This window comes from Sphaeramia orbicularis, unplaced genomic scaffold (genome assembly GCF_902148855.1).
Source record: "Sphaeramia orbicularis unplaced genomic scaffold, fSphaOr1.1, whole genome shotgun sequence".
Classification (NCBI taxonomy): domain Eukaryota; kingdom Metazoa; phylum Chordata; class Actinopteri; order Kurtiformes; family Apogonidae; genus Sphaeramia; species Sphaeramia orbicularis.
In genome coordinates, this window is record NW_021941442.1 from 57,338 (window position 1) to 172,337 (window position 115,000).

A 115,000-nucleotide genomic window follows, 5' to 3' on the forward strand; every position below is an offset into this window, starting at 1 on the left:
CCTACCTAACCCTAACCCTAACCCTAACCCTAACCCTAACCCTAACCCTAACCCTACCCTAACCCTAACCCTAACCCTACCCTACCCTAACCCTAACCCCTAACCCTAACCCTAACCCGGTTATATCTCCGGAACCGGAAGTCGCATGTGAACGAGGGTGGCACCAATGAAAAGCCCGTCCCCGAAATAGGGGGGGTAGGTCCAGGTTTCATTTCTCTATGACCTTCCGTTTGGCGTCAAAATAAAATGGGGCCATCCTCAACGGGGCCATCGTGGTTTTCTTGCCTGTCCCTAACCCTAACCCTAACCCTAATCCTGTAACCCTAACCCTAACCCTACCCTAACCCTCAAACCCTAACCCTAACCCTAACTTCAACAGCTCCCTCTGCTGGATTCTGTAGGTATTACAGTCACATACAACAGCTCCCTCTTCTGGATGTTGTAGGTATTACAGTCAAGTTTCACAAAAAGTACCTCACAAAGTGGGGTCCTATCGACTCCAAATGGCATGAAACGTGCTCCTATCACATTTTGAAATCGTAATTTTTAGGGTCCACACTTCGTCAAATTTTCATATTTTCAGATCGCCCATTGTTTTTCTATGACGATTTTTGACCTGGAATATCTCGCGAACCGTAGGTCGTAGAGACTCGGAAGTGTGATCCGTCTGACCTAATTTGGGGTCGCTGAACACGCCAGTCTTGGTCCTGTGTCTCTACGACCTTCCGTTCCCGAGATATAAGCAAAATAAAAATACTTCCGGTTATATCTCCGGAACCGGAAGTCGGACGTGAAAGTGGGTGGCACCAGTCGAAAGCCCGCCCCCAAAATAGGGGGGGTAGGTCCAGGTTTCATTTCTCTATGACCTTCCATTTGGCGTCAAAATCAAAACGGGCCATCCTCAATCGGGCCATCGTGGTTTTCTTGCCTGTTCCTAACCCTAACCCTAACCCTAACCCTAACCCTAACCCTAACCCTAACCCTAACCCTAACCCTAACCCTAACCCTAACCCTAACCCTAACCCTAACCCTAACCCTAACCCTAACCCTAACCCTAACCCTAACCCTAACCCTAACCCTAACCCTAACCCTAACCCTAACCCTAACCCTAACCCTAACCCTAACCCTAACCCTAACCCTAACCCTAACCCTAACCCTAACCCTAACCCTAACCCTAACCCTAACCCTAACCCTAACCCTAACCCTAACCCTAACCCTAACCCTAACCCTAACCCTAACCCTAACCCTAACCCTATAACCCTAACCCTAACCCTAACCCTCTAACCCTAACCCTAACCCTAACCTAACCCTAACCCTAACCCTAACCCTAACCCTAACCCTAACCCTAACCCCTAACCCTAACCCTAACCCTAAGCCCCCCCGGCCCCCTGCTTTGCACATGCCAGACGTGCACTATCTATTTCTAAGTATTTGGGGGTAGGACAATAGAAGCTGGCCTTCTTCCAACTCCACTGAACACAGAAAGTGTTGTTGAACAGACACAATGAACAAGTCTGACTGTTTTTGGTGATTACCTTCAATATTATTGGCATGTTTATGTTTAAATTTCTTTTTTCCCTCTTTTTTTCCCCCTTCCCACTGTTCCCGCCTACTGTTCATCTTTTTCTTCATGCTACTATTCATTTTTTTCTACTTTGTTTTTGTTTTGTTTTGCCCCTTCTATTCCCCCCTTTCATACCCATCCTCTTTTGTTTCCCCTATATTCCCTTTTGACCTTTTATTATGCTGTTCCGCCTGTACTTTTCACTCACGGTGTACCTAAAAAAAATGACAAATATAGGTCAAAGGTCTGAGAACCTCATGGACTGGTCTGAGAACCTCATGGACTGGTCCCAGAACCTCAGGGACTGGTCCGAGAACCTCAGGGACTGGTCCGAGAACCTCATGGACTGGTCCGATAACCTCATGGACTGGTCCCAGAACCTCAGGGACTGGTCCCAGAACCTCATGGACTGGTCCCAGAACCTCAGGGACTGGTCCAAGAACCTCAGGGACTGGTCCCAGAACCTCAGGGACTGGTCTGAGAACCTCATGGACTGGTCCCAGAACCTCAGGGACTAGTCTTCTGCTGGTCCCAGAGTAAACAGGTGCAGCCGTGTTTCAGTTCTATGCAGCTAAATTCTGGAACAGTCTTCCTGGTGATGTGAGGCAGATCCAAACTGTAATAATATGTGAGTCCAGGTTGAAAACAGCTGTTCAACTGTGAATAGAACAACTGAAAGGGTTCTATCTGACCTTTGACCTTTCACTTTGTTTTGATTATTATTTGTTTTATTGATTCTGTTTTGTCTCTTTTCCTTTTTTCTGTGAATTACCCTGTGCATGAATTGTACATATAAATAAATCTGCCTTTTTATAAACATAAATACATACAAACAACAAGGATGTGTTTGTGTTAAATGTGTACACTCCATTTGAAATGTTCATCTGCTGTCGTTTTTCAACATTTGCAGCCCATTATTTTCGAAGTACCTGCTTCAAGTGTTTACATGTAGGTTTTAATATATTGATAATTAAATGACATTTAAAACATGTTTGGGGTATTATCCTCATTTAGTTTGAACCATACGATATAGTCTGTTTATTATGAAGCACTGTGTGGGGACTTCAACATCTGAAATGTACATAAACATTTCTATTCAAAGGAAACATTAGTATGAAAGAAAAGAACAAATACAACAACAGGTGTGTTTGGTGAAGAGGTTTGTCTTTTAATGGATCATGTTCAAGATACAAAACACACAGTAGTGAACACAGATGGAAGCTAAGACCAAGTGCACATTTAAGGTGGACTGTCATACCAAAAGCACATTTAAGGTGGACTGTCATACCAAAAGCACATTTAAGGTGGACTGTCACACCAAGAGCACAAAAAAACACACACAGTCCTGTGGTAGTTCCTTAAATTTAAGGTGGACTGTCAGGTTCTTTGTTAGTTATGTAAATTTAAGGTGGACTGTCAGCCTGGAGCTGACTTTCAGTGTTGCTCGGACAAAGACAGTGACGTAGTCTTCACTTTAAACACACAGGAGGTAAATGAAGTCTTGTCTGTATTTATTGTGCCTGTGTTTGCAGAAGTTCGTGTGGAGAACAAATGCTTTGGCCACACACTTTAATAAACATTTACAGATATCCTGTAGGACGTAAGGACAGAACACACAAACTGGTCCACTTCCATAAACATTTAAAGATATCCTGTAGGACGTAAGGACAGAACAGACAAACCAGTCCAGAACCTTTGATGCTTTCTTTCCATCCATAAATGGACAAACACCAACGGTTCTAATCCCAGTGTGTTGTGGCAGCAGTGCTTTGGTTGGACCAGCCGTTGTCTGGTGTCGTCACAGAACTGCAGAAAGAAAGACAGAAAGAAAGAAAGAAAGAAAGAAGTTTCTGTGTGTAAGTGGATTAGAAGGTAAAGCAGCAGGATGAGGATCTGAGGCCCAGCAGGTCCCAGCAGGTCTGAACAAGGGGCCAGCAGGACCAATCCAATTAGGACTAGGATTAGGACTGTGAGGAGGACACTGGACACCAGCTGGAACTGGACAGGATGGGACCGTAAGGAGGACACTGGACACCAGCTGGACAGGTTGGGACTATAAGGAGGACACTGGACACCAGCTGGACAGGATGGGACTGTGAGGAGGACACTGGACACCAGCTGGACAGGGTGGGACTGTGAAGAGGACACTGGACACCAGCTGGACAGGATGGGAGGTCCAAACACAAAGCTGAGACATAAAAACCAAAGGCCTCCATCTGTCTCCATTTGGAATCCGTTTGGAAGGAAAACTCCACACACATCCAGCTTTGAATGTGTCTCTGTGTCTTTAAGTTCTAATTATACAGGGTGGGGAAGCAAAATGTACACTGAACATTTAGTTGTTTTTTCTCAGCAGGCACTATGTCAATTGTTTTGAAACCAAACATATACTGATGTCATAATCATACCTAACACTATTATCCATACCTTTTCACAAACTTTTGCCCATATGAGTAATCAGGAAAGCAAACATCAAAGAGTGTGTGATTTGCTGAATGCACTCGTCACACCAAAGGAGATTTCAGAAATAGTTGGAGTGTCCATAAAGACTGTTTCTAATGGAAAGAAGAGAATGACTATGAGCAAAACTATTACCAGAAAGTCTGGAAGATACTATTAAAGAAGAATGGGAGAAGTTGTCACCCCAATATTTGAGGAACACTTGCGCAAGTTTCAGGAAGCGTGTGAAGGCAGTTATTGAGAAAGAAGGAGGACACATAGAATAAAAACATTTTCTATTATGGACATTTTCTTGTGGCAAATAAATTCTCATGACTTTCAATAAACTAATTGGTCATACACTGTCTTTCAATCCCTGCCTCAAAATATTGTAAATTTTGCTTCCCCACCCTGTATAATAAAAATACTAATGATATAGTAAAAGTATTAACGGTATAATAAAAGTACTAATGATATAATAAAAGTATTAATGATATAGTAAAAGTACTAATGATATCATAAAAGTACTGACATAATAAAAGAACTAATGATACAATAAAAATACTAATGATATAATAAAAGTACTAATGACATAATAAAAGTACTAATGATATAATAAAAATACAAATGGCTTAATAAAATTACTAACAGTATAATAAAAGTACTAATGACATAATAAAAGTACTAATGACATGATAAAATTACTAATGAGAAAATAAAAGTACTAATGATATAATAAGAATTCCATGGACAAAATAAAACTACTAACGATATAATAAAGGTACTAATGACATAATAAAAGTACTAATAACATGATAAAAGGACAAATGATATACTAAAAGTAGTAATGATATAATAAAAATACCAATGACATAATAACAGTACTAACGATATAATAAAAGTCCTAATGACATAAAAGTACTAATGACATTATAAAAGTACTAATGATATAATAAAAGTCCTAATGACATGATAAAAGTACTAATGACAAAATAAAAGTACTAATGACAAAATAAAAGTCCTAATGACATGATAAAAGTACTAATGACAAAATAAAAGTACTAATGACATGATAAAAGTACTAATGACATGATAAAAGGACTAATGACAAAATAAAAGTACTAATAACATGATAAAAGTACTAATGTTATAATAAAAGTACTAATGACATGATAAAAGTACTAATGACATCATAAAAGTACTAGTGACATAATAAAAAATACTAATGATAAAATAAAAGTACTAATGATATCAAAAAGTATTAATAACATAATAAAAGTACTAAAGATAATAAAAGTACTAATGATATGATAAAAGTATTAATGACATAATAAAAGTACTAATGACTTAATAAAAGTACTAATAACAATAAAAGTACTAATGATATAATACAAGTATTAATGATATAATAAAAGTACTAATGACATAATAAAAAATACTAATGATAAAATAAAAGTACTAATGAAAAAAAAAAATATATTAATGACATTTTTTTTTTTAACTATCCTTCTAATTATCATTTAGGTTATATTTGATGTCTTGTGTATGGTTGGTTGTTTGCAGAGTTACAGAACGTATAAATACATTTCAAGCCTTTACCACTTTATTGCCTACTTTAAAACATTGTTTGAAAAGTAACCAAAAATAAGCTAATTCATTTGTTGTACTTTAAGCCAATATTCTTTACACTGTTGTCTGCTTATTTATTCACATCAGGTTACATAACAATTTTTTAATACACATGCACTGCAATAGTGTAAAAATGTGTTTTATTTTTTAATGAACACAATTATACGAGGTTTATTAATATATTTAGCTGAAGCCTATGTTTTTAAAACACACACAAAATGTCCATTCATTAGATCCCATAGTTTTAACACGAAATGTGTTTGCTTGTTTTTGTACTCAGTTCCACTTTTAGTTAGACTTTTATTTCCAGTATAAACTTTGTCATCATTTCAGTTTTCTGGTTTTACCTGTTTGTTTGCTTTTGTTTGTTTTTTTTCTTAGAAGGAGCAGAACCCTTCCTCTAACCTCAGACATGTAAACATTTGTTAAATGCTTTTAACTTAAATCAAAGTGCACACACTGTTACTTTTCAAGCAACTTTGGGTATCATGAAAGGAGTTATACAAGTCCAACTTATGATTATGATTATTACTTCTTCAAAAGGAGATAGTGTTTTCTCTTACCATAAAGGCAAAAGTGATAACTTAAAGCCATTTGATTTTAAGAACACTACCTCCTTTAACTTTGTTTTTATTCCACTGTGTGTTTAGGTTATTAACCCTATGAAAACAGACAGACTGACAGACAGACACACACAGACACAGACAGACAAACAGACAGACACACAGACAGACAGACACACAGACAGACACACAGACAGACAGACACAGACAGACAGACAGACAGACACACAGACACACAGACAAAAATACAGACACTTATACAGACACACAGACTCACAGACAGACACACAGACAGACAGACAGACAGACAGTAACCCATCCCCTTGCTCTCCATGTGAATTCTCTGAAAAATGAGGTTGGGAATTTCCCAGCCTGCATCTGCTTCAATGGACCAGTTTTCTGGTATGTGTCGTGTGTGCAGGGAAGGTACACAACAAGGTTTGATACGAACCAGTGTTTGAAAGACAGCTGAATAAGTCAAGAGACCATTTATGAGCCTTTAAGGAAACAAGAGGAACAGCCCAGAGTGACCATATTTAGTAATTTAACCTCACTAATAATCACCCTAAACATCTGAGATATCTGATCATTGACTGAAATGGTTACTATAAGAGTTTTAGAGAAAAAGATCGCATCAGATTTGAACATATTGAACTTAATACTGGTCCTGAGTTAGTCCTACCACAGCTCATTTTAACTTTGGAATATTTACTTCTACCTTTGGTTAGCACATTTATACAGTTAAAAATATGGGTGATACTTTTTTCTTCAGTAGCCAAATGTAGCTTTGAGACCTAGATCAGCAAGACCTAGCTCTAGTACGTACCTTTGATTTGTAGTTATTTGCTCTTTCCACGTGGCCTGGGTTGAGGCTGTGAGACCATCCTCTGAATAGGAGGTCAAACTGGGTCTCTGCTCTGACTGTGTGCGCCGGCTGGAGTTGTCCATCCCTCTTGTGGACAGCCTACCTCTGAAAGTGTCTCCCCATGGCCTAGGAAGCACAGAAGCTCCAGATGAGGTCCAGGGCTGGGAGTTTTGTGTCTCATTTTGACAGAAGACTGAACGGGCATCATGAAAGGACATAGAAAGAGTAATTTCTTCAGCTGTGCTTTCTGAGGCTCGAGTCACTGTCCTCGGTGAACTTGGACGAGATGAGGGCCTCGAGCTGGAAGACGGATGTCTGCAGACAGGGGGGCTTGGAAACCTGTGGCGCACAGAGGGGCAAGATGGGGGGAGGCGGACTCTGGAGACTGGCGGTGCTGTCACAGGTGAGCTGCGAGACATGTCACTCTCATGGAGGGCATGACTACTTTGAAGAGGGGAAGATCCTCTCTGTCCACTTTGCTCTCCAGTTTGTCTTTTCTCAACAGATTCTGTCGCGTGGTGCAAAGGAATGATCCTCTGAGCCTGTTGGTAGACACAGCTGGTCTTTTCTGTTTCTTGTCCCCGACCAGATTCTTGCTGTTCTTCTTCTTCAGCATCCTGCCTGACAGGACTGACAGATGAAATATTTGATCTTGACCTTATGCTTGCCCGGTTTGGCAGTACTTCCATATTCTGCATGGAAGTCCTCAGGCGATGGGAAAGTCCACACTTCTGGTTAATTATTGGAAGACCCTGCACTACACCTTCTTGGGAGATACTGTCATTTGTTGGGTTGCCCTCAGAATCCTTAAAGGAATTGTCCATCAAAACCTCTGGGGCCGGGGGTGGTAGGTTGTCTACATCACAGTCATCCTTGCCATCAGGCCAGCTGTTATTGTTATTGTTACCGTTGTTGACCTGAAATCCCTCGGTGCTATTTGCAATGTTTGATAATGGAAGGATTCCACTTTTCCTGGGCCTTTTGATATGAGGTGGTATATTAACGAGGCTCTGACCCGGTCTGCCATCCACCCCTTGACTAAAGGTGTTAATCAGCCTTCTGACAGAGGGGCGCTTGGGTGTTTGTGGTGCTAACACTGGTAAAGTACACAGCTGATTTGTCTTCAGTGGTCCTTTGTGTGCACCTCCTGACCCACTGATTGAATGTCTTCTAAGTCCAGCCCTGTACAGATTATAATGAGGCCCTTCTATCTCTCTGTTTCCTTGGATCTTTTTCATTCGCCCTTCTAAATCCCTCTGGCTTTTTCGTAGCTCCATCACTGAGTTCGCACATCTGGCAGCTGATAGAGCCTCAGGCTTATTTGAGGCAGCAGCAGCAGTGAGTGGCCGTTTGGTTTCCAGCATCAAATTTCGCATGTATTTTGCACGCATGTAGAGAAGAGTTTGACTGGGATCTGGGGGAGAAGAGTTCGATCTCTTCCGACCTTGTCTGCCATCTTCGTCATCAACATTCTCATCATCGTCATCCTCTTCCTCCTCCTCATCTCCCTCATCATATTCATTGTTGTCCATGAGGTTGAGTGAATTACTGGGTTGATTATCAAGTACTCCACGAAAGTTGATCCCAGAGCCACAACTTCCAGATCCTGCACTCCCCCTGTGCCGACGATGTCTTTCGGATCCCGTCAAACTCTCATTCTCTCCCCCAATTCCACTGTCCTCACTGTGCAGTGCTGAATCTTCAGGGTTGGACTTCCTTGTGGTGGCCTGCTCCACCCGTGCAAGCACTTGGACAATTCTCTGCTCTGCAACTTGCTTATCTCGCATCTTTCCAACCAAAAGTTTGGCAAGAGAAGTGAAGTACTCCACTGCATCCTCCAGAGTATTGTCACCCAGTACCTGAAATGAGGTTCCCACATGCCTCATTTTCTCTGTTGAATGCTGGAGCAGTTGCTGGAGCAAATCTGGAGGTGGATCAGGAGGTCCACTTGTTTCAGTGTTAGCTTTAATGGCCATAAACTTTGGCCCTATCATACCAGATGGCAGAACCATATAGTCCCCATGCTCTTTCAGCATCAGTTCCCCCTCTTCAGCCATCTCTTCTAGAGCTTGATTGATCTCTTCAAAACGCAAAACCAAAGCAGACATCATGGGCTGCAGAGACAGCTGGGTCTGGGCAGCCTGGTCCAGCAACCCCAGTAGTGTCTCAAATTTAGAGATACTTGGATTCAGAAAGGTGTATGCTGCCTGGTGAGCTCTCACCATCTGTGGTGGAAAGTCCACTTTGGTCTTGATAATGGAAGACTTTCTCTGCTTTCGATTGGCTTTGTGCTTCTTACTTCTCTGTGTCCTTTTAATCTCATCTGTTTTTAAGACTTCACTCAGTATTTCTTGGGGCATCCCATTCCCTTTTGTTTCTTCAGTTTCTGCTGCATTAGTTGCATCTGTTTCATCAGAGCTAACCCATGCAGGCTCTGATGTCATGTGCTCTGTAGTGGGTAGCGGAATTTCTTTTTCTTCACTTTTCAAATGTTGGTTCACACCGTCTGTAGGTCTAGAATCAACAGAATCTTGCAGCTCTTCAACCAACAGACCATTCTGAGGCCCTGGTTTTGTAAATAACTTTCCTTTGGATGGAGAGCAGCCCATATCTGCTTTCACAGAAGAAAAAAATATATATGAAAAATAAATAACCTTGCCAGTTGAGTTAATCTGGAGAAAAATGAGTCCGTATAAAGAGCAGAACGGTGAATCCAAAGGTAAAGCTCTGCTTAGAAAAGTGGCTCAGAAAAAGATCTTCCAACAGCCATAGCCATCTTTTAACAGACCTTCTCCCAGATCTTCACTTTTCATTTATTTTGTAATTGTTGTGTAAAAAGCACTCACTCACTGAAGTCCAATCCAGACTGGAGCTGACAGGAGTGGAGAGCTGAGAAGATAAGACGGATTGAGTCAAGGGCTTTCTTCTCTCTCTCTCCAACACAGATGGTCATGTTAAGTTCATGAACACACACACACACGCACACATGCATGCACGCGCACTCACTCACACACACACACACACACACACAGGTGTTTACCCTGTAAGACTTTAATCTGATTTGGTTAATCAGAGCCCAGTTTGTCAGCTGGTGTTTTTAGCCTCATCCTCCACCCGCTTGGGAACGTTTCCATGCAACCATCAGGTCAGAGCCACAAATATAAAGAAGACTGACATAACATGTTGGTCTGCTGACTTTTTATTCCTTTGGGAAAGGAAGTATCCTATTTTCAGATCACTGTGACTTGCATCCCTGCGTTTGTGAGGAAACTTCCTGATAGAATACATTCCCTGGCTGAACCATCACCTCACCTCACCTTTAACCCAAAGTTAATGCTGGCCCCCACCTTCAAGTTTGAACCCTCATACAGCCCAGTCTGAACCCTTATACAGCCCAGTCTGAACCCTCATACAGTCCAGTCTGAACCCTCATACAGCCCAGTTTGAAGGTCCATCCTGAAGAAAACAACTGCCAGTACGGCTTCACCTTCATTGGTAAAAATGTAATGTTTTTTTTTTTCACAAAACCAATCATACATTAATGCATAGAAATAGTGATAAATAAAATTCAGCAACACCTACTCTATCACTAGATAGTTGTCAAACTTAAATCTGCAAACAGAACAATTACAATGAGTTAATGAGAGAGTTGGTGACTGAGTTTTACATACAAGGAATTTATGGACTGAGGGTTTATTTGAAAACATAATCTCATCAGTTTATGTAACTAAAAGAGGAAATTTTCATAGTTTTTATAGTTATTGAAAATGAAACTAATTCACTCACTTCACCAGTAGCCTCTAAACTTAGGTTAGGCAGGTTTAGGGTTAGGGTTAGGGTTAGGGGTTAGGGTTGGGTTTATCCTGGACATGGAGCCTGTTCATCTCAGGGCTGATAGGGTTAGGGATAGGACTGATGTGCACACAGAACCCAAGGAAGTCCACACTGAATAAAAGAATCCGATCATTCACAGATTCTGTTTATGTGACTGTAGTATTTCCGAAACGTGGTTAGGGTTAGGGTTAGTTAGGCTTAGGGTCAGTTCCTATTTCATAGAGTTAGGGTTAGTCCCTATTTTATAGTGTTGTCACTTGTTTGATTTTTTTCACTCAAACACAAATTTTTGTGCTTTTTACATATTCTTACTGAAATGAATGAGTAAATGACCTTCCTTCCAGATAAACTTGTTGAGATGATGGACACATTACTGACTGTGAGATGTTGGGTTAGGGTTAGGGTTAGAACTGTCAGCTGTGGGTTAGGGTTAGAACTGTCGGCTGTGGATTAGGGTTAGGGTTAGGGTTAGAACTGTCAGCTGTGGGTTAGGGTTAGGTTTAGAACTGTCAGCTTTGGGTTAGGGTTAGAACTGTCAGCTGTGGGTTAGGGTTAGAGCTGTCAGCTGTGGGTTAGGGTTAGAGCTGTCAGATGTGGGTTAGGGTTAGGGTTAGAACTGTCAGCTGTGGGTTAGGGTTAGAACTGTCAGCTGTGGGTTAGGTTAGGGTTAGGGTTAGAGCTGTCAGATGTGGGTTAGGGTTAGGGTTAGAGCTGTCAGCTGTGGGTAAGGGTTAGAGCTGTCAGCTGTGGGTTAGGGTTAGAGCTGTCAGCTGTGGGTTAGGGTTAGAACTGTCAGCTGTGGGTTAGGGTTAGAGCTGTCAGATGTGGGTTAGGGTTAGAACTGTCAGCTGTGGGTTAGGGTTAGAACTGTCAGCTGTGGGTTAGGGTTAGAACTGTCAGCTGTGGGTTAGGGTTAGGGTTAGAGCTGTCAGCTGTGGGTTAGGGTTAGAGCTGTCAGCTGTGGGTTAGGGTTAGAACTGTCAGCTGTGGGTTAGGGTTAGAGCTATCAGCTGTGGGTTAGGCTTAGAACAGTCAGCTGTGGGTTAGGGTTAGGGTTAGAACTGTCAGTTGTGGGTTAGGGTTACTCTCAGTGTCATTTCCATTCCCTCCCATGTATCTGTCTCTTCTTTGGGTTAGGGTTAGGGTTGCTCTCTGTCTCTTCTTTGGGTTCGGCTCACACCTTGGACAGGTTTTATTACCATGACGTAAAAAATGATTATGTCCAGGATTTGTTATATGAAAAATAGTCACCATCAAAAGTATTTTTATTATTTTTATTATTCAGCTGTATACAATGTAAATAAGTAAAAAACATTTGACACTGACAATGACAAACAGTTTTCATAAGAAATTGTTTTGATTATTCGTTAAAACCAAAGATATAACAGAACAGTGATTTTGATCTTCAAAAAAAAAAGAAAAAAGTTTAGATTTTCTGTAATAAAAATATACTAGCATTACTTGATATGAATTTGATGTACAGTAATTATTACCTGGACGTACTCCCAATGCATATGAAAACCAGTGATATAAAAAAAAAAAAAAAAAGGACTGATGGATTGATGTTTAAGTTAAATTAAGTGAAGTCATGTATTTTCAAAATCAGAGTATAATTACATGGACACACTCCTGCGTCTCCTTCTGACGGACGGACACACTCCTGGAGACGGATACTTTACAGAGAAGTGCATCCTTTTCTTGTTCTTTGTTGGTTCAGAGGGACCAGGCTGATGACATGCCTCCATATCCTTCACAACAGCTGGAACTCTTTCATTTTCTGACACTCCATCTACTGTTGGAATATCACTGTTTGTCTCTTGTTCAGAATTTGGAGTTCCAATCCCTCTGAGCCTGTTCAAAACCCTCTCCAGGACATCGGTGTCTGAGCCCCAAAGTGCATCATAACACTTTGGTAGGAAATGGCAGAAGATGACCCCGTAGTTTGAAACTAAAATGGCTGAAGCCTGGACAGCTGTGCTCTCTTCTTTGTTGGTAATATAGACTGGGACGAAGCACACCCATACAAACAGGTACATGAGCATGCTAAAAATGATGTAGCCTGTTTCACTGAACTCCTGAGGAACCTTCCTGCTTTTAAACGCCAACAGGAAGCCACTCAATGCCAGCAAAGCTATATAGGCCAACATAATGCCAAAAACCTATATAGGTTTGGCCTTCACTGCACTGGAACACTGTCTTCAAACTCTGAGGTGGATGTCTGGTTTCAGTGTCAGGAGAGTCGAAGATCATCCAGAAGAGACAAATGAGTCCTTGGACACTGGTGAAGATGATAACAATGGGAGCTGGTTTGTACAGTTTGTACAGTCCTCTTTTTATTAACGGTCCAAAAGGAATGAAAACCAGAAAAGTGCGATAAGCTTTAACAAGAATGCAGGAAACACACAGGGTGAAGCCCATGGCGTAGAGTACTTGACGAGCCCGGCACAGATGGATGTTCGGCTTCCCCATGAAGCAAACCACACTTGAAAAACTGACGGACAGACCGGCCATCATCACACAGGACAATGTGACCTCAGCTCTTCTCATGGGCGGAGACTTTCTGTACACCAAGAATATTATGAAGGTACCGACCAAGAGCAACACGCCCAACGCTGTGGCTGCCATCATGGCAATAGGGTGAGCGTTAACCCAGCGCATGTAGGACTCCTGCAGGGGTACGCATCCTTTTGACCCTTTGAGAGATCCAGTTCCAGCAGGACACTTTTTACAGTCATGAAGGTCTGTTCAGCAAAAGGGAAATGGACAGATTATGAAAATGAACCACACTCAGACTACAGACCTGCCAGAGCCCCGCCCATTTATGTCTGTGACTGTCACTCAGACTACAGATCTCCCAGAGCCCCACCCATTTATGTCTGTGACTGTCACTCAGACTACAGACCTCCCAGAGCCCCGCCCATTTATGTCTGTGACTGTCACATGGTTAGCGGAGTGTCCACTGCCTCACTTTACTAGAACGTGTGTGTGTGTGGGGGGGGGGCAGATGTTCTAAAATAGTGATGGGGGGGGCAGATGTTCTAAAATAGTGATGGGCTATTCACCAATGAATCATTCAAAAGAACTGATTCATTAAAATGAACAAGTTGAATTGATTTGCAAACACAACAGATTCGATTCAGCAGCACTTTACTAATATTCTTGTCTATTATCTTTTTTTTGCCTGTTATCACATATACTTGTTGGAATCCCTCATTAATATTATTGTCTATTTATTTATTTATTTATTTATTTTTGTCTATTATCACGTACACTAGTTGGAATCCCTCATTAAGTCGGAGGTGGAAGTGCAGTGTGACGCTCACGTACAAGCAAATGCTTTGAAGCACTGTAGGTTCATGACCGGCACTGGCAAGATCTATTTTAAAAAAATTGGTTAATCAAATGAACTGATTTGGAATCGATTCCCAACAGATGAATGAACTGAAATTATGGAGTTACTGAAAAGAATGGGATTCCCATCACTATTCTAAAAAGGATTGGATCCTGGAGTCTAGAGCTGAAGAAGAACGGACTACTGCCACAGAAGACTTGAACTTTAAATGATCAAATCAGGGTTGGTCAAACTGGGGGGGGGGCCTGGGGGGGGGGAGTCATCCCAGGGGGGTCATGGATCAGTCCTGGGTGTTTTTGTGTTCTTCGGGTTGGAACATGTATCAGCTGGAACTAATGTTTGATGGTTGGATTCACCCTGGACCCATTTTTTGGACGGACACCAAACCGTTGTTACCATGGTGATCTGTCTCTAGACTAGAAAAGAGTTTAGGTTTGGACAATGGACAAGGACTGAACTGGAAAAGACACATGGAGGACACACTGGTTTGTGTTTTGAACCAGTTTGGACTTTTCTTTCCTCACATGTCCAATGGAAACAGGCTGATACTGGTCACATGTTCATCTGTGAAACCAACATGTGTTTGTCGGACGAAAAAAAAAGAGCTGGACTGGCAGAGTTGGACAGAATTGGACATTTACTATTTTTATTTGGACAAATATTGTCTCAGAGCAGTCTGGGTGAGTTTATTTATATTATTCAAACAAAAATCTAAGTTGCTTTGAATTTGAAAAACAAATTATTCAAGAAAAAAAAAAAAAGTATTGATACAATATTGATGTTTCTGTCAAAAACATTTAGAATTGAACCACTGGTACAATGGAGGTTTATGGTCCTAAAGGGAACTGGAGGTTTATGGTCCTCTAAACGGGGACTGGAAGTTTATGGTCCTCTAAAGGGGGTCCACGGACACAGACTGAGACCCAGTGAATCAAATGTTCCTTCAGATAGATGAATCCATTGGGTGTGCATCATCATTTGCTTTTGCTCTTCTTTTTTTTAGTTTAGTGACCTGTTTGAAACACATATTAATAACTTTGTGATCTGGACCTTTTCATTCATCTTTAGATATTAAATTTATATTAAGTGTCCCAGTGCCATCCCATTCTGTCAGTTTTGGAGGTAGTGAATGTCAAACAGACGTACCCCAGTCATCAGAGTAAAAGCCCTCGGTGCAGTTGATGCAGCTGTAACAGCAGGACACGTTCACTATCTTCTTGCTCGTGCCAGGGCCACAGCGCTCTGAGCATCTGGACTCAGGGACCTGTTCGAGGAAACCAGGAGTTCATGTCGGTTTGACTAAATGTGTTCTTCACTTATACTGACATTTAAGGCCATATGAGATCAAATGCGCATCAGTATGTTCTACTTCAGGGTTAGACGTTCTACACCTAGCCCCTCTGGGTTCGAACTTGCAGGATCTTTGACTTTTCATTGTCATGTTCCTGTCAGTTTTGGTTTTCATGGTCCATTCCATATTTGATCATGTACAACGGGTTCAAACACTCTTTTACATGTATGTTATCTTGTGTGTGAAGTGTGTGACGGTAATTTTACCGTAAAATTGGTTGTTGAATGCCAGGTCAACTTTACATCAAGTTCAATTTGTTCATCAAGAGCATAGTATCGTCCCTTCTTTTCAATTTTCCTGTGCTCTCCATCCTTTGTCCACATTAGCATATCATACCCGTTGACAAAATCACCACTTTCGTCAAAGAAGAAACTTTGCTTCTCATACTCAAACTTGACTTTCTTCAGTTCTTCAAGGAGCTGAAACAGAAAAAAGACAAAGACAGAGCTGGACATTGAATTTTCTTTTAAAAAATAAAGTTGGAAATGCAACATTGATATTTACTAAATAACTGTAAAACATAAACAAATCCAAAAGCAAACTGAGCTCCACTCTCACCTTCCATGGAGGGAAGTTCTTTTCTCCAGAGCATGAAGAACTGTTGCATTTGAGTAGGTTTTTAAGAGCATTAGCAGTCGCCCACACTGCGACTCTTTCAAGGAAGGCTTCACTGGTGTCCAGAGCCTTTACTAGATAGTCATCATTTTGCTTTTGAGGATCACTGAAACTGCATGCCTGGTCGGATTTGATTTTCAGGACATCAGGGGAGGGACAATAGGATGGAGGTTTGCTTGAGAAACACTCTGGGGTGCAGTTGAATCTCAGGTTCTTGTATTCTTCAATGAAGCGGTTGTATCCACCTGGGGTGGCTCTAAGGTTCTTCAGGTAGTTATCAAATGATTCACTGTGGCCTGAAACAAAACTGAAGCCCAAAATGTCCCCAACCCTGTTTATTCCATCCATACGGGCTATGGACCAATTTATTGACCAGCTGTCACTGGCAATCCAGGTCTTTGATGTGTTGGTCCGAATCATTTCCTTAAAGAGGAGATCCACCAACTCTGCCCTGACCATGACTAGTACCACTTGGGCAGTGGAATTCCGAATTTTCTCAGCAACCTGCCTGACATGTAGCATGCTGTGTTCATGGTCAAAGTAATAGGGCAACACTTCCTGGTAAGCCAGGCACACGCCGTTGGCCTCTGCATCCCTTACAAAACTGCGGAAACCTGCTTTACCGTAGTCGTCATCCCCGTACACGACCCCCACCCAGTTCCAGGAAAAGTGAGCCATCAGTTTGGCCAGAGCTTTAGTCTGATGTTTGTCACTGGGAATAGTTCGCAGGAACACCGGGTAGCGCTGCTTATCACTCAGAACTGGGGAAGATGATGTGCTGCTCATCTGAAAAGAAGTACAAGTACATATACTAATAAAATAAATACACCAAACAAACAGAGCAGTGAATGGAGGATATGGTTACATTTAAGGATAAAACAATGTCATAGACATTACAGTAACTGCTTTAGAATCAAAGGATTGAGTCACTTTTCTTGTAATTACTGAACTGAATCATTTGAACTGTCTCATAACTCTGCTGATCTGTACAATATACACTTCCGTTTATGCAAACAGAGGTGTTTGACCCATCAAAAACACCCTCTGTCTTGACTTTCCTCAACAAATGCTCATAATTAAATGTGTAGACCAGGTATGAAACAAAGACCGTCAGGCTGCCTTCAATAGGTGTTTGATACTTACTAATGGAATCATGTAAACACTCAGCAGTTTGGCAACAGCGATGGACACCTCCGAGTACCGAGCTCCTAAAACAATCTTTACTTTGGGTCTGAAGTCAGTGTAGTCGCACTGCACATTGACAGAGCCGTTGACCGCTAGCATGCGCCCCACGTTCTGTAAGGCTTTGCTAGCATGACAGCATGTGTCACACATGACATATCCGAGACGCAGCCCTGGAAGGACACCAGCTGCATTCACTTCCTCTATGGCATGAATTGTTGCCAGGGATCTCATGAAGGACACCAAATAAAAACTGAAAACACAATGTCAACAGACATTACCTTCTCAACAGTAGATGAAGTACAAACATATATGTGTGTGTGTGTGTGTGTGTGTGTGTGTATGTGTGTGTGTGTGTAAATCATATTTTGGCTGAAAAGACAGTGTTTGGCCTTAAATACTATGGCCATGTCAAAAACATTGACAGAACATTTGCTCGTTTGACCTTATAGTGAATCTTTGTTGATTTGACAGTGTCTCATCGTGAAATCAGTCACATGGACAAACAACAGTATGATCAGTACCTTGGTGCTTAATTTACTTTTTGATGTATTTATTTTTACATTTTTCTTAATTTACTTTTAATTTACTTTTATCTATTGGTTTAATAAAAGTAATATAATATATGGGAGATGAGAGACAGCGCTAACAGTTTTTTTTGGGTTTTTTTTTTTGCAATGTTCCCCTTAAAGTGAAAAACATTCATAAAGAGGTTTGAAAGGTGGGCTACGAGATCTTAGAAAAACAGTTCAAGCAGCTACACTTTGAAAATACTCAGTTCTAAAGTCCAAACCCCATTCTTCAGACCCCCCCCCCCACACACACACACACACACACACCTATGTGACTAATATTAAATTTACTACTGATTTTTGTTCGTGACAGACCAGCTGGTGTACTTTCCATCCTAACATAACTCATATGGCAAATATAACTAATATAACTAATATGGCAAATATAACTAATAAAACTAATATGACAAATATAACTAATATGAGAAATATAAGTAATATGACTAATATGACAAATATAACTATTAAAACTAATATGACAAATTTAACTAATATAGCAGTATGTGAGGATGGGTGAGCATACATCTGGATATCTGGACATTGCTTGTGGGGTCCCTCAGGGTTCAATATTGGGGCCCAAATTGTTTATTTTATATATAAATGATATATTCAATGTATCTAAAGCTTTAAAATTAATATTATTTGCAGATGATACCAATATATTCTATTCTAATGATAATTATAATAAACTGGTGGATATGATAAATAATGAATTAACCAAAATAAAATTATGGATGGACATGAATAAATTATCACTAAACAAGACTAAGGCATTGTTGTTTGGCAATTATAAAAAAAACAAACAAACTCAGAATTACGCATATGCATAGATAGCGTTCCGTTAGAAATAGTGTCAGAACACACATTTTTAGGTATAATTATTGACAATAAATTAAGCTGGAAATCACACATCAGATTCATCCAAACAAAATTATCCAAAAGCATTTCCATCATTAACAAAGCTAAACACGTCCTGCATTATAAGGCACTCTATATATTGTATTGTTGTCTGGTCCTGCCATACCTAACCTACTGCATAGAATTATGGGGCAATAACTATAAAACTACTCTATACCCTCTCTTCATATTACAAAAACATGCAGTCAGAGTCTTACATAAAGTTGGCTATTTGGATCATACTCATTTATTATTCTTGCAGTCAAAACTATTAAAAGTCTATGATTTGGTAAATTTTTACATAGCTCAACTTCTATATAAAGCCAATAAAAATCAACTACCAGCCAACATACAAAAACTATTTGCCCATAGAGAGGGGGGCTATAACCTGAGGGGATGTGGGAATTTCAAAGTCCCAGCAGTCAGGACATCCAGGAAAAGTTTGTGTGTGTCAGTGTGTGGGGTCAGGCTTTGGAATGGGTTGGGGACAGACCTCAAGTAGTGTCCAAATATTCAAAAATTCAAAAAAAAAAAAAAAAAAAGTACAAAGAAATGTTATGTTCACAATATCTGGCTCAAGGAAGGGTGTGATCATTAATTGGATTGTCAGGTTGTTCTATTGTATGGTGTGTGTGTGTGTATATAAACATGGGGGTGCAGACGTGTGTGTACAGCGGTAGACATAAGCTGGTGTGTATGTGACTGTATATGTGTATGTATGTCTGTATGTGACTGTATGTCTGTATGTATGTCTGTATGTGACTGTATGTGTGTATGTAGATGTGTATGTGACTGTATGTGTGTATGTATATGTGTATGTGACTGTATAAGTGTATGTAGAAGTGTTTGTAGATAATCACAATCTTATGTTGTATTATCAAGTGATTAAGCACTAACAGTCTGAGGACTGGAATTAAGGGGTAGGACTGGATAAGCAGTGGCTTCTTCCTACTCCCTTACAGGCACAACAGTTGTTCTTTTTTCTCTATTATTAGATTTTTTGTGTATTGTTTATCATTATTATTATTATTTTTCTATTGTTTTATTTTTTTATTTGTGTATTATTTATTATTTTTATTTTTGTTTCATGTTTTGTATTATGTCTGTGTCTGAAATAAACTAACCTAAACCTAAACCTAATATGACAAATTTAACTAATATAACTAACATGAGTAATATGACATTTATAACTAATATATTTAAAATGACAAATATAACTAATGTAACTAATATGACAAACATAACTAATATGACTAATATGACATATAATTAATATAACTAATATGACTAATATAACTACTATGACTAATATGACAATATAATTAATATAACTAATATGACTAATATAACTACTATGACTAATATGACAAATATAACTAATATAAGTAATATGACAAATATAATTAATGTAACTAATATGACTAATATTACAAATATAACTAATATGACTAATATGACAAATATAACTAATATGTCTAATATGGCATTTATAACTAATATAACTAATATGACAAATATAACTAATATAGCTAGTATAACTAATACAGCTAATATAAATAATATGACAGATACAACTAATATGTTAATATAACAAATATGACTAATATAACTAATTTAGCTAATATAGCTAATGTGACTAATATAGCTAATATAACTAAGAAGACAAATATAACTAATATAACTAATATGACAAATATAGTTAATATAATTAATATGACTAACATAACTAATATGACAAATATAACTAATATAGCTAATATGACTAATATGACAAGTACAACTAATATAGCTAATATTACTAATATAACTAATATGACAAATATAACTAATATAACTAATATGACAAGTATAACTGATATAGCTACTATATTTAATATGACTAATATAACCAATATGACAAATAACTAATATAGTTAATATAGCTAATATGACTAATATAACTAATAAGACAAATATAACTAATATAGCTAATAAGACAAATATAACTAATATAGCTAATATAGCTAATATAGCTAATATAACTAATACGACAAATATAACTAATATAGCTAATATAGCTAATACAACTACTTCAGCTAATATGGCCACGCTGTGGCTCTGTCTTCGTTTCCTGTAGCAGTTGCTCCAAACCTCTGAGAACGTACGATTCTAGCATGAAGAGGTGTACGAACAGAGGGGGGAGGGACAAATGACAGTTGGTTCAGTCATTTCAAGTGGGCGCTCAAAATGATTGGATGGTGTTTTTTCAGTCCCATCCATTCCACAGGTGACTACATTTTTTTTTATTGTTGTGTTAGAGCATTTAATTAATTGGTTGTAATCAGGGTTTGAATGTGATTTTAAGGAATATAGTAAAAAAAAAAAAAAAAAAAAAAAAAAGCTGAAGGAAAACCCACCTAGCCCACCTTTAAGCCCCTGACTTACAGTATGTAATAAACTTCCACTTACTGATTCTAATTCAGGCCTTTTTGGTACTTACTCTGAACATTGGTAGCTTTCTGGTTGGTTCCGTTCATCCAAGGCGGTTACTTTATGATGACTCGGGAACATCATCCCTATGATGACATCACCTGGTGAATGGGCACCACAGTCGCAGCCTCGGACCAACGGTGCGATGTTGGCCGTCATGACTGCCAGAGTCTGGAGGAGGATGCACAGATGAGCCAGCTGCATTCTGTCTGTCTGTCTGTCTGTCAGATGGATCCGGTATCTGGCTTTAAATCACCTCTGCTGTGGGAGGAGCTCGGCTTCTCACCAGGAACCTGCATAAAAGTGGAATGAAAGTTATGTCAGTTCATCCTGTGGGAAATTCTAAAGAAGCAAAGAATTTCTTTGATTGATTTTGGATTAGATAAAAAAGTGTAGTTTCACTTTCTGCTCTGTGTCCTTAGTGTGGGGTTGATTGATCCCATCATTCATATATAAGTTTGAGTTCATCATTTGGATTAAATGTGTTTGTGGTTATGAGTGAAACATGTTTGAAAGGATGAATATGACAGTGGAGTGGTTCTACTGGACTACACATCTCACATATACTGACAGTCAATAGAAAGTTTGAGGTCTAAATGTCTGCATATTTCTACTTGTAGGGGGTTGTTATTATTCATTGTGGATTTATTGATGCCTTAGTGCTGGGGTCGTTCAGATCATGATGAGTTTTGATTGATTGATTGATTTCAAACATGAATGTCAAACAGAGGAAAATAAATAAACAAAACACTTAAACATAAGACATAATACATATTCAAAAAGGAGTGAGAAGAAGTACAACTCATAAACTCCACCCCTTCTCCTTATATAATTAATAACAATAATAACCTTCCTAGTCTAATCAGATCTATACACTATGCCATAATATGACCAATACTTACTAGTAAATAATTAGGTTTCTGGCTTCATATTATTATGAACAAATATAATATGATTTACATAAACACATGATACAATAACACATATACGTAAATACATATTCATACACAGATCTATACACACATATACACCTACATATATACATACACACCTATACATACATTTTCACACACTTACCACATACTTGTACATCTTTATCACACCCAGTGATCCCCAAGCCTTCCCTCCTCCCTGTATGTCTGAAAAATTGTGTCTTTGTACCTCTTTTAAATCCTTTCCTGGCTTGGACATTGCTTTAACTCTATATTAAATCTGTTCCACAGTCTCACCCCTCTGACTGAAACACAAAAACCCTTCCTAGTTGTGCATATTAAGGGAATTTTGAAGTTAATTTTCCCCTTAAATCATAACCCCCCTCATGAATACTGGATAATTTCTGTATATTTGTTGGTAAAAGATTATTTTTAGCTTTGTGCATTATTTGAGCTGTTTGATGGTCCACGATGTCTGTGAACTTGAGTAATTTTGACTGTAAGAATAATGAGTTTGTGTGTTCCTGGTAGCCAACATTATGAATGATCCTCTTTGCTCTTTTTTGAATAATAGTTAGTGGCTGTAGTGAGCTCTTGTAGTTGTTGCCCCAGATCTCAACACAGTACTGTAAATATGGTGAAACGAGGGAACAGTACAGAGTGTGAAGTGACTTGTGATCCAAAACCTTCTTTGCTTTTTTTATTATTGCAATGCTTCTGGAGACTTTGGTTTGTACATGTTTGATATGGGCTTTCCAACTGATTCTGTCGTCAGTGGTTACCCCCAGAAAATTTTATTTCATGAACTCTCTCTATTTCAATTCCCGTCTGTTTTTATTGTTACCTGTGAATTATTTCTGCAATTACCAAATATCATTATTTTTGTCTTGCTAAGATTTAATGACAACCTGTTTCTGTCGAACCACATTTTTACTTTGTTCATTTCTGTACTAACTTCCTCCTATAATTTTTGTAAGTTATCCCCAGAGCAGAAAATATTTGTATCATCAGCAAATAACATGAAGTTCAATACCTTAGAAATTTTACATATTTCATTTATATACAGAAGAAAAAATTTAGGAACCAATACTGACCCCTGGGGGACCCCACAAGCAATGTCCAAACATGATGAATCACAGTCACCCAATTTCACAAACTGCCGTCTGCCACTTAAACAACATTTTACCCAGTCCAGCACAATCCCCCTTATTCCATACCTTTCCAATTTGTTTAACTTATTTCTACATTTGATGTCATAGACTGTGAACACTGGCAAATGGTCACTGATGTCATTAATTAAAAGTCCACTTATTGTATTATTATCAATGTCATTGGTGAAAATATTATCAATGAGAGTGGCACGGTGGGATGGAATTCTGCTGGGTCTGGTGATTTTGGAAATAGGCTCATACTATATATTGTATTAATAAATTCATCTGTAGTTTTCTGTTTGTTGGGATTTAACATATCAATATTAAAATCACCACATATAAAAATAGTTTTATTGCTTATTTTTGAGAATACTGATTCCATCCACTCACTGAATGTACTAATGCTTGAGCCCGGTGCTCTATAAATGCAGCTAACAATAATATTCTTGTATTTCTCCATGTGCACTTCAATTGTTAAACATTCAAGCAGATTATCAATTACAGTTGTAATGTCAACCAAAACCCTGAAGTCTAAGATTTATGAATACATAAAGCTACTCCTCCACCACTCTTATTTAGTCTGTTATTATACCTGTAATATATCTGTTATTATATGAGTTGTCATGTTGCCATGGTTCATTGCACATGGGTTGGTCTGTTTGCTAAAGTGGACCAAATACACACTGAGCAATACTCAGTGGGTATGTGCACGATTTGAGGATTGGTTTAGAAGGCCTATAAAGGCCCAAAAAAGCCCTCCATTGTTAGTCCAGTGAACCGCATCATGCCACGTCTATCACCTGAATAACATCTGTGGGTTGGACCTGGGGTATGGAGGAGGCCGGTCTGAGCTCCAGTCATACAGCCAGACCTATGGATGGGCTGGTCCCAAACCTGGAGGAACGCCACAACACCACAGGCTCTGGTGACCAGAGACCGCATAGTCCAGGGAGAGAGAGAGGGACAACTGCAGACCAGGACCAGAACCAGGACCAGGATAACTATGTTGGGACTGTGTGTTTGGCAGGTGCCTTTTTTTTTTTTTGGTTAAGTTTTTTGTTTTGAAATTATTCTTGAAACTTTAGATTTTTGTTTCTGTGCCAATATCCTAAACAAACGATTCAGATGAAAAAATTCCAGTTTAGGGTTTCAAAATAAAAATTATGTAGAAAAATATGGTCTCTGATCCTAGCTTTGAGTAATATGTGTCTTCAGTTTTTGTTTTTTTTCTGTATGCTGAAATCCACCTGATGTCATTATTGGGTTGGTGTCCTGTGTAAGGGAGTGATTCAGGGAGTGCCCATTTTTGGATAATACGACAGCAGAAGGTCAGTCTCTAATAACAAATGGTAGTAAGGATTCAACGTGTATGGGTTTGACCAGGAGGAGGGTCCTGAAGAACAGTCTGAGGAAGAGTGACAGCACCCTGTACTGGACACAAAGGACCTGCAGTACCCTCTAGTGGACACAAAGGACCTGCAGTACCCTGTACTGGACACAAAGGACCTGCAGTACCCTCTAGTGGACACAAAGGACCTGCAGTACCCTGTAATGGACACAAAGGACCCTACAGTACCCTGTACTGGACACAAAGGACCTGCAGTACCCTCTAGTGGACACAAAGGACCTGCAGTACTCTGTACTGGACACAAAGGACCCTGCAGTACCCTCTAGTGGACACAAAGGACCTACAGTACCCTGTACTGGACACAAAGGACCTGCAGTACCCTCTAGTGGACACAAGGACCTGCAGTACCCTGTACTGGACACAAAGGACCTACAGTACCCTGTACTGGACACAAAGGACCTGCAGTACCCTCTAGTGGACCCAAAGGACCTGCAGTACTCTGTACTGGACACAAAGGACCTGCAGTACCCTCTAGTGGAAAGAAAGGACCTGCAGTTCCCTGTACTGGACACAAAGGACCTACAGTACCCTGTACTGGACACAAAGGACCTGCAGTACCCTCTAGTGGACACAAAGGACCTACAGTACCCTGTACTGGACACAAAGGACCTGCAATACCCTCTAGTGGACACTGCAATAAATAACACTCTGGTAGCTGACATGAAATCCTCCTCCTGAGTACAGATCCTATGGAATCTGAGTAGTTGAAACTTTATTAATCCTGCAAAGGCATATTGAGGATGAAAACTCGTTTTATGTAATAAAGTATGTTTGTCTGTGTCTTTGAAATACACTTTTATGTCTAATTCTTTTGTGTTTCTGAAGTTTTTTCCTTCAAAGGTGGTTGTATCCAAGAAATTGAATTAAAATCCAAAGTGTATTTGAGAGTTATACTGTAGAAGGATTGTGTGTTTGGGATGTTGAAAAATTGTTTGAATTCCTCCTCTGAATGTTGCTAAACCCCCCAGATGTCATCCAGTTCTCTAAAGTCGTGTACTGGTTTTTGATTGCATTTCTCTGATGCAGTATCTTCCCAAATGGCCATGAAATGTGTGCAGAGGCTGGAGTGAATTTTTTTACCCATTGCTGTTCCCTTGATCTGTAAATAAAATTCCCCAGTGAATTCAGAATCAGTCCTGGTGAGATTTATTTCTAATAATTGTAGGAGTTCTTTATAAGGTCTTTTCGATTCAGGATATTTAAAGAAGCACTCCTTCACTCTTTGAATGCCCTCTTTAATATCTATATTTGTATATAAGCTGTCTATGTCTGTGCTGAAGAGGATGGCATTTGGATCTGTAAGTTCTTTATTTTAGAAATAAAATCAGAAGTGTCCTTTATGTGACTCAGATGTTTCTCTGCTGAAGGAGTAATAAAATAATAAATTCCACTGAATGCTTGGTTTCACTCCCGCAATCTGACACAATAGGAGGAATTTCATGGGCTTTGCTCCAAGTGGAGGGTTAGGATCCAAATGGATTTAAGGTAAGAGGTACAAACATCTGGATCTGGGTTCAGAGTCACTAGTCGGTTAAGAAAGATGTTTTTTGTTTATGAGTTTCTCTTTTTTTTTTAATCCTGGAGACTAGCGGGAGTGTTTGTGTGTAGATGGGTTAGGGTTAGTTATTTATATTTTCCCTTAGTTAATTTTTTACCCCTGCATTGGAAAAAGGAGGTTTGTCTTCTCAGTGACAGTTGTTTGATCATAGTAAAGAGTCTAGAATCAGAATCAGTGTTGTGTGTTTGCCTGCCTAATTGTCTGTGTTGCAGAGCTGTGCTGATGGGCTGATTGTGTCCACCTGTTAGGGAACAACGGCTGGGCCTATATGAAGGGCTCAGTCCCACCTGCTCTCTGCCTTCTTCACTTTTTCCTCAGCTCACCAGCAGACCACACAGCTTTAAAATGAGGAAAAACACAGTTCCTAGTCTCACAAGATTTATCATTAAAATTGACCCTGTGAGCCAAGACATACTCGTCAGCAAGCACAGCAGCAGCCCCAACCGTGGACACTCACTGCTCCCTCAAATAAGTTGCAACAGCCTCAGGAACACAATTTTTAAATTCCTCCAAGAGTATTAAGTCATAAAGTTGCTCTTTAGTTTCAACTCTGAGATGTGCACTACCTATTAAACAAGATTTCTTTTTCTCTGGCAAACTCAACAAAAGTCTGCTTCTCAGCCTTTTGACATCTCTAAAAACGCTGCCTGTAAGCCTCTGGAACCAGCTCGTAGGCCCGCAATATGGCTGCTTTAAGAACTTGGTAATCAGTACTTTGGGTGAGTGTTAATGAAGAATAAACTTCCTGGCTTTATCCGTTAAAACACCTGCAGCAACAGGGTCCAGACATTTTCAGGCCAGCCAAATGTGGTGGCTGCACACTCAAAATGTGAAAGCTATTTTTCCACTTCTTTCTCTGAGAAAGGAGAAACTAAACTTATGTTACATCCAACATGAAACCATGGAGAAGGAGAACCTGTAGACTGCAGGCCAGCTCAGTTCTAATTCCCTCATTTTCTCTTCATGTATCAAACGTAACCTCTCGATTTCAAACTTCCTGTCCTCTTCTCTAGCTTTTGCCTCAAGCTCTAACTTTAATTTTTAACTGTAAGTCCAATTCATGTAAACGCACAGCATGAACATCCTGTGCTAACAGTACATCATCTGACTTATTGTCAGATCCCTGAACAGATTGACTTAAATCTGAATCCTCAGACTCACTCAGAAGTACTCCCTGTTCCACTAGTGCTGTAATTATTCTTGATCCAAGTTCTTCTTTAGAAGAAGTTGATGCAGCTGCAATGCAATAATGCTTTGCGATGGACATTAACTGTGCTTTAGTACATTGAAACAGCTGCCCTCTAGTAGGCGCTTCACAAAAGTTTTTCAGATCAACATCCATACTGAAATCAGAATTAATGGGAATGAATCTGCTAAGGCAAAAAGTAGTACTGTGAAACCTAAGAAATTTAATAAACCACAAGTGTCAAACCAGTACAACACAATGCAACACTACCACACAGATAAGTGCCACAACACAAAGTGCAATTAACCTCAAACTGGAAACCAAACTAGCACAACTCCACAGAACACTTCCACACAGAACTAGCGTTATGAAACAAAGTGCAGTTAATATCACTATAGACCTACACATAGCCAGAAGTAAGCAATCAAAAACTTACAAAAAACAAAACACACACTAGGCTGATAACTCCATAACTATTCCCTGCACACAGTATGGAAATAGTATGACAACTGCCACCCTACATGAGTCAATACAACTCAAGCCCTAAACTCTACCCCTCCCCACAGGAAGAAAGTAGATTACACAAAATGTAGTCCCACAAACCATGCGACTACAAAAAAAAAAAAAAAAAACACCACTCACACAAAAATGCATGAGCACCAGGGTTACAAGTGTTCCAGAGGAACACAACTACAGCCTAGCCTTTAAACTACGGCACACAAACAAAGTCCTCTAACTCACAACACATGGTGTGAGTGCAAACCCAGGTCAGTACATGACACCACATGCTATCACTGAATCAGAAATTGGCATTCCTAATGAACCTTTCTCGAGAGCTTACCTGGTTTCCTCTCTGCCTTTGACTTTTACCTATCTTACCTAACTATCTTTGTCGGCTTTCCTGGGCACGCAGGGGCCACCCCAGGGTTACCACTCAAAAACAAAGTGGTGAAGGTAACACCACACCTGCTGGCTGACTTAACCAGGTAAACTCATACAAAAAAAAACCCTTACCTCATGTTGTGACACATACATGAACCACCAAAAACATGGAAAAACAACGGTCTAGGGGTAAAAAAATACACTGACCCACTTCAATTGGACGAGCCCCCATTATGTTATGACCGGCTCAGAGACACAACATAAAGGAGGACGCAAAACCAGAATGAATGCAAAAAAAAAGTGATTTATTAATAAAAAGAAGAACAAGAAAAAAAAAAAAAAAACAGCAAAAAGCTATGTGATCTGCGGAAAACGTGAAGAAGGCAGAGAGCAGGTGGGACTGAGCCCTTCATATAGGCCCAGCCCTTGTTCCCCAACAGGTGGACACAATCAGCCCATCAGCACAGCTCTGCAACACAGACAATTAGGCAGGCAAACACACAACACATAACAATCAGAAACAAGCATATGACATGACCAACAGTGAGTGGGTCCTAACCCTAACCCAACATTGAGTAGGTCCTAACCCAACAGTGAGTGGGTCCTAACCCTAACCCAACAGTGAGTAGGTCCTAACCCAACAGTGAGTGGGTCCTAACCCTAACCCAACAGTGAGTAGGTCCTAACCCAACAGTGAGTGGGTCTAACCCTAACCCAACAGTGAGTGGGTCCTAACCCAACCCAACAGTGAGTAGGTCCTAACCCTAACCCAATAGTGAGTAGGTCCTAACCCAACAGTGAGTGGGTCCTAACCCTAACCCAACAGTGAGTGGGTCCTAACCCAACAGTGAGTGGGTCCTAACCCAACAGTGAGTGGGTCCTAACCCCAACCCAACAGTGAGTAGGTCCTAACCCTAACCCATAGTGAGTAGGTCCTAACCCAACAGTGAGTGGGTCCTAACCCTAACCCAACAGTGAGTAGGTCCTAACCCTAACCCACAGTGAGTGGGTCCTAACCCAACAGTGAGTAGGTCCTAACCAACAGTGAGTGGGTCCTAACCCTAACCCAACAGTGAGTGGTCCTACCCCCACCCAACAGTGAGTAGGTCCTAACCCTAACCCAATAGTGAGTAGGTCCTAACCCAACAGTGAGTGGGTCCTAACCCTAACCCAACAGTGAGTGGGTCCTAACCCCAACCCAAACAGTGAGTAGGTCCTAACCCTAACCCAATAGTGAGTAGGTCCTAACCCAACAGTGAGTGGGTCCTACCCTTACCCTAACCCTAAGGCTGTCCTCACCCACTGAAGGGCCATCCTCACCCACTGGAGGTCGGTTCCACCCCAGGGCCATGCTTGGAGCTGTCAGACAGTTCCAGCGAACCTCAGAGTCTAAACATTCAGATGTTTACGGGATCCCACAGGTTTAGGGTTAGGGTTAGGGTAGCCCCTACAATTTACGCTGCACTTCAGCACACCAGGGGTTACTGAGGCTACTTTGATTTATTTTTAAAGAGCTTTCCAAGGTTATTTTGGGATCTGCAAAAAAATGTTTTCAGTGAAATAGGAACAAAAACTCAGTCAAAAGATGATAAAATAGATTTTCATTTATTTGAAAAATAATCAGTCCACAGAGTTTGAAGTGATCCAGTGGTCATTAAAGGATCTATAAGATCACAGTCTTCAACATTAAATATAACCAATAAATAGAAGCAGCAGTAACACAGTCAGTTTTGTAGGTCTACAGTACCTCTGATATGATGCATACGGAGCAGGAGTATTATGGGATACACTTTTAGTGAGGCTGCACAAACTCTACATGTGTTCAAAGTTCCATGGAATGGCTGTATTCAGATTATTATTATTAGTATTATTATTATTATTATTATTATTATTATTACTATTATATTATTATTATTATTTTGCAAAATAACTTCAAACAACATCTAGATCCAAGGGTTCAATCCATAACATGTGTCATTCATGTAATAATCCCAGAATCACTCTGGGGGCAGGGTTAGGGTTAGGGTTGGAACTGTGGGCACATTTCATAGGAATAAAACTATCAGACCATCCTTCAGTGTTATCTAGTCACACATCTACAGGCTAACCCTATCCCTAACCCTACAGGGGCCCCAAACCCTACAGGGGCCACTAACCCTAATCCTACAGGGGCCACTAACCCTAATCCTACAGGGGCCACTAACCCTAACCCTAATCCTACAGGGGCCCCTAACCCTAATCCTACAGGGGCCACTAACCCTAACCCTAATCCTACAGGGGCCACTAACCCTAATCCTACAGGGGCCACTAACCCTAAACCAAATCCTACAGGGGCCCCTAATCCTACAGGGGCCACTAACCCTAACCCTAATCCTACAGGGGCCCCTAACCCTAATCCTACAGGAGCCCCTAACCCTGATCCTACAGGGGCCACTAACCCTAATCCTACAGGGGCCACTAACCCTAACCCTAATCCTACAGGGGCCACTAACCCTAAACCTAATCCTACAGGGGCCCCTAATCCTACAGGGGCCACTAACCCTAACCCTAATCCTACAGGGGCCCCTAACCCTAATCCTACAGGAGCCCCTAACCCTGATCCTACAGGGGCCACTAACCCTAATCCTACAGGGGCCACTAACCCTAACCCTAATCCTACAGGGGCCACTAACCCTAATCCTACAGGGGCCACTAACTTTAACCCTAACCCTTCAGGAGCCACTAACTCTAACCCTATAAGGTACATTCTGACCCTAACCCTAAGCCCCACTCCAACTGTCCCTAAAATGGCTCAATCTAAGGAACAAAAACAGGATTATTTTCAGTTATTTATACATGAGTAAAAAAAATAATTATGATTCTATTCCATTTCTCTAATAATCTGATCTTTCCTCTTCCTCTAAAACAGGGGTCACCAATCCTGGTCCTTGAGGGCCGGTATCCTGCATGTTTTAGATGTTTCCCTCTTCCAGCACACCTGACGGTCATTCTCAGGCTTCTGCAGAGCTTGATGATAGGCTTATCATTTGAATCAGGTGTGCTGGAAGAGGGAAACATCTAAAACATGCAGGATTCCGGCCCTCGAGGACCAGGATTGGTGACCCCTGCTCTAAAATGTCCAGACTGGACCTTCAAATGTCCCGATGCTGTTGGTGTGATGTTCTAAAATGACCAACCCTTTGGAACCCTCTGGCACTAGAAGGCTGTCAGTTATGGGATGTACCCCATAACCAAACATCTGTAAATATATGTATAAATGTGAATCTAAATGGGTAAAGTCAGTGTACAGTCACACATTCACATTTGGACTTTTGCATATTTCTCTGTACAGGCCTGGACTAACCCTAACCCTAACCCTAACCCAGAACACCTTTACATAGTTGTTGTTTTTCCAGTAAATACATTGAATTGAGTATTATTTAGACTCTCTTTATCATAGGTGAATAAAAAAAACCCTAATCATTCAAAGCATTAAAAAAATGGGTCAAAACTTTGTAAAGTGCATTGGACCATCTGTGATCGGTTCTATCTGATCGGTTCTATCTGATCCATTGGATTTGAATCTGGCTTCAGCAGAACCCACCATGGATTTCTGCAGGTAGAAAGTCCTGAACACATGCAAATGAAGGCAGGTAGGGTTCAACCAGAGTCCACATAACATTCTTCTAACCTCCATGTTAACCCTAACCCATGTTAACCCTAACTGTCTTCCTCCATACCTCAGCTGTGCAGCCTGATAAGGAAGTGTTACCACATCTCACACACACACACACACACACACACACACACACACACACACACACACACACACACAGTTTGGTTAGGGTTAACACTAGGGTTAGGGTTAACTCTCGAGTTAACACTAGGGTTAGGGTTAACCCTAACAGGTTGAAGTGGAGCCGTGACGTGACGGAGCTACACCGTCCTGTCGGTCTCGCGCGCGCCCCCGGGCAGGCCCCTCCGGTTTGAGGGAGGGGCGGAATGGGCAGCTCGTGCAGGCTGTCCGTGAAGGAGGCGGGGCTCAGCTGCTGCAGGACCGTCTGCATGGCGGTGAGGACCAGCGGGGCCGGACTCCTGCCTAGCAGGTACTTGAACGTGTCTTCGCCCAGGACCCTGGTCCAGCGGTCCGGTTCCGAGTCCAGATCCGCCTTCATGTGGAAGTGGACCTTGGGCATGAACAGGAGCATGTGGTCCAGGCACCGCCTCCTGGCCCCGCCCTTCACGTCCTCGCAGTCCCGGAGCTTCTGCAGGATCACATCCAAGGGGGTCAGTCCGTCCCGGTCCCGCGCCTGCGGGCACGCGCCGTTCCCCAGCAGCATAATAACGGCCTCGGGCCGCACGAGCTCGCAGGCCAGATGTAACGGGCTTCTGCCGTCGTCCGGGTGGAAACAGCCGCCGCCGTGGGTCCCGGAGGGTCCGCCGGGTGTCCGGTGCAGCTCCTGCAGGATGAGGCCGAGGATATAGCGGCGGTCATAGCGGACGGCCATGGCCAGGTGCGGAGCGGAGGCCGGGCAGCAGCAGAAGCGCTCCGCGGGCTTGGACAGCGCCTGGCCGGTGTACCGGCGGAGCAGGTACCGGGCGTACGCCTGGTGGTCGTGGACGATAGCGTACAGCAGAGCCTCCGAGGGGGTGTAGGTCCGGTGGCCGTCCTCCTCCTCCGTGTAAAAAGTCTCCATCGTTCGCATGTCCTCCAGCATCCAAACCGGCTTGAGGTCCCGCACGGCCCGGTAGAAGAGCAGAGAGAAGCAGCGGCGGTGTTTGTGGAGGCTCCGGTCCGACGAGCCGACGGTGACCGAGGCCATGGCCCCGGACCCAAAGGAACCAGTCCAACCGAACCGAGTCCGACCGAAATAAACCAGTCCGAACCCTGCCCGTGTCCTCAGGCGGGTCCGGGGTCCTTCATGTCTCCGGGCTCAGACTGGGGACTTGATCTGACACATGGGCTCCGTTAACCCCACAGACCCGGATCATCAGGGTCCAGTCCGCAGTAAAAGGCACGGACTCACATTCCTGGACCCGAACCCGATCCTCTGACAGCTGCGGCAGTGCCCTCCGCAATACGGAGCATGGAGTGCGCATGCGCTCACTGGAACAACGTCCGGGAGATCTGGAAACTTTATTGACAAAGAGAAGTCTTATTTTCAAAGGGACATAAATTAATTCAGTCATCTGGTCCACAGTCAGTGGAATGTGGGAATGAACAGAAACACTAAGGTACAAAATGAGGCTCCGAGATTATTAGAGATTGAAGTAAAAAGGGACAAGATTAGGAGGGTTATCAAAATTCCGAGGTGCCACAAACGCAACAGTTCCAGTAAAGTGGTTCTGTATTTGATCAATAAACTGAGATATTCTGGTGTTTGACATGTTTTTGTAAATGACCTCATGTCTGTGCTCATTAGTTTATTGTTGAAATACTGTGACTTTGGCCTAAATATTATGACTTTATTAGAATAGTCTGTCATTTTTCTTTGATCTCAGTCTCTGTTTTTGTAGGTTCTCATGTGTCCAGGTTTGGGTTCTTCTTGGTAGTTCTTCTGGGTGCTACTGGACTGGTTTTGCTCTTTTGAAAACGTTTGTTTCTTATCAGTTCTAATAACTGGGGCGGGGAGGACTTATAAACCTGCAGGGGGAGGGGTCTGTGGGGGTGTTAGTAGCAATTTAAGTGTTAGGGTCCTAGAGGGGGTGTGTCCTAGGGGTAGGGTGGTAAGGGGGTGTGTCCCTGGGGGTAAGGTGGTAAGGGGGTGTGTCCCTGGTGGTAAGGGGGTGTGTCCCTGGGGGTAAGGTGGTAAGGGGGTGTGTCCCTGGGGGTAAGGTCGGTAGTGGGTATTGATACAGTCGGTAATGATGTCACAGCTGCGGGCGGGGAAACCTGAGGGCGAAAACAACACCCCCCCCACCCCGTCCGCTATAACGTAAAAATGTGGGGTTTCAACTTGTTTTGCTAACGCTAACAAATGGTCATGACGTCTTTGAGTGACTACTGATCTATTAAAACATTCAGTCTACTGGGGTTGGATTGCTGTCCTTAGGGTAAGGGAGATTATATTATTATTATTATTATTATTATTATTATTATTATTATTATTATTATTATAGTAGCCTAGCCCAGCTAGTTATGGGTGAAGGCGGGTTCACCCTGGACATGTGACCAGTACATCACAGGACTGAACACATAGACACAAATGATCATTAGTCCCTTTTCCATTGATCCTCAAATTGTACAATTATAACTTGCACGTAAATTTTTTTCTAATGGAAAAATGACAATTTTGCCAAAACTCTCATTTTTTGATTAAAAGTTTTTGCGCCGGCAAGAGGTGGTTTTTGGGGCGAAGCACAAATAGTATATGACACAAAACTGCAACAGAAAGACCTTGTTCCACAATTAGAGTCAGGTGAATTTAAAAAACAGATGTTGACAGACATTACACCAAGAGAAGTAGAAGAGTTGAACCCAAACATGTCTGTTATGTTGGACACAGCAGGAAACCACATCATTCAGTAGCCGACTGAGGGAGAATATAGAAGAATAAGGAATATATCTGTCAATAAACACCATATTTACATTTGTCTCCATGTTCATTGAACGACTTCTCGCGTCATCTCACAATAATAAACAAATCATAGTGTTTGTGATTTAATGGAAAAAACAACATTACACACTTCTGTTTTTACCATATTTAGTAAATATGGGTCAAGTTTTGTGCAGATGGAGAAGCCACTACTGTCACATTGACACCTGTGGGTGGCTTCGATTGTCCAGTGTTTTCAGCTTTTGTGCAGTTCTCCCACATTTGAAAAACAGTGAAGTATTGAACTGGATTCCACTCAAAATCATCAGGCCTGTTTTTCCTTTTATCAACTTTATTTTAGTTTTCAGGATAGCTTGAAAAGGTTTATACATTTGTCATAGGTGAAAACCTTGAAAAAAAACAAACAAACAAACCCAGTTTAAGTAATATACACACATTCACATTTAAGTTTTAGTACAGACTGGGAAAAACTGATAAGTATTTCACAGTGGAACAACTTTACTAAACCCAAGATTATTTACCAATAGCTTCATTTATGCAAATTTTAGGATTAGTTTTTTTTTTTTTTACCACATGAATTAATAGGAAATTAAATTACCATTTTAAACCATTTAATGAAATCAAATTAAACATTTAGTTTAGAACTTAATTTTAACTCTGTATTCTTACTTATTAAATTAATGGATTGACTATTAACACTTTAACCCATGTATCAAAAAAAATAATCATCAATAAAGTGCGCAAATAAAACTCCAAACAAAAATCCGAGTGTCCATGAAGGCAGCATTAGCGCAACAGCGACAGAGCAACAGGCATAGCACAGGGAAAAAAAAAACAAAAAACAGCACAGGACAAAAAAAAAAAAAAAAAAAAAAAAAATTGCATAGGAAAAAAAACAAGACAAAGCAGATAGCACAGAAGAAAAACAGATAGCACAGGACAAAAAAAAAAAAAAAACAGCACAGGACAAAAAAAAAAACCAGATAGCACAGAAAAAAAACAAAACAAAACAGATAGCACAGGAAAAAAAAGATAGCACAGAAAAAAAAGATAGCACAGAAAAAAGAAAACAGATAGCACAGGACAGAGTCTTCAACAGTGCATGCTCAGTAGTGCTTTGAAGCTGACCCGCTGTCTCTGCAGCGTTGAAGTGAACACCCACTTCTGCACAGAACTTAGTCATGAGTTGGTGTCATATTTACAGCCATCTGCAGCTGCATTCCTGCTGTGGCCTCCTCCTGGTACCTGCTGGTTCCATCCTGGTACCTGCTGGTTCCATCCTCTCAGTTTGGGGGTCACTGGGACAGTCTGCATCTGTCCATCTGTGGGTGGGACAGTCAGAAGGTCCAGGAGGTCCAGAGGGTCCAGAAGATCCAGAGGGTCCAGAAGGTCCAGAAGATCAAGAGGGTCCAGAGGGTCCAGAAGGTCCAGGAGCTTAGACCTGCTCCATGGCTTGGACCATCCATGTTCCTCCAGAAGTTTCCACAGTGGGTACAGGTCAGGAGCTTGGACCGGACCTGACAGGGTCTGGGTCTGGTGGTCCGTCATACACAGTGGGTTCACATTCACACACACACACACACATACGCACGCACGCATGCACGCACACACACACACACACACGCGCACGCATGCACGCACACACACACACACACACACACATACGCATGCACGCACGCACACACACGCACACACACACAGCTCTAGGTGAATGCATGGCTCATTTTCCTACTGGAGTAAATATGGTACAAAAGGAACCCCATTCAGACAGTGCATGAGAAAATGAATGACGGGATCCACCTGAGCAGAAACATACAAATAGAACAGGAACGACCCTAACCCTAACCCAAATAGAACAGGAACGACCCTAACCCTAACCCAAATAGAACAGGAATACCCCTAACCCAAATAGAACAGGAATGCCCCTAACCCTAACCCAAATAGAACAGGAATGCCCCTAACCCTAACCCAAATAGAACACGAATGCCCCTAACCCTAACCCAAATAGAACAGGAATACCCCTAACCCAAATAGAACAGGAACGACCCTAACCCTAACCCAAATAGAACAGGAACGACCCTAACCCTAACCCAATAGAACAGGAATACCCTAACCCAAATAGAACAGGAATGCCCCTAACCCTAACCCAAATAGAACAGGAACGACCCTAACCCTAACCCAAATAGAACAGAACGACCCTAACCCTAACCAAATAGAACAGGAATAACCCTAACCCAAATAGAACAGGAATACCCCTAACCCAAATAGAACAGGAATGACCCTAACCCAAATAGAACAGGAATGACCCTAACCCAAATAGAACAGGAATACCCCTAACCCAAACAGAACAGGAATACCCCTAACCCAAATAGCACAGGAATACCCCTAACCCAATAGAACAGGAATGACCCTAACCCAAATAGAACAGGAATAACCCCTAACCAAACAGAACAGGAATACCCCTAACCCAAATAGAACAGGAATACCCCTAACCCAAATAGAACAGGAATGACCCTAACCCAAATAGAACAGGAATGACCCTAACCCTAACCCAAATAGAACAGGAATACCCCTAACCCAAATAGAACAGGAATACCCCTAACCCAAATAGAACAGGAATGACCCTAACCCTAACCCAAATAGAACAGGAATACCCCTAACCCAAATAGAACAGGAATACCCCTAACCCAAATAGAACAAGAATAACCCTAACCCAAATAGAACAGGAATAACCCTAACCCAAATAGAACAGGAATACCCCTAACCCAAATAGAACAGGAATACCCCTAACCCAAATAGAACAGGAATGATGCTGTCATGGTGGCAGCCCATGTCCTTTGTTCTCAGGCTCTGGGCCTGGTTCTGGGTTGGAGTGACGGGGAGCATGTGTTTGGGCTTGCTAGCTAGCTGGTCTAGTTTTGTTTGTTTCTATTAATCCATATTTTCATTTCATATTTATCATTTTTGCATCCTTAGAAATAGTTACATGACCCACAGATCAAAACACATTTGCATAGCTTAGTCTGTTTCTTTGTTCCTTTTGTTACCTAACTGTTTGGTGCTCACTCCATGCTCACTCCACCTCATCACCAGATTCCAGGCCTGACCGACAAACAGGAAGAGGGAGGTTCCCAAACCTTTTATAGTAGAAGGCATCAGGAACTTACCAAGGGTGGCAGCCATCAGAGGGGAGTTTTGTGAGTTGGCTAGAAGTTTACCTTTAAAATGCTCTAAACTAAGTTTAAACTGTTAGAGGACTTTTTGGGGGAGTAGTAAATAAAAGTAGTGAAATGAGGTTTAGGTAATGTGTCAGTATTATTCCAGTACATGCTAACTGAAAGGCAAATTGAACATTATGGTTGGTTGTTCATGTGGGAGGGGCAACGGGTATAAAAAGCCTGGGTAGATGATCCTCGAGCCAGAAGTGTGGTTCTGCTTGAGGGAAGCAGGTCACTGAAGCTGGTTTCCCTTAGCCATGGGCTGAGCTTTATTTTCTGTGGTTGAAGACTGATTTTCCTTATGTTTTGTCAAGCTGTTTCTCATCAGTTAGTTTAGTTTTTTTTAGGCCCGAGCCGAGTAAAGCCGGCGCAGGGCCTATTGAGTCTGCAGTGGGCGCATGGGGACAAAAATCGCCAGTGACGCGGTCGCCACTCTCACACATATTCACATTCACGGCACTGAGACCTTTCCGAAGATGTACATGACCTGTGCACAAATCGCATATTTACACCTGCTCAGAATGAATGGGAGTCAATGGGACACGCCCAGTCGGGGTCAGTCACGTGGGTGTAAGTGCACGGACACGTGACATCTGACCCCACAGACATGTGGGGGACCTCAAGAGCTTTCAAATAAGGCCAGATATGTGGTTGCCATAGAAACGGCTATATTGTTCTTGCTCAGGTTACTATTTTTTTTTTTTTTTTTTTTTTTCATTTTTCTTCTCCTGCTCTTTGAGCTCAAATTTGACCCCCTGAACATTTACGAAAACTCACCAAATTTTGCCTAAAATTCAGAAGTGCGAGAAATTGAATTTACATATAGGTTTCGTAGATGTCGGTAAAGAAATGTTGCGGCAGCGCCCCCTTGAAAAGTGGAAATGCATTGCGCCAATGGGAGCGTGTCCAACATAAAGTTTGTCGTAGAGCCACGAAAATCAGTACACAGATTCATCATGAGGAGACAAACAAAAAATATTATGGCCACGCCCCTAAACCAATCCTTAGTCGGCTATATTGGATTGAAATTTCCAAAATGCTGAGTCAGCGTTTTCGCTGATGTATTATAACTATCTCCTACAAAGCCGTTTGGCCAAATGAGCTCAAAATTGGTGTACAGTATCTAGAGAAGTGGGGCATCAAAAGTTAGCTGAATTTTTTGAATCGGTGTCACCGTTTTTTGTGCAATGAGGTTGCAAACTTTGCGAAGATTTTTTGAAAATTTACCATCATAAAAATTGCTTCAGCTTAGACATACAAACACCAATTTGGCCAAAATTTGACTCAGACGTCTATCTCCCAGGCCTACACCCATTTATTAAAAGAAATTGAAATTTCGCACTATAGCGCCCCCTACAAATGTACATTTACAAAAATGACATCAGTTCGGACATACGAACACCAATTTGGCTCAAATTTGACTCAGACATCTGTCTCCCAGGCCTACACCTATTTATCAAAAGAAACTGAAATTTTGCACAACAGCGCCCCCTAAAAAATTTGTAATATTTTTTTATTAAAATTGCTTCAGTTCGGACATATGAACACCGATTTGGCTCAAATTTGACTCAGACGTCTATCTCCCAGGCCTACACCCATTTATCAGAAAAATTTGAAATTCGGTGCCGTAGCGCCCCCTACAATTTTATCTTTACAAAAATTACTTCACGCTAGACATACGAATACCAATTTGGCTCAAATTTGAATCAGTTGTCAATCTCCCAGGCCTACAGTCATTTATCAAAAGAAATTGCCACTTCACTCAGTAGCGCCCCCTACAAATTTACCTTCACGAAAATTGCATCAATTCGCACATACAGACACCGATTTGGCTCAAATTTGACTCAGTGGTACATCTCGCAGGCCTACACCCCATTCAATGGAAGAAATTTAATTTTAGCTGCATAGCGCTCCCTACAGATTTACTTGCACAAAACATTCTTTAGTTCGGACATACAAAAAAAGATTTGCCTCAAATTTGAATCAGTTGTCAATCTCCCAGGCCTACACCCATTCATCAGAAGACATTGAAATTTGGTGCTAGACCGCCACCTGCTGAACGATGGACATACTTCTACTGGACGTGCCCGTGGTGAGGGCCTTTAGATGCCGCTTGCGGCTTTACTTTTTTCTTCTCACTAACACAGCTCAATCAGTGATGTTACCTGGGCAACCACTGTAAATAAATCATACTGCGGTGAAGATCATTCCAGCCTCCTGGTGTGTTTCCTCCTCCACATGGCCAATCATCACACTAACCCCTAACCCAAATAGGAAAGGAATGACCCTAACCCTAACCCAAATAGAACAGGAATGACCCTAACCCAAATAGAACAGGAATGACCCTAACCCAAATAGAACAGAATGACACTAACCTTAACTCTAACCCAAATAGAACAGGAATGACCCTAACCCTAACCCAAATAGAACAGGAATGACCCTACCCTAACCCAAATAGAACAGGAATGATCCTAACCCTAACCCAAATAGAACAGGAATGACCCTAACCCTAACCCAAATTGAACAGGAATGACCCTAACCCTAACCCAAATAGCACAAGAATGACCCTAACCCTAACCCAAATAGAACAGGAATGACCCTAACCCTAACCTTAACTCTAACCCAAATAGAACAGGAATGATCCTAACCCAAATCGAACAGGAATGACCCTAACCCTAACCTTAACTCTAACCCAAATAGAACAGGAATGATCCTAACCCTAACCCAAATAGAACAGGAATGATCCTAACCCTAACCTTAACTCTAACCCAAATAGAACAGGAATGATCCTAACCCTAACCCAAATAGAACAGGAATGACCCTAACCCAAATAGAACAGGAATGATCCTAACCCTAACCCAAATGGAACAGGAATGACCCTAACCCTAACCCAAATAGAACAGGAATGACCCTAACCCTAACCTTAACTCTAACCCAAATAGAACAGGAATGATCCTAACCCTAACCCAAATAGAACAGGAATGATCCTAACCCTAACCCAAATAGAACAGGAATGACCCTAACCCCAACCCTAACCCAAATCGAACAGGAATGACCCTAACCCTAACCCAAATAGAACAGGAATGACCCTAACCCAAATCGAACAGGAATGACCCTAACCCTAACCCAAATAGAACAGGAATGATCCTAACCCAAACCCAAATAGAACAGGAATGACCCTAACCCAAATAGAACAGGAATGACCCTAACCCTAACCCAATAGAACAGGAATGATCCTAACCCAAATAGAACAGGAATGACCCTAACCCTAATCGAACAGGAATGACCCTAACCCTAACCGAACAGGAATGACCCTAACCCAAATAGAACAGGAATGACCCTAACCCTAACCCAAATAGAACAGGAATGACCCTAACCCTAACCTTAACTCTAACCCAAATAGAACAGGAATGATCCTAACCCTAACCCAAATAGAACAGGAATGATCCTAACCCAAATAGAACAGGAATGACCCTAACCCTAACCCAAATAGAACAGGAATGACCCTAACCCAAATCGAACAGGAATGACCCTAACCCTAACCCAAATAGCACAAGAATGACCCTAACCCAAACCCAAATAGAACAGGAATGACCCTAACCCAAATAGAACAGGAATGACCCTAACCCTAACCCAAATAGAACAGGAATGATCCTAACCCAAATAGAACAGGAATGACCCTAACCCAAATAGAACAGGAATGACCCTAACCCTAACCCAAATAGAACAGGAATGACCCTAACCCTAACCCAAATAGAACAGGAATGACCCTAACCCTAACCCAAATAGAACAGGAATGACCCTAACCCTAACCCAAATAGAACAGGAATGACCCTAACCCTAACCCAAATAGAACAGGAATGATCCTAACCCTAACCCAAATAGAACAGGAATGACCCTAATCCCTAACCAAAATAGAACAGGAATGACCCTAACCCTAACCCAAATAGAACAGGAATGACCCTAACCCTAACCCAAATAGAACAGGAATGATCCTAACCCTAACCCAAATAGAACAGGAATGACCCTAACCCTAACCCAAATAGAACAGGAATGATCCTAACCCAACCCAAATAGAACAGGAATGACCCTAACCCAAATAGAACAGGAATGACCCTAACCCTAACCCAAATAGAACAGGAATGATCCTAACCCAAATAGAACAGGAATGACCCTAACCCTAATCGAACAGGAATGACCCTAACCCTAACCCAAATCGAACAGGAATGACCCTAACCCAAATAGAACAGGAATGACCCTAACCCTAACCCAAATAGAACAGGAATGACCCTAACCCTAACCAAAATAGAACAGGAATGACCCTAACCCTAACCCAAATAGAACAGGAATGACCCTAACCCTAACCCAAATAGAACAGGAATGATCCTAACCCTAACCCAAATAGAACAGGAATGACCCTAACCCTAACCCAAATAGAACAGGAATGACCCTAACCCAAATAGAACAGGAATGACCCTAACCCTAACCCAAATAGAACAGGAATGATCCTAACCCTAACCCAAATAGAACAGGAATGACCCTAACCCAAATAGAACAGGAATGACCCTAACCCTAACCCAAATAGAACAGGAATGACCCTAACCCTAACCCAAATAGAACAGGAATGATCCTAACCCAAATAGAACAGGAATGACCCTAACACTAACCCAAATCAAACAGGAATGACCCTAAACCTAACCCAAATAGAACAGTAATGACCCTAACCCCAACAGAACAGGAATGATCCTAACCCTAACCCAAATAGAACAGGAATGATTCTAACCCTAACCCAAATAGAACAGGAATGACCCTAACCCTAACCCTAACCCAAATCGAACAGGAATGACCCTAACCCTAACAGAACAGGAATGACCCTAACCCTAACCCAAATAGAACAGGAATGATCCTTACCCTAACCCATGGAAAAGCCTTGGAGTCATGAAAAGCCTCTGTCTGATCAAATACTGATGAATCCAGTCACCAGATAAGTCCAGCAGTTCAAACTGTGGACGCAGTTGGATTGGTTTAAAATAAATATCCTTGGATTTATTAAGCGGTGAAACAGGAAGTAGACCCTGTCTATAGACATGTTCAGATTCATTTTAACTGCAGGCCTGTTCTGTGCGTTTGAACCATTAGTCCTGTCAGTTCTAGAGCTAGGATGCACCAAACAGAGGAGACGAACGGGGACATTCTGCTGTCGTTAGAATGGACCAAACAGAGGAGACGAACGGGGACATTCTGCTGTCGTTAGAATGGACCAAACAGAGGAGACGAACGGGGACATTCTGCTGTTGTTAGAATGGACCACATGTTCACATGATCTAATAGATGTAAAAAAAAAAAAAATATATATATATATATATATATATATATATATATATATATATATATATATATATATATTATATCTGTAAACACGTCACATGAGTGAGTCACACCACTGCACCAGTGACATGGAGCTTCTACAGGACACCAGAGGTTTACCTCAGTCCTGGAAATCAGATCAATCATTTATCACTAATCAGTAATGATAGTTTTCCTCCACTAGTACCCTATTTGAAGTCCCCTAAAACAAAGACATCAGCCGCTTCCTTTAAACCAACCAGCAGAATTCATACAAAACTAAAAGGTCTGGGTTTAAACCAGGACATTGAGCTCTTTATAGTTAGTCTTAGGGTGTATTCACACCTGAAAAGTGCTTTGGTCCGCTTATTTGATTCAGATCAAACGCAGACTTTATTTTTTTTTCATCTGGGTCGGATCGCATTCATATTGCACTTTTTGCTGGCAAAATGCGTGAACAGAAGCACGCATGTGACGAACTGCGCTGGCATTGGACAGAAAAGTCAGGGGCGGGGTGAATCAGAGACAGCCGGTGTTGATGAAAATAGACGTGGTGCTCCTACATACAGTTATCATTTTCAGAATATAAATTGTATTTTTACAGACACAAATTTACAAAAATAATGTTAATGGATTGGATTTTATATAGCGCTTTTCTAGACACCCAAAGCCCTTTTACATTATTGATCCATTATTCATTTGCTGTCACATTCTCCCTCTAGTGGTGGTAAACTACATCTGTAGCCACAGCTGCCCTGGGGCAGACTGACAGAAGCGTGGCTGCCAATTCGCATCTACGGCCCCTCTGACCACCATCAAACATTCATTACGCATTCATACCCCAGTGTGAGTGGCACTGGAGGCAAGGAGGGTGAAGTGTCTTGCCCAAGGACACAACAGCACATGGACAGGGCAGGATTTGAACCGCCAACCCTTCGGTTATAGGACGACCCGCTCTACCACCTGAGCCATGGCCGCCCCCGTTAACATTCAAGAAAAGCTCAGTCGGAGCCAGTTTCATAATACAGGCACCTGACCAAATGTCAATGGCACATTCAATCTCCTCATTGCTCCACATCTGTCCACAGTTCATAGCTGCTGCTGTTCGCTCTGACCACCCGTAAACCTCAGCTACTTCCAGCAGTTACGGTGGCTCGTCAAGCACAAAAAGGCGCAAGATTCCTTGGTTTGGTTTGGTTCAAGGTCGGTTATATTCACACCAGAAGTGAACCGGCCCAGAGTCTGTTTGGAAGCGGACCGAGACCACCTCTTCTAGGTGGTCTGGGTCCACTTGTTTGGTTCAAATCAGAGTTCGCATGTTTGTATTCACACCTAAAAAAAGTCCGGACTTTCTGGGAAAACGAACTCTGGTCCATTTTAAACGGACCAAATGTGGTAGGTGTGAATACACCCTTAGTGTCAGTTCATCTGTTAGTTCATATTAATGTGTTGATGATGCACAGTTAACGCTCAGTTACTCTCATCATAGCAAAATATGTTTATATTCATTAAGACTGAGAAGTATGTAGGGGAACGGTGTGTTTAGGATTTCAGTAAGTTTTATGGTTAGGGTAAGGGTTATGGTTAGCAGTGTTAGCTTGGTTAGGGTTAGGAATGTTGGCTTGGTTAGGGTTGGCAGTGTTAGCTTGGTTAGGGTTAGGAGTGTTGGCTTAGTTAGGGTTAGCAGTGTTAGCTTGATTAAGGTTAGGAATGTTAGCTTGGTTAGGGCTAGCAGTGTTTGCTTGGTTAGGGTTAGTAGTGTTAGCCTGGTTAGGGTTAACAGTGTTAGCTTGGGTTAGGATTAGAAGTGTTAGGGTTCGCAGTGTTAGCTTGGTTAGGGTTAGCTTGGTTAAGGTTAGCAGTGTTAGCTTGGTTATGGTTGGCAGTGTTAGAGTTAGCAGTGTTAGCTTGGTTAGGTTTAGCAGTGTTAGCTTGGTTTGCAGTGTTAGCTTGGTTAGGAGTGTTGGTTTAGTTAGGGTTAGCAGTATTAGCTTGATTAAGGTTAGGAATGTTAGCTTGGTTAGGGTTAGCAGTGTTTGCTTGGTTAGGGTTAGCAGTGTTAGCTTGGTTAGGGTTAACAGTGTTAGCTTGGGTTAGGATTAGAAGTGTTAGGGTCAGCAGTATTAGCTTGGTTAGGGTTAGCTTGGTTAGGGTTAGCAGTGTTAGCTTGGTTCAGGTTAGCAGTGTTAGCTTGGTTAGGGTTAGCAGTGTTAGCTTGGTTAGCAGTGTTAGCTTGGTTAGGGTCAGCAGTGTTAGCTTGGTTAGGGTTACCTTGGTTGGGGTTAGCAGTGCTTGCTTGGTTAGCAGTGTTAGCTTGGTTCGGGTTAACAGTGTTAGCTTGGTTGGGTTAGCAATGTTAGTTTGGTTAGCAGTGTTAGCTTGGTTAAAGTTAGCTTGGTTTGGGTTAGCAATGTTAGCTTGGTTAGCAGTGTTAGCTTGGTTAGGGTTAGCAGTGTTAGCTTGGTTAGGGTTAGCTTGGTTTGGGTTAGCGGTGTTAGCTTGGTTAGCAGTGTTAGCTTTGTTCAGATTAGCTTGGTTCAGGTTAGCAGTGTTAGCTTGGTTAGGGTTAGCTTGATTAGGGTTAACAGTGTTAGCTTGGTTAGGGTTAGCAGTGTTAGCTTGGTTCGGGTTAGCAGTGTTAACTTGGTTAGGGTTAGCAGTGTTAGCTTGGTTAGGCTTGTCTTGTGCATACCAGTCCAGAGTTGGTTGATACCAAATGCTTTCAAACTGATGGAAATGACGGCTAAACCAGAAAAACTTGTTTTTTCTTTGTAAAAATACCCTGATTTTGTCACAGTCATATAAAACACCATAACTTCTCTGAAAAAAACAATTGAAATGTGGTTTTTGGAAGAAAATTGTATCCTATTAAAAATAGACAGTACATGAAAAAAAAAACTTAAAAATTAAAAACAAGTGAATCAGTTCTATGTTTTCTTAAACAGGCCTCAGTGAACTGAAACAGGTTCCCTTTGCACCAGTTTACCTGTCTCTGATTTGGCATAAAAACAAAGTGAAACGGGAGTGAGTGAGTGAGTGAGTGCTCATGTACAGTACAGTCAGAATTTAGGAGTTGACAGCTTTAATCATCTATGCAGCCACATCAAACTGATATGGATCATATACACACCCCTCAAATTTATTTATTTATTTATTTATTTACTCCCCAGGTTAGGGTTAGCTGCATCACTCTCATCATGTGGATGAAATTATTCATATAATTTTCATAGTGGTCTCCAGTAATGAATTATGACCAGCAAAATAAAAAATATAAAATTTCATTACACATTTTAATAGACATTTTTTTGGTCCATTCTGACCACATATATCTGAGATACACAGGAGTTCCACTCAGTGCTCAACAACACATCGTCAGTCAGTTTCTGTTCAAAGGATGAGGCAAAAGAATCCACAGGTTCATACCAACGTTCAGATTTGGCTGAAACCCCGTCAACTGGAGGTGGACTGGACTAAGGCTCTGAGACCAGGGGGTCTGTCTTAGACCAGGGGTCTGTCTTAGACCAGGGGGTCTGTCTTAGACCAGGGGGTCTGTGTTGGCATGGCTGTAGCCTGTCCGTGTGGGTGTCCATCAGTCCTACACTGTGCTCTCCATCACCCAGTTGCTGCTGTCTATCGTCCCCTTGCTTCCTCCGCTACCCCCCCCCCCTCCTCAGTCCTACACTGTGCTCTCCATCACCCAGTCCGTACTGTCTATCGTCCCCTTGCTTCCTCCGCTGCCCCCCCCCTCAGTGTCCCCCCCCTCCTCATCACACTGCAGTAGTGTTCCGTTAACGGACAGGCTCCTCTTAGTCCAGATGCTGCTGATTCTTCGTGGTTTGGTGCACAGCTGGGTGGCGCTGGCACTGGTTACGTCTCCCATGTCGAAGGACTGGCTCCGTTTGGGTCTGGGGTCCAAAGGGAGCATGAGGATCCGGCTTAGGCTGGACTCCAGAGTCCGGCCCAGCAGCGGCTCCCGGTCCGTCTGAGCTTTGGCTGCACTCGGCATCGTGGAGCTAGCGCAGACACCCGGGTCACGGCCCGGGCCCCCTCGCAGCTCCAGGGACGTGAAGGCCCCCAGCAGGTGGTCCAGGTTGGTCCGGGGCTTAGGGGCAGCGGACCTCCAGATACTGGCCAGGGTGGTGTTGGGACTGAAGGAGCCTGTGGCCGTGGAGCCCGAAGAGGAGGAGGAGGAGGTGAGGCTGCTCTGGAGGGAGCCGCACTTAAACTCCACCGCCTCCTCCTGCATCAGGACTTTGGCCTGGAGCTGGGACTGGACCTGGGCCTGGACCTGGGACTGGACCTGGGACTGTGGAAGGAGGAGTCCGTTCTGAACCAGCCGCCCCCCGTTGGTCTGACAGTGGGTGTCACTGACGCTCAGCTTCCCCATGGGGGGCTCGGTGTCCGTAGCTTTGTAGCGCACCATGAGGATGACGATGAAGACCAGCAGGGTGGCAACGATGACCCCCCCCACCACCAGGATCATGGTCCCTCCCAGCAGTTGGCCAGGCAACGACCGGCACTGAGGGTAGTGGTCCTGGGTGAAGAAGCCGGCGCAGCCCACCACGTTGGTAGCAGTTAGCGTTGTGGCGGTGTCGTCCCAGGCGGCCAGAACACACAGGTCATAACGGGTTCCAGAAACCAGGTTCGTCACTAGGAACGATTTGGTGGAAGAAGGGATCATCCTGAGACAGAGAAGAAGAAATACCATTAAATACTGAGGGTGAACACTGTTAAATACTGAGGATGAACACCTTTAAATACTGAGGATGAACACCGTTAAATACTGAGGTGAACACTGTTAAATACTGAGGTGAACACCGTTAAATACTGAGGATGAACACCGTTAAATACTGAGGTGAACAGACTAAAGGTCTGTTTACGTTCATCCCCTCCACCTGTGCCAGTGCAGGTGTGTCAGGAGCAGGAGTCAAAGGAGGCCACGCCTCTGGGAAAGTCTGCCCTGATTGGTCAACTTAATTTGAAGAGGTGTTCTAGAGATGACTGCGAACCCGAACCTGAACCCGAACCCTGCTATAGGTGAATGACTGTGTATAGATTAAACAGTTTCCCTTGAATAGCCTGGGCTCAAATGTGTGTAAATGAAACAGAGGCAGCTGTACAGACAGACGGCAGGTCTAACCCTAACCCTGGAACAGACTGCAGGTCTAACCCTAACCCTGGAACAGACTGCAAGTCTAACCCTAACCCTGGAACAGACTGGTGGACTGCTGTTTTTCAGTCCATGGTGGTTTCAGTCCAGGCTGTGGTCACTCATGCAGCTTGTATTCAGTTTTTCATTAAAGGAAAGGCTGCAGTTCCATTTGCATTCCCTGCAGACTGTGTCAGTGCTGCTGCTCTGCTGCTTGAACAGACAGACGACAGTAATTGGCTTTATCTGTGGGAGCCATCTGTCTTTGTGCAGTGAACACAGGCTCCATTTGATACGACAGCGCTGGTGCACCGATAAATAAATAAGGAGGAAAAACCAGGAAAGGAAAGACAAGACTGGAAATACATGCACACTGTACAGGCCAACCCTAACCCTAACCCATAGAACTTGATGTACTAGTCCAAACAGACCTAACCCTAACCCTGTGATTATCAGGAGAAAGGACAGGCTTTTTCCTCCCTTTTTGGCTGCAAAAGGATATTTGTCAGTGGTCTGCTTAGCTCTGACGATGGTGTGAAGCCATACACTTAATCCGAGTGAAGGCGGGGGAGCAAGAAAGGGGGGGGGGGCACAGACGGAGGCAGAGACAGGCTCTGGGCTTAGGCGTCTTCCTTTAAGCTTTGGGAGAGATTTGTCAGTTACACTTTGAATATTCTACATATTTACTGAGTTCAAAGACAGAAATGACAGAGCAGATACACGCTTTGGCCCGTATCCTAACCTTAACCCTAACCCTAACCCTCCTAACCCTAACCCTAACCCTTTACTCAGTTCAAAGACAGAAGTGACAGAGCAGATACACCAGGGCTTTGGCCCGTGTCCTAACCCTAACTCTTCCTGTCCACAGCTCTGAAACTGTTGGGTAGCAACAACAACCCTAACCCTCTCCAAAGTCCTAGACCCAGTGGTAGTTCAACAGCTGTCGACACCTACAGGACAGTAGTTAATTTGAACCCTTTTAGTCTGGCTCTGACCTCATCATAATACTGAAACTGCACTAGTTAAAGTTACGAATGACCTGTTAAAGTTAATAATGACCTGTTAAAGTTACTATTTACCTGTTAAAGTTACTAATGACCTGTTAGTAGCTGCAGACGATGGGCTGGTCTGGATCCTGGTTCTGTTGGACCTGAGTGCAGCCTTTGACCCAATGGACCCCCGTATGTTAGTGCACAGATTAGACTGGGACAGCTCTAACCCCAAACCTCTGCTGGGTTAAACCACGTGTATCAAACAGGTACCAGTTTGCCCATGGAAACCAACTATCATCACCACATTCCACAGTTTGGTCTGGAGTACTGCAAGGGTCACTTCTTGGGCCCATGCTGTTTACTGTGTATATGCTGCCTTTAGGTAACATCATTAGAAAACATGCCATTCATTTACACTGTTATGCAGATGACACGCAACTGTATTTATGGATTAAATCTGATCAGACCAAGTGGATAAACTAAGTGTGTGTGTCCCACACATACAGACCTGGATGAGCACTAATTGTCTAAGTGTCTGTGTAAGTTAAACCAGACTGAACCTGCAGTTCAGTCTAAGTTAAACAAGACTGAACCCGCAGTTCAGACTAAGTTAAACCAGACTGAAACCAGACTGAACCCGCAGTTCAGACTAAGTTCAACCAGACTGAACCCGCAGTTCAGTCCAAGTTCAACCAGACTGAACCCGCAGTTCAGTCCAAGTTAAACCAGACTGAACCCGCAGTTCAGTCTAAGTTCAACCAGACTGAACCCGCAGTTCAGTCTAAGTTAAACAAGACTGAACCCACAGTTCAGACTAAGTTAAACCAGACTGAACCCGCAGTTCAGACTAAGTTAAACCAGACTGAACCCGCAGTTCAGACTAAGTTAAACCAGACTGAACCCGCAGTTCAGACTAAGTTAAACCAGACTGAATCCACAGTTCAGACTAAGTTAAACCAGACTAAACCCACAGTTAGGGTTAGACTAAACCTTTCTAAATACATGACCTGCTCTTTACTGCGCTCCTAGTCTGCGCTTATTTACAGAATTGCTAAAATGCTAATATAGATGTTACTTAAAAATAGAAATGAGAAAAGAAATGAACAGAACATGATGTGGCTAGTGTTGATTAGCTTATTTCATGAAATGCACTGGTGTCTTTTTGAAGGGTAGATAATGTCTACGTGATCTAGAGAAAAATAAATAAGTGAGGAGGACAAGGAGAAAAAAAGCAGCATCTGTGATCATGTTCTTTCTTACACTATACTGTAACCTCTCTCTCTCTCTCTCTATACATACATATATATATATATATATATATATATATATACACACACACACACACACACACACACACACATATGTACACATATATAGCCTATGAGTTAAGGAGTTATAAAAGTTAGCTATAGTAACGTAATTAAATGTCATGAAACGTTGAAGCAGCAATAGTTTTGCAGTGGCAGGGTTAGGGTTAGGGTATGAATCTAAATAAACCCATGGAATCAGATGTGTCGTCTGTGCATCAGTGCATGAACAGAGCAACAACACAACACTTCATCCTTGAGTCCCTGTGAACGTTTGAACCAAATCTAAAAACATTCTGTCTGGGAGGACAAGTCTTTCTCACAGAAATTCCTGAAGGTGTCTGAGGGCAGTGGGTAACAACATGGTCAACAACAGTAAACCAGTGCTGATGCAAGGCTTTTGGTTCCAACAGAACAATGAAAAAGTATAATCGAGAGGAGGCTAAAAGCAGGTTTACGACACATGAACCAGATATGGGCTCCAAACACACCGTCATATGTTAGAAAACACCGCTGTTTCTGTGTCATTGTCCACATATGGATATATTCTTTAACTCTGTGTAATTCAAAGTTCTTTAAAAAAAATAGACCCGGTTTTACCTGTAGATCAGCACCTCATCGTCAGAGCAGTTGTACTGGAGTTGATACATCTTCACTTTGGGCGCTGACTTGCTTACTGACCACTTGACCAGTGCGGACACTGCCGTCACCTCAGACACACTCACTGCCTTCTCTGGGGGGTTCTTTGGAGCCCCTTTGCTGATCCTTGTGGTGCCTGTGATGTCAGAGAGACGGGATTTGGGCTGCGCCGGCTGCCCGGTGCCATTGCTGATATGAGGGAGCTGGACAATTGATACCTCCACTGAGGCCGTAGACTCCCCAGCCACATTTGCTGCGATGCAAGTAAAGGTTCCATAGTCTTTGGAGGTGGTGATGGTGATGCTTAGGGTTCCATTTCTGTACACTGAAGTTCGGGAGGAGTTGCCAAGAAGCCGGTCATCAGGAGCAATCCAGTGAATGGTAGGTGACGGGTCCCCAGTAGCTTCACACCTTAGGCTAGCTGTTTGTCCCTCTAAGACCAACATCCTGTGAGTATGCTGGGTAATGAGGGGTGGCTGACATGCAAACTCCTCCTCCTTTACATTCCAAAAGTAACGTCCCTTCAGGGCAGGAGGTGAAGCACAAGTTTCTAGATCGTCGTCCCTCTCTAGCCTCCGTAGCCATAGCATCTCACAGTTGCAGTGCAAGGGGTTCCCACCAAGGCTCAGGGACAGCTGTGGAGCATACGGTGTGGTCAAAATCATTGAGTCCTGGGCTCGAGCAAAGATAGGATCTGGGGGTAGCTTTTGCAGTCGATTTGAAGTCAGATCCAATCTTGCCAGTCTCTCAAGGTCAGTAAAGGTGCCCTCTGGGATGTAATCCAACAGATTGTGGTCCAGACTGAGTTGGTGCAGGTTAATCATCTGACGGACCGTGTCCCAGGGTAAAGACATCAAGTTGTTGTAGGATAGGTCCAGATCCTCCAAGGCAGGAGCTAGATCCTCAAAAGCTTTGTCATGGATGCGCCCCAGTTGGTTGTTATTGACAATGAGGTGCTGTAGGTTAATCAAGCCTCGCAAGTCATCAGGGCCGAGCTCCGTTAAGCGGTTATTGTCCAGGTGAAGTGAGCGCAGGGTTTCCAGGTCTCCAAAAGAGAAAGGCTGGATGTAGCTGATTGTGTTCCTGGAGAGGGTCAGATCTACCAGGTCTGTCATATTGGCAAAGTCCTGCTGTGTCACCCGTAGGATGAAGTTGCCTCCCAGCCGGAGCTCCACTGTGCTGCGGTCGATGTCTGGAGGCACAAAAAGAAGGCCTTTGGAGGGACACAGTGTCCCAAGGGACTCGGACAGATTCTGGCATGAGCAGTACTTGGGGCACGCGTGAGTGATGGTCACTGTGGCTCCCAGGACCAGCAGGCAGTAGATGATGTGGTCCATGTTGGAGTCATACGTAGGAGGAACCTGTGTGAGACAGACAAATAAAGACAGGTGAGTCTCTACTGAAACTTTAATTTCACATGGAGCCAAAAACATCACTTAAATACGATGACTTTATCAGCATTTGGCTCAAGTGAAGTCTTTATGTGATGCCCAGAGGGATTATTAAAGTTTTATCCTGTTCCTGTGACGCTCTCACAGGGGATGTAATCCAGGTTTAAGTGTTCTTTATGCCTGTCTAAGTGATTCCCCTACAGCTGTTTGGGTGGAATCTAACCACACACCAGGCTTGTCAAGGCAAGCAGGGATTACATCCAAGTGGTGATCCTTGTTCTTAATGTTGTGCTTCTGTGTGTGGAGTTGGGAGCAAGGAAACAAGAGGATGGGGGGGGGGGGTAACTGTGTTACTGTGTGATCACAGAACCATCATAAGCTGATTCAATGATTCTCACAGGTTGTGAATGTGGGAGTCTCTGTTGTCCCTTCCTTTCATCCAATATGAAACAACAGAGCCCTAATCCTTCTTTATGAGGCAGAAACATGGGCAGAACCAGCAGAGGGTTAGGGTTAGCAGAAGGTTAGGGTTAGGGTTAGCAGAAGGTTAGGGTTAGGGTTAGCAGAAGGTTAGGGTTAGGGTTAGCAGAAGGTTAGGGTTAGGGTTAGCAGAAGGTTAGGGTTAGCAGAAGGTGTACACCAGCCCTCCTCACACTAACTATGCATGGATCGGCTCTGCATGTATTTGCAGGCAGATTGTGTTGTATACAATGAGATTAGATGATATTACATTTCAACAGCACAGTATTGGAGGTCTTAAAAATGTTACTAGAAGGACAAAATGCTCTTCTACTTAACACATCCCTTTTCATGAATGTTGCATCTAAATACAAGAATCAAAATTAAAAGAATAGAAATCAGGGACCATGATATTATTGTAATTACCAAATATTTTGTAGTTAGGCTGTCATCATGTTGGCTTTTTTAAAGCGTAAGTGACCGTCTTCCCCCAGTGGTTAGGGTTAGGAACAGAACTACAGAGTCCGAGGAGCGCTAATGTTTAGAGCTAGCTTACCGCCTTCATATAACAGTTGATACTGTTTTTAGCCATGGCTACAGTTAAGCTGTCTGTGAGAAAAACTATGTATGGGAACAAGGGCTTTTTAAGCAGTTACAATGTTACGATACGTTCTCAGAAGTGACCATATTTGGACAAGGCAAAGGTAAGGGGCAAAGCTAGGTGGGCTAATGCAAAACGCTAAAACAATGACAGTAAAGTGCATGTATGTCTTTGCTTCTTAGTGTAACTCATTAACTGCAAATACAGTCAGTCAGGCAAAAAAAAAGTCTAACTCTATGAAGATAAACCGAGCTCAGTCTTCCTTGTTCAAATCAAAAGGTTAATCTGGAGTAGAGATGAACTTGATGCTCATGTTGTTATGGAAAAATGAAGCCACACCTCCAAGCGTCTGTCAAGACATGAAGTACAAAAGTCCAACAACAATCAAGGATGATTTCCACTTAAAATGGAAAATAACATCAAAACAATCACTAGGTGAATCCATCAATGGACTTCACACATGATGAACCCAGACAGATGATGTAAAATAAAATAAAGGTCAATTCTTTTTTTCCATTTTGTAATTCAGTGTTAATAGGGTTCAATGTAGTTGTATTTATGTGGTGGAATGAATGAGGACAATATGAGTAAGTAGTCCAGATGAACATGTTAAAGATCCATACAGATGAAAACAATTAAAAAAAGATGAAAAGATTTAAGAGGATAGAAAATGATAAAAACAACACAATGTAAAAGGACATAAAATAACAAGATGTAAAAAGTTGGTGTAAAAAAAGATGAATAGTACATGACAAAAACAAGTACCATATATATATATATATATATATATATATATATATATATATGTGTGTGTGTGTGTGTGTGTGTATATATATATATATATATAGTTATATATATATATATATATAGTGATTACTGTCTCCATTTCTTATATGAATAATGAATATGTTACTATTTTAATTTTACAGAAGTCAAATCACATATACACTAATTCCACAACGTCTATTGGAGGCTGAACATGTCACTTTCATCCTCACACTCATAATCACACTGGCTGATTCTCACACAGCCTTCTCTGGACTTTGGATGCTGCACTGCCATTTCCACTTTTCCCACACGACTGCATGTATTTTTCTAGTTACACTGATCTCATTTATGAAAAGTGACAGGGAGGTGGGTTCAAAAGAGCCATTCAGAGGAAAGATCAGCTGATTCAGCTAACGAAGAAAGAGCAGAAAGGAAAAAAGGAAAGGAAACAGGCTCAACATGCAGCCACGACACTGTCTGCTAGCTTAGCATTGCCTCACCTCTGGTTAATAACCCACAGGTAGCTTAGCATCGCCTAACCTATGGTTAATAACCCACAGGTAGCTTAGCATCGCCTAACCTATGGTTAATAACCCACAGGTAGCTTAGCATTGCCTCACCTCTGGTTAATAACCCACAGGTAGCTTAGCATCGCCTAACCTATGGTTAATAACCCACAGGTAGCTTAGCATCGCCTAACCTATGGTTAATAACCCACAGGTAGCTTAACCCTAACCCTAACCCTAACCCTATACACACTGTGGACAGATTAGTGTTTTGTCTCTGCTTCGTTACATGAGAGCACAGTTCAGATGTGAGCGTAGGAGCATGTGCAGGTGGAGTTATTTTTAGAGCGAAAAACCAAATAAGACATTCTGACTGAATAAAACATTGATATCAGGATTCAAAGACCCATGAAATGAAAACTAAACAGCAGCAGTTTGTGTAGAAAAGCAGACACACTGGCCCAAAAGAGCCTAACCCTAACCCCTAACCCCTAACCCCTAACCCTAAAAGCAGACACACTGGCCCAAAAGAGCCTAACCCTAACCTTAACCCTAAAGAGTTTAAAAGAATCAAACATGGGAAAATAAAGAGTTCATTAGACCAATATATGTGAGGTCTGTCAGATCCAATCAGTCCTATTCTAGTCCATTAGGGTTAGGGTTATTTCAGGGTTAGGGTTATTTTAGGGTTAGGGTGACTCTAGTCGGTTAGGGTTATGGTTACTCTGGGGTTAGGGTTAGGGTCTGTAGGGATCAGGGTTAGGGTCTGTAGGATCAGGGTTGAGGTCTTTAGGATTAGGGTTAGGGTCTGTAGGGTTTGGGTTAGGGTCTGTAGGATCAGGGTTAGGGTCTGTAGGGTTAGGGTTAGGGTCTGTAGGGTTAGGGTCTGTAGGATCAGGGTTAGGGTCTGTAGGGTTAGGGTTAGGGTCTGTAGGGTTAGGGTTAGGGTCTGTAGGGTTAGGGTTAGGGTCTAAAGGATCAGGGTCTAAAGGATCAGGGTTAGGGTCTGTAGGGTTAGGGTTAGGGTCTGTAGGATCAGAGTTGGACAGTTCATTTATGTTCAGATCCTTTTTCTGAGGAATGAGGGCACAAACTGCTGCTGTTCCAAAACCTCATGTATTTATGATGAACTGTGAAGGCTGCACCTGATCAAACATTCATGGAACAAGTTCTGCTCCACACAGTCAGCCTGAACCACAGATACAAATGCAGACCGCACACTTCTGCTCCACACAGTCAGCCTGAACCACAGATACAAATGCAGACCGCACACTTCTGCTCCACACAGTCAGCCTGAACCACAGATACAAATGCAGACCGCACACTTCTGCTCCACACAGTCAGCCTGAACCACAGATACAAATGCAGACCGCACACTTCTGCTCCACTCAGTCAGCATGAACCACAGCAAACTCATAACTCCCACCAGTCCTCCTTCCTGAGACAGAAATCATCCAGTCAAGCACCTCCATCCCCATCCACACTCCGGATCCAGTGACACCCCCCCCCCCCCCCCCCCCCCCCCCCCCCCCCGCACATAGCTCCACTCATCCACAAGACCATTCTCCGCCCGTTAGTTAACCCTAACCTGGTCCAGCCCACTTATCACAACCCAAGACCAAATCATAAAATCCAGGACTGGCTTTTCAAACCTGAAAAAACAGTCCTAACCCTAACCCTAACCCTAACCCCATACCCACAAATCCAACTCCATAGCTACCCCAGAGTAAACTGCTAACAGTTCTGGATGGTCCTGGAGAAGACACCCCCACCCCCGAATCCGGAGGTTAAGATTGTCATTTTCTTGATAGGTATAAACAACAAGGACCAGGACCCCAGGCGGACCACCCTAAAACAATGAAAAACCCTCTTCCGTGTGACTAAGACAACCTTCCCCAACACAGAAACCGACATCCTGATCGTCAACTATCAACTACTCACACAAACACAACAGGACAACCTTCAATTAGTCGACAATACCATGGCGACCCACTTCCCCATCTGATTCCAAATCCCACGACACCTTTAAAACGGAAAAGATCAACATACACTGGACACACACACCCTAACCCTAACCCTAACCCTAAAGGACAACATACACTGGACACACACACCCTAACCCTAAACCCTAACCCTAAAGGACAACATACACTGGACACACACACCCTAACCCTAACCCTAACCCTAAAGGACAACATACACTGGACACACACACCCTAACCCTAACCCTAAACCCTAACCCTAAAGGACAACATACACTGGACACACACACCCTAACCCTAACCCTAAACCCTAACCCTAAAGGACAACATACACCGGACACACACACCCTAACCCTAACCCTAACCCTAAAGGACAACATACACTGGACACACACACCCTAACCCTAACTCTAACCCTAAAGGACAACATACACTGGACACACACACCCTAACCCTAAACCCTAACCCTAAAGGACAACATACACTGGACACACACACCCTAACCCTAACCCTAAACCCTAACCCTAAAGGACAACATACACTGGACACACACACCCTAACCCTAACCCTAAAGGACAACATACACTGGACACACACACCCTAACCCTAACCCTAACCCTAAAGGACAACATACACTGGACACACACACCCTAACCCTAACCCTAAACCCTAAACCCTAACCCTAACCCTAAAGGACAACATACACTGGACACCCTAACCCTAACCCTAACCCTAAAGGACAACATACACTGGACACACACACCCTAACCCTAACCCTAAAGGACAACATACACTGGACACACACACCCTAACCCTAACCCTAACCCTAAAGGACAACATACACTGGACACACACACCCTAACCCTAAACCCTAACCCTAAAGGACAACATACACTGGACACACACACCCTAACCCTAACCCTAACCCTAAAGGACAACATACACTGGACACACACACCCTAACCCTAACCCTAACCCTAAAGGACAACATACACTGGACACACACACCCTAACCCTAACCCTAAAGGACAACATACACTGGACACACACACCCTAACCCTAACCCTAACCCTAAAGGACAACATACACTGGACACACACACCCTAACCCTAACCCTAAACCCTAACCCTAACCCTAAAGGACAACATACACTGGACACACACACCCTAACCCTAACCCTAAACCCTAACCCTAAAGGACAACATACACTGGACACACACACCCTAACCCTAACCCTAAAGGACAACATACACTGGACACACACACCCTAACCCTAACCCTAACCCTAAACCCTAACCCTAAAGGACAACATACACTGGACACACACACCCTAACCCTAACCCTAAACCCTAACCCTAAAGGACAACATACACTGGACACACATACCCTAACCCTAACCCTAAAGGACAACATACACTGGACACACACACCCTAACCCTAACCCTAAAGGACAACATACACTGGACACACACACCCTAACCCTAACCCTAAACCCTAACCCTAAAGGACAACATACACTGGACACACACACCCTAACCCTAACCCTAAAGGACAACATACACTGGACACACACACCCTAACCCTAACCCTAAAGGACAACATACACTGGACACACACACCCTAACCCTAACCCTAACCCTAACCCTAAACCCTAACCCTAAAGGACAACATACACTGGACACACACACCCTAACCCTAACCCTAACCCTAAAGGACAACATACACTGGACACACACACCCTAACTCTAACCCTAAACCCTAACCCTAACCCTAAAGGACAACATACACTGGACACACACACCCTAACCCTAACCCTAAACCCTAACCCTAAAGGACAACATACACTGGACACACATACCCCAACCCTAACCCAAAAGGACAACATACACTGGACACACACACCCTAACCCTAACCCTAAAGGACAACATACACTGGACACACACCCTAACCCTAACCCTAAAGGACAACACACACTGGACACACACACCCTAACCCTAAAGGACAACACACACTGGACACACACACCCTAACCCTAACCCTAACCCTAACCCTAAAGGACAACACACACTGGACACACACACCCTAACCCTAACCCTAAAGGACAACATACACTGGACACACACACCCTAACCCTAACCCTAAACCCTAACCCTAAAGGACAACATACACTGGACACACACACCCTAACCCTAACCCTAACCCTAAAGGACAACATACACTGGACACACACACCCTAACCCTAAAGGACAACACACACTGGACACACACACCCTAACCCTAACCCTAACCCTAAAGGACAACATACACTGGACACACACACCCTAACCCTAAACCCTAATCCTACCCTTACCCTAAAGGACAACATACACTGGACACACACACCGTAACCCTAAACCCTAACCCTAACCCTAAAGGACAACATACACTGGACACACACACCCTAACCCTAACCCTAAACCCTAACCCTACCCTAACCCTAAAGGACAACATACACTGGACACACACACCCTAACCCTAAACCCTAACCCTAACCCTAAAGGACAACATACACTGGACACACACACCCTAACCCTAAACCCTAACCCTAACCCTAAAGGACAACATACACTGGACACACACACCCTAACCCTAACCCTAACCCTAAAGGACAACATACACTGGACACATACACCCTAACCCTAACCCTAAACCCTAACCCTAACCCTAAAGGACAACATACACTGGACACACACACCCTAACCCTAAACCCTAACCCTAACCCTAAAGGACAACATACACTGGACACACACACCCTAACCCTAAACCCTAACCCTAAAGGACAACATACACTGGACACACACACCCTAACCCTAACCCTAAAGGACAACATACACTGGACACACACACCCTAACCCTAAACCCTAACCCTAACCCTAAAGGACAACATACACTGGACACACACACCCTAACCCTAACCCTAACCCTAAAGGACAACATACACTGGGCACACACACCCTAACCCTAAACCCTAACCCTAACCCTAAAGGACAACATACACTGGACACACACACCCTAACCCTAACCCTAAAGGACAACATACACTGGACACACACACCCTAACCCTAAACCCTAACCCTAACCCTAAAGGACAACATACACTGGACACACACACCCTAACCCTAACCCTAAACCCTAACCCTAACCCTAAAGGACAACATACACTGGACACACACACCCTAACCCTAACCCTAAACCCTAACCCTAACCCTAAAGGACAACATACACTGGACACACACACCCTAACCCTAACCCTAACCCTAAAGGACAACATACACTGGACACACACACCCTAACCCTAACCCTCACCCTAAAGGACAACATACACTGGACACACACACCCTAACCCTAACCCTAAAGGACAACACACACTGGACACACACACCCTAACCCTAACCCTAACCCTAAAGGACAACATACACTGGACACACACACCCTAACCCTAACCCTAACCCTAAGGACAACATACACTGGACACACACACCCTAACCCTAACCCTAACCCTAAAGGACAACACACACTGGACACACACACCCTAACCCTAACCCTAACCCTAAAGGACAACATACACCGGACACACACACCCTAACCCTAACCCTAAACCCTAACCCTAAAGGACAACACACACTGGACACACACACCCTAACCCTAACCCTAAAGGACAACATACACTGGACACACACACCCTAACCATAACCCTAACCCTAAAGGACAACACACACTGGACACACACACCCTAACCCTAACCCTAACCCTAAAGGACAACATACACCGGACACACACACACCCTAACCCTAACCCTAAACCCTAACCCTAAAGGACAACATACACTGGACACACACACCCTAACCCTAACCCTAACCCTAAAGGACAACACACACTGGACACACACACCCTAACCCTGAACACATTTTACAAAACTGGGTCAAACAATTACTGTACTTTTGGACTGTTGGATCTACCTTACTGTGTCCACTGGACTTAACTGTGTCCACTGGACTTAACTGTGTCCACTGGACTTTACTGTGTCCACTGGACTTAACTGTGTCCACTGGACTTTACTGTGTCCACTGGACTGTCCTTGAACACACCCAGTCCATTGTTCATTCAGTGGCTGTAACTGGAACAGACATAAGCCAAATGTCACAAGTGTAAAATGGAAATTACAGGTTCCACCAGGACTTAGGACATTCAAGGACATACCCAGCTGTGTGTGTGTGTGTGTGTGTGTGTGTGTGTGTGTGTGTCAGCATGAATACCTATGACTGAGACTATAGATAGAGCCCTGAGTTTTAAAACACTTGCACTGCTGAAGCCTGTCAACACACAAACACACACTCACACACATGCACACTCCTGTGCGCACACACACACACACAAACACACACAGGGTTAGTGTGCTGACATCAGTGACCTTTGACCTGTTTTCCCTCCTCCTCCACAGTGACTCGGACATGTCGTGCTCTGCTCTGCTTTCAGACGGACTCTGTAGGTAAGAAGCCAGGCAGAACACACAAATGACATGCATGCAGCTGGTCTCGTACATGGGAGGGGCTAAACTCTTGGACCAATCCCAGTCATGTTTGTGGGATTATCTTCCAAAGCCAAAGCAGTAAAGCCACAGCTAACCTGTTTGTCTGTCCCAGTGGAGACAACTGTCAAAGCATGAGGAGCCACTGACACAGTGATCTCAAACTGATTCCAACCAGGAGCAACGCAAAGCACATTGTCCTGGAAGGAAACATCACTACAATTCATTTAATAACAGAATACAGTGAACAAGAATTGGACATTCAATCAGATGCTTCTAGTCTTGTTGCATCACAGACTCTTCATGTAGCTGTAGAAACCTAAACATACTGACAGACTTTTCTGTAGCAGATACTGGACATGCAGCAAGTGCACAGCTGAGCAGTCAGTGGAATTAGGGATGTGTCGGTAGCAAACTATTTTTTTCTGTTCAGGCCGCATGTATTTGTGTGTTCCCGAAAGTCAGTACAAAGCCGGTCTGAGCCATAAGATTTAGAAGCTTGAGAGGACACAGTGAGCTCCACAAAATACAGCTAGGCCGTTCCCACACATACAGGCAACCTGTTTCTGCAAACTGGCAATTCTGAGGATGCACATGTGCGTGCTACTGAAGTGTTGAAGCCTTATCTGGAAGAAAATCAATATGGCCGTCTACTGCCTGTGAGTAAGACAGAGCTGTGATGGCGCTGTCCAGTGCTGAACCTGTTCATCAGACGCTGGTGGCCACAGCGCTGTCCAGTGCTGAACCTGTTCATGTGACACTGGTGGCCACAGCGCTGTCCAGTGCTGAACCTGTTCATGTGACACTGGTGGCCACAGCGCTGTCCAGTGCTGAACCTGTTCATGTGGCACTGGTAGACATAGTGCTGTCCAGTCCTGAACCTGTTCATGTGACGCTGGTGGCCACAGCGCTGTCCAGTGCTGAGCCTGTTCATGTGGCACTGGTAGACATAGTGCTGTCCAGTCCTGAACCTGTTCATGTGACACTGGTGGCCACAGCACTGTCCAGTGCTGAACCTGTTCATCAGACGCTGGTGGCCACAGCGCTGTCCAGTGCTGAACCTGTTCATGTGACACTAGTAGACATAGCGCTGTCCAGTGCTGAACCTCCACCACTCTGCTGTTCACATACACCACTCTGCTCACACGTGGACTGTTGGGGTGTGTTTCAGGTGCTGTGTGGTCAGATCAGCCTCCAGTTGTTGGTCATCTCCCTCAGATCCATTAGCACTAACGAGCCTCTGGATACAGAACAGTTCTACACACTCTTCCATTCTGTGTTCATTGTTCTTGTACATAACACCCTTCACAAACAACTGCCTGCTCCTTCTCTCAGCGTCTCAGAGTGTCTGTGGATTTGCCAGCTCGGCTCTTATCAGTGTGTGTCAGATGCGTCCCACATACTCCCACACACAAGCCTGGCAGACGAACACACACACACACACACACACACACACACACACACACACACACACACACACACACACAGTATTCCCAGAATTAGACTGCAGCACCACTGAAGACCATGGATGTGTTTATACTATGTTCCCTGAGTACTCAGTAGTACATTTTCACAACAACACCTGCTGATGAGGGTTAGGGTTTGGTCTAACCCTAACTGTTTGAGTCTCCTTCCTTTCCACCTAAAGTTTGGACTCAGCTTTGACTCATGAACGACAGCAGATATCCTTCACTCCTTTGCACTGATTCATCCTTTTTCATGGGGGGGGGGGGGCTCACCTCCCCACACGCCAAAGGTTCAGCTTAAGGCTTCCCAAGACAAGTGTGACCGATTTAAGGAAATATGAACAAGCCAGAGAGATTTTCTCTCCTTAAGTACGGCAGAAAGCAGTGCTAAGACGAAACTGTCTTTACGGTCTTCAGCTCAGAGTCTGAAAACATTCCAAAGTCCTCATTAACCCTCTGCACTCAGATGTGTGTTCCTGTTCTGACATGTGATAAATGAAGCTGAAGCACGTCCAGGAGAACAGGCTTCATATGGTCTAAGACATGGAGGTATGGACCGGTTCTGCCCAGGTTAGGGTCAGGGTTAGGGTTAAGGTTAACCCTGACCCTAACACTAACCCTAACCCTGGGGGGGGGTCAACACTGTCATCCAAATTGGATGACAACCCTGATTTGACCTTGAAAACAAAAGGTCAAGGTTGATGCAAGAGGTTCTACCGTCCACCCAAACACCAAACAGGAAGGACATCAGAACATCTGGTCCAGAGTCATCAGACTGGAAAAGGACAAACGAGGTTCTAGGGTAGCATGGACACATCCACAGCCCAGGTCCAACCGGACCGGGGGCCATGCTGCCTGTTTGTGCAGTGGTGGTGGGGGAGGGGGCATGCTGGCTGTTTGTGCAGTTGAGAGGGTGGGGGGGGGGCATGCTGCCTATTTGTGCAGTGGGGGGGGGCATGCTTTGGTGTTGGGGGGCACATGCTGTGGTGTTTCTTACCTTCTGGGTGCTGTCTCTGTGCCACAGGTTGACTGATCACAGCCTCCACTTCTCCCACTCCCACGCAGACAGGAACAGAAACAGAGGCGCTGCAGAACAGAAGAGGACAACACAGCGTCAGCTCTGACACAGAAACACCAGGCACTAATGAGGAACAGACCAACCCACACTGACACTGAGAAGGGGGGTCACACATGCATCCGGGTTTGTTTTTTTTTTCATTTTACTCCTGTAGACCACACATAGACCTCTTACCCTAACCCTTTAGGGTCAGGGTTAGGGTCAGGGTTTAGGTTAGGGTCAGGGTTTGGGTTAGGGTCAGGGTTTAGGGTTAGGGTCAGGGTTTGGGTTAGGGTTAGGGTTAGAGTCAGGGTTTGGGTTAGGGTTAGGGTTAGGGTCAGGGTTTAGGGTTTGCTCCATATTTGTCCCTCAGTCCTGTTTTCATGGTCAGGGTGTCAGATCTAGAGCAGACCCACTGTGGGTCACATCTGCACCTGAATGAACCTGTGAAGACCAAGAACTGAGACATGTTTGGGTCAGCAGTGACACACAGGTGTGACCCTGTGGTCAGCGTGGGGGTGTGGTCTTACGCACAGGTGTGACCCTGTGGTCGGTGTGGGGGTATGGTCTAACTTTTCCTGTTTCTATACAGGTATAAACCTTTAAACAGTCCCAGTGAACCCAGTGTTATGTCAGACCCCTCCTCTCCAGCTGACACCATGTGGGGGTGTGGTCTGTTATGCAAGCCCCTCCTCTCCAGCTAACACCAGCGTTCGTGCTCAAACACTGAGGCTCAGTTCAAATATGTGCACTCCATGACCAACTGCGTGCCAGGCTGTTTTTATTGGATTGGTTCTTTATTGAAACAGGCGGTTTTCACCTCCAGCTTTGTTGCCTGACCTACTTGTGTGTGGATGTGTGTGATGGAGGCGGTGTCAGCTGACTGATTCCAACTGATGCTGCACTCAGAACCCACCCACTCCACTGTCAACACTTTCTGTTTCCACGGGAGCAGAAATGGAGCGTCCAGCACTGTGCTCCGCTCTGGTCCACTCCACTGTCCATCACATAAACATATGTGGTCCACTCCACTGTCCATCACATAAACATATGTGGTCCACTCCACTGTCCATCACATAAAGACATGTGGTCCACTCCACTGTCCATCACATAAACACATGTGGTCCACTCCACTGTCCACCACATAAACATATGTGGTCCACTCCACTGTCCATCACATAAACATATGTGGTCCACTCCACTGTCCATCACATAAACATATGTGGTCCACTCCACTGTCCACCACATAAAGACATGTGGTCCACTCCACTGTCCACCACATAAAGACGTGGTCCACTCCACTGTCCATCACATAAACACATGTGGTCCACTCCACTGTCCATCACATAAAGACATGTGGTCCACTCCACTGTCCACCACATAAAGACATGTGGTCCACTCCACTGTCCATCACATAAACATATGTGGTCCACTCCACTGTCCATCAGACCTATAGTTTAACTTCCACATAAACACATCTGTTGAACAGCCTTTGTCCATCTGTGGAATATGACTGAAATGATTCATATTTGAACAGAACAATGCAGGCTAGCGTTGGGTTAGGGTTAGGGTTTAGGCTTAAATTTAGGGTTAGGGTTAGGGTTTAGGCTTAAATTTAGGGTTAGGGTTAGGGTTTAGGCTTAAATTTAGGGTTAGGGTTAGGGTTAGGGTTTAGGCTTAAATTTAGGGTTAGGGTTAGGGTTTAGGGTTCAGGCTTAGATTTAGGGTTAGGGTTTCGGTTAAGGGTTAGGGTTAGGGTTAATGGTGTGAACAGAATGACTGTGTTCAAACACCGTGTGCCCTACATTCATAAAACATCCCACACTGTTGAAGATTGGAACGAAATATGGAGCATCTATTTTTGTTCAGACCAAAACAGCATCAGCTGATGCCATTTCCTTCCCCACTCTGCTGTCTGTATACAAATACTTTATCAGTATACTTCAGTCGACTTTCCAAATATCTACAGGAGTATTTCTTTATCTGCCAGCCTTTGACTTGTACTTTCTTAAACCTTACATTTTCAGAACAGCTTTGTTGAATTACTTTCAATGCATTTGAGGAAAATTATTTATTACTGATATTTTTCAAGCTTTCAAAACATCCAGACAGATTTCAACCTAAACAGATGGAATAATAACAGAAAACCTCCTGTCTGTGTGTACTCGTAGATGTAAATCACACAGAAATGATCCAAGATGAAAACAATGAGGAGCAATAAGACACAAACCACACAACTACATATGGGATGGGTTAGGGTTAGAGTTAGGATTTTAGGGTTAGGGTTATGATGATAAACCTGTGAACAGCCTCTGACCTAAAAGAACTGAACCCCTGCTGGGTTTAGCCAATAGGGACCCAGCATCCATCAGCCAATGACAGCCACTCCACTAATTAGTAGAAAAACACACAGACAATTGTGTGTTTGATCCATAAAACATGAGGAGTTCGAGTCCCTGCTCTCCTTTGATTAACTTCATCAACAAACCAGGAAATGAATAAAACATTCTGTAAGAACACTGAAAACAACAACAACAGCAAATGACTTCTGTAGAGTGGGTTCACACACATCTGACTACAGCTGTTTACTGGGGTTAGGGGTTAGGGGTTAGGGTTAGGGGTTGGGGTTAGAATTAGAGGTTGGGGTTAGGGTTAGAGGCTAGGGGTTAGGGTTAGGGGTTAGGTGTCACCTTTCGGCTGCAGTAGTGGCCCTTCTCAGCCTACCCCTAACCCATAACTCTAACTCTAACTCTAACCCTAACCCTAACCCTAACCCTGACCATGCCTATTTGCTGTTGTTGCCATGGTTACCATAAAGCACATCATCCTGGGCTATCAGGATGGTTGTGTTGTGGGTCTCACGGACTGACCGTAACCCTAACCCTACTGACTGAGGACAGTGACTAGAAAGTTGTGATGTCACTGATTGACAGAAATGCGTTTCAGTCCCAGGAAGGTGTGAGCATTTGAACCGTTGAGTATTCTTTTTAAAAATCCACGCTCCCCAGGCCAGAATTATTCAAGCACTTGAAACCTCATTCCACACAAACTGTATTCAAGTAATTGTATCTTTAAAGAATGAAAGAATGAATAAAAATAAAACATGTTGTAAGTGAGAGTGGGAACAAACTAAACCCCCGAGTCAAAAAACAAATGTGGAAAACCATAATGACACTGACTACAAACACAACAACAACAAACACATGTGTCACAGTAGTGTAATTACTGTGGGCAAGTGTGTGGGCCAGCGTGTAGGTCAGCATGTGGGTCAGTGTATGGGCCAGTGTGGGTCAGTGGAGTGATGCCAGGCTGTGGGTGGGTGATAGTCTGGGACAAACTAAAGGATGGAGTGGATCACCAGGTCTGGAGCAGATCAGACCAGCTGAGCAGCAAAAAAAAAAGAAAAACAAAAACGAAGAGTTTGAAAGTGTTTCCAACTGTGATGTGGAAGTGTTGAACAGAACATAGAGCCAAGTTCTGTGAGAAGATTTTAATGAAGCAAATTAATGACCCAGAAGAAGAGAAACATCTGCTCTATGAAGAAAAATAAAAACACAGCCCTGGGGGATGCACGGTACAGTCCATTAGCTCTGTAGGCTCCATCTAAAGGAGGTCTGAGAATTTAATAGTGTTGAAGAAACCAGGCTGAGGTCACAGGAAACAACCACACCGGAACCTCATAGAACCACAAACAGCCAAGGGTTCTGAACCTCATAGAACCACAAACAGCCAAGGGTTAGGAACCTCACAGAACCACATGATGGACACAAGGGTTTGTCATGTGTATATAGGAGGAGGTTATATATATGAGCCAGTAAACTACCTACACATCTGCTTCACGTACGGACCTACCTACACATCTGCTCCATATGTGGACCTACCTACACATCTGCTCCACGTACAGACCTACCTACACATCTGCTCCACATGTGGACCTACCTACACATCTGCTCCACGTACGGACCTACCTACACATCTGCTCCACATGTGGACCTACCTACACATCTGCTCCACATGTGGACCTACCTACACATCTGCTCCATATGTGGACCTACCTACACATCTGCTCCATATGTGGACCTACCTACACATCTGCTCCACATGTGGACCTACCTACACATCTGCTTCACGTACGGACCTACCTACACATCTGCTCCACATGTGGACCTACCTACACATCTGCTCCACGTACGGACCTACCTACACATCTGCTCCACATGGGGACCTACCTACACATCTGCTCCACATGTGGACCTACCTTCACATCTGCTCCATATGTGGACCTACCTACACATCTGCTCCATATGTGGACCTACCTACACATCTGCTCCACATGTGGACCTACCTACACATCTGCTCCACATGTGGACCTACCTACACATCTGGTCCACGTTCGTGTTTATCTGTGTCATGCTCTGTTTTCTGCTTCTGTCTTTAACTGTTTGGTCTTTTTGTGTCATTGTACTTTTTCTTTCTGTTTGTTCCTATCTTCTGTGTAATTGTCATCTTTTAGTGCATGTTTCATCCTTTTTGTGTCTTATTTACTGTCAGTACATGGATTGCCAGACCATACTGTGGACATAATGCACAACACACTTCAGTATAATTTTGAAAACCTAAAAGCAGACCATTGTCCCTCCAGTGAATAAAAGCACATATTTATTCTTTGGGATCGGTGTGAAACCTTCTGCACATGCGGGTTGAAAGCGGACAAACCCGACTAATGATAAGCTTCATGAAGCTGAATGTTTTCAGCGGCTCTGGCCTTCAGGTGTTTACACATCTGCATTTCTGTGACACATGAGCTTCTATCCATGTTATCTTTGCTAATACACCCCCAGATAAAGTTCAGAACTGTTTTGTTGTTTCACATCCAGTCCAATCCTTTTGAGGGTCGTGCTGTCCCCTGTGGGGTAAAACAAACACATACAATAAACTCCTGTGACACTGGAACATAAACGGAGGCGAGGACGAGCTGCACTCGTTGACAACACAGTGTTTTTTTTTAGCTTTTGTCTGCAGTGAAGAAGTGCAGTTTAGCCATCCATCTGCCAATTAGCCCCATGCCTACAGGAAACACCGTAGATCCATCCAGTATGTGTGCTCACAGGAGGCAGCGCCGCCAACGGGGTCATCTCCGATGCAATTCATTAGTGTGATACGTGATCCTTCCCCTGGGCCGTGGCCAACACTATAAGGCTGCACAAGCCCAATCTGCCTCCCACCGCTCATATCACAATCTGCAAAACTCAAGGACAGCTAGCGGTGTTTCCTCCTGCGCTGAGAAGCTCCTCTTACACCACTGTCAGACATGCACTTCCTGTTTAGAGCCCAGGCTGCCTGAGTGGAAGGACGGTCCAAATATGCTCTGAACTCCACGTTTGTTCTGTTGCATCTGCTGTTTCCTCATGTTTGTTCTGTTTCATCTGCTGTTTCATCATTCTACTGTGCCTAAAACAGAGCAATCAGTGTGCATTCATGAACTCAAACAGACTCATGTCACTGCTTGGACTCTGAACATCCACAGATCTACTGAACTCATCCACCTGACTGGAACACTGCAGGTCTGTTTAAATATTCATTTACCACATTCACATACCCTCACACACTGGGAAAGAAAGCACATGTATATAATAACAGATTACATAACCCCCCCATCTCTCTGAAGAGTATTTCACAAGCCTCATACAACACATTTGATCAATACAATAATGATCCTACATTTAACAGCAAAAATCTGTACAACAGAATGAAGAAACAGCACAGATGTGAGTGTTCACAATATCAAGTCATCATATGAAACTGGTTTAAAATATGAGTGGAACGGCATTAAAATGACAGGAACACTGTTGGATTATTCATGTTGACTGCATCAAGCTATCGCTAAATAAGATGACATTTGGCTTCCGGTCGGAACACCATAGAGATGGCAGCTCGGTAAAGAAGCTCCCATGAAAACCAAAGAAATTAACGAAATACTCCCATTCAGTTAAGTAATATAATATCTTGATAAGTGCATAGAGGGGGTATATCGGCTGAAGATGCCCTAAGATTTATTTAACACTCAGGGAAAGAAAAGAAAAAAGTTACACGGAGACGAAAACTAAAGCTAACGCTCTGCAGTGACAAGCTAATGAGTGAATGAAGAAGAGATGGCTAGCTTAGAACTGTTACTGGATGAAGTGAGAGGATTCAGTCAGGAGAACAAGGAGCAGCTAAAGGCTATCAAAGAGGAAATTGGAAAAGCAAACACAAGAATTAACGAATTAGAGGAGCAGTTGGAGAAAAACGAAGAAAGAACTCAAAACACGGAGGAAGTGATAGCAGGACTCCTAAAGCTACACGTGATATTGGAGGATAAGCTAATGGACCTGGAGAGCTGATCTAGGCGAAAGAATGTCAGGATTTACGGTGTTCCAGAGGGGTCGGAGAAGGACTCGGAGTCCATGATTAACTTTGTGGAGTCTTTACTGAGAGCGGGGCTCAGACTGGATGGGAACCCGGCAGACCTGCAGATCGAACGAGCACACCGGGCACTCGGACCACAGCCGCCGGAGAACGCACCACCGCGGTCAACAGTGGTGAGATTCTGGAGCTTCAAAATGAAAGAATCACTACTGAGCAAGGCATGGCAAATTAAGGGATTTGTTTGGCATGAAAAACGAATAAATCTAGACCATGACTATCCACCAGCTATCCTCAGAAAGCGAATACACAGAGGTTCGGAGGGCCCTAAAAGAGAACGGGGTCCCGTTCCAGACCCTCTTCCCAGCGAGGCTCCGGGTGAGATACAAAGAAGGCTCCAGAATCTACAACACCTTAGAAGAAGCTACGGAGGACCTAGCTAAAAAGGCTACAAAGTAAAAGTTATCAGATCTCCACAGTCCCTGAAGGAGCAGGTAGAACAGCTGTCCTGGAACAGGAAAGAGGGGAGGTGACAGAAAGGAGAGGAGAAAACCCCAGAGAGAGGCTCCGGGCATTCAGGAGAACATCAGCACCATTTACTTGAGAACAAAGATTTCCTGTTTTTTCCCCCTTGGTTTTACTTCTCAGAGACAAGTCTACAAAGGGCTGAGTTAAGGACGATGGAATCATAATAAGGTTTGTTGGGTTTTTCTCCATCCGGGCGGCTGTCAACAATAAGGGCCCTCCATACTAGGGTTAGGAGGATTGTCCCTTTTGGCTGCAACTTAGAAGCTTTAAAGGGTCTAGTTACCAGACCCCTGCCTAGGAAGTTTAACTTGTTCTACACTGTTCCTGATTTATGCATGTTCTAGTTTCATTTGTTCATGTTTTCTCAGTTTCAACGGGCAGGAGAGGGCTCTCCAATCTCATTTGTGAAATGGAGGATCGCATTACTTAGATGGAGAAGACACAGATAAAGGTGTCAGGATCTGTGCCTGTGTGACTCTTTGCTCCTCCCTTTTGGTCATGGTCTGTGCCTGTGTGACCCTCAGCTCCTCCTTCTCATAATCATCATTATCATCATCAGACTCACCTGCTGGCGCTGCGTGGCTGCAGCCAATTACATCTGGCCTATTTAAGGATTAGGTTTGCAGCCATGCAGCGCTGGTCCATTTCTCCTCATTCCTTTCCATAGCCTGGACATTTTTTCCATATTCATCTACGGACTCAGTTTCAGGTTTTGTATGTTGTTGTTTTCTTCTATGGACTCTGATTTAGCTTTTGTGTTAGGTTTTCGTTGTGTTGTTTTCATTTTTGTTAAATAAACTTGTTATTTTTTCCCTTCAGTTCCATGCATTTGAGTCCTCTCATTTCCCCTTTGTGACAAAAGGGGGTTTCATTTAATATAAACAGAATACACAACCCGATAAAGAGATGGAAAATTTTGTCTAAATTACACAAAGATAAGGTTCAAATAGCAATGCTGCAGGAATCCCACCTGGATGATTCTGAACATGTTAACTTAAATAAGATGGGGTTTAAATCTGTATATTTTTCTTCCCATAACTTGGGGAGGCGCAGAGGGGTGGCGATCTTAATATCAAGTGCCTTGCAATATGAGCACATCTCTGAACATAAAGATAAGGAAGGTAGATTTGTTTTAATTACAGGTAAAATTAATGGTGTCCTGATAAGTCTCTTTAATGTCTATGCTCCACCTGGTAGTGACTGGTCCTTCTATAAATTTATATTCGAATTGGCAACAACAAAAAGTCAAGGGATAATGATTTGTGCTGGGGATTTTAATATTAGACTAAATCCAAAACTGGATTCGTCTAATGGAAAATCTAATACAAAAATTACCAGTAAAAGAATTAGAAATATGATAGATGAAATGGGAATAGTGGATGTTTGGAAGGATTTAAACCCAACCAGTCAGGACTATATGCATTACTCCTCAACCTACAATGTATACTTTCGAATAGATTATTTTTTTATGTTTAAAAATGATGTACATAGAATAGAAAACTGTGAAATTGGCCCAAGCACCATCTCAGATCACAGCCCAATCTATATTTCTCTCCTTCTGACAAAGCAAAGTAGATCTACTCTCTGGAGGCTAAATACAAATTTACTTAAGAGTACAAGTATTAAAGATAAGATGAAGAAAGAAATCAAGAGGTACTTGGAAGAGAATGACAACGGAGAGGTGGGGTTCCCAATACTTTGGGACGCTCTGAAATCAGTGATTAGAGGGAAATTAATAGCCATTTTCTCCAATGAAAAGAAAAACAGACAACTAAAATTAAAAAGCTTAGAAGAGGAATTAAGGAAACTTCAAAAAGAACATTCCAAAACCCTCCAAGAGGCAACTAAAACTAAAATCAAGATCCTAAAAAGAGAATTGGATGAATTAAACACGCAAGATATACAAAAGAAACTTCTCTTTACGAAACAGAAATTCTACGAAGCAGGCGGGAAATCTCTGAAACTCCTAGCATTCAAACTACGAAAGCAACAAGCAGATAGATCTATTCACAAAATACAAACACACTAATACACACTTACAAACAGGACTGAATCAGAAATGGGAATTATCCATAAATGTTTTCAACATTTTGATCAGACCCTGTACTCTCAACCCAAACTGAGCTATGAGCATCACACAGATACCTTCCTCTCTCACTTTTCTCTCCCTACAGTTTCAGCAAAACAAACAGTTAATATCAGAGATAACGGAAGAAGAATTAAGATTGGCTCTAAGAAAGCTAAAAGGTGGTAAATCTCCGGGAACGGACGGCTTTCCCTCTGAGTGGTAAGAATTGCAAGACCAGTTCGTCCCTACGTTATTAAGAGCGTTTAATGACGTACTGGAAAAGAAATCAATCCCCCCCTCATGGAGAGAGGCTATCATTTCAGTAATTCCTAAAGAAGGGAAGGATAAGTTGAATTATGGAAATTATCATCCAGTGAATGTTCTAAATATTGATTATAAACTATTTACAACCATAATTTCACAGAGACTTGAAAAACTACTCCCAGAGATAATACATATGGACCAAACAGGATTCATTAAACAGAGACAGACTCAGGACATCAGAAAAACACTGCATATTATCAATCATGTAGTGCAACAGAAAACACAGACCCTTGTATTGAGTTTAGACGCAGAGAAGGCGTTTGACTCGGTCAGGTGGTCCTGTTTATTTACAGTAATGTCTAAATTTGGATTTCATCAGACACTAATTGACGTAATTGCAGCATTGTACAAGAAACCTTCAGCTAGGATAAAGATGAACGCAGACTTATCTGATTCATTTATTTTGGAAAGAGGTACAAGACAGGGGTGTTGTGTCTCTGTCATATCAGTCCCTGGACTTTTACTTGTTTTGTCTGTCTTGTGTGTTGTTTACTGTTTTATTTTGTTAGTTTCCCTCATGTGTCTTGTCTGGTGTCTTTACTTCCTCTTTGTGTTCACCTTTTCCCTGATTACCTGCCTCCTCCCTGATTGTCTCCACCTGTGTCCAATTGTCTTCCCGCCCTCTTGTGTATTTAAACCCTGTGTTTTCCCCTGTTCGTTGCCAGTTCGTTTTCTACCTTTGGTGTGATAACTTACCAGCGTTTTTTGATCCTGCCTGCCTGTTGTGACCTGTTTTGCCCTTCGACCTCCGACTCTGCCTGTTCCTCGTCTGCCTGCTCGTCTGCCTTCGACCTGGTTTGTCCATCACACCCGAGAATACGCCTGACCCCTGTCTGTTCCTCCGCCTTGGTGCCTTTTCCTGGTTTTGACCCCTGCCTGGACTATTGGTACGTGAGCCTGCCTGACCCTATGTACGTTTGCCTGTCTGATTGTCTGCCCGTGTATGACCTGGTTTGCCCTCTGACTCTCCTTTGCTCTCTCCTAGTCTGGTTCCCCTCGTGTGCTCCCGACCTGGGCCGTAACGTGGTTCACTTAAGATCCGAAGCCGAGACGATTCCCCAACTCAGTCCAGCTGAAGATATATTCATTTCCATTCTGTGTGAACCTGTTACTCTGACTATTACTAATAAATCCCTTTTAACTGTACTCCTGTCTGAGGGTCTTGCATCTGGGTCCAGTACTCGTACTATCTGTCCTAACAGTACGAACTGGCCAGATATGGACCCAGCAGGCCTTGACCAGGTCCGGGAGGCAATCCGGTTGCAGGGGCAGCGTTTAGGGGGGCACGAGCAGATCTTACAAAGCCTCCTTGACAAGATGAACCAGCTCTCAGCCCAGATCGCCCAGTCCTCCCTAACTCAGACTTCGGCACCGGTCCAGTCAGCTGAATCTGTGCCTCCTGCTTCGTCCGCCCGAGCCCTGGACGAACCTAATATCCCTCCGCCGAACAAGTACTCAGGTAACCCAGAGACTTGTAGGAATTTCTTCTCTCAGATTCAGTTAATCATAGAGGCTCAGCCACGGCGTTTTTCCAGTGACTCTGCTAAAATAGCGTACGTGGCTAGTTTATTGGAGGGCCCTCCCCTGAGTTATTTCAACGCCTTGTTGGAAAAGGAATCCCCAGTGGCTCGCTCCTATTCCAGATTATGTGCTGAACTTAAACGTGTGTATGATCACCCCGTTCGAGGACCGCAGGCTGCCTTACAGCTTATGAGACTGAGGCAGGGGGAGCGAACCATTAGGCAGTATGTGTGTGAGTTCCGTTCTCTGGCGGTGGAGTCTGAGTGGAACGAGAAAGCCTTAATAACTGCCTTTCAGTCGGGTCTCACTCGATCCATCAGACGCGAGATGGCGCTCCGTCAGGAGCTAAGGACCCTGGAGGAGGTCACCGAGGCTGCCATCCAGACCTCCGACCAGATGACCTTCTGGAATGCGGAACCTGCACGGTCCCGTCCGTCATCCCAGGTGGCTGAAGGCAATCCGACGGCAAGTCTTCCATTCCCGGTTACTGAGGCAGAAGACAGTCCAAAGGAGGAGACCATGCAGCTGGGTCGCACCCGTCTCTCTGCGGAGGAACATCGGCGCCGTCTTGTGGCAGGGCTCTGCCTCTACTGTGGTCAAGAGGGTCATCAGGTCGCTAACTGTCCCAGCAAGAACAAGTCTGCCACAGGTGAGGACAGATTAATTAGCCGAACTGTGTGTGTTTCCGATTCTTCTCGTCTGCAACCTATGATTCTTCTCAGTTCTACCTCCCTGTCATTACAGCACCCCGTGTTAATAGACTCCGGTTCAGACGCCAATCTTATGGACATCAGCCTCGCCCTGAAGCTGGGACTCGGTCTGACGCCCCTTGAAAGACTACTGGAGGCTAAGGCTCTAGATGACAGGTTAATTTGCCGTATCACCCAGCGCACCCAACCTGTGACTGTCCGGTTCCCTGACGGACACTCAGAATCCCTGTCCTTCCATGTGTACCAGTCTGAGGCTCACCCCCTTATTTTAGGTTTCCCCTGGCTCCAGCGTCACAACCCCTGTATGGACTGGAGCACAGGGAAGGTCCGGGCATGGGGGGAGGGGTGCGCCTCTTGTCTAGTGGGAGGTATTCAGTCTGAGCCAGAAGCCCAGTTTCCCCACACCACCGTGGCCTCTGTCCAGTCCTTTAAGGTGGACGAGGCGGATTTCCCGGCCCTCAGTAAAATACCAGAACATTATCATGACCTGAAACTGGTGTTTAGTAAGACCCGGGCTACATCCTTACCCCCACACAGACCCTACGACTGCGCCATAGACCTCCGGCCTGGAACCTGTCCCCCTAGAGGGAGGTTATATTCCCTGTCGGGTCCTGAGACCGCCACAATGCAAAAGTATATTGATGAGTCACTGGCAGCAGGGTTAATCAGACCATCCTCGTCCCCTGCAGGGGCGGGGTTTTTCTTCGTAGATAAAAAGGATAAGACCCTTAGACCCTGTATTGATTACAGAGGACTCAACGAAATTACAATCCGTAACCGATACCCATTACCTCTGATGTCATCTGCTTTTGAGCTCCTGCATGGAGCCCGGATCTTCACCAAGCTGGACCTCAGAAACGCATATCACCTGGTGAGAATAAGAGAGGGAGACGAGTGGAAGACCGCATTTAACACTCCCAGCGGACATTATGAATACCTGGTAATGCCTTTTGGTTTGACTAATGCTCCTGCTGTCTTTCAGGCCCTTGTGAATGACGTCCTCCGTGATATGCTTAACCTGTTCGTTTTTGTCTATCTGGATGACATGTTGATTTTCTCCCCTGATGAGAGGTCTCATGTCCGGCATGTCCGTCAAGTCCTGAAGAAACTACTCGAGAACCAACTGTATGTTAAAGCCGAGAAGTGTGAATTCCACCGGTCCTCTGTCTCCTTTCTTGGGTTCATCATTGGTGAGGGGAGTGTCCAGATGGATCCAGAGAAGGTCAGCGCCGTCAGGGACTGGCCCACACCCACATCTCGTAAAGAGGTACAGAGGTTTCTGGGATTTGCTAACTTTTATCGTAAATTCATTTGGGGGTTCAGCAATGTGGCTGCCCCCTTGCACTGTCTCACCTCCCCTAAGACTGTTTTCAGTTGGAGCCCCGAAGCCGAGGAGGCGTTTGGTCGCCTTAAGGAGGCTTTCAATCAGCACCAATCCTATCCAGCCCTGCAGTTTGTGGTGGAGGTGGATGCTTCCGATGTGGGGGTGGGAGCGGTCATCTCACAGAAGTCCCGGAAGGACAATAAACTTCACCCCTGTGCTTTCCTGTCACGGAGGCTGTCTCAAGCGGAAAGGAACTACAACATCGGGAACCGAGAGCTGTTGGCAATCAAGGTGGCGCTAGAGGAATGGAGGCATTGGTTGGAGGGCACAGAGGTCCCATTCCTGGTTTGGACTGACCATAAAAACCTGGAATACCTGCGTTCTGCTAAACGTCTCAACTCCAGGCAGGCCAGGTAGGCTCTGTTTTTCACCCGTTTTAATTTTTCCCTGTCTTATCGGCCGGGCTCTAAGAATGGCAAACCGGACGCCCTGTCCAGAATGTTTTCTGCCACTGACTCTGTCCTAGAACCTGAGACTATTTTACCGGAGTCCTGTGTAGTGGGGGCTTTTCAATGGGCCATTGAGAAGTCTGTTAATGAGGCTCTTAAGGACTGTGACGTCCCGGAGGGGGTGCCGCCGGGTCGGCTGTTTGTTCCTGTTTGTCTCCGTCCGCAGGTGATCCAGTGGGCTCACACGTCCAGGATGGCATGCCACCCAGGTGTTAGACGCACGATGTTCATCATTAAACAGCGGTTCTGGTGGTCCGGGATGGATAAGGAGGTGGCGGAATATGTGGCCGCGTGTCCCACCTGTGCATCCTGTAAGCCATCCCACGCAGCTCCTGCGGGTCAGCTACATCCCCTACCAGTTCCTAAGAGGCCATGGTCAGATATCTCCCTGGACTTCGTGACGGGTCTACCCCCCTCAGACGGTAACACCACTGTACTCACTATTGTGGATAGGTTTTCTAAGATGGTTCATTTTGTCGCCATGTCTAAACTCCCTTCTGCTAAGGAAACGGCTGAGGCCCTGTTATTTAATGTGTGTAGACTACATGGCTTCCCTAAAGATGTGGTGTCTGATAGGGGTCCACAGTTTGTGGCCCGCTTCTGGCGGGCTTTTTGTGCCCTCATAGGGGCATCTGTCAGTCTCTCCTCTGGATATCACCCACAGAGCAATGGTCAAACTGAGAGGGTCAACCAGATCTTGGAGACCGGTCTGCGTGTGCTGGCTTCAAACAATCCGGCCTCCTGGAGCCGTCAGCTGGTTTGGGTTGAGTTCGCACATAATTCGCTACCCTGTGCCTCATCTGGTTTGTCTCCATTCCATATCGTGTATGGATATCAACCGCCCCTGTTTGCATCTTCGGAGAGAGAGGTCAGCGTTCCCTCTGCCCAGGCCCTCATCAGACGTTGTAGGAGGACCTGGATGCGGGCCAGACAGGCTTTATTAAAGTCGGTCGGTTACTATAAGACCATGGCGGACCGCCGCAGGACCCCGGCGCCGGCCTATCAGCAGGACCAGCGGGTATGGCTATCCACACGTCATCTCCCATTAAGGGTGGAGAACCGCAAGCTGGCGCCCAGGTTTGTTGGCCCATTTCCCATATCAAAGGTTATTAATCCTGTTTCAGTCTGTTTAAGGCTGCCCCGAACCATGAAGATCCATCCCACGTTTCATGTTAGTCAAGTCAAGCCTGCGAGGGAAAGCCGGCTGGTACCCCCCACTCCGCCCCCACCGCCGCCTCGGCTCATCGATGGTGACCCGGTGTACTCAGTACGACGTCTCCTAGCGGCCCGCCGCCGTGGAAGAGGATTCCAGTACCTGGTGGATTGGGAGGGGTACGGACCAGAAGAGCGGTCCTGGGTCCCTGCGTCCTTCATCCTGGACCCGGAGCTCATCAGGGATTTCCATCATCGTCATCCTGAGGTTCCTGGGCCGTCTGGAGCCGTCCCTTGAGGGGGGGGGGTTCTGTCATATCAGTCCCTGGACTTTTACTTGTTTTGTCTGTCTTGTGTGTTGTTTCCTGTTTTATTTTGTTAGTTTCCCTCATGTGTCTTGTCTGGTGTCTTTACTTCCTCTTTGTGTTCACCTTTTCCCTGATTACCTGACTCCTCCCTGATTGTCTCCACCTGTGTCCAATTGTCTTCCCGCCCTCTTGTGTATTTAAACCCTGTGTTTTCCCCTGTTCGTTGCCAGTTCGTTTTCAACCCTTGGTGTGATAACTTACCAGCGTTTTTTGATCCTGCCTGCCTGTTGTGACCTGTTTTGCCCATCGACCTCCGACTCTGCCTGTTCCTCGTCTGCCTGCTCGTCTGCCTTCGACCTGGTTTGTCCATCACACCCGAGAATACGCCTGACCCCTGTCTGTTCCTCCGCCTTGGTGCCTTTTCCTGGTTTTGACCCCTGCCTGGACTATCGGTACGTGAGCCTGCCTGACCCTATGTACGTTTGCCTGTCTGATTGTCTGCCCGTGTATGACCTGGTTTGCCCTCTGATTCTCCTTTGCTATCTCCTAGTCGGGTTCCCCTCGTGTGCTCCCGACCTGGGCCGTAACGTGGTTCACTTAAGATCCGAAGCCGAGACGATTCCCCAACTCAGTCCAGCTGAAGATATATTCATTTCCATTCTGTGTGAACCTGTTACTCTGACTATTACTAATAAATCCCTTTTAACTGTACTCCTGTCTGAGGGTCTTGCATCTGGGTCCAGTACTCGTACTATCTGTCCTAACAGTCTCGCCACTCTTCTTCATCTTTTTTATAGAGCCGTTAAGTCAATGGATAGGGCAGAGTCCTGACATTACAGGAGTTCAGATGGCATCTGGTCAACGAAAACTGTCCTTATTTGTGGATGATTTGCTGTTAACCTTAACCAACCCAACGCAAACCTTAACAAAATTTATGAAAATGATCAAGGAATATGGTTCAGTGTCAGGTTACAAGATTAATATTAACAAAACCCAGGTCTTCACACTAAACTACAGCCCACCAAATAAAATCAGGAATTTGTACAGATGGAATTGGGAAGCTGAATCTGTCAAATATTTAGGTGTCATACTAACCAAAGAGTTTTCCAGGACTTCTGAGGCGAACTGTGGCCCCCTAACAACAAAGCTAAATGCAGAGATACAAAGGTGGAATGTGATCCCCTATTTACATTTATATTCCAGAACAGAGTCAGTCAGAATTAACTTTCTTCCACGCTTGTTGTATTTATTTCGGTGTCTATCAATACTAATATCAGGCAATTTGTAGAGTGGGACAGATTAATATCGCAATATATTTGGCATGGGAAAAAGGCTAGAGTAAGCTACAAAGTTCTGCAGTTGAAAAAGGAAAAGGTGGTCTGGGTCTTCCCAATCTAAAGGAATATTATCTGGCAGCACGGCTAAGACCTTTAATGTGTTTGTGCTTTCTGTCATACAAAGCAGGTGGGAGGACATAGAAGGTACATCAGTGGAAGGAATACCTATAATGTCTGTGTTTATGGATAAAGAATTACAAAATGAGTTAAAGGTACCAGGTGATTCAATGTTACACACAATGCTGGATTCCTGGAAAAAGATAATTAAAATCTGTCAAATAGATAACCAGATCAAAATACTCAGGTGGTGCGGCTTTGACTCAGCATTTAAACCAAACCAGAGTGATGGGAGATTCAAAAGGTGGATCAGGAAAGGACTGACCACAGATGACTCATTCATGCACACAGGGGTGTTTCAGAGTTTTGAAGAACTTAAGAGATCTCATGGGTTGGAAAAGGAGGACTTCTGCAGGTATCTGCAGGTTAGATCTTATTTTCACCAGAATCTACGAGATACCTGGGAATCAGCTGGTCTTAATTTCTTTAATATGTTTTTATCCCTGTTTAAATCAGACCCATGCACCAAAGCTGTTTCCAGGTTCTCCAGCGGTGTTCTGCTGTCTATGAAGGCTGACACAGACCACATTGGAAAGAAGTGGGAGAAGAAGGAAACCTAGTTCTACCAGCGGACAGATGGGAAAAGATCCTCAAACTACAATGGATGACCTCAAGCTCCAACAACTGGAGGGAATTCTGTTGGAAAAGTATTGTTAGATTTTTTGTAACTCCAGCCCAGAAAAAACATGAGGGCAGTGGAGACACCTGTTGGACACTCTGTGGGACAAAGAACGCCAGCACTGTCATATTTTCTGGAGTTGTCCAGTCATCAAACCATTTTGGGAACAGCTGTGTGAACATTTAAATCACATTTTAACTGAAAAAATTCCTTGTAAATGTGAAGCCCTACACTTAGGAGATATTTCATGTGAGAACTGGACTCCGAAAGATAAAAAACTGTTGTTAATGCTTTTGGCAGCGAGTAAAAAACTATCAGGAGAAAATGGTTAAAGACTGAAGCACCCACAACTGAAGAATGGATGGACATGGGACAGGACAATTACATTCTGGAGAAGTTGACATTTGGTTTTAAGGGTCAAAAGGAATCTGTTTTCACTATTTGGTCAAAATGGACAAACTATGTTAAATTTGTAATGGATGTGAAATGAATGCATCAGTGATGTGAATACTTATATGTGAAACATTTCTGTTTAGAGTGATGTAAACATTCACACCTTATAGAGTCTTGTCTTATCAATGAAGTAGTGGAGTAAGCCCTCTCCTCCAGCCCACTTTTCTTTTTTTCTTTTCTTTTTTTCTTTTATTTTATGCATTCTTTATATGACAAAAAATCTTGGAAAAAATCTTCATTTGATGTGTAGAAATTGAACTATGGCTGTAACAGAAGTTTTGTAACATGTACTTTTCCAAATAAAGAATTAAAAAAAAACTAGAACTGCGAGCAGTTATGAACGGGGGCCAAGCCTCCCCGCCCACTCGGACCCCAGGCCCCACAGAGCCCACGGAAGTCGTCCTCGAAGGACGTGGGTCTGGGGCTGAGCTGGTGGAGGCTGGGCCCCGTTCATAAGGGTTTACAGTTGGAGTTAGTATTCCACCGTCTGAGCCGCTGTATTCACTGGAATGGGACAAATGCACCAGTAGAGTGGAAGGAGGAATGTGTGGGACTGGGATTAGTTGGAATAGATTACACTCACGTAGACCAATCATTACTAAACTTTACAGCTGGTCTCAGGAGTGACCTCACATCATACTCACCAAATTTCGTTGAAATCTGTAAAGGCTTTACAGAGATAAAAAATTCACATATTAGCAGCACCCAATAGAGGCTAACATTCATCAAATTTGGCTCATACCCTCACAGTGACATGTTAACCAAGTACCTACTATTTGGTGTTGATAGCATTTAATTTGTCCGAGATATGTAATAGTTAACATTTTTTTCGCTAGCTACAGAAATTTATTCATCAATAATTTTCAAATTTTTTGACCGAACAAAATTCTATTGATAACTTAGTATCATGTCGATGGGAAGAGCGTACATGCTAAGATTCAAGAAGATTGGACCAAATCCCAAGTAGGAGTTTGAAAAAGTAGGTTTTCCAGTTTTCGCAATTTTGCCGGTTTAAAAGTCATCCCCCAAATCTGCCTGACCACGCCCATGTGATTCAACCCTATTCAGGGAATCTGAGGATATGAGGTTTTTTAATGTGTGATATGCAGTGTGGGAGTTATAGACCAAAATGCATATGCCTTGGTTCTATGGCCCCCTGCTGGTGGACATATATAATTGTTTGCGTCTCAGTTCCGTGCAGGGGTCTGGACCAACCCTCCAAATGTCAGCGCTCTACCATGTACGCTTTAGGCTGCAGGAACAGTTGGAGCCGGATTCCCTGCATTCACTGGAATGGGACCAATGCATTAGGAATGCAAAAGGAGGAATGTGTGGGACTGGGATTTGTTGTAATAAATTACACCCACATTGACCAATCATTACCAAACTTTACAGCTGGTCTCAGGAGTGACCCCACATCATGCTCACCGAATTTCGTGTGAATCGGACCAACTTTTTTGTGACTTGGTTTTTCTCTGCTTATAGCGCCACCTATTGTCCGATTTTCGCCAAACTTGGTACAGAGCTTCTGGTTGACCTTTAAAACAAGTATCTTAAGTTTAATGTGGATAGCATTTATTTTGACAAAGATATGCAACAATATGTGTTTTTTCGCTAGCAAAAAAATTTGTACATTTATCACTAGCGCATTTTTTACAGCAGCAAACTGATTGTAATAACTTTAGATCAGAAGCCTCTGGAGATTGTCTGTGCAAAGTTTGAAGCCAATGGGGCTTAAACCCTCATCGGAGTTTGAAAAAGTATGTTTTCGATATGTAGCAACTTAGAAAGAAAAATATGCAGTGGAAGTGGGCGTGGCCTATGTCAGAAGACTCACCTCTATCCAAGGAATACAAAGATGTAAAGTTTATGAATGTGTCATTTAAAATGTGGAAGTTAGAGGCAAAACGCGTATTTGTCCGTTATAGCGCCACCTAGTGGAGCACATCCACAGTTTTTGCTCTGGTAGATCTGTGTCCTATTCTATAGGGTCCATAGAAATTTCACAGCCCTCAGCAGAACAGTTCAGCTGTAGGAAATGTTTGTTGTTTAACTTGTAATAAGCCACGCCCACATTGTTAAGCCACACCCATCTTCAAGATATGGCCTCAGGAAGGGCCCTTCATCATACCCACCAAATTTCATAGAAATCGGTGTTGCCGTTTAGGAGATATAAATTTTTCATATTTGCAGTGCCCCCTAGTGGCCAACATTCACCAAATTCGGCTCATACCCTCACAGTCACATGACAACCAAGGATCTAAGATCTGGTGTTGATAGCTTTTACTTTGACTGAGATATGTAAGAGTTAGCATTTTTTCAGCTAGCTACAGAAATTTGTTCTTTAATTATTTGCGCATTTTTCGACCAAAAAAAATTCTTGTGATAACTTTGGATCAGGCTTATGAGAAGAGTGTATGTGCCAAAATTCATGCAGATCGGACAAACTCCCAAGTCGGAGTTCGAAAAAGTAGGTTTTTCAGTTTTTGCCATTTTGCGGGGAAAAAAGTCATGGCGGAAATGGGCGTGGCCTAGCTCACTTGATTCAGTACTATTCAGGGAATCCGAGGATATAAGGTTTTTGAATGTGCGACATACGGTGTGGGAGTTATAGGCCAAAACGCATTGTCCTTGATTATAGCGCCCCCTGCTTGTGAATATATGTGCATTTTTGCGTCTGAGGTCCCTGCAGGGGTCTGGACCAACCCTCCAAATTGCACCACTGTACCATGTATGGTTTAGGCTGCAGTAACAGTTTTATCAACGGAAGAATAAAAATAATAATATTGATGATGATGATGAATAAAAATCCATACAAAAACAATAGGGTTCCACAGCACCGCTGGAACTGGCATACGCGTCCCCCAGTCCCCGCGGGCTTGGCCCCCTAATAAATAATAATAAGATGACATTTACCGATGGCAAACAATTTTATATATATATATATATATATATATAATATACATATATATATATGTGTGTGTGTGTGTGTATATATATATGTATATATATATATATATATATATATATATATATATATATATACACACACACACAGGGTGGGGAAGCAAAATGTACAATATTCTGAGGCAGGGATTGAAACACAGTGTATGACCAATTAGTTTATTGAAAGTCATGAGAATTTATTTGCCACAAGAAAATGTCCATAATAGAAAATGTTTTTATTCTATGTGTCCTCCTTCTTTCTCAATAACTGCCTTCACACGCTTCCTGAAACTTGTGCAAGTGTTCCTCAAATATTGGGGTGACAACTTCTCCCATTCTTCTTTAATAGTATCTTCCAGACTTTCTGGTAATAGTTTTGCTCATAGTCATTCTCTTCTTTCCATTATAAACAGTCTTTATGGACACTCCAACTATTTCTGAAATCTCCTTTGGTGTGACGAGTGCATTCAGCAAATCACACACTCTTTGACGTTTGCTTTCCTGATTACTCATATGGGCAAAAGTTTGTGAAAAGGTATGGATAATAGTGTTAGGTATGATTATGACATCAGTATATGTTTGGGTTCAAAACAACTGACGTAGTGTCTGCTGAGAAAAAACAACTAAATGTTCATTATAAATTTTGCTTCCCCACCCTGTGTACCTATATATATATATATATATATATATATATATATATATATATATATATATATATACAGTCCCCTCCTGATAATTTAATCCAATAGACTATACAGTCGTAGAGCAATAACACGTAAATCTCATTTCAAGTCAGAGATCTGAAAACCACACAGCTCTAATTTGACCAAACTCCATTCAAACTTTTGACAAATTCCAAACTGTTCCGAATAAACTCCCAGCAGGAGTTCAGGAGGCCTTCCATGTCTTTACCTGCTGATGAACCTGCCTTTGTCTAAAACACTGGTTGGAATTGAATGACGCAGAAGACCTGATACAGGAAGACCTGATCCAGAAGACCTGATCCAGAAGACCTGACGGAGAAGACCTGACGCAAAAGACCTGACACAGAAGACCTGACATAGAAGACCTGATACAGAAGACCTGACGCAAAAGACCTGACACAGAAGACCTGACATAGAAGACCTGATACAGAAGACCTGACGCAGAAGACCTGATACAGGAAGACCTTATCCAGAAGACCTGATACAGAAGACCTGACGCAGAAGACCTGATACAGGAAGACCTGATCCAGAAGACCTGATACAGAAGACCTGACACAGAGGACCTGACGCAGAAGACCTGATACAGAAGACCTGACGCAAAAGACCTGATACAGGAAGACCTGATCCAGAAGACCTGACACAGAGGACCTGACGCAGAAGACCTGATACAGAAGACCTGACGCAGAAGACCTGATACAGAAGATCTGACGCAAAAGACCTGACACAGAACAACTAATACAGAAGACCTGATACAGAGGACCTGACGCAGAAGACCTGATACAGAAGACCTGACGCAGAAGACCTGATACAGAAGATCTGACGCAAAGACCTGACACAGAACAACTAATACAGAAGACCTGATACAGAAGACCTGACGCAGAAGACCTGATACAGAAGATCTGACGCAAAAGACCTGACACAGAAGACCTGATACAGAAGACCTGATACAGAAGACCTGATGCAGAAGACCTGACGCAAAAGACCTGATAAAGAAGACCTGATACAGAAGATCTGATATAGAAGACCTGACACAGCAGACCTGACGCAGAAGACCTGATACAGAAGACCTGATACAGGAGACCTGATACAGAAGACCTGGCACAGCAGACCTGAACCAGAAGACCTGATACAGAAGACCTCATACAGAAGACCTGATCCAGAAGACCTGATACAGAAGACCTAAGTAAGTAAGTAAATTTTATTTATAGAGCACTTTTCACAGAGTCACAAAGTGCTTTATCAATTCAAATCAGAATCAAATCAAATGTCGCATTAACCTGACGCAGAAGACCTGATACAGGAAGACCTGATACAGAAGACCTGATACAGAAGACCTGATGCAGAAGACCTGATCCAGAAGACCTGATCCAGAAGACCTGATCCAGAAGACCTGATGCAGAAGACCTGATACAGGAAGACCTGATCCAGAAGACCTGATACAGAAGACCTGACACAGAGGACCTGACGCAGAGGACCTGACGCAGAAGACCTGATACAGAAGATCTGACGCAAAAGACCTGACACAGAAGAACTAATACAGAAGACCTGACACAGAAGACCTGACACAGAAGACCTGATACAGAAGACCTGATACAGAAGACCTGATGCAGAAGACCTGACGCAAAAGACCTGATAAAGAAGACCTGATACAGAAGACCTGATATAGAAGACCTGACACAGCAGACATGACGCAGAAGACCTGACACAGAAGACCTGACACAGAAGACCTGATTTGGAGACCTGATACAGGAGACCTGACGCAGAAGACCTGATACAGAAGACCTGACACAGCAGACCTGACACAGCAGACCTGACGCAGAAGACCTGACAAAGAAGACCTGATACAGAGGACCTGATACAGAAGACCTGGCAGAGCAGACCTGAACCAGAAGACCTGATACAGAAGACCTCATACAGAAGTCCTGATCCAGAAGACCTGACACAGAAGACCTAATACAGAAGACCTGATCCAGAAGACCTGACGCAGAAGACCTGATCCAGAAGACCTGACACAGAAGACCTGATACAGAAGACCTGATCCAGAAGACCTGACACAGAAGACCTGATCCAGAAGACCTGATCCAGAAGACCTGATACAGAAGACCTGACAGCCCAGACCAGAGTTTATACACACACTAATAAACACTGAATTAACACTACAGAGTTAATAGAGTTTACACACACACAAACAGACCGGTTCTGAGCCCTGTGGATCCAGGCTGGGCTTCAGTGGATAAAGGGGGGCAGATGGTCCAGAGTCCTGGGGCGGGGCTTCTACGTTGGACTCACCTGGTATCAGCTGATATGACGAACACAGCCGACTGTTGACGGACGTCCAGGGCCATTCCTACAAAAGACAAACAAACATCAGCTGTTTGTTAGATGGAAACACCCGTTTATGAACACTGAACACATGGGAGGCATGTTATGTTTATTTTCATTGTGATTTGACAAGAAATACATTCAAAAAGGTTCAATAAAATGCTCTAAATCAGATTTATGTTTAGTGACATCATGTCTCCTCTAATTCTTTGGATTCCTTCTGGATTTTTCTGGAATGAGTCCGGAGTTTCACAATGAACCAGAGCCAGGAGTCGAACCCTCAACCACAGCTGGACTCACACAGGCCTTTTCCCTCCATATGGTTCAGTCCTCTGACTCACACAGACCCAAAGCTGTGGACTGTTTTTTTAATCGTCTCTGCCGCCGACTATGACAATGAGTCATCACACTGTGCAAGTGAAGGCAAGGACTAACATTTAAATATGGGGGTGGGGGTGGGGGTGGGGTGGGGGGGGTGGGGGGGCTTGTTGGTGTAGGTGATGATGCACCCACTCACATATGTGACAAACATGATTAGCATAAATGCACAGATGCACATGCACCTTCCACTGAAGGCTAAATGCAGATTTCCCATGAGCCTCTGCTTCTGTCTGTGAGTTCCTCAGCCTTTCTCACCTGAATCCACCAGGAGACACATCATCATCATCGTCGTCGGCGTTGTCATCATCATCATCTAGGTAACTCTAACCCTAACTCCAGTAAACTGGAAAAACTGTACACACGTTATACAGAGACGGTTCTATTTTTAAAAATATTAAGACCGCTGGCATTTGTACATGTCCCACACAGCCTCCTAAGTGCTTCTTAATATTAATAGGACCCACATACCAGCTCAGTGGGTCACATGATCTAATGGGGGCGTGGACAGGCAGGAGGGGTTTTGGGTCACATGATCTAATGGGGGCGTGGAAAGGCAGGGGGGGATTTGGGTTCCACCGTTGTTCCTAATGTGGATCCATTCAGGAACAGTCCACTGTGAGGACCAAGGCTCCTGTAGTCCAACAGCATACTGAACATCACTAAAGGTCAAAGGTCATGGCACCAAATCAAAGCCCATATGTAACTCCCTATCTATTATCAACAGTAATTATATCAATATGTTCAACTGTTTTCAACTGATAACACTTTGAAATGTGTCCCATTAAAAACCAACAGGATTTGGAAAAGGCTAAAAATTCATTAAAAAAATCAAAAAAACAATATTTCACAATTCTTTGAACAAACTTGGTATATTTTACCCCAAAGATGAGGACAATAATATACTAACCCTAACCCCATACTGACAACGATAATACAGCCCATCTGGACCCAGTCTGGACCTCCAGTCCAGACTGGGTCCAGATGTTCTCTACCTGCTTCTGCCACTTCAGTTTTGTATTCTTTACTACTACAACATTCCAGCTGATTTCCTCCTAAACCCATGGAACCAGAACCAGAACACACATATCAGTGGATGTCAAAGGTCACAGGTTCAGAACACACAACAGAACATCTACAAGAACACACATTAATTCTATAAATGTGTGTGTTCTGGTTCCGGACCTCTGATCCAAACGGTCATTCTGGACCTCTGATCCACACAGTCATTCTGGACCTCTGATCCAAACGGTCAGTCTGGACCTCTGATCCAAACAGTCAGTCTGGACCTCTGATCCAAACGGTCATTCTGGACCTCTGATCCAAACGGTCAGTCTGGACCTCTGATCCAAACGGTCAGTCTGGACCTCTGATCCAAACGGTCATTCTGGACCTCTGATCCAAACAGTCATTCTGGACCTCTGATCCAAATGGTCATTCTAGACCTCTGATCCAAACAGTCAGTCTGAACCTCTGATCCAAACGGTCATTCTGGGCCTCTGATCCAAACGGTCATTCTGGGCCTCTGATCCAAACGGTCATTCTGGGCCTCTGATCCAAACAGTCATTCTTGACCTCTGATCCGAACGGTCAGTCTGGACCTCTGATCCAAACGGTCATTCTGGACCTCTGATCCAAACGGTCAGTCTGGACCGCTGATCCAAACGGTCATTCTGGACCTCTGATCCCAACGGTCATTCTGGACCTCTGATCCAAACGGTCAGTCTGGACCACTGATCCAAACGGTCATTCTGGACCTCTGATCCAAACGGTCAGTCTAGATCTCTGATCCAAACGGTCAGTCTAGATCTCTGATCCAAACGGTCATTCTGGACCTCTGATCCAAACGGTCAGTCTAGATCTCCAGATCTCTGATCCAAACGGTCATTCTGGACCGCTGATCCCTCATTTACAGAATTAAACCAACAGCGCTGATCTGGGCCAAACCCTGAGGTTCAGATTCGGGGGGGGGGGGGGGGTCAGCTAATCCCTGACACTATCCTGACTCTGAAATGGACTACTGGAGTACTGGACCACTGGCCTAGGGTTAGGGTTCTGGACCTAAGGTTAGGGTTCTGGGCCCAGGGTTAGGGTTCTGGACCTAAGGTTAGGGTTCTGGACCTAGGGTTAGGGTTCTGGACCTAAGGTTAGGGTTCTGGGCCTAGGGTTAGGGTTCTGGGCCTAGGGTTAGGGTTCTGGGCCTAGGGTTAGGGTTATGTCTTTAGGGTTAGGTCCAGAACCCTAACCCTAGCATATATGTGTGTTAGAGGGTTAACCCTAACCCTACTAATAGTCTCCTCAGGTCTACAAGGGTCCAGGTCAGACCACCTCAGTCTGCTCAGGTCTACAGGGGTCCAGGTCAGACCACCTCAGTCTCCTCAGGTCTACAGGGGTCCAGGTCAGACCACCTCAGTCTGCTCAGGTCTACAGGGGTCCAGGTCAGACCACCTCAGTCTCTTCAGGTCTACAGGGGTCCAGGTCAGACCACTTCAGTCTGCTCAGGTCTACAGGGGTCCAGGTTGATCTGGATCTGGTTTTATTTGAATCCTTTACTTCAGTTCAGTCACATGCCTTCCACCCAGCGCAGACTCCCATCATGCATTGCATTTGACCTAAATACTGTCTGATGATTCTGCTTTTTGACAAACACACACTAATCTGTTCCAAAATGCACCGACTGTTTAATGAAGCACCGGGGGGGGGGGGGGGTTGATTAGCTTCATGTGTTGGATAGAGTGGATCTGAACACCATCATAGTGGTGTGTGTGTGTGTGTGTGTGTGTGTGTGTGTGTGTGTGCGCGCAGTGGTGGGGGGTGTTCAGTCCAGGCTGTGTGTTGTTTCTTCACTTCAAAGCCTTTGTTCGCTTCAGTCTCCTGGGAACCACTGTCCTGGTTTAAGGGTTGGACTAACACACACACATGCACACACGCACACGCACACACACACACACACACACACACAGGGGGTTCAGGTTCAGCCTGGATCATTGGGATCCTGTTCTGGTCCTGAACTACAACCCAAACCCAAACCTGTTCTGTTCTATTCAGTTCTATGTGTTCTACCTGTTCTGTTTCTGTCTGACAGAACACACATGGTCAGGACGACGACCACAGTATTGTGTGTGTGTGTGTGTGTGTGTGTGTGTGTGTGTGTGTGTGTGTGTGTGTGTGTGTCTAACCCTATGGATCATGGGCTTAGTGTCCATATGTGGTTTTATTTATAGCTGGTGGATCGGCTGAGGCCCAGAGGGTCAGCTGACAAGGAATTAGACAAACTAGACCAGAGTCCAGACCAGCACACACTGACACCTAACTACTGACACACAACCAGTGACACACAACTACAGACACACCTACTACTGACACACAACTACAGACACAACTACTGCTGACACACAACTATTGGCACACAACTACTACTGACACAACTACAGACCCAAATACTACTGACACACAACTACTACTGACACACAAATATAGACACAACTACTACTGACACACAACTACACACACACACAACTACTACTGACACACAACTACTACTGACATACAACTACACACACACAACTACTACTGACACACAACTACTACTGACACACAAATATAGACACAACTACTACTGACACACAACTACACACACACAACTACTACTGACACACAACTACACACACAACTACTACTGACACACAACTACTACTGACATACAACTACAGCACACAACTACTGACACACAATTACTACTGACACATAACTACTGACACACAACTACTGACACAACTACTACTGACACACAACTACTGACACACAACTACTACTGACACAACTACAGACACAAATACTACTGACACAAATATAGACACAACTACTACTGACACGCAACTACACACACACAACTACTACTGACATACAACTACAGCACACAACTACTGACACACAACTACTACTGACACATAACTACACACACAACTACTACAGACACACAGCTACTACTGACACACAACTACTGACACAAAACACACTCAATTGTTATTTAATCACAACAGGATCTAATGTTCTATCACAAAATTGTTCTAATTCTCCTCGTTTCCAGAGGAACTCCCATCTGCCTGTCAGTTAAAAGTGTTTTTAGGATGATTCAAATAATCATTATTTAATAAAACAGTGTTAAATATATATAATAAATACAATTTAAACAAGAAAGAAAAACAAGAAAACAAAAATGAAAATACACAATATGTGCATTTGAATAAATACCTAAAAATATCCATACAGTTCTTTTTAATATCCATATAGTATATGTGAAAAGAAGTGTCACCATATATTGCAGAACTGATGTTTTCGAACAGCCTTATTCGTGTCTCTGTGCAGCAGTCGGTCGGACTTATTTGTCTCCAACAGTCCGACCAAACAGCTGCGCCTCCTCCTCTTCCTCCTCCTCCCCCCTCCCCCCCCCCCCCCCCCCCCCCGTTTTCCATTTAATACAACTGTGATATAAGTGAATCATAACACTGACAGTTTTAAGCTGTGATTACCAGAGGATTACCAGTTTCACTGTGGCACTGCACTCAACCATGGACGCTGCTGAGGTAGATTAATGCCCCCCCCCCCCCCCCCAGCCCTGGCCCCTCCCAGCAGTCATCTCTAACATGACAGCAGAATATGTGTTGGAGGTTCATGCTAAGTCTATTAGGACACGGCTCTAATCCTGTGAGCCAAAGGTCATTTCTAAGTAGACAGAGAGATTAAGGACGAGGGTTCTGCCACCGCAGCGTCAAACACACACTGCACCTGCACCTGTCCGTCAAACACACTGCACCTGCACCTGTCCGTCAAACACACTGCACCTGTCCATCAAACACACTACACCTGCACCTGTCCGTCAAACACACTGCACCTGCACCGGTCTGTCAAACACACTGCACCTGCACCTGTCCATCAAACACACTGCACCTGCCCGTCAAACTCACTGCACCTGCACCTGTCCATCAAACACGCTGCACCTGTCCGTCAAACACACTGCACCTGCACCTGTCCATCAAACACACTGCACCTGCACCTGTTCGTCAAACACACTGCACCTGTCCGTCAAACACACTGCACCTGCACCTATCCATCAAACCCACTGCACCTGCACCTGTCCGTCAAACACACTGCACCTGCCCGTTAAACACACTGCACCTGCACCTGTCCATCAAACACACTGCACCTGCACCTGTCCGTCAAACACACTGCACCTGCCCGTCAAACACACTGCACCTGCACCTGTCCATCAAACACACTGCACCTGCACCTGTCCATCAAACACTGCGCCTGCACCTGTCCGTCAAACACACTGCACCTGCACCCGTACCTGCACCTGTCCGTCAAACACACTGCACCTTCACCTGCACCTGTCCGTCAAACACACTGCACCTGCAGCCATATCTGCACCTGTCCGTCAAAAACATTGCGCGTGCACCTGTCCGTCAAACACACTGCACCTGCCACTCAAACCCACTGCACCTGCATCTGTCCGTCAAACACACTGCACCTGCACCTGTCTGTCAAACACACTGCACCTGCACCTGTCCATCAAACACACTGCACCTGCCCGTCAAACTCACTGCACCTGCACCTGTCCATCAAACACACTGCACCTGTCCGTCAAACACACTGCACCTGCACCTGTCCATCAAACACACTGCACCTGCACCTGTTCGTCAAACACACTGCACCTGTCCGTCAAACACACTGCACCTGCACCTATCCATCAAACACACTGCACCTGCACCTGTCCGTCAAACACACTGCACCTGTCCGTCAAACACACTGCACCTGCCCATCAAACCCACTGCACCTGCACCTGTCCGTCAAACACACTGCACCTGCCCGTTAAACACACTGCACCTGCACCTGTCCATCAAACACACTGCACCTGCACCTGTCCGTCAAACACACTGCACCTGCCCGTCAAACACACTGCACCTGCACCTGTCCATCAAACACAGTGCACCTGCACCTGTCCATCAAACACACTGCACCTGCACCTGTCCATCAAACACTGCGCCTGCACCTGTCCGTCAAACACACTGCACCTGCACCCGTACCTGCACCTGTCCGTCAAACACACTGCACCTTCAGCTGCACCTGTCCGTCAAACACACTGCACCTGCCACTCAAACCCACTGCACCTGCACCCACACATGCTCCTGTCTGTCAAACACACTGCATCTGTGCCTGCCACTCAAACCCACTGCACCTGCACCTGTCCGCCAAACACACTGCACCTGTCTATCAAACACACACTGCACCTGCACCCACACCTGTCCATCACAACCACTACACCTACACCTGCACCTGTCCGTCAAACACACTGCATCCGCACCTGTCCGTCAAACACACTGCACCTGCACCTGCACCTGTCCATCAAACACACTGTACCTGCACCTGTTCGTCAAACACACTGCACCTGCACCTGTCCATCAAACACACTGTACCTGCACCTGTCCGTCAAACACACTGCGCCTGCACCCGCACCTGTCCATCAAACCCAGTACATCTGAACCTGCAACTGTCCATCAAACCCACTGTGCCTGCACCTGCACCCGCGCCTGCACCTGTCCGTCAAACACACTGCACCCACACCTGTCACTCAAACCCACTGCACCTGCCCATCAAACACACTGCACCTGCACCTGTCCATCAAACACACTGCATCTGCACCTGTCCGTCAAACACACTGCACCTGCACCCACACCTGCACCTGTCCATCAAACACACTGTACCTGCACCTGTTCGTCAAACACACTGCACCTGCACCTGCCCATCAAACACACTGCACCTGCCCGTCACACTGCACCTGCACCCGCACCCACACCTGCACCCGCCCGTCAAACACACTGCACCTGCACCCGCACCAGTCCGTCAAACACGCTGCACCTGTCTGTCAAACCCACTGCACCTGCCCGTCAAACCCACTGCACCTGCACCTGCTCGTCAAACACACTGCACCTGCCACTCAAACCCACTGTACCTGCACCTGTCCGTCAAACACAAATACCCATCAGTCCCCACTGCACCTGCCACTCAAACACAAATACCCATCAGCCCCAGCTGTGGTCATGTGACAAGTGATAGGCAGATGCACACCCATGAAAATGACAAATGAAGCCGACGCACAACTGACAGAAACTACAGCTCCTCAAATGGTCACTGAAGGCCAGTCTACGTAAACCCACACAGACCCCCCCCACACACACACACACACACAGACCCCTCCCATATGAAAATGTACAACACCGGTCTAAGTAAACCCACTCAGAACCCCCACACACAGACCCCCCCCCACCCCACCCCCCATGAAAAGAATGAAGCTTATGTGGAAGTGTCCAGATCTGAACTGGGATATCTGCTGTAAACAGAACCAGTAGTACAGGGTCCAACAGTACCAGGATCCAACAGTACAGTGTCCAACAGTACAGGGTCCAACAGTACAGGGTCCAATAGTACAGGGTCCAACAGTACAGGGTCCAATAGTACAGGGTCCAACAGTACCAGGGTCCAACAGTACAGGGTCTAATAGTACAGGGTCCAATACTACAGGGTCCAATAGTACAGTGTCCAACAGTACAGGGTCCAACAGTAACAGAGTCCAACAGTACAGGGTCCAACGGTACAGGGTCCAACAGTACAGAGTCCAACAGTACAGAGTCCAACAGAACAGGGTCCAACAGTACAGAGTCCAACAGTACAGAGTCCAACAGAACAGGGTCCAATAGTACAGTGTCCAACAGTACAGGGTCCAACAGTAACAGAGTCCAACAGTACAGGGTCCAACGGTACAGAGTCCAACAGTAACAGAGTCCAACAGTACAGGGTCCAACAGTAACAGAGTCCAACAGTACAGGGTCCAATTGTACAGTGTCCAACAGTACAGGGTCCAGCAGTAACAGAGTCCAACAGTACAGGGTCCAACGGTACAGAGTCCAACAGTAACAGAGTCCAACAGTACAGTGTCCAACAGTAACAGAGTCCAACAGTACAGGGTCCAATAGTACAGGGTCCAACAGTACAGGGTCCAACAGAAACAGAGTCCAACAGTACAGGGTCCAACGGTACAGAGTCCAAAGGTACAGAGTCCAACGGTACAGGGTCCAACAGTACAGGGTCCAACAGTACAGAGTCCAACAGTACAGAGTCAAACAGAACAGGGTCCAACAGTACAGAGTCCAACAGTACAGAGTCCAACAGAACAGGGTCCAACAGTACAGAGTCCAACAGTAACAGAGTCCAACAGTACAGGGTCCAATAGTACAGTGTCCAACAGTACAGGGTCCAACAGTACAGAGTCCAACAGTACAGAGTCCAACAGTACAGAGTCCAACAGAACAGGGTCCAACAGTACAGGGTCCAACAGAACAGGGTCCAACAGTACAGAGTCCAACAGAACAGGGTCCAACAGTACAGAGTCCAACAGTACAGAGTCCAACTGGGTCCAGATCCATGGGGGACCGTGGGATTCAGATTCAGACTGAAATGAGGACACATGCTGGGTCCAACTGTAGTCAACTGTAAGTAATATTATTATTATTATTATTATTATTATTATTATTATTATTATTGTTATTATTGTTGTTGTTGTTGTTGTTGTTGTTGTTATTGTTGTTGTTATTATTACCGTCATTATTACTGTTGTTGTTCTATTCTCAGTCCCTTTGGTTCCCACAGACAGAACCTTCTGATCCAAACCTCCAGTCCAGTTCCTCCTGGTTCCAGGACTCGGTTCTCCTCCGGTTCTTACCTGGTGTAGTCGGTGTTTCAGTCGGTGTGTCTGTCTGTTTCTGTCGCTGCTTCCGTCCGTGTTTCCGTCGGTCTGTCCGTCCGGTACTCCAGCCGGTATCACTCCCACATTAAATCCAATCGGTCGGTTCCATTTCCCTCTTCGTCGTCGCACTCACGGAGACGCCTGGATCTCGTTTCGCTTTTGCGCGTCAGAAGGCGCCGCTCCGCCGATGACAGCCCCGGTGCGGACACGTACACCGGCGAGCATCCACGGAGCATCCACCGATAATCCACCGCGTCCGAATCAGCTGCCGTTTGAGTTTGAGAAGCGGTGAGACGTGTCTGAACTTTACCGGAGTCAGACCGTAAATATCCAGATGGTCAGAAACCCGGTGCAAACCCGTAGATCCCGGTAAAATCCTGCCCACACGCGGTGACGGTGTGTGTTGGTCCGGACTGAGCGGCTGTTGTCTGCGATGGGATCTGAAACCTGCAGATACAAGACACGGACAGACACTGCGCATGCGTGGACAGAGGAGAAACAGCAAACGGAGGCAACAGAGAAAACAGACAGACAGGAGACAACAGACAGACAACAGACAGACAAAAGAAAACAGACAGACAGGAGACAACAGACAGACAAAAGAAAACAGACAGACAGGAGACAACAGACAGACAACAGACAGACAAAAGAAAACAGACAGACAGGAGACAACAGACTGACAACAGACTGACAAAAGAAAACAGACAGACGGGAGACAACAGACAGACAACAGACAGACAGACAAAAGAAAACAGACAGACAGGAGACAACAGACAGACAAAAGAAAACAGACAGACAGGAGACAACAGACAGACAACAGACAGACAAAAGAAAACAGACAGACAGGAGACAACAGACTGACAACAGACTGACAAAAGAAAACGGACAGACGGGAGACAACAGACAGACAACAGACAGACAGACAAAAGAAAACAGACAGACAGGAGACAACAGACAGACAGACAAAAGAAAACAGACAGACAGGAGACAACAGACAGACAACAGACAGACAAAAGAAAACAGACAGACAGGAGACAACAGACAGACAACAGACAGACAGACAAAAGAAAACAGACAGACAGGAGACAACAGAGATAACCCTTACCAAAAAGAAGTATACCTCAAGTATAGTTGATTAAGTATACTTAAGTTTTGAAGTATACTTCCCAAAGTATACTTTTATCTATCAAGTATCCTGATACAAATATACTATTAGTGAACTTACAAGTAAACTTTTTGGGACTAAATTGGCCCAATTTCAGTTTATAAAAGTACACTTTCAAGTATACTTAACAGTAAACTTCTAGGTTTACTATTAGTTTACTGGGAATAAACTTGTAGTCCACTTTCTAGTTCATAAAAGTACACTTTGAAGTATACTTAAAGTTAAGTTTTTGGTAAGATATTGGTATCTTGAACGCTTATGCCACGTAACTTTGCTTGAGTGTGACCTGTGAGATAAACAGAAACACACACACAAAAACAAAGAAAACATTTAAAATAATAATTCTACCCACAGCTGATATTTAAGTAAAAATGTAAAGATATCAACAACTTTGGGGCCACAATCAAAATGTAAAGTATCAAAGGTACTTAGGAAAGGATTAAGACTTCAGTTGGATATTGGTTGTATGAAGAAAACAATGAAATGAAATTGCTTCATGTGCATTACAAACAGTGGTCTGACTGTTTGTGTGGTCTGACTGTTTCTGTGGTTTGACTGTTTGTGTGGCCTGACTGTGTCTGTGGTCTGACTGTGTCTGTGGTCTGACTGTTTGTGTGGTCTGACTGTGTCTGTGGTCTGACTGTTTGTGTGGTCTGACTGTTTGTGTGGTCTGATTGTGTCTGTGGTCTGACTGTGTCTGTGGTCTGACTGTTTGTGTGGTCTGACTGTGTCTGTGGTCTGACTGTTTCTGTGGTCTGACTGTTTGTGTGGTCTGTCTGTTTGTGTGGTCTGATTGTGTCTGTGGTCTGACTGTGTCTGTGGTCTGACTGTTTGTGTGGTCTGACTGTTTGTGTGGCCTGACTGTTTGTGTGGTCTGACTGTGTCTGTGGTCTGACTGTGTCTGTGGTCTGACTGTTTGTGTGGTCTGACTGTTTGTGTGGTCTGATTGTGTCTGTGGTCTGACTGTGTCTGTGGTCTGACTGTGTCTGTGGTTTGACTGTTTGTGTGGTCTGACTGTTTGTGTGGTCTGACTGTGTCTGTGGTCTGACTGTTTGTGTGGTCTGACTGTTTGTGTGGTCTGATTGTGTCTGTGGTCTGACTGTTTGTGTGGTCTGACTGTGTCTGTGGTCTGACTGTGTCTGTGGTCTGTCTGTTTGTGTGGTCTGACTGTGTCTGTGGTCTGACTGTTTGTGTGGTCTGATTGTGTCTGTGGTCTGACTGTTTGTGTGGTCTGACTGTTTGTGTGGTCTGATTGTGTCTGTGGTCTGACTGTGTCTGTGGTCTGACTGTGTCTGTGGTCTGACTGTTTGTGTGGTCTGACTGTGTCTGTGGTCTGACTGTTTGTGTGGTCTGATTGTGTCTGTGGTCTGTCTGTGTCTGTGGTCTGACTGTTTCTGTGGTCTGACTGTTTGTGTGGTCTGATTGTGTCTGTGGTCTGTCTGTTTGTGTGGTCTGACTGTGTCTGTGGTCTGTCTGTGTCTGTGGTCTGATTGTGTCAGTGGTCTGACTGTGTCTGTGGTCTGACTGTTTGTGTGGTCTGATTGTGTCTGTGGTCTGTCTGTGTCTGTGGTCTGATTGTGTCAGTGGTCTGACTGTGTCTGTGGTCTGACTGTTTGTGTGGTCTGATTGTGTCTGTGGTCTGTCTGTGTCTGTGGTCTGACTGTTTGTGTGGTCTGTCTGTTTGTGTGTTCTGATTGTGTCTGTGGTCTGTCTGTGTCTGTGGTCTGATTGTGTCAGTGGTCTGATTGTGTCTGTGGTCTGTCTGTGTCTGTGGTCTGATTGTGTCAGTGGTCTGATTGTGTCTGTGGTCTGTCTGTGTCTGTGGTCTGATTGTGTCAGTGGTCTGATTGTGTCTGTGGTCTGTCTGTTTGTGTGGTCTGATTGTGTCTGTGGTCTGATTGTGTCTGTGGTCTGACTGTGTCTGTGGTCTGACTGTTTGTGTGGTCTGACTGTTTCTTTGCAGCAGTGACAGTAGTTTGTAGTTTGTATTTCCTCTTGGGGATTACTACAGTAAATCTATCTATCCATCTATATCCAGATCACAGAGCCACAGGCTTTATCTGCTTTTATGGAGCGTCTGATCTGCACTAACTCTGTTCCTGTGCATTAGAACATAAGCCTTCAACAATAGAGAGGATTCAACAATAGAGAGGAGCGCACAGAGACTGAGTCTGATCCACCATCTGGGATCAGGACATCAGAAGGGCCATTAGAACCGACACAGGTGGCACCACCAAGGATTAGAACCAACACATGTGAAACCACCAAGCACTAGAACCGACACATGTGGAACCACCAAGCACTAGAACCGACACATGTGGAACCACCAAGTATTAGAACCGACACATGTGGAACCATCAAGCTTTAGATCCGACACATGTGGAACCATCAAACTTTAGATCCGACACATGTGGAACCACCAAGCATTAGAATCGACTCGTGGAACCATCAAGCTTTAGAACCGACACATGTGGAACCATCAAGCTTTAGATCCGACACATGTGGAACTACCAAGCATTAGAATCGACACGTGGAACCATCAAGCTTTAGAACTGACACATGTGGAACCACCAAGCATTAGAACCGACACATGTGGAACCACCAAGCATTAAAATTGACACGTGGAACCATCAAGCTTTAGAACCAACACATGTGGAACCACCAAGCATTAGAACCGACACATGTGGAACCACCAAGCATTAGAATCGACATGTGGAACCATCAAGCTTTAGAACCAACACATGTGGAACCACCAAGCATTAGAACCGACACATGTGGAACCACCAAGTATTAGAACCGACACATGTGGAACCACCAAGCATTAGAATTGACACGTGGAACCATCAAGCTTTAGAACCAACACATGTGGAACCACCAAGCATTAGAACCGACACATGTGGAACCACCAAGCATTAGAATCGACACGTGGAACCATCAAGCTTTAGAACCAACACATGTGGAGCCACCAAGCATTAGAACCGACACATGTGGAACCACCAAGCATTAGAACCGACACATGTGGAACCACCAAGCATTAGAACCAACACATGTGGAACCACCAAGCATTAGAACCGACACATGTGGAACCACCAAGCATTAGAACCGACACATGTGGAACCACCAAGCATTAAAATTGACACGTGGAACCATCAAGCTTTAGAACCAACACATGTGGAACCACCAAGCATTAGAACCGACACATGTGGAACCACCAAGTATTAGAACCGACACATGTGGAACCACCAAGCATTAGAATTGACACATGGAACCATCAAGCTTTAGAACCAACACATGTGGAACCACCAAGCATTAGAACCGACACATGTGGAACCACCAAGCATTAGAATCGACATGTGGAACCATCAAGCTTTAGAACCGACACATGTGGAACCATCAAGCTTTAGATCCGACACATGTGGAACTACCAAGCATTAGAATCGACACGTGGAACCATCAAGCTTTAGAACTGACACATGTGGAACCACCAAGCATTAGAACCGACACATGTGGAACCACCAAGCATTAAAATTGACACGTGGAACCATCAAGCTTTAGAACCAACACATGTGGAACCACCAAGCATTAGAACCGACACATGTGGAACCACCAAGCATTAGAATCGACATGTGGAACCATCAAGCTTTAGAACCAACACATGTGGAACCACCAAGCATTAGAACCGACACATGTGGAACCACCAAGTATTAGAACCGACACATGTGGAACCACCAAGCATTAGAATTGACACATGGAACCATCAAGCTTTAGAACCAACACATGTGGAACCACCAAGCATTAGAACCGACACATGTGGAACCACCAAGCATTAGAATCGACACGTGGAACCATCAAGCTTTAGAACCAACACATGTGGAGCCACCAAGCATTAGAACCGACACATGTGGAACCACCAAGCATTAGAACCGACACATGTGGAACCACCAAGCATTAGAACCAACACATGTGGAACCACCAAGCATTAGAACCGACACATGTGGAACCACCAAGCATTAGAACCGACACATGTGGAACCACCAAGCACTACCAGAGGAGCAGAATGTATGTCCAATACAACAGCTGATCACCAGGAGGAGATGGAGACACTGTGGGTTTACACTGACTGTAACCATGACTGCACCTGTGGTCGTCATGGTTACCATGATGCACCACAGAAAGAGGAGGAGGAGCCATAACCCTCACCTGGAGGAACCAGACAAAGAGAGGGTGGAGGAGGTAGAGGAGGAGAGGGTGGAGATGGTGGACTGAGGCGGCACCAGGAGCCAACAGCCTGGGTTTTTCTTAGTTTATTTTTTTCGTCACCCAGTTCTGAAGGTGGAAGGAGTGCAGACAGTGCAGTAAAAATAGAACAGCCTCAGTTGTTGTTCTAGTTCCAGTGTTAGTAACAGTCGACTGATGAAAGGACTGTGCATGTGGACTGTGAACACAGACAGAGGAGAGGAAACCTAGAGACTGAGAGCATTAGAATTTAAAATGAGCATGGAGTGTCCAAATGAGATGAGTGGAAATAAGGTTCAATGTGAGCAAGAAAAGACAGCAGAAGGAAAAGAAGAGAGCAAAACAGAGCAAAGACCAAACAAGGAGAGAAAAGAGACACTCAGACCAGGGTCTGGACCGAAGGAAACCAGGGTCTGGATGGACTGATGTGGACCGAAGGAAACCAGGGTCTGGACGGACTGATGTGGACCGAAGGAAACCAGGGTCTGGACGGACTGATGTGGACTGAAGGAAACCAGGGTCTGGACAGACTATGGTGGACTGAAGGAGACCAGGGTCTGGACAGACTATGGTGGACTGAAGGAGACCAGGGTCTGGATGGACTGATGTGTGTAATAATAATAATAATAATAATAATAGTGGTGTTGGTCCGTGTGTCCTGTTCTTAATCATACTAACAGTAACCCCTCTCCTCGTCTGTATTTTCCTGTATGTGTGTGTTCATGTGCATCACCATGAGTCCAGATGATCCACTGTGACATCATCCCCAGGCTTTAATCCACTCACATAATGCATTTCCATACAGTCCAGTATAAGCCTGGACCAGGTGGACCAAGGTCAGGGGGACCAGGGTCAGGCGGACCAGGGTCAGCTGGACCAGGGTCTGAGTTGTAATGGACTGGAATCCACTGTGTGTGTGTGTGTGTGTGTGTGTGTGTGTACCATCTGTCACTGGGGTCTATACTGTTCTACTGTTCTCCGACAACCCCCCCGCCCCCCCCCCCCCAAGATAAAAGGACATAAAAGCACGTTAATGCTTCCATCCTGTTCCTGCAGCTGTGGGACATGTCCTGTTGTTTTCCTGAAAACTCCTGAATGATAGAAGATCACATGACATAAGATGACATGATATAAGATGACATGATAATGACTTCTTCATTAATACTAATAGCACACCAGACATAAGTCATAGTCTACTATGGGAATCTCTGAAGTGCTACCTGAGAGGACAAATTATTTCATATGTTTCTCTGCAAAGGAAAGTATACCTAACTTCTATTAGAAATATAACAGATAAGATCTCAGACTTAGACCAGTTATATTCTATTGCCCCATCTGATGATCTGTATAAACAGAGGCTTCTTCTCCAAACAGAATTTGATAATTATTCTACAGTTCAAGCAGAAGACATGCTCTTGAAGTCTAGACATGCCTATTATGAATTTGGGGACAAACCAAGTCAACTGCTGGCACAACAGCTGAGAAAGTCCATGGCTTCGAAAATGATACATGAAATTCAGGTGGGTGACACACTTACCTGTGACCCTGGTGAAATCAATAACGCCTTTATGTTATTTTATAATTCACTGAATTCATCTGAAGCAATCTATGATAAAGAGGAATTACAAGGCTTTTTCAAGGATCTTAAAGTTCTCCAAATTAATACTGATAAGGCTAATTTGCTGGAAAGCCCAATTACTCTTCAAGAAATTCAAAAGGCCATCTTTAAGATGCAAAGTGGGAAAAGTCCAGGTAGAGATGGGTTTTGTACTGAATTCTATAAAAAATTTTCAGACCAATTAGCTCCTCTTCTTTTGAATATGTACAGTGATTACCTCCGCCAAGGAGGTTCTGTTTTTGCCAGGGTTTGTTTGTTTGTTTGTTTGTCTGTCTGTCCGTTAGTGTGCAACATAACTCAAAAAGTTATGTACAGATTTGGATGAAATTTTCAGGGTTTGTTGGAAATGGGATAAGGAAGAAATGATTAACTTTTGGGGGTGATTCGGAAGAAATCCTGGATTCTGAAATTTAACTCAGGAATTGACAATGGGGTCCTCTATCACATTTCAAAGGCTGATCCGGATCTGATCCAGAAGGCGGATTTTATTTAAAAAAATAAATGTAGGATTTGTATCACCGATTATGTGGGGAATTTTTGCGCTTGGCGGAGGCCTGCGCTCTCCGAGTGCTTTTCTAGTTCATACTGCAATAAAAAAAACTTCCTCCCACATTACTTGAAACTCAAATATCCCTCTTACTGAAGAAAAATAAAAACTGTCAGCTCTGTACTTCCTATCGCCCTATTTCATTGCTAAATGTTGACATCAAAATACTAGCTAAAATCCTTGCTACTCGTTTGGAAACAGTAATGCCTGAAATTATATCTCCTGATCAAACTGGTTTCATTAAAAACAGGTTTTGTTTTTTTAATCTAAGACGTTTGTTCAACATAATTTATCATCCAAATAATTCTGCGGTTCCTGAAATGGTTATCTCTTTAGATGCGGAAAAAGCATTTGACCGCGTAGAATGGAACTATTTATTTTGCACACTTCAAAAATTTGGGTTTGGTACGATCTTTATTTCTTGGGTGAAACTATTATACACTGCTCCTGTCTCTTCAGTTCGCACAAATAATACTTTTTCCAGTCAATTTCCTGTCAGCAGAGGAACGAGGCAGGGCTGCCCCTTCTCACCCCTTCTTTTTGTGTTAGCTATCAAGCCGCTAGCATTAGCTCTGCGTCAAAATACTGGAATTAAAGGGATCACAAGAGAGGGCCAAGAACAACATGCGTCTCTTTATGCTGACGATTCGCTTTTGTTCATATCCGACCCACACACCAGTTTTCCACAGGTTTTTAATACTCTCAAAAAATTTGAAAGATTTTCAGGATACAAGTTAAACCTTGAGAAAAGTGAATTATTTCCAGTTAATGCTGCAGCTTGTAATTATCCACCTGACTCACTTCCTTTTAAAACAACCAACCAGTTTGATTATTTGGGCATCATTGTTACTCAAAAATATTATGATCTTTTCGCCGTTAATTTTCAAGTTTTACTAGATCAGACAAAGTCCACCCTACATCGTTGGTCCTCTCTTCCTTTATCTGTTGCTGGTCGTATAAATTCTGTCCAAATGAACATTTTACCTAAATTTACTTATCTTTTCCAATGTTTACTCGTTTTTATCCCCAAAACATTTTTCAACTAGAAGAGAGTGCAGACCTCCGCCAAGGCTGATCAGTGGCCCCCCCCCCGTGGGCCCCCCCACCCCCGATCACCACCAAAATTTAATAATTTCTTCCTTATCCCATTTCCAACAAACCCTGAAAATTTCATCCAAATCTCTCCATAACTTTTTGAGTTATGTTGCACACTAACGGACAGACAAACAAACAGACAAACAAACAAACAAACAAACAAACCCTGGCAAAAACATAACCTCCTTGGCGGAGGTAATAAACTAAACGGCATCTTATCAACTTTCATTTGGAATGGCAAGCCACCACGGCTTTCATGGTCTATGCTGCAACAGCCTAAAAAGTTGGGAGGAATGGGTGCTCCAAATTTTATCTATTATTATTGGGCTGCAAATATACGACCAATTGTTTACTGGCTCTATGAACATCCGGGAGCTGATGCGCCACCATGGTTACAACTGGAGGCAGCATCTTGTCACCCATCCTCTCTTTAAGCTCTAATTTTTTTCAAATGCAGTTTCTCCAACTGATTATACTAAAAACATTATTGTAAAATGTACTGTTAAAATTTGGATTCAGTTCAAGCATCATTTTAATTGGACATCAATTTGTCTAAAAGCGCCTATCCAATCAAACCATCTCTTTAAACCAGCTCTATTGGACAAAGCCTATTCTGTTTGGAAGGACAGGAGGATCAAGACATTTGCTGATCTGTATGACAACGGCATATTCATGTCTTTTACCAATCTTATTGATAAGTATCAGATCCAAAACAGAGACTTTTTCTGCTATTTACAGATTCGTGACTTTTTGTCGAAAATGATACCTCAGTTCCCTAATGCCCCAGAAATAAATCCATGTGACTCAATTTTAGAACGTCCCCAAGCACTGAAGGGAATCATTTCAATGCTATATAATAAATTTCTAAATTTTCATTTTCATGTTCATATTAATTTTCCTCAGTTTTAAAAGGAGAATGGGAAACTGAGTTAAATTTAACAATTTGTGAAAGTCTATGGTTTAGCATTTTAAAGAGGGTTCACACATCTTCCGTCTGCGCTAAACAGTCATTTATGCAGTGTAAAATTTTACATCACTGTTTTTGGACCAATCAAAAGATGGCAAAGATTTTCTCTGATGTAAATCCGAACTTTAACCGGTGTGGTGCTGCTCCTGCTAATCATGTTCACATGTTTTGGTCTTGCTCAAAACTTAATACTTTTTGGAATGATATTTTTGCTCTGATTAGCACTGCTTTGGGTAAATCAGTGCAACCATGCCCCCTACCGGCAATTTTTGGAGTTTCCTCTCCTGCACTGGGATTATCCAAAGCCCAAAGTGACTCGATAGCTTTTTGTACGCAATTAGCCCGTCATATGATTCTGTTTAAGTGGAAGGAACCGCTGCCACCCACTTTTGTGCAATGGGTGCATGATTTACTTGTCTTTTTAAAGCTGGAAAAGATTAAGTTTTCTGTTTGTGGACAAATTAATTTGTTTTATCAACAATGGAATCCTTTTTTCTCTACTGTCAACACGAGTGTCCTGCTGTCACCTACTTCCTTTTGATGGAGAAATGTGTTGTTGGTTTGCATTGTACTGACTCAGCCCTGAGTATTGTAAAGAGGAGTTGATAATGTTATTTATCTTGCTGCTTTTTTTGGGGGGGTGGGGGGGGGTCTGGTACGTTTGTTGTATGGTTTGTTTGTATATGTTGTGTCTGTGTAGTTCCCTGTGTATGGGTACATGTTTGTGTAAATATATAATTTGAAATAAAGGAAAAAATTAATTAATTAATTAATTTTTTTTTTAAAAATCACATGACAGAAGATCACATGATAGAAGATCACATGGTATAAGATCACATGGTATAAGATCAAATGACATAAGATCACATGATAGACGATCACATGGTATAAGATCACATGGTATAAGATCACATGACATAAGATCACATGATAGAAGATTACATCATAAAATATCACATGACATAAGATCACATGATATAAGATCACATGGTATAAGATCAAATGACATAAGATCACATGATATAAGATCAAATGACATAAGATCACATGATAGAAGATCACATGATAGAAGATCACATGATGTAAGATCACACGATGTAAGACCACATGGTATAAGATCACATGATATAAGATCACATGACATAAGATCACATGACATAAGATCATATGATAGTGTCATAGAATTAATTCACTAGCAAAACATGTGTGCTGTCACTCAACCCAGACGAAGACGCCACTGTGTCTTTGTTTTGGTGATGGAATTATCATTTTTAACACACAGCTGTTTGCTGTCAGTCACTGAACTGCTGAAGACTGAAAAAGAATGCTGAAGAATGTATCAGTCCGTGCTCATTCTAAAGGTCAAATTAGATTTCCATCATGTAACTTGTAACCGTTGAAAACAGTATATAAGCTTTTTACAGTATTTTCATTTCTGGGCCCCTCCCCTCCTCTGCCCATGGTGTGGGCGGTTCAGCCGACTCCTCAGCCTGAACACCTGGCTCCAGTCCGCCTCTACTCTGAACGACTTCAGTTTTATTGATAACTGTAACCTGTTCTGGAACCGCTCCTACTTTTACAAGTCTGATGGTGTCCACCCCTCTAGACTGGGCAGCAGGGTCTGGGCTCAAAACATTCAACATGCTGTCCAGACTAAAACCACTCCCACACCTATGTGACTATGCCCTCCCTCTTCTGCTGCAGTCACCTGCTCCCCCTGCTGGTCATATCAAACATCACCACGTTCAGAGTCTCCTGTACAGTCTGTAGTCAGACTGAACACCACCCCAGCTGTTCTCTCCTCCTCTCCCAGCCCCTCACTAAAGACAGTTACACCCCTCACTCACACCAGCTCACCTCTGAGGAACCATCTCTCCACTGGTCACCATCCCATTCCTGTTATTTTCGGTTCGCGTATGGGGTTTCACACTGCTAAAAGGCATCGTAATATCACCAATCTCCGCCCATTAATATACACCTCAGCCACTGGTGCGTCCTTCTCTGTAGGGTTATGGAACTGCCAATCTGTGGTGAACAAAGCAGATTTTATTGCTGCCTATGTCAACCACCACGCACTGGACATCCTGGCTCTCACTGAAACCTGGATTACGCCTGAAAACAATGCAACCCCAGCCGCACTTTCTACCAACCACACATTCTCCTACACCTCTGGTCCGTCTGGACGAGGAGGTGGCGTGGGTCTGTTAATTTCCAACAAATGGAAATACAATTAACTCCTACCTTCAGTCAAATACAACTCCTTTGAACACCATGCCATCCTAGTGACAGCACCAGTCAAACTGTACATAACTGTCATTTATCGTCCACCAGGACAACTGGGTGATTTTCCTGATGAGCTGGACACTCTGCTTTCCTCCATCCCAGAGCATGACTGCCCCATGCTAGTCCTCGGTGACATGAACATCCACTTAGACAATCCCAGCTTCTCAGATTTCATGTCACTAATACTCTCTTTTGAGCTACAGCGGGTTTGCAGTCCTCCAACCCACAAAGCTGGTAAAGAGCTCGATCTCATTTTCACCTGAAACTGCATCACAGATGCCCTCACAGTCACACCTGTACACCTGTCTGACCACTATTTCATTCAGTTCAGTGTGTCTCTCCCTGAAAAACACTCTGCTCCCTCCCCCATGGTCTGTCCCCCACTCACTTCTCCACCGTCGTAGCCTCCGCTCTCCCTCCCCCCAGCACTTTTTCCTCCTTAGAGGTTAATGATGCCACTGAGTCTCTGTGCTCTACACTTAGCTCCTGTCTGGATAATCTGTGCCCTCTATCTACTAGACCCGCTCCATCCTCCCAGTCCCACCCATGGCTCAATGATAACCTCCGGTCGCTGCGTACCAACCTCAGAGCCGCAGAGAGAAAATGGCACAAAACAAAAAGCTCTTCTGACCTGATCTCATTCCAGTCACTATTAGTATCCTTCTCATCCAGTGTCACTGCTGTGAAGAAGGTTTACTATAATAACAGAATTCATTCTGCCACTGACACCAGGAAACTATTCTCAACCTTTAAAACACTACTCAACCCTCCGCCTCCACCGCCCACTACCAACCTGACAGCAGACAATTTTGCTTCATTTTTCACAAATAAAGTGTCTACTATCAGCAGTCAGTTCACTGATCCACCCATAGACTGCACGCCTCCTTCTTCAACATCATCATCATCACACACTGCTTCTTCTCCCCTGACCATGGGTACTACTAACTCAACTGACAAAAGCCCAACTGCGTCATTCCCCTCATTTACTCCCCTCACAGAGAACGAGGTGTCTAAACTCCTTTCCTCTAGCCGTCCTACAACATGCCTGTTGGACCCTATTCCATCCAACCTCTTACAGTCTGTTGCCCCTACTATCACAGCACCAATCACACATGTGATGAATGCTTCACTGACATCAGGAACATTTCCTACAGTATTTAAACAAGCGCAGGTAACACCACTTCTCAAAAAACCTTCCCTCACCCCCACTCAAGTGGAGAATTATCCACCAGTCTCACTCCTCCCATACCTTTCTAAGACCATCGAAAGGGCGGTTTTCAAACAGGTCACAGAATTCCTCTCCCAAAATAACCTCCTTGACATCAACCAATCTGGCTTCAAAATCGGCCACTCCACTGAAACGGCTCTGTTGTCTGTGACAGAAGCCTTGAAAGAGGCTAGAGCAGCAGCCAAGTCCTCAGTACTCATTCTACTGGACTTATCAGCAGCATCTGACACTGTCAGTCACCATATCCTGTTATCCATACTCTGGAACATGGGCATCACAGGCCACGCCCACTCCTGGTTTCAATCTTACCTCACTGGTCGGTCCTTCAAAGTGTCCTGGCTAGGGCACACATCTGCAGTTCACCGCCTCACCACGGGGGTCCCCCAAGGCTCAGTGTTGGGCCCCCTCCTTTTTGCCATATACACCACCTCACTGGGTCAGATCATCCACTCACACGGCTTCTCATATCACTGCTATGCTGATGATACCCAGCTCTATCTGTCATTCCCACCTGATGACTCCACAGTCTCAGTGTGAATCTCAGATTGTCTCTCTGACAGATCTGCATGGATGAAAGCCCATCACCTTCAGCTGAACCTGTCCAAAACTGAACTGCTGCTCTTCCCAGCTAAGCCAACCATACAGCAGGACATCTCCATCACTATTGACTCCATACCTCTGGCTCCTACCAGTGTAGTACGTAACTTGGGAGTCATGATTGATAATCAGTTGACCTTCACAGATCATGTTGCCTCTGTCATCCGATCATGTCGTTTCACTCTGTTCAATCTAAGAAAGATCAGGCCATACCTAACCCAAAAGGCCACCCAGCTCCTGGTGCAGACTATGGTTATCTCCACCCAGCTCCTGGTGCAGACTATGGTTATCTCCACCCAGCTCCTGGTGCAGACTATGGTTATCTCCTGCCTTGACTACTGCAGTGCTCTTCTAACGGGCCTCCCAGCTTGTGTTGTCAAACCACTACAGATGGTCCAGAATGCAGCAGCGCGTCTGGTCTTCAATCACCCTAAAAGGGCACATGTCACCCCCTTACTCATTGAGTTACACTGGTCTACCCATAGCTGCCCGCATCAAATTCAAATCCTTAATCCTAGCCTACAAAATTCTCAGTGGGTCTGCTCCTGCCTATCTAGGTGCACTAATAAAAGCTTATGTTGCTCCACGACCACTCCGCTCGTCTGGGGAACGTTGTCTGGTGGTCCCCAGACCTTGTACAAGACAATCCAAGCTCTTTTCATGGGTTGTTCCACGTTGGTGGAACGCTCTACCAAATACTCTGAGAACAGAGGCATCCCTGCCGATCTTCAAGAAGCTCCTGCAGACCCAGCTCCTCCAGGAGCACCTCCTGTCCTAGCACTGTCAGACATTCCATTTGAAATATCTTAATAAAGTTCTTCCCAGAATTATCACAGATTTTCCCAGGATTATCTCTGACCTGTTGCGGTGGTCCTGCCTCTCTCCTGCCCTCATCATCATCAATCACTTATCCTCAACTGCCTCCATGTGTCTCCCCCTACTCCCCCCTTCTCCCCCTTCTCCCCCTCTCCCCCAGTCTCTATCTCTATAGCTCTCTCTTTTTCTCTTTCTTTACTCTCTTTCTTTAACCCAAACTGGTCCTGTCACTCGTCCATCCTCCTCAGTCTGGCTCTGCTCCAGGTTTCTGCTGTTAAAGGGAGGTTTTCCCTACCACTGTCACCATCACTAGTGTTTGCTCCTGGAGGATTCTGTTGGTTTCTGTAAATTGGCTTCAGTCTGGTTTTGACCAACTCTGTATATAAAGTGTCATGAGAGAACTTTTTTGTTGTGATCTGGTACTATAGAAATAAAATTTGATTGATTGAGTGATTTAATTGGTTTCCTCTGTAAGTTGCTTTGGAAAAAAGCATCTGCCAAATGCATAAACATAAACATAAGCTGGACTTCAGCCAGCCTAGTTTAGACGAATTACGAGGTTGCTCTGAGTGCTTGTAATTGTCTCACTGTGATTCTTGCAAGAATAACAAAGTATTTTTGTGATCCCTCAAATCAGAGTGTGGTGTTTTTCTTTCTCTCAGAGTGCTAGTAAATCCATTACAATAGAAGATCACATGACATAAGATCACATGATAGAAGATCACATGACATAAGATCACATGATAGAAGATCACATGACATGACATCACATAATATAAGATCACGATATAAAATGAATGAATGAATGAATGAATGTTTATTTCAGTTAAATACAAAATACAAAACACATACATATTAAAAAAAACAACAAAACAAAACACCTACATATTAAAAAACAAACAAACAAACATAAAATTAACACATTTTGTAACTGAAAAAGGAAGAAGCTGAAGCCGGAGGCTTATTTCTGCTTCTCCTATTCACATCCTTAGTCCATGTCCACACCTTAAGTTGCAGCAGATAAATACTTAAACTTAAATTATACTACATTCAGTGTAATAAGTTATTTTGTAATCATATTACTTTCATAGCCCTTCATAATTTGACCAATTAAATTCTTTTTGAAACTCAGCAGTGAGCTACACAATTTCACTTCATCCTTCAGTTTGTTCTATAGCTTGACACCAATAACTGAAACACTGATATTTAACATTTGTTCTTACTTTACATTTTTCAAACACAAACATCCCTCTTAAATTATAATGTCCTTCTCTTAACTTAAAAATTTTCTGAATACAAAAAGGAAGGCGTTTACTTTTAACGCGAAACATAAATTCCATTGTTTTTAAATATACAATGTCAAGAAATTTTAGTAAACCAGATTCTACAAAAAGTGGATTACTTGGTTGGAGATAACCAGCTTTGTTTATGACTCTGATAGCTTTTTTTTGGAGTTTAATTATTGGGTCTAAATTAGTCTTATACACATTGCCCCATATTTCCACACAGTCTGACATATATGGCATTATAAGTGAACAATACAACATATGCAAACATTTTTTGCTTAACAAGTCTCGAGTTTTATAAAGAATCGCAACAGCTTTGGACATTTTGCGTTTGATATATTCTATTTGTGGTTTCCAACAGAGTTTATGGTCAATAATCACTCCCAAAAATTTTGTTTCATACACCCTTTCAATTTCATTAATTTTCAGTTTTATATCATCACTTCCCCTAGCACCACCAAAAACCATAAATTTTGTTTTATCTTCATTAAGTGATAACTTATTTACATCAAACCATTTTTTTTAACTTGCTCAATTCCTTTTCCACAGTTTCTAATATTTGTTTCATATTTGCTCCCGAATAAAGCAAATTAGTATCATCTGCAAATATTGTAAATTTTAACTCACTAGATGCCATAAAAGTATCATTTAAATAAAGTATAAATAACTTGGGTCCCAGAACTGAACCTTGTGGGACCCCACATGTTACTTTTCTAAGTTGTGAATTTGTATTTCCAATTGATACAAACTGAGACCTATTTTGTAAATAACTTTTTAACCAGTTTAGCGTCACACCTCTTATACCATACATTTCACATTTCCGGAGTAATATTGAGTGATCAATTGTATCAAATGCCTTCCTTAAATCAATTAAAACACCAACAGTATGTTGTTTCTGATCCACCGCTGTTGCTATAGTTTCTGCAAATTCCATTACTGCTAAAGATGTTGATCGGTTTTTCCTAAATCCGTACTGGTGATCATTTAATATCCTATATTTGTCTATGTAGTCATCTAACCTCTTTACAAACAGTTTCTCAAGAATTTTAGAAAACTGTGGTAACAGTGACACCGGTCTATAATTTGACATCATGTGCTTATCACCATTTTTATAAACTGGAATCACTTTAGCTATTGTCATATTTTCTGGAAAAGTGCCTGTTTGAAATGATTTGTTGCATACATGAGTGAATGGTTGGAGGATACTGTTTATCACTTGTTTTATGAGTGACATATCAATGGAATTTCTATCAGTAGATTTTTTTATTTTTAAACTTCCTGACCACTTCCAACACTTCACTTTCACAAACTCCACCAAGAAACACTGAATTATTGTTTTCAATAGCAAAATCAAAGTTTTTATCATCCTTTTCCCACTTGGTAATATCTTTTGCCAAATTAGGACCGACATTAACAAAAAAATCATTAAATATATTCACGATGTCCTCTATATTTTCCACCACAGTGTCACCAGATTTAACAACATAAGTAGAAAAATCCTTTTTATTACTTTTTTTAATCATATCATTTAACACTCTCCAAGTGCCTTTAATATCATTTTTGTGTATTTCTAACAACTTATCATAATAGGCTTTTTTTATGTGTTCTTATAATTGCTGTCAATCTATTTTTGTATCTTTTATATTTATTCTCTTTTTCTTTCGTTCTGTGCTTCAGAAATTCCCTATACAGCCTGTTTTTCTTCTTACAAGCCCTTTCCAATCCCTTAGTTAACCATGGTTTCTTATTCTTTTTAAAATCTTGTCTATATTCTTTCACAGGACAATGTCTGTTGTACAATGTCAGGAATCTGTCTAAGAAAGCATTATATGAATCATTAACATCATCTACATAAACGTCATGCCAGTCATAATTTATGAGTTCCTCATTTAAGGCCATAATTGCTTCTGGTGACTTTGTTCTAACCAGACAAGGTTTTTGCTTATAGTTGGGTAAAGATAATTTGTTGTTCATTTCCAGTTCTATAAAAACTGGCAAATGATCACTTATGTCAGTCAGAAATAGACCACTCCTTATTTCACCATCAATAATGTTTGTAAAAATATTATCGATCAATGTTGCGCTTTCCAATGTGATTCTACTTTGTTTTGTAATTACAGGGTGAAAACTCAAACTAAACATAGTATTTACAAATTCTGCTGTTTTTGCATGTTCATTCCATTTCAGTAGATTAATGTTA

General features: G+C 43.7%; 4 protein-coding genes and 1 pseudogene across 4 annotated transcripts; all 5 read right to left on the reverse strand.

Moving 5' to 3' along the window:
- Nucleotides 1-914, reverse strand: part of LOC115415745 (leucine-rich repeat and fibronectin type-III domain-containing protein 2-like) — a 12,834-nt pseudogene extending 11,920 nt beyond the window's left edge.
- A 2,329-nt stretch (nt 915-3,243) lies between these two features.
- LOC115415754 (uncharacterized) lies at nt 3,244-9,988 on the reverse strand. Its single transcript, XM_030129392.1, has 2 exons — nt 7,022-9,988; nt 3,244-3,370 (listed from the first exon to the last, which is right to left on the reverse strand). The coding sequence occupies exons 1-2, from the start codon at nt 9,667-9,669 to the stop codon at nt 3,304-3,306; spliced, it is 2,715 nt and encodes a 904-aa protein (XP_029985252.1). The 5' UTR covers nt 9,670-9,988; the 3' UTR covers nt 3,244-3,303.
- Nucleotides 9,989-12,988: 3,000 nt separating this feature from the next.
- olfcb1 (olfactory receptor C family, b1) lies at nt 12,989-21,540 on the reverse strand. The gene is made up of 6 exons (XM_030129388.1): nt 21,343-21,540; nt 17,356-17,647; nt 16,156-16,998; nt 15,804-16,016; nt 15,393-15,510; nt 12,989-13,635 (listed from the first exon to the last, which is right to left on the reverse strand). Exons 1-6 carry the CDS (start codon nt 21,534-21,536, stop codon nt 12,989-12,991), a joined length of 2,307 nt encoding a protein of 768 aa, XP_029985248.1. The 5' UTR covers nt 21,537-21,540.
- A 9,955-nt stretch (nt 21,541-31,495) lies between these two features.
- On the reverse strand, nt 31,496-33,251 carry LOC115415756 (ankyrin repeat domain-containing protein 9-like). Its single transcript, XM_030129395.1, has one exon. The coding sequence runs from the start codon at nt 33,249-33,251 to the stop codon at nt 32,133-32,135; it is 1,119 nt and encodes a 372-aa protein (XP_029985255.1). The 3' UTR covers nt 31,496-32,132.
- Nucleotides 33,252-46,820: 13,569 nt separating this feature from the next.
- LOC115415755 (leucine-rich repeat and fibronectin type-III domain-containing protein 2-like) lies at nt 46,821-97,390 on the reverse strand. Its single transcript, XM_030129394.1, has 6 exons — nt 96,939-97,390; nt 87,749-87,806; nt 64,379-64,463; nt 51,598-53,001; nt 47,214-48,231; nt 46,821-47,133 (listed from the first exon to the last, which is right to left on the reverse strand). The coding sequence occupies exons 4-5, from the start codon at nt 52,971-52,973 to the stop codon at nt 47,226-47,228; spliced, it is 2,382 nt and encodes a 793-aa protein (XP_029985254.1). The 5' UTR covers nt 52,974-53,001; nt 64,379-64,463; nt 87,749-87,806; nt 96,939-97,390; the 3' UTR covers nt 46,821-47,133; nt 47,214-47,225.
- Between the last annotated feature and the right edge of the window lie 17,610 nt (nt 97,391-115,000).

Coding starts and splice junctions, on each gene's coding strand:
- LOC115415754 (XM_030129392.1), bottom strand. CDS start 9,669: ATGGGCTGCTCTCCATCCAAAGGAAAGTTATTTACAAAACCAGGGCCT. Junction 3,371..7,021: donor CAAATAACTACAAATCAAAG/GTACGTACTAGA, acceptor TTCTTTCTGCAG/TTCTGTGACGACACCAGACA.
- olfcb1 (XM_030129388.1), bottom strand. CDS start 21,536: ATGCAGCTGGCTCATCTGTGCATCCTCCTCCAGACTCTGGCAGTCATG. Junction 17,648..21,342: donor GAAAGCTACCAATGTTCAGA/GTAAGTACCAAA, acceptor TTGTGTTTTCAG/TTTTTATTTGGTGTCCTTCA. Junction 16,017..16,155: donor AGAACTTCCCTCCATGGAAG/GTGAGAGTGGAG, acceptor TTTCTGTTTCAG/CTCCTTGAAGAACTGAAGAA.
- LOC115415756 (XM_030129395.1), bottom strand. CDS start 33,251: ATGGCCTCGGTCACCGTCGGCTCGTCGGACCGGAGCCTCCACAAACAC.
- LOC115415755 (XM_030129394.1), bottom strand. CDS start 52,973: ATGGACCACATCATCTACTGCCTGCTGGTCCTGGGAGCCACAGTGACC. Junction 48,232..51,597: donor GATGAGGTGCTGATCTACAG/GTAAAACCGGGT, acceptor TCTCTGTCTCAG/GATGATCCCTTCTTCCACCA.